The sequence below is a fragment of the Phascolarctos cinereus genome, unplaced genomic scaffold (genome assembly GCF_003287225.1).
Source record: "Phascolarctos cinereus isolate Bilbo 61053 unplaced genomic scaffold, phaCin_HiC Scaffold_3;HRSCAF=262, whole genome shotgun sequence".
Classification (NCBI taxonomy): domain Eukaryota; kingdom Metazoa; phylum Chordata; class Mammalia; order Diprotodontia; family Phascolarctidae; genus Phascolarctos; species Phascolarctos cinereus.
Genome location: NW_027555736.1, coordinates 206,113,699 through 206,242,138, shown reverse-complemented (window position 1 = coordinate 206,242,138; position 128,440 = coordinate 206,113,699). Strand labels below are relative to the sequence as shown.

General features: G+C 41.0%; 2 protein-coding genes across 5 annotated transcripts; one reads left to right on the top strand and one right to left on the bottom strand.

Moving 5' to 3' along the window:
• Positions 1 to 6,996: 6,996 nt before the first annotated feature.
• On the top strand, positions 6,997 to 43,616 carry DDX24 (DEAD-box helicase 24). 3 transcript variants are annotated; one of them, XM_021000289.2, is made up of 9 exons: positions 6,997 to 7,077; positions 11,942 to 12,676; positions 20,424 to 20,789; positions 26,543 to 26,696; positions 27,941 to 28,456; positions 29,483 to 29,558; positions 33,504 to 33,692; positions 39,011 to 39,140; positions 43,115 to 43,616. In XM_021000289.2, the coding sequence occupies exons 1-9, from the start codon at positions 7,047 to 7,049 to the stop codon at positions 43,357 to 43,359; spliced, it is 2,442 nt and encodes an 813-aa protein (XP_020855948.1). In that variant the 5' UTR covers positions 6,997 to 7,046; the 3' UTR covers positions 43,360 to 43,616. The 3 variants fall into 3 exon arrangements, with proteins under 3 accessions (XP_020855948.1, XP_020855949.1, XP_020855950.1); XM_021000290.2 differs by lacking the exon at positions 33,504 to 33,692; XM_021000291.2 differs by lacking the exon at positions 39,011 to 39,140 and having other exon boundaries at positions 43,115 to 43,255.
• Positions 43,617 to 55,644: 12,028 nt separating this feature from the next.
• On the bottom strand, positions 55,645 to 86,903 carry OTUB2 (OTU deubiquitinase, ubiquitin aldehyde binding 2). Of its 2 annotated transcripts, XM_021000254.2 has the most exons (7): positions 86,688 to 86,903; positions 85,781 to 85,865; positions 69,246 to 69,341; positions 67,469 to 67,587; positions 62,780 to 62,864; positions 57,089 to 57,283; positions 55,645 to 55,906 (listed from the first exon to the last, which is right to left on the bottom strand). In XM_021000254.2, the coding sequence occupies exons 2-7, from the start codon at positions 85,826 to 85,828 to the stop codon at positions 55,697 to 55,699; spliced, it is 753 nt and encodes a 250-aa protein (XP_020855913.1). In that variant the 5' UTR covers positions 85,829 to 85,865; positions 86,688 to 86,903; the 3' UTR covers positions 55,645 to 55,696. The 2 variants fall into 2 exon arrangements, with proteins under 2 accessions (XP_020855913.1, XP_020855915.1); XM_021000256.2 differs by lacking the exon at positions 85,781 to 85,865 and having other exon boundaries at positions 86,688 to 86,902.
• Positions 86,904 to 128,440: the final 41,537 nt, after the last annotated feature.

The following is a 128,440-nucleotide window of genomic DNA, read 5'->3' as shown; positions in this document are numbered from 1 at the left end:
TACATACCAACTAATCTTGGATCCAGGCTATGCTGGGGATATTCACTTTTAGGCAGAGCAGCAGGAGAGCTGTGGCTGGGCACTCACCTATCCATTTGCTTATCATTAAGAGTATTGGACTAGAATTATATCTATCTACTGTATATCAGTATTTGCAGTCTTGGGGTATAATTATCCTTTAGAGGTTCAAGATAAAAGCCACTTTCTCTGGCTACTCTAAAAATGAGGGTAATAGCTTACTCTTGGCCTGCTTAGCTCCCTCCCTTTAATTACTTATTACACAAAAAAGATGAATATTGAACAACCATATTTATCAATGTAAGTAATAAAACAGGAATTGAGCATGCCATACATATTAGATCAGACATCAAGACACATGAGTTAGCGGGCCTGTGTCACTTGGGCATGAGATGAAATCTCAATTTAACCAAAAGGAAATGATCTCACCCAAGAATTCCATTCTTAATAGTCTTTGGGGGTACAGGTGCTGAGAATCATGGGATATGCTGGAGGGTCTCTCCTCATATACCTGTAGCCCCAGAGGCTACTGTTAGACATTCAAAATTTCATACCTTCTTTTGTACCAGTCCCTCTGTTTACCTCTTTCTCTTTCTCTTATCCTGTCCTTGAAATAAACTGTAGCATCAGCCCAGAGCTATCCTCCAGGGAACTATCCTTGCCCGCATGGGCACTGAATTGTTATCAAAATGTAAATTCTTTATTAATAAAAATGTTACCTGGTTTAAAAATAGCTCATATCTCTGCAGTGCTTTTAGGTTTAAAAAAAATGCTTCCTTCACAACACTGTGAATCTGCTAGTACAAATATTCTAATTTTACAGATTTAAAAACAAGTAACTGAGGCTAGGTGAGTTTATAATTTATTCAAGTTTCCTGAACTATTACTACTACTGTTATTTAGACTTAAATGCAGGTTTGCTGACTCCATATCCACTGCTCTTTTCACAATATGCTGCCTTTGCCCTTTCATTCTCTTGAAAGGAAATTCAACAATAATCAGAGGCCAAAACTTAAATGTAGAGACAGAATGATGCAGTAGCCTGAGAGCTGGCTTCTAATTTTCTCACTAGATGTATGGCCTCTGACAAGATAATAGTTTCTTAGGCTTCCAGGTCCCTTACCTGCAAAAATGAAAGAGCTAGACTGACTGGTCTCCAATGTCTCTTCCTGCTTGAAAACTCAACGATTCCCTGAAACTGAAACCATCATTGAGTCAACAGATCATGTTTTTGTTATTTTCTTGTTTGCAAAGATAGTTTGAACTATGTTCCCTTCCCAGCAAGCTTCGGTCACAGAGAAATCCATTGTCATTTTGTCATCAAGCCCAGTGACTCAGTCACTGGCTCTGAACTCTTTGTTTGAAGCTGCTTGCTCCTGTCCCAGTCCACTGCCTCTTCGACAGTTCATAGGTTCCCTGGCCTGAAATAACCCAGTTCTCAAATACTGAGTCTTCAGGCAGAATGCAAAGTGCTCCATTATTTCAATGTATAATTTATATATTCTGGTTTTATTGCCAAGAAGTACCTCCAAAGAGGACCCTAGGACTCTTAAAAATAGGACCTTCTGACCTCCAAAATAGGCTCTCCGCCTACAACTATTTATAACTTTTTAGAAGCAAGCTGCTTCACCAGACAAAAATGGAGGAGGCTAAAAAAAATAGGAAGGAACTATGGAATAAGTGAATGTTCCTGCAGAAAGTCTACAGCTGCCATCAAAGAGTAATGAATTGTTTCTTGAGCAAGCACACAGCACTATTTGTAGATGGAGCACATAGTATCCAGAGCAGCTTGCATTTCAAGTCAAGAGATTTGGGACCAAGTCCCAACTCTGATACTGAAGACACTGAAGAGACTGAACAGATGGAAGTTCTTTCTCCTGCTCTACAACTTTACCCCACCCCTCACACAGGCCTGAGGCAATGATCACCAGGAGCATCTAGGTGGCAGTGGAGAGAGCACTGCACTGGAAAGATCTGAGTTCAGATTTAGACATAGACACTTACTAGCTGTGGCACCCTGGACAAGTCACTTAACCCTGTTTGCCTCAGTTTCCCCATCTGTAAAATGAGCTGGAGAAAGAAATGGCAAACCACTCTAGGATCTTTGCCAAGAAAACCCCAAATGAGGTCATGAAGAGTAGAACACACTGATATGACTCAAAAAAAAAATTGATTGCCAATCCCACACTATTGGGCTTTGGGACTCAGGTTAGACTGTGATGATAGATGAAATACTTAGTGTCGATGAACCTCAACTCTTCAGCAATAAAATGCTCATAGTGACAAAAATTCAAAAGATCATAAAACTTATACCTGGAAGGAACCTGATAAATCATTTACTATTCCAATTCTCTTATTTTGTAGCTGAATAAACTGAGGCTCATTGTATCTAGTGACTTACCAAAAGGAGCAGATTAAGAATTCAAACCTAGGTCTCTGGACTGAATCTCCAGGACCAGACTGAATCCATGGTGCCAGCCCACACCACACTGCCAGGTTTTGTGAGGAAAGCACCATATAAATTTTAGAGCAAGGTAGAAATGGGAGTTGTTAGTATTATTATTCAAGTCACTTATTTTCAACAGCTAATGTATTTTGAACCTTTCCCAGGATTCCCTGAATAATTGGAAAGAAAAAATGAGATACCCTCCCTGGGCTCAAAAATCTTCAGCTCTGACCACAGCAGAGATACCACACTAATGGATTTGCTAATAAATGTTTCAAGACAGAATGATGGAATGCTAGGTCCAGATACACATGACTGGTGCTAATCCTTTTAAAGAAAGGCTTTTTGTTTTTTTAAGTAGCCTAGAATGTACTCCTTCTTCTCACTGCCACCTTTTTGAATCCTTAGCTTCCTTCACTGGAAGCCTTTCCTGATTCCCCTTCATTACTGGTGTTCTCTCCCTCCTCAAATTCTCTTACATGTTTTATCTGTGTGGAACCTAGGGTTCAACCCTGGTGCATTTGCAAAAGATTCTTCTTGGTAGAGAAGAATGATTATGGAACTCTGGGCTTGCATGAAGGGCAGAGTTGACAAGAGCTGGGGAGAAGAGAGATTGTCTTTCTGATCTCAGGCCTTGAGAGAGGTTTCATGAGCTCCCAGGCTCTCTTCAGGGAGAGGCCCCTGGAAGGAGAGAAAGACTTTGTCAAGATATGGAGATGTAGAAGAGGTAGTACTTCAACATGTCCCTGATTTCAGTTGACTGACTAAAGAGCTGGAGGAAATCTCTGAACTGAAGGAGCGTTGCTGATCTTTCTAGTTAGGGCTCTTTCCATTATGTAACATGGCCTCTCTATCTACACTAAGGAATTAATACATCTTAATAGTTCAATATTGACATAAAACCCAAGGGTAATTCAGAAATATCAAATACTAAATTTGTGTACAATTGACTGCTATATTCCTGACTAGATTATAAGATTCATTTTACAAAGTCAGATTTTTTTCCAATGAAGAATTATCCTCAGAGGCTAAATCTAAGAATCAAAGATCAATTTGGGTTTTTCCTGCTATTACATATTCTGTTCTGAAAACATCATTGCTATGAGAGACTATGAAGATCTGAGAGGAAATTTAGTCTCTTTATATGTAAGATATGATTCTATCAATCAAATGATATTCTGTCTATGCAAAGTGCGTTGCATACCTTAAAGCATTGTATAAATGGGAGCTGTGATACTATTATTGTACACATATCCTCTTTAATAAAGGCAAATATCATGACTATGATGGCTAGGCTCTTGAAGCAAAATAATACTCTAGCCATATTGACATATATTACATTTAAAAAAAAGATAGTTTAAAAAAATAAAATTCAACAGCACCTTGAAGAAATAAACATATTCTCAAGGAGGTTAGTGGTGAAAGATTATAAACAAATTTCAAAATAAGAAATATCCTACTGAGTTCATACAGTAGGTGCCTAATAAAGTGATTATTGAAAGACTAAAAGAAAGTAATACATTCTCTTTAATGTTAGTTATATTTTTAGTCAATTCAGAAGAGAATAAGACAGCAGATAAAAGTGTTATGATTATCTGGAAAGAAAGCCTTATTGCCACTCAGTAGTAGTAATAATTCACACATAGTCTTTTATTTTACATTTTTTATTTTTATTTTCTGTTCCAAATTCTTTCTTTCCCTCCACCCTTTCTCTTATCCCTTGAGAAGGCAAGAAATATGATACCCATTACACATATGAAGTCATGCAAAAACATTTCCAAATTAGCCATGTCATACATAATCTTAAATGATACCTCTTGTTTTCAGGATATTTTACAAAAATTGACTATTTAGATATGGGTGGAGTAAATAAACTGAAATAGTCAAAAGTTATAGCTCTTGTAATTCTATCAAAACTCTTTTCTTTGACACTATAAACTTACACTGTTATAATATGTTTTCAACTTCTGGCATCACCTGGAATCACTAGCCATGGTGTTATCTTTTCCTCTTGGAAAAAGTCAGTTCCACTATGTTTCGGTTTTTGTTTTTTAACTTTTACAAAGAGATATTAAAATGAGCTGGAAAAGGAAATGGCAAACCACTCCAGTATCTTTTCCAAGAAAATCCCAAATGGGGTCATGAAGAGTTGGACATGACTGAAATTACTGAACATCAGCAATATTTAATGAGAAGTTATAATAAGAATGGAAGCACAAACCATTTCCTCCAAGACAAGGGGGCATACTCCCCTACCTTGGTCATCCCTTAAGAAAGTGGGTTCAAATTTAAATCAGTTGCTGCAAAGCATCGGCCTCTCAGTTGACTTCTGAACGTAGCATAGATATTTGATGAGCCATTCCTTCCTTGAACATGGTAACTTGGCAAGCCTATCCAAGAGGTCAAACAGGTCCCCAGACTTGGCTTTGGGCAAACTTTGGATTGTAGTTTCTGGACCTACAGTGGCTTGTTCCTCTGACCTTTTGAAGCTCACAAGGTCATGGCCATCTCCAATATTCATTCACATAAGAGTAGGAAATAAAAGACACAAATGATGCTTGTTGAACTGCAAGACTTGCTTTCTGTATATCCATTACGATGTTTCCTAAAGGAGATGACCATCAGTAGGAGGATGAGTCTAAGTCCTGGTTTGGCTTGCCAGAAGATGTGGGCAGAGAGGGATTTTGTTGAATTGAAATGTGTAAGCTCTTATCACTTATCTAGCCAAATCACTTCTCCAATCAATTAATCAACAAGTAGTTATAAAATGTATGTACCAGATACTATGCTAGAACTGGGGATACAGTCCCTGACCTCAGGGATCTTACTTTCTATCAGAGAAGATAACATGTACATAAATAAATATATACAAAATAAATACAAGATAATGTTTTTAGGGGAAGACTACTAGGTAGAGGAGGAGATTAGGAAAGGATTCATGGAGAAGGTGTTATTTGAACAGTTTTGAAGAAAAGCCTTTAAATGTTAAAAAAAAAAAGTTTATTTGATCCTTGAGGTAATAGGAAGCCAATGGAGTTTACTGAGCAGGGGAGTGACATTATGAAACTATTGCTTTAAGACAGTGGTTCTCAAAGTGTGGTCTGTGAACCCTCAGGGTTCCTTGAGACTCTTTATGGGGGGGGGCCCTAGACTCTTTCATGAGATCAAACTTATTTTTATAATAATATTAAAATGCTATTCCCTTTTCCAATTACCTACCTGTTGGAGGCTGGATTTTCTTCATATGCTTCAACCAAAATAACATATTGAGACATATTGAGTGCAGAATGAGAATCTAACTGTTGTCTATTAAGCCGGATATTAAAGAGATTCACAAAAATATGTAAAACAACGACATTCTTCTCACTAAATTTTTCGTTTTGGAAGAGTTTTCATAAAAAATGTTATGTTAACATGTCATGGGCTTGTTATTGCTATTTTAAAATGAATCAATACTTATTTTAAAAATATATCAGTTTTAATTTCTAACAATTTAATTTACATATAATTATTATTTTAAATTTAATATTTTATTCAATATAATAATTTAATTTCTAGATACAAGAGCCAGTGGTGTGATAGAGCTGGCTCACTCAGTCTCCGAAGAACCAATTGTTAAGATTTTCAGTGTGAGTGTTAAACCTATAGCGTTGAAAAATGCTACAAATCAGGGCTCAATTTATTGTTTTGTAGATTGTCTAGACTTAAGAAAGTGATAGAGAAAAATGTTTATAATTCAGAGTTAATCATGCAAAGTTAATTAAACTTAAGTGTGTTATATGTATGGTTTTTTCAGAGAGCTGGTTGTTAAACACTTACCAGCACACTGCCTGAATATAACCCACACACGCAAGAGCTCTTTGGCATCTTCTGTAGACCACCTCCCCAGCAGATTGCCCCCACTTCCCTCTCTCTCTAATCTTCAGTCTCTTCCTGTCTACTGGTTCCTTCCCCCTACAATCTACAAATAAACCTAAGTTTCTCTCATCCTTAAAAAAACCCCAAACCAAACCCTTCACTCCACCCTACTATTACTTCTAGCTGTAGTCTGATAGCTCTCCTTCCTTTCTCAGCCAAGGACCTGAGAAAAGTGTCCTATGGGTATTGCCCACTTCCTGTCCTCTCATTCCCATTGCCACTACCTTAGTTCACACCTTTGTCACCTGTTGGGGGGAAGATAGCCATACTTTGTCCTAATTGGTCTCCCCTGCCTCGTTTCTCCCCTACTCTTATTTATCCTCCACACGGGGGCCGAAGTGATTTTCCTACAATAACAGTAGTTGGAAAATAGTAAGCGCTTAATTATCGCTTGTAGACTTGACTCGATTCTAGGAAATTAAGGGGCAGAGTAAACCCTTGGGCCTTTGGGCCAGAAGGGAAAGGGGGATGGCAAACGACCTCTAAGGTCCCAATCCATATTCCTCCTCCAGGGTTTGCGAAGCCCCCGGGAAGGGAACAGCACCAGCTGCCAATAAAGTTGCGCCGGTTTTGAAAGAGGGGGCGGGGCTTCGTGCTGTCACGGCAGCCCCCATCAGAGACACCCACGTGGTGTCGGTTTGCGGAAGAGGCGGTGGCAGAAACCATGGCGGCGGCGCGGGTCCCTTCACGTGGTGGTGAGTTCCCGGATCCAGGACCCTACTCCTCCCCTCCTCCCCATTAAGTCCGGTCCGGGACGGGCGCGGGCTACGTTAGAGGAGCTGGGAAATGGAAAAGTGGGGAAGGAGAGAAGGAAGGGAGGGGGAGAAGAAGGGATGGAAGGAAGGAGGCCCACACCGAGCCGCGCCGCCTGCCCCTCCGTGCGTGGCTCCGGCCGTTAGGGGAGCCACGCAGCCGGCACGGAATCCATGCTGGGTCCGGACGGGACCTTTGAGATCAACTCTAGGCCAACTCTCTTCTTCCCCTGTAACCTCCCCTTCCATTTTGCGTACGGACAAACTGAGAACCAGGGAGGAGAAAGTGAATTACGATCCTTCAGTCAGGCTGGAAACAGTTAATAAGCGCCCACGATGTGCCAATCAATCAGTGAACACTTGTTAAGTACCTGCTATGTGCCGGACGCTGTGCTGAGCCCCGGGGAGGCAAAAAGTGGCGAAAGACAGTCTCTGCCCTCAAGGAGGATGGACGTATTTGTTTTTTAAATATTTATTTTTAACATTCATTTTTTTCCGCGTTCTGAATTCTCCCAACCCATTGAGACAGCCAGCGATATGATATCAGTTACACGTGTGCAATCATGCAAAACATTTCCATATTAGCCACGTTGTAAAAAAGGCAAGAAAAATAAAGTGAAAAAAAATTATACTTCAATCTGTACTCAGAGATGAACTTATATTTAAGTTTAATTTAGTTTGCATTTAACAGCATTATCCTGAGAGATCATTTAGGTTAATCTGATGGCAGAGACAGTATGCAAAGAAATATACAAAGCAAGCTATATTCAGGATACAGAGGAAATAATTAAAAGAGGGAAAGCACTGGAATTAAGACGGCTTGGGGAAGGCTTCCTGTAGGAATTGGGATTTTATTCGGGACTTAAAGGAAGGGAGTAGGGAGTGTCAATAGTTGGAGTAGAGGAGGAAGAATATTCTAAGCATGGAGAACAGCCAGAGAAAATGCCAACAGCCAGACCCTCTGCTAAGCACTGAGGATGCAGAGAAATGTAAAAGACAGTCCCTGCCCTCAAAGATCTCATAGTCTATTATTTGTTGTTGTTCAGTTATGTCTAACTCTTTGAAACCCCATTTGGGCTTTTCTTGGCAGATACTGGAGTGGTTTGCCATTTCCTTCTCCAGCTCATTTTACAGATGAAGAACTGAGGCTAACGGGATTAAGTGCCTTGCCAGGGTCACACAGCTAATATGTGTCTGAGGCTAGATTTGAACTTAGGTCTTCCTGACTCCAGGCCTGGCGCTCTTCCCTACCACACCACCTAGTTCCCCCTATAGTCTGTTAGATAGCATGCAAACAACCATGTACAAACAAGATATATACAGGATCAATAAGAAATATATTGGAAATAATCAGAAGGAAGGTACCCATCTAGAGTCCATGAATTTGTTGATTAGAAATAATTAGTTTGCTTTGTAATCTTGTCTTCTGAGGTGTCATTTAGGCAGCTAAATGGTTAGTACATTGGACTTGGAGTTAGGAAAACTCCAAATTCAAATTTAAGTATTATTACCCCACAAAAGTCAGTTAACCTCTATTTTCCTCTGTTTCTTCATCTGTAAAATGGAGCTAATTGATAGTACCCATTTCCCTGGGTGGCTGTGAGAATAAAATTGAGATACCTGTTTAAAAAAAAAACAACAAACCTCCAAAATATTAGATTGTGGGCTCCTTTCTTTTTTCCTATTTAAATCCCTAGTGCTTAGCACAATGCCTGGCACATAGTAGGTGCTAAGTAAATGTTTACTGACTGTCAACTATAGCATTTTGCAAACCTTAAGATGCTTTCCGAATGCTATTATTATTTTAACATAACTGGGCTTTTAAAAAAATGGCCCCATGTGTTTTATCTTCTGCATTTAAAGACACTCTAAGTAGGGGTCTGTAGGCTTCACGCGACTGCCAAAGGGGTCCATGACAAAAAAAGCTGAGCTCTTTTCTCTGAAATAACATCCATTCTACTGTCCAATGCTGCTGCTTGTGTACCTCCATTTATATTTCTCCAGGATGCCTTCCGAATCCTGAAACTTATCTTAAGTTTTCCAACCATATTTTGCTGCAGTAAACACCTCCCCTCTGTCCAGGCTACATATAGGAGTTTATCATAGAATGTAGAGTTTGAAGAGACCATCTAGGTCAATTCCATCGTGTATACAGGAAGATGCTGAGTCAGGGAGATGCTAAATGTTTTGCCTTCTATCCCGTCGCTAGTTTAGTGAAAGAGTCAGAATTTGAACCCTGCCCTCCTGCCTCTCAAGCAAGTATTTTTAATGCCTCTACTAGCCAAGGGCATAATCTTGCTGCCTCCTGAACCCTTTTTCTGCCTTTACAGGTGACTTTGCTATTCTACCACCTTCCTGTTTACTGGTTCTCCAAAAGCAATGTTCCTTCTTATTTTCTTCTGCCTTTCAACCATTCCTGTCTTCCGTGGGTATTTGGATCTTTAGAAGTTACAGAATGCCATTTGCTTTGCTCCTCCAACTCCTAACTCATATCCAAATTTCACTAAAAGCCTCCTCGCCCCTCTCCATGGAATGTAGTTCACAATGAAACTCTGGGGCAGGAATTCTGAACCCTTTTTGGCAGTGTGACAAAACCAATGGACCCCTTCCCACAGTAATGTCTGCTGTCTACATTCATAATTGAAGGAAATGCTGAATTTCATTAGAGGCTAATGAAAATAAAGATGTAATATTTTTTTTCTGTACAAGTTCATCAGTGTTCTGCTGAAAGGGCTGGAAATGAAGACGTTCAGCAAGTTTGTGTTTATTAAACATTTACCTTGTGTTCTTGGCTGTGCTCGTTGTGGGGGAGGGCAAGTTAGCGGAAGGTTTTGACAACTTGGTCTCATGGGAGCTTAGATTCTTTCATAACTCCTGGCCTGTAATAATTAATGCCTGTTGATTGATTGTTAGACTGTACTTAGGTTTTATGCAAAAACTACAGAATAATCAGATTTGCTATTCTGTGGTGCAGGTATTAGGTATTCAGAGAAGGGAAAGAAAGATCAGGCAGTATCCTTTAGTGAAAGAATTATTGGATTGGGTCGGAGACCAGAGTTCTTCTGATCCTGGGTCTGCTAAACCATTGACTGGCTAGCTGGGTGAACTACAGCAAGTCATTTAGAAAAGCAGTGAGGGAATTAGGCGACCCTGGGTTTGAAGCCTGACTCCTGCTTTATTAGCTATCTGATCCTGGGGCAGATCTCTTAAACTGTCTTTGAACCTCAGTTTCCTCTTCCATAAAATGGGGCTAATTCTCTTCATGCTGCTGAACTTGCAGGGTGTGATGAAAGTGTTTTGTAAACCTTAAATTGTTGTATAAGTAACAATAATAAATGTATTTGGTCTCAGTTTCCTCATTTGTAAAATGATGACCTTGCACTACGTGTTCCTCCCAGGTCTTTTCTGGCTTGTAACGTTCTGTTATCCTGGGATATGGTTATTCGGAGAGGAAATCCAACGTCCTCATTTTATGGATGAGGAAATGAAAACTTGTAAAGGTGAAGGGATTTGTAAAGGTGAAGGGACTTGTCCAAGGTCACATAGGTGACTGACTCACAACAACCACATTAGGCAGAGGAAGGATTATCTCTGTTTTACTGATGAGTAAACTGAGAAGTAAAATACCCTGTGTCCTTGGGCAAGTTAAAGGGCAGAGCTGGAACTAGAACTCAAGTTAATAACAATATAAAAAGCAGGAGCCTAATGCCCTTTCCACCCTTTTCCATTCTTGTTGTACGGGTTTTAAATTTTGTTGATAGGCCAATTGAGAACTCAATATTTGGTATAGTGTAAAGAGCCCTGGGTTAGGAGTCAGGCTTAGGTCTGCCACTTACTAGCTATTTGATCGCTTAATTGAGGCTCCTTCAACCTCAGTTTCCTCATCTAGAAAATGGGAGGCCAGCATGTTGGATGAGATGACCAAAAGAGAGAATGTGGAAAGAAGAAAAAGGAAACAAAGATGGAATCTTGAGATTCCTGCATTGTAGGATATGAGGAGGATGAAAAACCAGCAAAGGAGACCGAAGGAATGTCAAGATGTAAGGGCAGTGTCAGAGCATCTGAGTTCAGATTCTGGCTCTTCAACTTAATCTTTGTGACCTTGGGCAAGTCATTTCATCTTTTAGGACCTCAATTTTCTAATCCCTAAAAGGATGGAGTTGGATAAGATGGTTTTGAAGATCTTTTCTTATTCTAAACTCTGAACTAGGGGAACATGGTATCAAGAGTGCTAAGAGGGGAGTATTGTAGATCAGCCCTTTTGGTTTCCTGTCCCCTATTCCTCCCACATTCCTGAGTCCTCAGCTATCTCGAGCTTAACAGCAATATTGTTTTAAAAACAACTTTGATTGAATGAGTGATTTTGACTGTTATAAATACCCAAATTAGCTACAAAGGACGTATAAAGGAAGGTGCTATCTGCAGCCAGAGAAAGAACTGATACATAGAAGTATGCATAAAATGATTTTATACACACACACACACACACACACACACACACACACACACACACACACACTCTGACACTCATTCGTGTTTAATGGTAGCCATCTCTAGGGTGGAGGGGAAGAAAAAAAAGTAAATTTACATGATAACTTTATGTATTTAAAAAGAATAGCAAGTTGTGCATAATAGATTTGCAGTTTCATGTGTAAATCATATTTTTAAATTATATTCTTATGGAAATGTGTGTTTTATTCCATAAATTAAAAATAAAAACAAAATTACCTCTCATTTGAGCTGGTTTTAAAAAGGGAAAATCTGCATTATCTGCTGTGACTTAAGAGTTTGTCTTTTTTTTTTTAAGGAATCACAAAATTCAAGAAAGGGAGACGGTTTCTGCCCTCAGCTAGATTTAGGAAAAAGGGAATAAAAGTTGTAGGAGCATGGAAACCTGTGAAGATTGACCCACATGTGTTTGCTGATGGGCAGCTTGAGGACCTGGTGTGTTTTGAAGAGCTTCACGATTATAAATTGGTAGGTGCCTCAAAACTTTCATCGAAAGAAAAACCCAAAAAGAGAAGGTCTGGTGCTGTGGTGTCTGAGAGGGAGGTGGTAGAAGAAGAAACTGCTTCCCAGCCGAAAAAGAAGAGGAAGAAGAGCAGAGATCGGGGAACAGTGACAACTGTTAAGGAAGAGAAAGAAAACCCTTCACTTGCCGATGAAGACTTAATTTCCCAGGAAGTTGTACCCAAAGATGCAGTTGACACAGACCATGAGGATAGTCCTCAAGAAGGTGGAGTTATAGAAACCGTAAGCCCTCCCAAAACTGTTCAGAAAAAGAAGAAAAAAAAGACAGGAAAAAAAGCACAACCATCTTCTCAGGCTGCTCCTTCAAAAGCTCCCCCTAAAGTAAAGAGTTGGACAACCAAGTGGGATGACCAGAAGGCTGATGTCTCTGCCTGGAAGGACCTTTTCGTGCCTGAGCCAGTCCTTAGGGCGTTGAGCTCCCTGGGCTTCAGTGCTCCGACTCCTATTCAAGCTTTGGCCTTGGCACCTGCCATCCGAGATCATCTGGATATCCTGGGGGCTGCAGAAACAGGTGAGCTCTTCTCTTATTTGTAGACAGAAGAGGAAACTTAGTGGAAAGAGTCGGGAATTTGGATCAGAAAACCTGAGTTTGAATCCTAGTTCATTAGATGGTGGCTCTGCTTACATGTGCACAATTGTGGTGTGTGGGAAGAGGCACCAGAAGTTTGGATCTTTGTTTTGTAGTCATTAAGTTTAGGTATAGGACACATGTTTTGCCAGTTTTCAACAAACGGAAGAGAACAGAATCTGTAAACTATAGGCTAATGAGCTTGATGTCAATTCCTGGGGAAATTCTAGAATGAATCATGAAAGAGATGGTGAAGTAGAAAGGGAAGCAGTGTTTTCAGAGGGCTGGCACAATTTCATCAGGTCATGCCAAACCAACTTTATTTCATTTTTTGAACAGTTCCTAAATTGGTAGCTGCAGGAAATGCCATAGATTTTAGCAAGCTTTTTTTCCTACATCTTTAGAATTTTTTAATGTATCAGGCTGAGGAACAGTTAAAGGAAAAACTATTTTAGATTGAAGATGGAAATGTCCAATAGAGAAATCTCCTTTATTGGAGTTGTTTTTGCATAGTCATTTTCAGTTGTGTCCGACTCTTCGTGATCCCATTTGGGGTTTTCTTGGCAAAGATACTGGAGGAGTTTGCCATTTCTTTCTCTAGCTCATTTTGCAGATGAGGAAACTAAAGCCAATGGGTTTAATAACTTGGCCAGGATCACACAGCTAGTAAGTATCTGAAGCCAGATTTGAACTCCAGAAGATGAGTCTTCCTGACTCCAGGCCCAGTGCTTTATCCGCTGCACCACCTAGCTGCCCCTTTATTGGAGTGCGCCATTCAAATTGTCTCATTTGTCATCTTCTTTATAAAAAAAATGACATTTATTCTGGACTTAAACACCAAATAAAATGAGCATTTCTGTTTACATAGTAGAACAGAAAAAGAAGATTGTGCATGAAACTGTGGATCTTCTGTATAGCTTGCTTTCCTTTTTAATATATAAAATTTAACCCATAGCTTTAAAAAATATCCTACTTTGCCTTCTTTCCTACCTTTTGTTGTTTTTAAATTTTTTTTATTTTATTTTTTCCCCCAATTACAGGTTAAACCAATTTTTAAAAGCTTTTTTTATTAATGTTTTGAGTTCCCGATTCTCCCATCCTTCCTTCCTTGCTCTGTCTCTTCCCTGAGACAGTAAGCAATCAGATATAGGTTATACATGTGCAATCATGTAAAACATTTCTATATTAGTCATTTTATACAAGAAGACTTGAATAAAAAAAAAAGAAACAGAAAGTGAAAAATAGCATGCTTCAGTCTGTGTTCAAACAATATCAGTTCTTTCTGTGGAGGTAGATAGCATGCTTCATTATTAATCCTTTGGGGTTGTCTTAGATCATTGTATTGTTGAGAATAGCCAAGTCATTCAGAGTTCTTCATCATACAGTATTGCTGTTACTATGTACAGTGTTCTTCTGACTTCACTTTGTACCGGTTCATAGAAGTCTTTCCACCTCCCTGTTGTTTTGCAAGCTTTTGATAGTGTTTCATCGTGGAAGAGGTGGAGCAGTATGGACAGAGTAATAATGCATTTAGACAGATTCAGAGCCAGTTGGATGGCTGGGCTTAGAGTAGTCATTAATGACTTAATGTCAACATGGCAGGATGTCTTCAGTTGGGGAACCCAGGGATCTCGTCTTGGTCCTCTGCTGTGTAATGTTTTTATCAGTGATTTGATTAAAGGTCCCTTCCCGTTCTATATTTTTGTGATCCTAAGTATCTGTGATTGCTGGTTAAAAAAAAAAGGCAGGAGGAAAAGCATATTGTCTCTGACGTAACTGCCCCTTTGTGACCAGTGAGAAGGATATTAAAATCAGACTTGGACATTCAGAAATGAGGACAATGAGACTTTTGAGTTGTTGGCAAGTGATAACAAAGTCAGAATATAAGCAGAATAGTTATATAAAAGGTTACTGTAATGGACCACTTCAGCCTTGACAGATTTCACATGATCACGTCTGCCAGCAGTGGGAGGTTATATTGTAGTGTGAAGACGGTGAATGGCCAGAGGATCCAGGGATCTGAGTTTTGTATCACATCTTTGCACTTAATATGTGAATTTGTACAAGTCACGATTTCACTTCAAACTTCAGTTGTCAAATGAAGAGGTTAGATTCTGTGATCTCTATGGGTACTTCTTGGTCTTTTTATTTTATTTTTTAAAGGAGTAACTATCTTAGAGTTGGGAAGGACCAGCTAGTCCAGTCTTTACCTATCTAGAAACTCCCACTGCCTCCCACCTCCAACTCCTCCCCCCGCCCCCAGCAAAGAGCATCCCTAGTCAACCAACCTTTGTTTGAAGACCTCAAGTGAGAAGCACCTTACCTACCTCCTGAGAAAGCCTGAACAGGCTTTCGGAGAGCTATAATTGTGAGGATTGTTTCTTTTTACAGCAAGCCTAAATCTGCCTCTGCATTTTCTATCTATTCCTTTGGTTTTGCCAAGTAGAATAAGTATTCTCTTAAAGTACTTGAATACAGCTATTATATCCCCCCCTGAGTTTTCCCCAGCTAAACATTCCTAGTTCTTTTTAATCAGTTCTTATGTGGGTACTCTCTCCAGTCTTCTCAGCATGCTGATTGCCCTCTTTTAGAAGCTCTTCAGCTTTTCATTAGCCTGTTAAAAGCCCAGAACAGTGACTATGGTCTGATGAGCATATTGAGGCGCTAGTTATCACGTTCTTGACATTTCTTTTCTTAACATAGCCTAAGATTTCCTTAACTCTTGTGGCTGATGATTTGCATCAAGCTTCCTAAATAAATTGAATGTACTTACCAAAACCTTGGTTTTTTTTTTCCGCATGCATTTCCAGCCAGACATGCCCTCCCCTATCTTGTATTTGTGAGGTTGATTTTTTTTCTTCTTTTTTAGCACAAGAATAGGACATTTCCATATGGTTAAGTTTAACCATAGTGGATATGGTCTGTTGAGATCTTGATTCTGTCATCCATGTCTCTGTTAGCATCTTATTGCCTGCTACTTTGATAAACTTCCTATCCATTCCTTTAACCAAGTCACTGATAAAAATGTTAAACGTCAGAAGTTCTAGGACAGATTCCCTGAAGCATTCTGCTACCATTCCAGGCTGACATTGAGTGACCAATAACTCCTCTTTGTGTGTAGTCTTTCAGCTAGCTATGATTCCACCTCCCCATACAGTCATGCTGAAATACGAGTTAGCTATTATTATATATGACAGAGGGCAGCTAGGTGGCACAGTAGATAAAGTTCCAGACACGGAGTCAGGAAGACTGTCTTCCTGAGTTCGAATCCAACCTCAGACACTTACTAGCTGTGTGACCTTGGGCAAGTCCCTTAACCCTATTTGCCTCAGTTTCCTCATCTATAAAATGAGCTAGAGAAGGAAATGGCAAACCACTTCAGTATCTGCTAAGAAAACCCCAGATGGGGTCACGAAAGAGTTGGACACACCTGAAATGACTGAAGAACAACATTATCTATGGCATTCTTTTGACCTTGTAATCTAGTAACCCTGAGGAAAAAGGGAAATTATGTTAGTTTGGCATGTCCTATTCTTGATGAAACTATGTCATCTCATAGTGATTACTGCTTCCTTTTCTAAGTGCTCATAAAACATCCCCTTAATAAGATGTTCTAGAATTTCACCACTAGTGAAAGTCAAACTCACCTCCACAGTATCTGACATCTGACCCCTTCACTTTAGTTCAGGCCCCCATCACCTCTTCATTACATCATATCTAGGTCCTGGTTATTGCAAAGCAGTGACTCCTGAAGAGGTTGTATGTATTCAGAATTGAAGTTAGAATTCTGTAAAATTTGGTAATTGGTTGCAGCCCAATTGAAATGTGCATTGTGAATTCAAAGAATGCAGTCTCTTCATGGATTCATTATTCTTGTTAATTGGGCCCTGACTGTAGTTTAATAACTTCCTAATTGGTCTCCCTGCCCCAAGGCTCCCTGCACTTCAATCCATTTTCCACACAGCTACCCAAGTGATTTTCTTAAAGTGAGAATCTGACCATGTTGCTTACTTCCTCAGTAAACTCTAGGGGTTCTCTATTACCTCCAGGATGAATATAAACCTCTCTCCTTGACATTTAATGCCTTTTATAACCTGCCCCCAATTTATCTCTTCAGCTTTATTATTCACTATTTCTTTTTCTGCTCCCTTTGGTGTGGCCAAATTGGCCTTCTCATTCCTCACACAAGATGGTTTCATCTCCCATCTCTGCCTTTGTGTTGGCCATCCCACGTGCCTGGAGTGTACTCTTCCCCTTACCTCTGCCTCTTAGAATCCCTTTTCTTCTTTCAAGATTCAGCTTCAGCTCTACTTTTACATGGACCCTTTCCTTACCTCAGCGGCTTCTAGTGTCCTCCATCTCCAGACCTGTTCAATCATTTTTCAGTTTTGTCCAACTCTTTGTGACCCCATTTGGGATTTTCTTGGCAGAGATACTAGAGCAATTTGCCATTTCCTTTTCCAGCTCATTTTACAGATGAAAGAACTGAGACAAACAGGGTTAAGTGACCTGCCCAGGGTCACACAGGTAGTAAGTGTCTGAGGCCAGATTTGAACTCAGAAAGATGAATCTTCCTGACTCTAGGCCCTTTACTCTATCCACTGCACCACGTAGCTGCTTCCGAGCTATCTTATGTTTTTATTTATTCTGTATGTATTTAAATATGTACTTGTTGTATCCCCCTGATAAGCTCCTTGTGGGCAGAGCCTTGTTTGGTCCTTTGTATCTCTAGTACCTGTCATGGTATTTGCTCACTCAGTGCACATTAATTGATGGATGTGGAAGGGGGATTAAATAGATGTGTTTTACTTGAGCCCTAAAGGTAGAACCAGGAATAGTGGTTTCCTTGTGATTAGATTTAGAATCCTATGAGAACTTAGAGGTCATCTGATTCCTATTCCTCATTTTAGAGCTGAGGAAACAGAGTGATTGGCACATGGGCAGAAGTAGTAAGTTGCGGAGCTGGGATTGGAGCTGAGGTCCCTGACTCTAAATCAGGTGGGTTTTTTTAATTGTGTACCATGTTGGTGGTATGGGCAGCCAGGTGGTGTGCTGGATAGGGTACTGCAGCTGGAGTTAGGAAGACTTCAGTTCAAATTTGACCTCAGTCACTTACTAGCTGTGTGATTCTGGGCAAGTCATTTAACCCTGTTTGCCTCAGTTTCTTCATCTGGTAAAATGAACTGGAAAAGGAAATGGCAAACTGCTCCAGTATCTTTGCTGGGAATACTCCGGATGGGGTCACAGAGAGTCGGTGACACAATAGAAAATGACTGAACGACACCACCACCACCATCCTGTTGGTGGAAGTTTGAAATAAGCACATCTAGGCCTGGTGTCAGGATAACTTCCTGACAGAGTTGTGAGGGCTGCTGTCTCTGCTGTAGAAGGCTGCCCCTCATTCAAGTCTTAGGTGGATAGAGCGCGAGCCGGGAGTCAGGAAAACCTTTATTCACATCTGGCCTCAAGCGCTTATAGCTCTGTGTCTTGGGCAAATCACTTAACCTTTGAGTGCCTCAGTTTCCTTATCTGTAAAATGGAGATAATAACAGCAGTTACTTCTCAGGGTTGTTGTGAGGATCAAATGAGTTAATAATTGTAAAGTGCCTGGCATAATGCCTGGAACATAGGTGCTATATAAATGTTAACTTTTATTACTATTAGATGACCACTTGTCATATGCGTTGTAGTTGGGGTTCCTTTTCGTGTATTGCTTGAACTCAGTGGCCATTACTTCCAACACTAAAATAATGTTACTCTGTGAGTACTTCTCCTGGTACATGGAATTTCTTATATCAGTATATTAATATCAATGCTTCTGTGCATCATATCTCTCCTCACCCACATACCACTCCCCTTTTAATCCTGTTCCTTTAGAATATTGGGTCCCATCTCACCAGGTCTCTGATTCCTCCCACCAGACTTGCCTCTACATAGCACAATATGGTGGCTGGTATCCCAGGTCTGGAGTTAGGAATACCTGGCTGGGTTCAGATCTTGCCTCATCAGACATTTACTAGTTTTGTGGTACTATACAACCTGTCCCAGCCTATTTCCAGATCTGTGAAATGAGAATAAATAATAGCAAATGCTTTACCCGGTTGTTGTAAAAGACCGAATGAGGCATTGTATGAGAAATTCTTTGTCCTATGTAAATGTTCGTCATTGGTCTTACAAATTTAAGTGTAAACATCTGAGGCCATGGGTCATGGGCATAAGCCATTTGATGATAGAGATAGAGACAGTCTTTACTTTTGTGTTTACCTCTCTATGTCAATGTTGTCATCTCTAAAATGGGCCTATTGATAATAGGTGCCTTGGAAACCTGTTAGTAGGAACAAAGTAAGGATCCAGTAAGAGAGGCACAGTGAGGTGTGGGGAGAGGGGGCAGGACAGATGACCAGGGTTTGTGTCCAGGTTCTGTTTTTTTTTTTAATTTTAATTTCTTTTTGCTTTTAGGCAATTGGGGTTAAGTGACTTACCCAGGGTCACACAGCTAGTAAGTGTCAAGTGTTTGGTCTGAGGCCGGATTTGAACTCGGGTCCTCCTGACTTCAGGGCTGGTGCTCTATCCACTGTGCCACCTAGCTGCCCCGAGTCCAGGCTCTGTTAACTTTGTAGCAGAGAGAGAAAGTGAGTGTGGGGGGTGTGCGTGTGTGTCCCTCCCTCAGTTTCTTCATCTGTAAAGTAAGGTCACTGACCCTTGCATGACGGTCCAATGATTTTGTGAGGAAAAAGTCTTTGGAAAACATTAGCTGTTCCTTTAAGTGACACCATGCCTTTGCATAGAGTAAATACTTAATGTTTGTTGAATTGAATAGCCTTTTGTAAATTACAAAGCTGTGACTAGCACTGGGTTCAAATCCTACATCCTGATTGTTATTATTATTGATAATAATAATATAAATATGGTGTTATTATTAACAGTAATAACACCATATTTATGTAGTGTTTTTAGGTTTGCAAAACACTCTATGAATTATGAATGTTATCTCATTTGATCCTCACAACAACCCTGGGAGATAGGTGCTGTTATTATTTTTTTTTACAGATGAGGAAACTGAGGCAGACAAGGTAAGGAACTTGCCCAGGGTCATGCACACAGCTCTCAGGACCTGAGGCCAGATTTGAACTTGGGGTCTTCCTGATTCCAGGCCTAGCTCTCTACCCCATCACATACCTGTCCCTAGATATTTCACATGGAAAGGGTACTGTTTGCACTCTTTACTTAAATGTTTTGTAAAACACTACAGAAATGTGAGTTGCTGTCATGATGGCTACCATCACTGTCATCAACAATATCTTTGTTACAATAGTAACAGTTTTTTTTTTGACCAGACCTGTGATTTCTTTGGTAGAGGTAGCTCCCAGGGAGCAAACTGCATCTAGTAATGCAGATTAGCACTTCTTCCGTAACTTAGAGTCTTAGAGAATTATCTGGGGTCATTGAGAGGATAAGCACCTTGTCCAGATTACATAGCCAATATATGTCAGAGGTAGGATTTGAACCTGGGTCTTTGTGGTCTGGAGGCTAGCTATCCACTCCATCATCATGGCTTCTCAATAGTTGTGCAAGTATGTCTAGCTGCGTAACTTGTCTCTAGGGCCATCTGCGGCTCAAAGCGAAGGAAAAAAAATCCCAGTCCTGAACTGCTTGTATTTTTCTGTTTGCTCTCTTTTCTTCCTCCAAGGAAGCGGGAAGACCCTTGCCTTTGCCATCCCGATGATTCACTCAGTGTTGCGCTGGCAGGAGGAACAGAAGCAGACCAGCCAGGAGCAGGCCGAAAGTCACTCTGAGGATAGAGTGTCCTTGGTGGATGTGGACGATTCTTCTGATGATGGGAGTGAAATGTCAAACCCTCTGCCAGTGGAAAGGGAAGAAGAGAAGGACGAAGACCCATCTCACAATCCAAGCGACATAAAGCTGGAGTTTGATGAGGAAAAGCCTGCTGGTCACAGAAACAGGAGTAACCCTTTGCTTGGACTTGTTCTGACACCCACTAGAGAACTGGCCGTCCAAGTCAAACACCATATTGATGCTGTGGCCAAGTTTACAGGTAAACTTCCCTCACATCTCTCCCCATGTGGCCTTGTGTTATGGTTACCTGGGCCCCCTACCTGGTAGGCACTTACTTCATGGCAAATTAGCTAAATTTTTAAAGTTTTATATTTTAGAGAAGAACATGTTGACATTTAACCTTCACCTCATCCTGAAAGCTACAACAGTTACTAAGTCACAAGAAATGTGGTTTTCTAGCTCATCAGAATGTGATAATTATAATAATTACCTTTTTTCTGTTACTGATGATAAAGCCATATGTATATATACACACATATATTATCTTACTCAATAAGATAATACATATATATTACCTTACGCAATTCTCACAGCAACTTTATAAAATAGAGTGGAAATTATTCTCATTTTATAGACAAGAAAACTGAGAGCCAGTGAGAGAAAACAGCTTGTCCAGAATCATGCGTCTAGTAAGGGCTCCTGACCCCCAGTTTGGAGCTCCTACTGTTTGTACTGTCTCAGCTTGATTTAACCCCTAATTTAATTTATTTAAAAAGAATATGGATAGCAACAAGGTGGCATAGTAGAAGGAAAACTGATTGGAGCCAGGGGACTTGGGTTCAAATTCCATGTCTTGTGCTTTGTGCTTTGCTTCTCCAAGCAAGATGGCAGTTTATTAGCAGGGCACGGAGGTCTGGGTCTAATGACAGCCTCAGGATGAACTCAAGCCCAAGAACTGGAGATGTAACTTCTTTTTATAAGCATAGAACAAAGAACAGAACAGGGTAGGTGAGGAAATAATACAATTAATTATAGGGTTGGCATCATCATGGGGGGGGGTGAGGAATTATGATTGGTTACACCAAGGAAAATGGGCCTGCATGCATGTGGGACCACCACTCTGCTTTATGGATTTATGAGACCCAGCTGGTTCCTGAGGCTGTGGATAGCAGACAAGAGATAGTAGACTCACTGGCTCCTGGGAATGAAAGAAAACCACCTTTAATTGGGCAAGGATAAGCAAAGATGGGACCAGGTCAGCTTGTATCCTCTCAAGGATAACATACAGATGTCATGGAATTTCTTAGGAGATGCAAGTTTCCTTGGCACAAAGTGATTTGTGGGTAGTGCTGAGATAACAGTTCCCTTAGAATTAGCGTTTTATGAGAGTATCGAACCCCCAAACTTAGCTCAGAGTTTTTCTTTAATTAAAAATGATCAATTAGAAAACCAAACTTCTGCCTCTAACTTGAGAGAGGGAGACTGAACTCTTGAACCCATGAGTGTCTTCACTCAGAGACAAAGAAAAGGCTTAGGTTGATATATAAAATACGGAGTAGGCTCAGGTAGGGAATATATGTAGTTTTCACAGTTTACTAGCTCTGTGATGTTGGGTAAGGTGTTTAACCTCCCTAGACCTCAGTGTCCCCATCTGTAAAATGAAGAGGTTGCACTAGATGGCCTTAGGTGCCTTCGGTCGATTAATCAATCAGGATGATAATGATGATAGCTAACATTTATGTAGTGCTTACTGTGTACCAGGCAGTATGCTAAGTGTTCATGGTCCTCACAACAACCCTGTTGTGATTATCCTCATTTTACAGATTCTGTAGGCAGGATACAGGAAACTGAGGCTGACCAAAGATAAGTAGCTTGCCCAGAGTTACACAGCTAGTAAATATGTGAGGCTGGATTTGAATTCAGGTCTTCATGATTCCAGGCTTGGTCCTCTTATTTATTAAGGATTTAAAAGTACCATCCTAGGCACTGGGGATCCAAGCACAAAAAAAAAAGAAGCAATCCTTAGCTTCAGCTTACATTTTAATAGATGAGGACATAACAAGTACATATACAAATATATTCACCATAAAGTTAATAAATAAAAATGTATACAAAATGGTTAAATACAAGGTAGTTTGGGAGGGAGAGCTTTAGCTGGTGAGGGGATGAAGAAAGGTTTCATGTAGATGATGGTATTTGAGCTACATCTTAAAAGGGAGGACCTCTGTGAGGTAGCAGGCATTCTAGGGAGGGAGGTGGTGAATGCAGAGGCTCAGAGATGGAAGCAGAGCGTGTTGTGTGCTGAACAGAGAGTAGGGCAGTTTAGCTGGATCGCAGAGTGGGAGAATACCCATTGAGTCTGGGTCTTGTTTGGGGACAGTTTGTGCGGGGCTTTAAAATGAGTTAATGGAGTTGATCCTAAAGACAACAGGGAGCCATTGGAACTGATTGAATGGGGGAGTCCCACGTTTAGACCTGCGTGTCAGGAAAACTAGCTCTAGCTCCAAGAGCCAAAGGGGGCTTCTTTACCGTTCCGTCTTCTCCTCAGGCAGAACGTCTTGAAAGACATGAAGAAAGTATCAGCCGCTTCAGTTCCCAGTGGGCTCTTAGATTCACGCCCCTTGTTTTGGAACTTGTGCAGTGTGTGGGTGTGAGTGTGAAGAGAGGGACTGAGGTCTTGTTTTTCCCACGATCAATCCCGTCCCACCCTTCCTCTGCTTTCTGTTACCTGGAATCCCGCACATCTGCCATGTGGACAGTCCTCAGGTGGCTTTGTTGGGCTGCTTCAGGGTTCTTATTGGAGCAAGCCCCTTGTCAGTGTCAAGGGCCCTGCCTTCCAACTCCTTGGTCCTTTAGCAGCTCCTAGGCTTCCTGGCAGCTCTGGCCCCAGGAAGGCTGGGTGGTTCTTGTTCAGTGTAGGCATTTGAAAGCTGATATATTAAGTGCTTACCGTGGACATAGTGCCTCGTCAGTAGCATCCAGATTGCTCACCCTGGTATTCAACACCCTTCACAGATTTGGCTCCAGCCTTCTCTTTCATGATGATTACAGTGGAGGCTGTGTTTTGGGGACACGGCGGTAAATAGGATTAACCTCATCTGTCTCTGTCTCTCCCTTTGTCCTTCTCTTACTTTCCCCTCTTTCTTTCTCTCTCCTTGCTTCCTCTCCTTCCCTCTCCCCCTTTTTTCCTCTCCTTCCTCTCTCCGTCCACTTTTTCCTCTCCCTCTCCCTTCCTCTCTCTTCCCTCCATCCCCTTTCTCTCTTCCTTTCTCCTCCCCTCCCTCTTTTTCCTTTCTCTTCTCTCCTTTCTCTTGGTCTCTTTTCCTCTCCCTCTCCCTTCCCCTTTTTGTCTCTCTTGTTCCATATCCCAATATTCCTTAAAGTGGATATTCTCTGATTTCTGTTCTTGACCCTTCTTTCTCTCTGTATATGTGTTTGCAAATCCTAAAGTGTTCTATTAATGTTAGCTATTTTTATTTTTTATTGTTACTTTATTCTGAACTTAAGAAATTAAACAAGCATTTCTAGAACATAGTAGAATAGAAAATAAGAGGATTGCTCATAAAATTGTGTATCTATTATGTACAACTTGCTATTCCTTTTAAATGTATAATAAACTTATTATGTAACTTTTCTCCCCACCCTCTCACCTATGGCTACCATTAGACACAAATATGTCTATGTATATGTAAAGATATTCTATACATATTTCTGTTTATGAGTTCTTTCTCTGCATGCAGGTAGTATCTTCATCTATAGGTCATTAGCTTGGGTATTAATTTGGGCACTTACAAATAGTCAAAATGACTTAGCTGCTCAGTTTTTCTTGAAACAGTATTGCTATTACTAGTGTTATCTTGGTTCTGTTCATTTTGCTCTTCATTATTTCATGCAAGTCTGTCCATTCTTTCCTAAGATCATTGAGCTCATCATTTCTTACAGCACAGTAGTATTCCATCACAATCATATACCACAGCTCTTTCAGCCATTCCCCAGTTGACAGGCATCCCCACAATTTCCAGTTCTTTGCCACCACAAAGAGAGCTGCTATAAGTATTTTAGAACATGTAGGTTCTTCCCCCCCCCCCAAATCATCTTGGGAAACAGACCTAGTAGTGGTATTGCTTGGCCAAGGGATATGGCAGTTTAATGACTCTTTGGGCATAATTCCAGATTGTACTCCAGAATAGCTGGATCAGTTCACAGTTCCACCAGTAGTGAATTACTGTCCCAGTTTTTCCTCATCCCCTCCAACAGTTTTCTCTTTCCTCTTCAATCATTTTAATCAGTCTGATAAGTGTAAAATGATATCTCAATGTTAGCTATTATTGATAAATGTTAGCTATAGTCTCAGCACTTTCATTCACTTCCATACATAGCTCTTAATTTAAAATAATCGAAATCATCTTTTTTATGCTTCAACACTGTTCTCCCTTATAATGTAGTTTAAGGTACTTCCTTTACATCTTTTTTTTGGTTTCTTTGAAATTCCTGACTTTTTGCTCTTCCAAATGAACTTTGTTAATATTTTTTCCTGGTTTGAATGAATTCTTAAACTCAGTGAGAATCAGCCATGTGATGTGGCTGCCAAGAAAGCTAATGTGATCTTGGGCTAATCTGTCCTGGTTAGACCTTCCCTACAGCATTGTGGGTCAGTTACTGAGGAGGGCACCCAGAATGGTGGAATGCCTAAAGCCAATATCATATAAAAACTGGTTGAGGGACCAATGTAGTTTGGGGAAAAGAAGGCTCAGGGGGACATGCCAGCTGCTTTTAAATATTTGGAAGGCTATCATGTGGGAAAGGGATTAGATTTGTTTTTAGGGGGAGGGCAGGGAGCATGTATATTATAACATGTGCTGTGTGCCAGGTACTGTGCTAAGTACTTTTTGGGGTAGGGAGTGGGGAGGCAATCGGAGTTAAGTGACTTGCCCTGGGTCACATAGCTAGTGTCTGAGGTCTTATTTGAACCCAGGTCCTCCTGACTCCAGGGCAGTGCTTATCCACTGTGCCACCCACCAGCCCTTGTGCTAAGTTCTTTTACAGTTATTTCATTTGATCCTCACAGCAACCCCGCTAGGTAGGTACTGTTATTATTTCCATTTTACAGTCAGGGAAACTGAGGCAAACAGGTTAAATGACTTGCCCAAAATCACAGTCAGTAAGTGTCCTAGGCTGGATTTGAACTCTAGAGGCCTGGCACCCTCTCTACTGTGCCACATGGCTGCCTTTGGCTCCACAGAAAAGAACTTGCCAAAAAAAAATATTGCAGGAAGGCTCAGTTATGTTTGATGTTAGGAAAACCTTCCTAAAAATGAGAGCTGTCCATGAGATATGACGTAGTGGGTTCCCTGTCAGTGAAGGTCTAAAAGCAAAGGTTAGATGACCCGCCATTTGCAGGGTGAGTTGTACAGCGAGCTCTTTAGATGGCTGCCAAGATAGATCCCTCCCAAAGCTGAAATTTAGTGATCTTTCTCTGCCTAGCTCTAATGTCACCTTTTCCACGCAGTGCTCCTGACTTGAAAATGGTCTTACTGGTCAGCAGACTCCTCTGTCTCCCTTTTCATGCCATCCTTAAGATATTAACACATTCTCAAAATCTTGAGCCTGGTCAAAATCCTTTTAAGCCGGGTCATAGGGCATTGGCTGTACTCTTTGTGGACTTGGAGAGCTGCATCTTCTAGGTGTGTAGTAGATGCTCAGCATCTACATAGGGGTAATTAGGAAAAGGGACGGGATTGATGATTTTATTAACATAAGTGACCCCTAAGTGAGAACATTCCCCCTGCCAATGCAGGTAGTCTCTTCTTAGCGACTTAAATGTCTTAGAGAGTTGCCTAGGATTCTGAGAGTGACTGCCCAGGGTTGCCTAGCTGGTATGGGTCAAAGGCAAGACTGGAGCCTGGGCTTTCCTGGCTTTGAGGCCAACTCTCCCTACTATGTGTCACTACTGATTATTCTAGCAAATTAGAAGCCCCATTATGCTCGAGATCCTTATATATTGTCTTCTAGGCATCAAAACTGCTCTCTTGGTTGGTGGGATGGCTCCTCAGAAACAGCAAAGGATGCTGACTTGCCGGCCGGAAATTGTGATTGCCACACCTGGGCGTCTGTGGGAGTTAATTAAAGAGCAGCATCACCACCTCTCACATCTCAAGCAGCTCAGGTAAAAGAGCCTTTGTGAACTCTTGCCTCCTTCCCCTCTATCCAACCTGTTCCTAATTAGGTGACCTGGTTATCCAGTTACCCTGGTTTTTTCCCAGCAATTTAGTAACATGGCCTGGATGACAGGCCTCATTTTTGTCCCAGAGGGCTTCACTGGAGCTCCCCTGACGTTATCAATGTGTACAATGTTTGCTAGCCTCAGAATTTTAGGTTAAAAAAAGAAATTGGTTCAAAGAATCAATTCTAGGAATACAGTATAGGGGAGACAGCGATTAGATTAATTTGAAAAAGACCTGGGGGTCCTAGTGGTCTGCAGACTCAGCATGAGTTAGCAGTGTAAAATAGCCACAACTGCTGTCACATCTCGGGCTGCATCAGTAGACACGTTGTCTGTGGTGAGGGAGATGAGCGTCCATCCCATTGGTACCCTCCTGTGGGTGGACTGTAATTGGAGGGTGATATGTTAACTGCTAAGTAGGAGAGTGTCAAGAATGATGAGGGACTGAAGACAAGGTAGCTTAAAAACTGGTTGATGGAACTGAGTGTGCTTACCCTAGAGAACAGAGATTGAAATGGGGCTGTGGTGGCACTTAGCCAGGTATCTTAAGAATTGTCCCATGGGAAGAAGAAAGACAGGGTTTGTTAAGTGCCTACTGTGTGCCAGGCACTGTGCTAAAGGCTTCACAAACATTATCTCATTTGATCCTCACAACGACCCTGGGAGGCAGGAGCTATGATCATTGTACAGATAAGGAACCTGAGAGAGACAGAGGTTAAGTGACTTGTCCAGGGCCACACAATTAGCAAGTGTCTGAGGCTGGATTTGAACTCAGGAGGATGAATTTTCGTGACTCCAGGCCTAGCACTCTATGCATTGCACTACCTAGCTTCCCATAAGGAGAAACTTCCTAAGAGTTGGAGTGAGATAGGCTTCCACAAGAGATAGTGAGTTCTCCTTCACTGCAGATTTAAGTCAGAGGCTGGGTCACCGCCATATAAATACCATGTTTTATGGTGTAATCTGTCTTTTATAACATCAAGGCTATGTATGGCAGAGGGGATTCTTGCTTAGGGGACCTCAGATCCTGAGTCTGTGATTTTGTGCATCCAAGAAGCAGAGGCTAGGGCATCGCGAAGGTAGTTTTTTGAGATTGTGCAAGGTGTCAGCCTTCTGTGCCTTTGAGGGCCTGAGGAATGGAGCATGGGTCTGCGTCCCTGACTAACAGCCATGTTTTGCCTGGACAGGTGCCTTGTGATTGACGAGGCAGACAGAATGGTTGAAAGAGGCCACTTTGTTGAACTCTCCCAGTTGCTGGAAATGCTGAATGACAGCCAGTATAATCCGCAAAGACAGACATTTGTGTTTTCCGCCACGCTGACTTTGGTCCACCAGGCACCTGCCAGAGTGTTTCAAAAGAAAAACGCCAAGAAAATCGACAAGACGGGCAAGCTGGACATGCTAATGCGGAAGATTGGGATGAGGGGAAAACCAAAGGTGATAGACTTAACAAGGAAAGAGGCCACCGTGGAGACTCTGACAGAGACCAAAATCCACTGTGACAGAGAAGAGAAGGACTTCTATCTCTATTACTTCCTGCTTCAGTACCCGGGGAGAACCATGGTCTTTGCCAATAGCATTGACTGCATCAAACGACTCACAGCACTCCTCTCTATTCTGGACCAAGGTCCACTTCCTTTGCATGCAAACATGCACCAGAAGCAAAGACTAAAAAACCTAGAGCGGTTTGCTGAACGAGACAAGTAAGCCGACAGTGGAGGCAGCCCTGAGCCCCTTATAACAGGCCAGGAGAGCCTGAGGGAGGGACCTGAAGCTTCTCTGTCTGTGGGGCCGGTCTTGTCCCTCTGAAGTGTCTGTCCTCCTGCCCCTTCCTCCTCCCCGCCTCCCCAGCTAGGTAGCCTTTCGGCCACTGCAGCCTTGCTGAACAATGACTGACTCATTGTGAAACTCCATCCAGCCAAAGGAGAGAGTATTTTTCAGTGTAATTGAGCCCTTACAGTCCTGGGGCTGACCTCATTTCTACAGCCCCTGGAATTGCTTTGAGCCACATGGGCACCAGAATGTGTTTGTTACGGTGAAGATGCCCTGCAGATTCTTCAGTAATAGCAGAGTTCAAACTGTGGGCAGGATGAGGGTGAGGTAGGACAGGAGCAGGCTATCGAGGTCAGCTTCCAAGCCCTCAGTTCCAAAGAAGGGGCTTAGAATGGGCTGTGTCTTTCTGGGTGTGTTGTCAGATCAATGGGTGGCTTGTTTCCATAGCAAATTGTTTATTGCCATTCATACAATAAAACACGGAATGGTAGGGCTAGGAGGGACCTTGGAGCATGGAGCATAAATTGTTAGATGTGGCTGGACTCAATGTGCTCTTTGTGAAGTGAAGGCTAGACAGAAACTTAGAATGTAGAATGTTAACACTAGAATTGTCCTGAATATTAGTGCTAGAAAGAACCTTAAAGCTAGAAGGACTTGTAGGTACCATCTGCCTCAACTTCTTCATTTTGCAGATGAGGAAATGAGACCCAGAGAGGTAAAAGTTTACATAATTTGCCACAGGTTATATAGCTTATTTTATAAATGTATAAAATGAGTTATAATACTTAAGACCAGTAGTCTTTCCCCTCTGTATCCTGCTGCTTCTTCAGATAGCAAATTACTTCAAGAAGACCCCTTAACAGTTCTCTCTGTGTACACTAACCCAGGGACTGGTGGTTCTCAGCAGCAGGATTTTTCCTTTTCAGTGGTACTGAATACCATCCTTTCCCCTACAGTGGTGTTCTTCTGTCAACAGACGTTGCTGCTCGGGGTTTGGATATTCCAGATGTTCAGCATGTCCTCCATTATCAGGTGAGCACATGTGGGGGCATTTGTGGGTGTGGTGATTCCCAGCCTACGTTACTGAGAGAAGAGGCACACCTCAGAAAGATCATCAGATGGTACAGTACTGAGAGAAGAGGCACACCTCAGAAAGATCATCAGATGGTACAGAACCAGCTTAGGAGCTGCAAATGGCTTCCTTTTCTCAATAACTGATAACATTTATTTAGGGAGAGAATATCCCCCCCAAAGGCTAGAAAACTCTATTCCACTCTAAACCATTGATTTCAGATGCCTCTTATCACTCACATATTTTAGATAACTTCCCATCTCATGTAGGGTAAAGCCCTATACTGGGGTTAAAAAAAAAAAGCAGTTGCTCATGAAAAGAACAAGGTTATTTGATAGGGTTAGACTAAATATAGTCTCATTGTGACATAGCAATCTAAAAAGCTAACTCCATAATCAGTGGCAGTAATAGAGAGGGGCAAAGAGTCCAGACAGGGGAGGTGAGAGCGTTGCTATGCTTTGCCCTGGCCAGACCGCATCTAGAGGAAGTTGCTGAATTCTAAGGACCACATTTTAGGAAGGACGTTGGCAAACTGGTGTGTGCCAGTGGGTAGTAACAGTTGAAGGAACTGAGGGTGGAGGATGTTTAGCCTAAAGAAGAATAGACCAGTGCTGGGGGTGAGGATGGTGTGATAGGGAAGGGGGAATGGCCTTCTGTATTTGAAGGGCTATTGTTATGTGAAGGAGGAATTAGATTTGTTTTCTTTTGTTCCAGAAAGGCCAAACTAGAATCCATACGTGGAAGTTAGAGAAGCAGATCATAGATGTTGAACTGGAAGGGACCTCAGAGGCCTTGTAGTCTCACACCTCATTGTACAGGAGAGGAAACTGGGGCCTAGAGAGGTTGTGACTTATCCAAGTTGATACAGTGAGCTATATAGGTGGGACTTCAAAACAAGCCCTCTAAATCTAGGAGTTGCCTTCTAGTTCAAATCTAACCTGAAACACTTAGTAGCTTTGGGACTCTGGACAAGTCACTTAGCCTTGGTCTGCTTCAGTATCCTCAAATGAGGATCGTAATAGCACCTGCCTGGTAGGGTTGTTGTGGGGATAAAATGAGATATTTGTAAAGTACTTGACCCGGGCCGGGCCCTTCAGGTACGTCTCCTTCCCTGGGAGCTGGGCTTCGGACGTCTCCGGACCCACCCTGGGGGAAAGGTGGGCTCAAGGACCAGACAGGACGCGAGTGTGGTGTATGCTCTTTATTGTGGAGGATCCCCCCGATCCTTTGTTCTCAGCCCGTTATATAATCTGAGGGCGGGTCATGAAGGCTACAAGGATCCACCCCGAAGGCGGTGCCAACAACCCATTAGCGGAGCCTCCCCAGCACCTCATCCGGGATTGCCACGTAGCTCACTGCTGAGCACGCAAGCTATCCCAGAAGAGGCGGGTCCCAACTCCTGGGGTGTCACCTCTCCATTCAGGTGTCCCCTGCCAGCCCCCAATCACCTTTACCTCTCCATTCCGACATCTCTTACCAGCCCCCAACAAGTACTGTGCAAACCTTAAAGCTGTATATAAATGCTAGTTGTTATATTACAACTACTACCACTACACCACCACCACCACCACCACTACTACTACTGCTACTACTGCTGCTGCTACTACTACTACTACTACTATTACCACTACTATTACCTCCACCACCAGCATTACCACTACCACTACTAATACCACTACTACCACCACCACTTCTACTATTACTATTACTACCACCACCACCACTACTACTGCTACCACTATGCCACTACTATTATACCACCACTATCACTACTACTAACATTACCATTACTACTGCCACTTCTACTACCATTTCTACTATGGACCCTACTATTACTATTACTACTACCAATACTGCCACCACTACTACTGCTACCACTACTATGATTATACCACCACTACTATCAATACTACTTACCACCACTACTACTACTTTCACCACTCCTACTGCTACTACCACCAGTGAAGACTTCCCCATGCCAGTGAGGTCAGGGATCTAGGGGAACAGCTCTAGCTCTATCTGATAGTGGAATGTGCTGTCTCTGTTAGTGAGTCCCCTGTCCTCGGAGATGTTCAGTAGAGAGGCTGGATGGTGACCTGTTGGGAGTTTCCTTTACCAGGCAGGAGTTTGGACCAGGTTGCCGTTCAGATTTCTTCCTCCTGTAGTCTTCTTTAAAATGATGAGAATGAAAGAGATGATCTTTAAGGTACCTTCCAGCTAGAAGAATGTATTGCTGCGGTCATTCCCTCTAATGACAGACTGTTAGGAATGGAAGGATTTTAGTTAACCTTGTTAATTTGTTAATTGTTAATTAACTTATTTGTTGTTAATCTGACATTTACAATAATCCTATGAGGTAGAAAGGGTGATTATTTATCACTTCTACAGCAATTTTATTTTCCAATTCTAGGAGGAAATTGCAGCCCTTTGACTTGCCCAAGGTCACACAGTTAGTAAGTAACCAGAGCCAGGGACAGAACATATGTTTCCTAGTTTATTCCTCTTTCTTCTTCAGTTTGAACTTTGCTAATATTGAGGAATATATCTGCAGGGCATCTTCACCATAAAAAACACATTTTAGTGCCTTTGTGCCTCTGCAGTTCTAGGCACTGTAGAAGTGAGGTCAGCCCCAGGACTATAAGAGCTTAAATAGATTTTAAAAAACCTCACAGAGCCTCACATGCACTTGGAATCATCCATTGTGGTTCGAGGCAGTGAGCTGTGGTGCAAAAAGAGTATCGGAATATGTGAGTTTTGAGTCCCCGCCCCCTCACTCAGACAAGTTACCTCGTTCTCTGGGCCTCTGTTTCCTTCTGTATAAACTGGGGAGTGTCTGTCTTTAATGTACCTCAAAGGATTATTCTGAAGATCAGAGCAGATACTATATGTCACTTGCTTTCTGAGTCCTACAGAGACTGCAGGGATCTACCTGTTCCCCCCACCTCTTATGCTTTAGTAGGCGGTCTTGCAGAGTTGTGGCTGAAAAACTCATCACCCTGTGGACGGCCTGGTCGTGAGTCTCTCTGATTGTTCTTGTTCTTGTTCAGTTATTTCCAATTCTTCACTACCCCATTGGGGGTTTTCTTGGCAAAGATACTGAAGTGGTTTGCCATTTCCAGCTCGTTTTGCAGATGAGGAAACTGAGGCAGGCAGGGTTAAGTGACTTGCCTGGGATCACACAGCTAGTAAATGGCTGAGGCCAGATTTGAAGTCAGGTTTTTCTGACTCCAGGCCTGGCAGTCTTATCCGTTTCACCATGAAGCTGCCCCGTCTCCATAATTCAAATGATTATTATCGGAGGCTGATATTCAGACAATGGATACACAGTCTATCACTGGGCCTTGGCCCAAAGCCTGTCCATCATGTTATAGACCTGTTAGAATTTGAGTGCTACTAGTATAGTCCTCCAGGAGCCCAAGGTCACCTCTGAGTCTCAGTGAGGCATCAGAGGAGAACTTTAATAGAAGAAACCATAAAACATTTTGCAAATATAGGGATGGGGCTGCACCTCTCAGGTGAGGGAACTCCATCTACCAGTGCAGGTCAGCACCTTTTTGCAATTTATTGACTTAGATTACTGAGAGGTTAAGTAAGTGACCTGCTCTGGGTCACACAACCAGCGTATGGATCAGAAGGGGGACTTGAAACAAGGCCTTTCCTGTGCCAAGGCTGGCACTCTCTCCCCTTCACTATGGTGCCTTTTGTGAAATGTATGTTATACAAGTAGAAGCTGTTATTTTGCCATCTTGTCTCTGATTCTAGGAAAGGCTAACTCATTCCACAACTGTGTTTATTTTTCACCGGAAGAATCTGCGTACCCCATCCTTCCAAAGGTCAGCTCTGGCCTTCACATAAACATTCTCTGATCCCACCCCAAGTGTCCCTAATGTTGATCTGTTTTGAAGGTCCCTCGAACCTCAGAGATATATGTCCACCGGAGCGGCCGAACAGCCCGAGCGACTAAGGAAGGTCTCAGTTTGCTGCTAATTGGACCAGATGACATGATAAATTTCAAGAAGATTTACAAGACTCTTGAGAAAAACGAGGAGATTCCATTATTTCCCATTGAAATTAAGTGCATGAAAGCAATCAAGGTAAAAAAAAAAAGACCCCCAAAGCAACAAAATCCCCATGTCAGCAGAAATGTCATCTGCTTCAACTACAACAACTGTCTCCTTAGGTTGTAGGCTTTCCCCCAACAAACTGGGGGTTCTGTGGTGGTTCCTCCTCTTATGGGTAGCTGACTGAGGGGCAGCATGAATGGGGATAACCACAGCATCTCCTCGGGGTGGCTGTGAGGACCAAACGAGAGAATAATTAGCAAGCACTTAGCACAGTGTCTGGCACATACTAAGTGTGTATACATTTAGCTGTTGTTATTATTACCGCTACTGTACAAGGCTTTCATATCTCACAATATTACTGCTGCTACTACTACTGCTGCTGCTGCTGCTACTACTACTACTACTACTACTACTACAACATTGGACTTTCATATAATCACAATATTACTACTACTACTACTACTACTACTAATTTTGTTCATTTTACAGATGAGGAAACTGAGGCAAATAGGGTTCCATTCATATAGGGTTCAGACTTACTCAGGATCTTATAGCTAGTATCTCAGGCTAGATTTGAACTAATGAAGATGATTCTTCCTGACTCCAAGCCCAGCACTCTATCCACTAAGCCACCTACTACTACTGTAGGACTTTCATGTACTCACAATATTACTACTGTTGCTACTGCTAGACTTTCATAGACTCACAATATTATTATTACTTCAAGACTCCTAATACAGGGCAGCTAGTTGGAGCAATAGATAATATCTACTACTACTGCCACCATAGGACTTTCATGTACTCACAATATTATTATTACTACTACTACTATAGGACTTTCACATATTCATAATATTACTACAACAACAACAATTGTTACTAATATAGGGCTGCTAGGTAGGTAGACTACTGGGCCTGGAATCAGGAAGACTCCTTTTGGTGAGTTCAAATCTGGCTTCAGAGATTTGCTAACTGTGTGAACCTGGATCAGTCACTTAACCCTGTTTGCCTCAATTTCTTCATCTGTAAAGTGAGCTGGAGAAGGAAATGGCAAAGCACTCCAGTATCTTTGCCAAGACAACCACAAGTGAGGTCATGAGGAGTCAGACATGACCAAAAACCAACTGAACAACAACTACTAATACTATAGGATTTCCACATACTCACAATATTATTTTTACTACTATTGCTACTACTATGCACATGCAATATTACTACTACTGCTACTGCATAGGACTTTTATGTACTCACAAAAATCCCATGAGAACGAGAGTCAGGGCAAAGTAGAGCTTATCTTCATTTTGCAAGTGAAGAAACGGAGGCCCAAGGAGTTGAAATGACTTGCCCAAGGCCACTCGGCTAAGATTATGTCAAGTTCATGGTTTCATTTTGACTAATCCTGTCGTCAAGTCCTCCCATCATGTTCTGGTGTATGCCTGTTGGCTGGTGATCAATAGCAAAACATATTAAAGTCTGCTGTCTGTCATTATTATCATGATTATTGTTAATGAGACACCTACATGGGTGTTTTTGAAGCCAGGAAGACCTAGGTTCAAGAACCATCTCCTCTGACACATTGGCTGTGTGACGTTGGGCACGTAACATCTCAGGGACCTAGGCTGCTCTCTAAGACTTGGGGGAGAAAGTTTTTGTTTTTGTTTTTGTTTTTGTATTTGTTCTTAATTAAGTTTTAGTTTTCAACACTCTCTTTTATAAGATTTTTAGTTTTAAAAATTTCCCCCTCCTTTCTTTCCCCCCTTCCCAAGATAGCATGAAATGTGATATAGGCTATACATGTATGATCACATTGAACATATTTCCACATTAGTCATGTTGTGAAAGAAGAATCAGAACAAAAGGGAAAACCTATGAGAAAGAAAAAACAAAAGAAAGAGAAAATAGTATGCTTTGATCTGCATTCAGACTCCATAGTTCTTTCTCTGGATGTGAGTAGCATTTTCCATCATGAGTCTTTTGGAATTATGTTGCTCAGAAGAGCTAAGTCTAACAAAATCAGTCATTGCACAATGTTGCTGTTACTGTGTACAGTGTTCTGGTTCTGCTCACTTCACTCAGCATCAGTTTATGAAAGTCTTTCCAAGTTTTTTGAAGTCCACCTGCTCATCATTTCTTATGGGACAATAGTATTCCATTACATTCATATACCGCAACTTGTTCAGCCATTCCCCAATTGATGGGCATCCCTTCAGTTTCCAATTCTTTGCCATCGTGAAAAGAGCTGCTATAAATATTTTTGTGCATGTGGGTCCTTTTCTCTTTTTTATGATCTCTTTAGGAGATAACCTAGTGGGGGTATTGCCAGATCAAAGGGCGTGCACAGTTTTATGGCCTTTTGGGGCATAGTGAGGAACACTTTAATTCAGGACATTTCTTTATAGCTAGGAAGAAAAAGACTCCGTCCTACTTAGGGTCCAGCCTGAGTCCGCCCTGGTCCTGGGAGGCCATGGATTTACTCCAGAGTCACATAGCAGTTAGCAGCATTTTTCTCCAAAATTCAGGTCTTCTGATTCTTAGGACAAGACTCTACCACATGATGCCACCTTCTAATTAAAGCTTACATTTCTACAGCAAGTTACGATTTACAGATGCTTTCTTTCACTTCTTACTTGAGCCTTACAACAGCCCGGTGGTGTAGACAAAGCAGGAAAGTCTAAAGAAGGTCTCAGTTTGCTGACATGTTGGATTTATTATCCTCATTTTACAGATGTGAAAACAGGCTCAGAGAGGTTAAGTCACTTGTCTCTGGTCATGTAGTTGTTAAGTAGCAAATGTGAAACTAAAACTCGGTTGTCTTGGAGGCAGCTATGTGGTACACAGGAGTCAGGAAGACCTGAGTTCAAAAGTGGCCCCAAATTTGAATTGTTTACTTATTAGCTAGTTCTGAGACCCTAGACAGTTCACTTGACTTCTGTCTCTCTCAGTTTTCTCATCAGTAAAATGGCGATCGTAATAGCACTTAACCTCCCACGGGTATAGTGAGTATCAAATGAGATAATATTTGTAAAGTACTTAGCACAGTTCCTGGCACATAGTAGGTGCTCAGTAAACACTTGTTCATTGCTCTTTTCCACAATGTGTGATATATTCCCTTTAATTCTGCAGCACATGGCCTCCTATCCCAATCAGGCTGTTTAATGTAAATTGCCTTATAAACCGTAAGAACTTGATCTCCCTACTGTTGTGAGAACTTGGGAAATCACGTCAGCTCTTTGAGCCTCAGTTTTCCCATCTACAAAATGAAGAAGATTGACTTAGGTCTCCTTCACTGCTGGCATTGTGAGTAAAGGAAATAATCATGGAATCCTAGATTTGAAACTGGAAAGGATCTTGAAAGTCATCTAGTTCAGCCCTCTAATTTTTATAGATAAGACAAATGAGGTCCAGGAGGTAAACTGATTTCCCCAAGGTTACTCCTTAGCAAATGGCTGAGCTAGAATTTGAACTCAGGTCCTCTGAGTAACTTCAAATTGAGCCCTCTTTCCAGTGCACTCTGATGATCTACCCTCTTGGTTTGCCCTCTGTTTACATGCTCATCGTACTTTCCAGTTATGACTCCGTGAATTCTACCTAAAATCCATAAGGTGTTCTAGCTTCTGGAACCCTGGCTTATGATTGAGATCCGTCACGTATGCCCACATCATCTCCCAGGGAGACAGTCTCTGCCATGTCAACAGAAAGGTGGAAAGTAGAAGAGCCAAGATGTTTACACGCCTGTTTCTTGTCCCCTGACGAGCTCAGAATTAAGGCACTGAGTGTTGGGAGTTGGGAAGTTCCAGATTAAGCCATTGGCATTTGATTGCCAGAGAATTAGAGTTCTTGAATGCCCAACTGTGGGAATTTGCTGCTCATTGCAGAGCCATAATAGCTCAGGCCTTTTAAAGTGCCAGAGAAACTGTGTGGGTCTCCAAGCAAATTAATACAATGTTCTTGCTTAAGGCTTATTTTTACAAACCTTTTTAGCCAGATTTGTAAGTGTTCGGGGCATGCACTGAATAAAAGTGCCTGATGGGACACATGCATACAATACAAGATGTGGAGGCATTTAGAATGGCTTCTGAAAAGCATATGAAATGCTTAAGATAATGTTCCCCATCCCTTCCTCTGCCTCTCATCTTAGTTGCTGGAAATCTCCTCCCTACCCCATATTTCTTTATACTCACTTTCTGTATGTTTTACATTTGCTTATCTGTGTCCATGGTTGTTCCTCCCTTCCTCCCCCAATCAAAGGTAAGCTTCCTGAAGGCAGGGACTATTTTCTGCTTTTCTATCTCCAGCACCTAGCACAGTACCTGGCACATAGTGAACACTTAATCTTTGTTGAATTGAATTGAGCTCTGGTTGCTACCCTGGGCATAAGAAAGTCTTCATGGAACAAAGTTAATGCAGGTTCGTGATTTTCTTTCAAAGCTTTAGGTAATAAAACTGTGTATTAGGGATGGTGGGAGATTAATGAAAAAAAACCTTGGCCTGGCACTTGAGATATGAGTTCAAGTTCTGGTGCTATCACTGTTTGTTCTTGGGCAAATCAGTTTCTGTCTCTGGGCCTCAGTCTCCTCAGTAAAATGCAGGGTCTAGACTAGGTCATCTCTTAAGTCCCTTTCCATCTGTAAAACGTGGTTCTGTGCTTCTGAGTTGATTTCTTGTGATAGCATTTTATGCTCTCTCAGTTAATCAATAAACATTTATTAATCCAGGAGCTAGGGATACAAAGGAAAAAAATGTCCCTGTTCTCAAAGAGTTTACATTGTACTACCACAACCACCAACACCACCAACACTACCACTACCTCTACTACCACCACTACCACCATCACTTCTACAACTACTAATACTACTACAACTATTACTAGCTAACATTTATATAATACCTGCTATGCTAAGTGCTTTACAAGTATTATTTCACTTGATCCTCTGGGAGGTAGGTGCTGTTATTATCCCCATTTTACAGATGAGGAAACCAAGGTCTTTCTGACTCCAGGCTCAGCACTCTTATCGATTGCACCACATTGAGAGCACAGAATATAAGTATATTCAGAACAGATCTATACATATATTCTGTATTGTCATTCCCTTCTAACTGTAATGTTTGGTTGTGTGTGTGTGTGTGTGTGTGTGTGTGTGTGTGTGTGTGTGTGTGTCTGCCTCCTCCTCTTGGCTGTGTTTTTGTTCTGGCTTTACTAAACTTAAAATGCCCTTTGATGCATTCTGAGATGCCCTTGGCTGACCACTGCTTCTGAAAGCTTTTGAAATTGCGAGGCCAGCAAGATGCCATACATAATAAACACGGCACTTTGTGCCAGCGTGAAAATTGTCTCTGCTTTATTGCAGGAGCGAGTAAATTTAGCACGACAGATCGAGAAGGAAGAATACTACAATAGCCGAGCAAAGCAGCACAACGCCTGGTTCCAGCAGGCTGCTGACGCTCTTGAAATAGATCTGGATGATGATGTATTCATAGGCAAGCAGAGGGCCCTCAGGGGTGGGGAGTCGGGCTCTTGTCTGGTGGGGTCCGTCCATGCTGAAGGGGGCCAGACACAACAGGGATTGGGGGCTGCCTTTCTTTGTAGAACAAGAACAGAATGGCAAGGCTGCAAAGGGACCTTAGAAATCAGTGTTGGGGAGAGGGATGGAAAAGGTCAGACTAATTGCCCAGAGAGCTCAGGCCCGCACAAGTGGAAAACAGTCAAGTTTTATGTTATCAGAGGACATGGAATGTCAGTAGGAGGCAACCTTTAGAAGTCAGCTCATTCAACCCTCATTATTTTACCAAGAAGGGAGGCTCTGATAAAGGAAGTGATGAACCCAGGGTGACAGAGCAACTCTATGTCAGGGTCAAGACTAGAATCTGGATTTTCTAGAGCTCGGTGGAAGGTTTGGTGGTGTAGTACCTAGAACACTGGACCTAGAGTCAAAAAGACTTGGGTTGAAATCCAGCCCCAGATGCTACTTACTAGCAGTGTGACCCTGGGAGAGTCATTTAACCTCTGCTTGCCTCAGTCTCTTTAACTGTAAAATAAAATGGTAACTAGCTCCTACCTCTCAGAGTTGTTTTGAGAAGCAAATGAGATAATATTTATGAAAGGCTTGGCAAAGTGCCTGGCATATAAGAGGTACCTGTTTAATGCTGTTGGGGCAGCTAAATGGCCCAGTGGACAGACTGCCAGGCCTGGAGTCAAGAAGACTCATCTTCTTGAGTTCAAAATCTGGCCTCAGACACTTAGTAGCTGTGTGACCCTGGGTAAGTCACTTAACCCTGTTTGCCTTAGTTTCCTCATCTGTAAAATGAAGAAGGAAATGGAAAACACTGCAGTATCTTTGCTAAGAAAACCCCAAATTAGGTTACAAAGAGTCCGACCCAACTGCAAAATGGCTGGACAATAGCAACAATTTAATTCTGTTCCCTTCCCCCTTTAGTACCTGGAGTGTGTAGGACTTGGAGTCAGGAATATCTGAGTTCACGTTCCTCCTCAGACACTCAACTAGCTGTGTGATCCTGGGCAAGTCATTTAAACTAGAGCTGCCTCAGTTTCCTCACCTGTACAATGGGGATAATAATAGTACCTTCTTTCCAGGGTGGTTGTAAGGCTCCAGTGAGGTGCTTAGCACAGTGCCTGGCACATAGGAAGTGGCTGTTTAATATTGTTCCATTCCCCCTTCAGTAAGGAAGGAAAATCTTAGTTCACATTCTTCCTCAGACATTTATTAGCTAGTGTGAGGGCAAATTGCTTAACCACTTAACCTTAACTTAAGGTAGAGTTTAAACTGAACCTTAATCTCTGGGTGCCTCAGTTTCCTCAACTGTAAAATGGGGATAATAACAGCATCTATAGCGCCCACCGGTCCACCTTGTCAGGTTGCACGAGTTTAACATATTTAAAGTGCTTTGCAAATCTTGAAGCTCTACACAAATGCTGGTATTGTTAATAATACATTAATGTTCCAGTTTCTCTTGCTTCATGGCCAGTAATAGTAACTAACACTTACATTTATGTATTACATCAGGGTTACACAGTGCTTCCTGCAAGATGTCAGGGCAGGAGTTCTTACAGGCCCTGTGATATATAGCAAAAAAGCATGCTGGATTTGGAGTCGGGTTACTTGGGTTAGAAGACCCCCTCGAGCATTGATTATGTGAATAGATCTCATAACCTCTAAGGAGCCTCAGTTTTCATCTGTAGAATGGGATGATAATGGCTTCCTCTAGTGTAGCCCACAAATGTATTGTGAGGAAGGCACTTGGGAAATCTGAACTCCTCATGATTCTGCACTAGTTTGTCCCTCCTGTTTTACAGCTGAGGAAACTGAAGCCCGGGGAGGAAATCAGACCATTCATTATGTGTCCTAAGCATAGCAGTCCTTTGGCTCTTCCCTGTAGACTCCCACACACAGGAGAGGTTTCTCTCTGTAGGTCATTTACGTCACCTCCTTCCCCACCCTCTCTGTAGAGGCCCTGCCCTCCTCCTTTACTAAGGAACTTGAGGCAGTAGAGGCACAGTGTCCTTCCCTCAGAACCCCTCCACCTGGTTCCTGGCTCTCTTCTCCTTTGCTCCTGTCTCTGAAGAGGTGGCCCTTCTCGTCAAGAACGTCTTTTTTTACTTGTGCTCCATCCCATCTTCTCTCCTTTGAACCGTGCCCCTTTGATTGTCTTTTTGTCCCTCACTCTTACCCTTTCATCTATCTTAATTTGTCCTTTATCTCCTCGCTCCTGCCCTGCCGCTCACAGACATGCCCAAGTCTCTCCCATCCCTCTCTCCTTCACATGACCTTGCATCTTCTGAAGCTGTTGTGCTAGAGCTCTGCTCCCTTTAGAATGAGCTGTTTCTCTTTCTATAGCCTCTCTCTGATCTCATCTACCCCTGTGGGTTCAGTGATTTTTCTAGGCAGATTTCTCCTGAGAATCTGTATATTGAGGCAAGGTGACAGACATGTATTAAATACTTACTATGTGTGAGGCACTGTGCTAAGCATTGGGGATACAAACTACAAACAGAAAAAAAGATAGGCTTGCCCTCAAGAAGCTTATAGTCTAGATAGAAAAGGGGAAGTGTGGAAGGTGCCAGAGCAAGGGGAATGGTGGAGGAAAGTCTGGAGCAGAGCCAGGAGGGGAATGTTAATTAGCTGGCTTGGGCCTCTCCCCAAGTCTGGAAATTGAGAGGCAAAGTCAGGAGAGGAGCCTAATCTTTCTCCCTTAGGACCACAGTCCCATTTATTGAAAGACAGTAAGTTACTGAGGACAGTATTATAATGAGGCCTGTGTTCTGCTGAAAAAAACGTGGTATCACTCAGCTTTCAGTGGAATATTTCTTAGTGAAAAGTTAGGAAATGAATATGTTATCTGTTCTGCATGACAAGTCAGCACATTCCAATGAACAAACAGACTGCCAGAGGGGTCTTACCTGGTCTTTTCTGCCTGGCATACTTATGCATCTTCTTCCCTAACCTGTCTGTTCCCCAGACTTCCTTTCTTTTGTTGAGGGTCTCCCCAGCCTCCACATCACCCCGGTTTGAGGGAAAGTCATCTTTCCTTCTTTATCATATCCTCCATCCAAGCTGCCATGTCTTGTCGGTTCTGCTGCCACCAGTCAGTCAAGCGTTTATTAAATGCCTGTTGTATACCACACCCTGCTGGGTTCTGAGGATGGAAAGGATGAAACAGTCCCTGTCTCCAAGGAGCTTACTTACAACTGGGGAGCCGACTTGTACATATATAAACATATATGAATGAAATGCAAAATAATTCGGGAGGGGATCAGGAAAGGCCTCATGCAGACCAGGGGTCTGTACACCCTTTGTGTGTGTCATAGACCCCTTTGGCAGTCTGTTCATTGGGATCTGTTGACATGTCATGCAGAAGAGACAACTTATTTACTAACTTTTCAGTAAGAGACATCTCACTGAAAGCTGAGTAATCACTGTTTTTTAGCAGCACAACATTGTCCTCAGAACCTTGCCTGTGGGCCTCTGTTACAGTCTAGTCCACTAGCCCTGTTTTTAATATATGTTACGGTTTCGACACGAAAGGTCCCCACTGTGTGGGAAGCTCTTAGGAAACAAACAGGTGAATGCTGCTTCTGATTGCTTGTGTGACTTGGAAAAACGCCATAAGAAGTTGCCCTGAATCGTTCTGCCTGCCTCCTTCCCTTTGCAGATGCAGTAGAAGTTAAGCATATTTGATCTGTGTATCGAAACAGGCAGTAATTGGGCTGCATTCAAAGCATTGTCTCTGGAGGGATTTTTTAGCCGGATGGTCAGCAAACCTTGGTTTTTCCCATCAAGCCTACGAGGATAATACTAAGCCTCTTCAAAGTCCTTTTGTACTTTGCCACCCAAAAGAGCGCTGAGTTTGTGAAAATATCCTTGCAGGGGGTGGGAGGAAAGGTTTTTAAAAATTCCCATTAATAAATAAATAAACCTTTTTAATGTTTTGCCAAGGAGGAAGACGTAACGAACAAGAAGAGAGTCAGAAACAAAGGATGATGAAGGGAATGAAAAAACAGTTAAAACATCTGCTTTCCCAACCTGTATTTAAAAACCTCATGAAGACCAAGTATCCGACACAGTTTGGAAAGCTGGCAGTGCCCGAGATGCCCCTTCACACCTCAGAGTCTGCTCTGAGCACTGTGTCCCAGCAGCAGAAGAAGAGAAAGAAGCAGCAGCCAATCAGGAGCATCAGTTAACTGCAGACAAACCAAAGCTCGCTGGCGACAGCAGTGTGGTGGCTCTGTGCGGCCCTCCTCCTCCCCGTCTGCTCCTGTGGGTAGCAGCACCACCTCCTGCTGCCTGCATAACAGGGAGAACAATGCCATGGCCGGTCATGCAGTCAGACTAGCCAAGAGGTAGCAGCGCTTACTCACTGCATTCGTTCGGATGCTGCTACATCCCTAACGTATGTGGAGACTTTTTTTTTTTAATTAAAAGCCATGGATTAAATGGAGACGGTTGTCATGAATTTTTAGTTGGAAGGTGAAACAATTGGGGTAATTGCGAAGATCCAGCTAGAGTGGGCTTCATGATATGACAGTCACTTAGAAGCTCATGGTTTTAGGGCTAAAAGTAGACCTGAGAATCCTACTCCCTCATTTTACAGATAAAGAAACTGAGGCCTGGAGGAATTAAGTGACGTGTCCAGAGTCACACAGGTGGTAAATAGCAAAATGAAGGTTGAATGTAGGTCCTTTGACTCTAAATCCGTGTTGTTCTTTCATTTCAGTCATGTCTGACTCTTCGTGACGCTATTTGGGTTTTTCTTAGCAAAGATACTGGAGTGGTTTGCCATTTCCTTCTCCAGTTCATTTTACAGATGAGAGGAACTGAGGCAAACAGGGTTAAGTGACTTGCACAAGATCACCCAGCTAGTAAGTATCTGAGGCTGAATTTGAACTCAGGTCTTCTCAACTTGAGGTCCAGTACTTTTGTTATTCAGTCGTTTTTCACTTCTTCATGACCCCATTTGAGATTTTCTTGGCAGAGATACTGGGAATGGTTTGCCATTTCCTTCTTCAGCTCATTTTACAGATAAGGAAACTGAAGCAGACTGGTTACGTGATTTGCCAGGGTCACCCAGCTAGTAAGTGTCTGGGGCCAGATTTGAACTCAGGAAGATGAGTCTTCTTGACTTCAGGCCTAGCACTCTATCTACTTTGCCACCTAGCTGTTCCTAAATCCATGACTCTCCTCATTTTTTCTTAAACATTTAGTTTTTTTTAAATTTTTTTTATTTTTTTCCATATGCTTTTGAGTTGAAAATTTTTCTCCCTTTTTCTCCCCCCCCACCTTCCCGAATACGGTGCACAATCTGATATAGGCTTTACATTTACATACCCATTAAACATATTTTCACATTAGTGAAGTTGTAAGTAAAAATTAAAACCAATACGAGGAACCATTGGAAAGATGAAACAAAACTCAACAGAAGGTAAAATAAATGATAGCGATTCGACTTCCATAGTTCTTTCTTTGAATGTGAACAGCATTATCCATCCCGAGGCCTCTGGAAATGTCTTAGATCCTCATAATGCTGAGAAAGTTCAGTTTAACAATCTTAGTCATTGCATAACGTGGCTGTTATTGTGTACAAAGTCCTCTTGGTTCTGCTCACTTCACTCAGCATCAGACCATATAAGTCTTTCCAGGTTTTTCTGAAGTCAGCCTGTTCATCATTTCTTACAGCACAATAGTATTCCATTACATTCATATACCACAACTTGCTCAGCCATTCCCCAATTGATGGGCATCCTCTCAATTTCCAATTCTTTGCCACCACAAAAAGAGCTGCTATGAATATTTTTGTACATGTGGGTCCTTTTCCCATTTGTTTGATCTCTTTGGGATATAGCCCTAGAAGTGCTATTGCTGGATCAAAGGGTATGCACATTTTTGTAGCCCTTTGGGCATAGTTCCAAATTGTTCTCCAAAATGGTTGGATCATTTCACAACTCCACCAACAATGTATTAGCGTTCCAATTTTCCCACATCCTCTCCAACATTTATCATTTTCCTGTTTTGTCATGTTGGCCAATCTGATAGGTGTGATGTGGTACCTCAGAGTTGTTTTGATTTGCATTTCTCTAATCAATAACGATTTAGAGCATTTTTTCATATGACTATAGATGGCTTTAATTTCTTCATCTGAGAACTGTCTGTTCATATCCTTTGACCATTTATCAATTGGGGAATGGCTTGTGTTCTTATAAATTTGTCTTAATTCTCTATATATTTTAGAAATGAGGCCTTTATCAGAGAGACTGGTTGTAAAAATTCTTTCCCAATTTTCTACCTTCCTTCTAATCTTAGTTGCATTGGCTTTGTTTGTGCAAAAACTTTTCAATTTAATGTAATCAAAATTATCCATTTTGCTTTTCATAATGTTGTCTATCTCCTGTTTGGTCATGAATTCTTCTGTTCTCCATAGATCTGATAGGTAAACTATTCCTTGTTCTCCCAGTTTACTTATGGTATCAGCCTTTATATCTAAGTCCTGAACCCATTTTGACTTTATTTTGGTATATGGTGTGAGATTTGGATCTATGCCTAGTTTCTGCCATACTCTTTTCCAGTTTTCCCAGCAGTTTTTTTCAAAGAGTGGGTTCTTATTCCAGAAGCTGGGGTCTTTGGGTTTATCAAATAATAGATTACTATAGTCATTGGCTACTGTGTCTTGCATATTTAACCTATTCCACTGATCCACCTCCCTATTTCTTAGCCAGTACCAAGCATAAACATTTAGTTTTAATCTAGTATAGGGAACTTCCAGCAAGGGAACTCCTAATGCCAGAGCAGATCAGTAACTGTTTTGCTACTTGCCATCTTAGAGCGTTGGCTGGAGCAGTGAGAAATTAAGGGAGATGCCAAGACAGTATGGCTCAAACGTGGGACTCGCACTCAGGTCTTCCTGTTTCCTAGGCCAGGGTTTCTCAACCCTTTTTGACGTTTGGGCAGCGTTTGTTGGCATTGCGGGGCCCAAGGGCGTGCACATGCTTTGTGTTCAGAGCCAAGGCTACAGTGAAGTAGCACAATGCAACACAGGCCAGCACTGCCAGAAACACCTCAGATTCATCCCGTGTTTGATTTTTAATTAATATTTGGTCGCTGCACGTTCAGAAGCCTTTGAGTTGGGATCCACAGTTTAAGAAGCGCTGACCATCCCCTACAACACCGTAACCCACATTTATATAGTCCTTTATAGTTTGCAAAGTGCTTTACCCACAACCCAGGGGAACCGTTTCATCATTTCTGACTTGGCTTCTCTCCTGGACTTCGTCATTGTCTCCACAAACACCATCTTCCTGCAAGATTGTGGCAACTCTGAAACTCACAATTCTTTAGGACTCCTGTCCCTGGGACTCCTTTGTCCAGCTGATAGAGAGGGTGGAGGGAGGATAGTGGGGTGTTCTTCCCAGACCTTTCAGTTAAGACGGACTCGCTCAGGGTACCATCGCATCATTTCCCAGCTGGCTGTAGAACTGTTATCATGCCCCTATATACCAGGTGTCCTCCTTTCCTCCCCGGCTTCCTTCTCAGCATCTTTCTATGTTCTGTCATCCACCATTAGGTTGTGAGCTCCTTGAGGGCAGGGACTATCTTCTGCCTTTCTTTATATCCCCAGAGCTTAACACAGTGCCTGGAACATAGTAGGTACTTAATAAATGTTTATTGACTGACTGATTGACAAACCTCTCTGGGGGATGGCTAAAACAGGTATTATTATCCCCATTTTATAGAAGAGGGAATTTGTGGTCAGAGAAATTTTAAGTGACTTGCTTGGAGTCACAAAGCTTGGAAGGAGCAGAACCAGGACTTGAACCCAGGTCTCCTGATTCTTTCTACTACCTCATGCTAAGCAAAAAAAAAAAATTGAGAGAAAAGAATTGGAAATGGCAGTTAAATGCATATGACTCCTCAACCTGTATCTCCTATGTTTGATCTAGCTTTCTTTTCTGTAGAATAAAAAATGAGTAAGGTCAAATAATATGCTATGCTGGCTAAAGTTATAGTTCATTCTGTGCTAACTGAATCATAATAGAAGAAGTTCAAATCTGGTCTCAGATACTTCCTAGCTGTGTGACTCTGGACAAGTAATTTCTGCCCTCAGTTTCCTCATCTATAAAATGGGGATAATAATAGCACCTATCTCCCAGGAGGTAATAAATCTTGAGGATAAAATCTAAAGTACTAAATTGCTACATTAATGCTGCTGTTATGATTACTACTATTAATAATAGCATTTACATATGCTAATGAAAGCTCAAAATCTACTCCTTTTGTTGTCATGTCCAACTCTTTGTGACCCCATGGACTGTAGCATGCCAGGCCTTTCTGTCCTCTACTATCTGTTGAAGTCTGTCCAAGTTTAATGTTTGTTGTTTCCATGACTTATTAACCATCTCCTTTTCTACTGTCCCCTTTTTCTTTTGCCTTCAATCTTTCCCAACATCAGGGTCTATTCCAGTGAGTCCCATTATGTGACCAGAGTATTTACACTTCAGCATTTAGTATCCAATGAATAGCCTGAATTAATTTCTTTTTAAGTATTGACTGATCTGATTTCCTTACTGTCCAGGAAACTCTCGAAAGTCTTCTTTAGCACCACAATAGTAGATTTTTGAGCTCCCAGTTAGCTATCTCAAACTTTGTGGAGTTTGTCCGATTATAGACTCATAAGATGTAGAGCTGGAAGTAGGGGTCTTAGAGAAACCATGAATTTAATCCATTCCCCTAATTTTATGGAAAGAAAACTGAGTCCCAGAGAAGTATGGCTCAGAGAGATTAAGTGATTTATGTGAGTTCACATGGCTAGGAAGTAGTAAAGATAGAATTTGCATTTACGTGCTCTAAAACCAGAACTTTTCATTATACTAGTACAGGTAAGGAAAACCAGAGAAGGAAAAAGTACTTTGTAGTGAGGAATTAGATGGCCTTGAGCTGTGTCGGTAGGCAGGCTTTTTATGCCCAGGTTTAGGTGATAGGAGAAATAGCCTTATTTTTTTAATTTGGTGGCTTTGGGAGGGCAAGGTACAGGAGAATGGAATTCTGTTAGTATTGAAGGCCAGCAGTGGCTGATATTGATGGTTGGTTTGAGGTTGCAGCAGAAGAGAAGGAAGAGAGAATATGAGGGGAGGTAGCAAAAAAAAAAATACATGTATGGTGGTTTGGGGCAACCAATGATAACACTTCAAGGATCTATGATTCCGGTAGCATGGACCATCCTGCCCTACAGAGCATGTTCTCAGTAGAGTTTTTGTGAGTTGCTGTGGGTGAAAAAAAAATCGATCCCATTGAAAGTTAGCATGTTGAACCACTTGGCCCTTAAACTAGGAGGGATGACTGATCAGTGCTAGGCCCAAACTTCGTGGTGCTCTCTGGTGGCATAGTCATCAAGACCCTGGGGTCACTGCCATGCATCCCTGGAGGATGAACTTCTGGGGGGGGGTCGACATATAAATGCTTCATCGTAAAGCCCTTCCCATCTTTTCGCTGGATTCTTACAGTAGCCTTGTGAGGTAGGTAGTGAGGTCATCATGCCTCTTTTATAGATGAGGATACTAATGTTCATAAATGTTATGCAATTTGTCTAGGATCTCACAAGTAGTAATCAATAGAGATTGGACTGGACCCCAAGGTTTCTCTAACGACAAGTCCCACGCCCATTCTGCTATTCCTTGGTGCCTTTTGCTCGTGACTCTGTCAGGTACCATGCATTCATTGTCAGGTGAGAGTAATGTTGTGTAGACAAGGCTTAGAAACGGTAGCTGCAAAGGTAACCTTAGAAATGACTTTGTAGCTATTTTGTTTGATAGATAAGGAGACAGGCTCAGAACAGCAAAGTGACTTCCTGAAGGTCACCTAGCTAGTGAGGGATATAGCCAGGAGTCAAACTCCAAAGGCTCCCCCTTGTGGTCCTGTTACCCTAGGATACTAAAGTAGACCATTGGTTGAATTACTGAGACTTTGTGTTAATTACCCAGATCGTTTCTTAGTGGGAACCTGTTTTATAAGTGCTGAGCATCTAATATACTTTCTGTATCAGATAAATGATTCATCAAACAGCCCAGGAGCTTTATTCAGAGAGGGGAAAAAAAGGGGACAGGCATTCAAACGTCAGCTCACTTACCCCCTACAAGGGTTTGGTCCATGCCCCATGGTGTGTAGCAAATGAAACTCTGAGACAGCTCAGCCACTGGGGAGATGTTTACCCATAATGACATGGTTTCATCCAAGCTTGAGCAGGCCGTACCCTCTCAGCCATGACTATTGATCATGTAGCACATGAGCTAACGAGGCTACAGTATCTGCAGCAAACAGGTAACTCAAGCCTTATGCAACAGCTGCCCAGTTGACAAAATTCCTCTTGGAAGACCTGACTCACTAGAGAAAGTGGCAGGCGTGAAGCACTGGTATGCAAGAGGGAGAAATAGCCAACTTGGTGAACAGAGGTTGTTATGGCAACGGATGTGACTACTTGCAAAAAAAAAAAAGCTTTTGACAGACCACCTGGGAACCTGCAAGGGTATTGTCAGACAGGGGTCATCAAGGTGAAAACATGGATGTACCTGGATACAGAATTTTGAAGTATTACATAATTACATAAAATTTTGGTCAGTCTATTTGGGCCAGTGGTGAAGGGAAGCAATAGCCTCAGTTTCTTCATCTGTAAATGAGGATAATAGCACCTTCCTTCCAGGTAGCACATGGATAGACCACCAGGCCAGGGACCAGGAAGATCCGAGTTCAAATCAGACACTTGCTGTGTGACCCTGGGCAAGTCATTTAATCCTATTTGCCTCAGTTTCCTTGTCTGTAAAATGAATTGGAGAAGGAAATGGCAAACCATTCCGGAATCTTTGCCAAGAAAACCCCAAATGGGGTCCCAAAGAGTTGGACATGACTGAAATGACTGAACAAAAAGTACCTGCCTCATTCACTGGGTTTGTTGTGGAGCCCAAACAAGATAACACGTAAAGCTCTTTGCAAACATTAACACACTATGTAAACGCTCGCTTGTGTTATTATTGTTATTATTATTACGTCACTCACCTTGTTTGAGTCCTAGTTTCCTTATCAATCAATATGGTGGAGCTGAGGAGGGATTTGACTGGATCGACTCTCAGCACCCAATCCTCTGTATACTGCAGTGGGTTCTATTTCTGACTCTTAAGACACGGATGTCATGGCATTGGACAAATCACTTCATCCGTAAAATGCCCACCTCACACAGCAGCTGTGAGGAAAGTGCTTGGTAAACTACAAAATGGGGTAGAAACATGAGCTGCCATTATCATCATCGGTTCCTTTTTGGAATGTGGTTTTTGTTCTCATGTTTGAATATGGGCTTATTTAACATGCCAAGAATTCCTAACACTTCACATAAGTCACTGAAGCCACACTGAGAAGCTGGAAAGTTTGGGTTTGCCCTCCTGCTCCCCGATTTAACCAGTTTTTGTTCCCGTGCCTTAAGGTGGGTTAGCATCACCTCACCGGTGTTTGGAAATGTTTACAGTCAGCACTTTTTGCCAGGGGCAAGCTGCCCAAATCAAAGAACATGGAAACAAGTCTTGCCTCCAACATGACTCTCCTTAAGGAACTTACCCTGACAATGCCACGTCTGCACAGGACAGTTTTTGGTTATAGGAACCGTGGGATGTTTTTCCCAGAAATGAGAAGATGCGGAAGAGAGAACTGCGTCAGGTATTAGAAGAAGGATGAGCCTCCCTGGCCCAAGAGAGCAGAACTAGGCCCAGTGTAGTGTTGTTACAAGGAAGCAGATTTCAGCTCGATGTGAGCAACACCTAACAAAGCTTTGAAAGGTAGACCTGAAGGTCCCCATAAATTAACATCTGCTATCCTATCAAATAAATTTAATGATAGAATGCTGCTCCCCTTAGGATGGTGCTTCGCGCCTCTGAGGTGATGCTATCCCCATTTTACGAAGAGGGAAAAGAGAGGCGCAGAGAGGCGACTTACACCAAGGTCACAGAGCTTGTAACTAATAGCATTTATACATATGTTCATGGAGTGCTCACTGTGTGCCAGACACCGTGTTAAGAGCTTCACAAATATCCTCTCCTTTGATCCTCATGACCACCCTGGGAGGTGGTGGTGCTCAGTCAGCTGTGACCAACTCTTTGTGACCCCGTTTGGGGTTTTCTTGGCAAAGATACTGGATTGGTTTGACCATTTCCTTCTCTAGCTCATTTTGTACATGAGGAACTGAGGCAAACAGGGTTAAGAGACTTGCCTAGGGTCACACAACTAGGAAGTATCTGAAGCTGGACTTGAACTCATGAAGATGAGCCTTCCTGATTTCAAGCCCAGTGTTCTATCCACCTAGCTGCCTTGGGAGGTAGGTGCTGTTATCTCCCATTTTACAGATGAGGAAACTGAGGCATAGATTAAGTGACTTGCCCAGGGTCACATAAGTGTCTGAGACTGGAGTTGAACTCAGGTATTCCTGACTGCAGGCCCAATGCTCTATGTACCTCACTGCCTAGCTGCCTAAATGTTCTTTGAGGCCAGTGATTCCACCCCCCCCACCCCCACCCCCACCCCCACCCCCCCACACATGCATGTTCTTTCACTGACTTAGAAACAGATTAGAACAGATTTCTTTTTTTTAATTGGCTAGGCAATGGGGTTAAGTGACTTGCCCAAGGTCACACAGCTAGTAAGTGTCAAGTGTCTGAGGCCACATTTGAACTCAGGTCCTCCTGACTCCAGGACCAGTGCTCTATTAACTACGCCACCTAACTGCCCCTAGAACGGTATTCTTAAGAGGAGCAAAACATAGGTGACTACAAGGAGTTTGTTTCTTTCCTGCATTTTGGGGAAATGGAGAAAGGGTCACATGGGTGAAATTACTCCCCAAAATACTGACTGTGGGTAAGTACCATTCAGATATGATCCTGCCTGGGACAAAATTTTTAAAAATTTTCTTTTTCTCTGTCTCGTGTCTGCCTATACAACTGTTTCCTTATGTGTGACATGCAGATCATGCACCTAAATTCACAGCATAACTTCTAACAGAGAACCCACATGCTAACATTGAAAAAAATAAAAATCATGCTGCTTTGAGTTCTGGTGAGGACGACTAAGTGGCGGACCACATGACAATGTTCAGTTTTTAAAGATTTCAGCAAAATAAGTATTTATTTTGTTAAGTATTTATTTAGATGAACCAGATCATTTGGTTTCATTTGGCTGAGGTGTTCGAATACAATGCTAGTCTGTGGAATGGGCAGTGAAAAATAATGTTGGAAGATCCCATTAATAATAGTTGACAGTCATTAAACATTAAGCACCCTACTATGTGCTAGGTACTGTGCGTCCATCAAAGGATGTTTTTCTCCCACTATTTCAGGTAGTTGAATACAATGCTAGTCCGCGGAATGAGCAGTGAAAAATAACATTGGAAAATCCCATCAATAGTAGTTGATAGTCAATAAACATTTATTAAGCACCCTACTATGTGCTAGGCACTGTGTATCCATCAAAGGATGTTTTCTCACTACCACAACATTGTAACATACAGATCAATGCACTGGCGTCCAGAAAACAGGGTACAGCAGTTAATACATAATTCACGGATCAGAGTCCCGTCCACCGGGAAGAACAAATGATGAGTTCCTGTGCCATGATTTCACAAGTGCTGACGGAGCCTGAGCTCCCCATGCGAAATTCCAATACGTTTTCATTTACACGAGAAGCCTAATATCTTTAATGAAAGTAGAGCATTGTTTTCAAACATTGGCACTACCCTTGTAAACAGTACACTTTGTTTTTTAAGCAATGACATCAACAGTAGCACCAACAGATCCAGAAAATCCCTTTAGAATTGGAACCTGAGAGAGGAAGGCCTGTAAATTTCAGAACTGGTGTAGAAGTGTCCCATGATGTTATCTGAAGTCTCCCTCTTTTCCTTCAGAAGAATGCACAGCCCTTAGCAGTGCCCATCAGAAAAGCTGGTGTTTTCACTTCATTGTTCATTCTTTCTTTGCTCCCCAATCTCCCCCTTCTTTTGCCCCACCCCCACCCCCTCCCCTAGCCTAGTTTTCTTCTTGGTTGTATAAAAAGTGGGACAGGAAGAAAACTTGATAATTACCTATGATTTCATAGGATGTAGAGTTAAAACAAAAACCCTGTAAAAAGAAACAAAAAACAAAACAAAACAAAAACACCCAACCCTGTGGGATTCTAGCATGTAACCCTTTCATTTCACAAATGAGGAAATAGGCCCAGAAGTAGTGATTTGCCTAAGGACAGAAAGGAAGGGGGCAGAATTTAAATTCAGTGCCTCTGACTCCACATTTAGTATTCTTTCTACTACTGGCCTTGGAGGTTGTGAACCCAAATCAATGTTTTCCTAAGGGCTACCTGCAATTTACAGGAAATATGAAACCCATGTAATCACCAGACTCTCTTCTCAGGAAGCTTTAGTGTTGAAATTTGATCTCTTATGCTGTTCCTTTTTTTTTTTGGGGGGGGGAATGAGAGCCATTTTTTACAGGTATTTGGAGGGGCTTGGGGGAGAGCACAAGTCCCTGCTTTTACTCGGCCCCCCCCTTTTTTAAAAAAACATAACATTTTATGTAACACCTACTATGTGCCAGGCCCTGTGCTAAGCACTTTATAGCTATTCTCTCATGTGTACAATCCTGGAAGGAAGGTGCTATTTTGATTCCCATTTTATAGGAAACAGGCAGGCAAAAGGTTAAGTGACTTGCCCAAGGTCACCCAGCTAGTAAATGTCTGAGGCGGGATTTGGACTCATGTCTTCTTGATTTCAGGCCCAGTACTCTATCCAACTGTGCCACCTAGCTGCCTCTTCACCATTGTTTATTGGTTTGCTTCAGTTTCCTAAGCCAGAAATGGTAAGGGGGTTAAGGGGGCTGGTCAGGAAGACACATAGAGCTAGATGACAAATATACTTGATTTTCATCTTTTCTCAGAATCTAAGTAGAGTTGGTCCTGGTTAATACTTAGATAGAGGACTGCCTGGAAATGATGGTTGCTGTGTTTTAGAGGTACCCTAGTGAAGTATGTAGGGCAGTGAACTGAGAGTCAGGAAGACCTGGGTTCAAATTTTGACTCAGACACTAGCTGTGTGACCTTGGGCAAATGTCACTTCTTTTTAGTTTCCTCATATGCAGAATGATAATGATGGACGTCATGGCGGCTAAGGGCCACCATAGGATCTACAGTCCTATGGTAATGAGTGAGATTTAGAAACAAACCAAATTAGTTTTCAGTTGATGAGGCTGTAGTAGTGGGAGGCGTGGGAGGGGGGCTCTCGACTCACTTGCCCCAGGAAGTCTGGATACCTTTGGGCTAGTAAGAGCATGGCTCTTCATTGTGCTCTCAAGCTGATTTTCAAATCAGAACAGACTCACTGTTGAAGAGGTAAGGAAGCCTAGCTTAGCAGAGATCACCACAAGCCTAATTTCTTCTGTTTGTATGTCCTATGGTGTATACATGCTCAGTGGCTCCTCCTGATTGAACTGGCCATTCAGCTTAAATAAAAGGTAATGTCAGACGACTAACCAATCAGTGGGAAGAGCTCTGGCTTTGGCGTTAGGAGACTTGGCTGGGTTTACATTCTAGCTCTGCCCTTGTTACCATGGGCAAGTCATTTGACTTTTCTGGGCCTCAGTTTTCCTATCTGTACAATTCTAAACCTTTTTTTTTGTATAATGGACAGTTTTGGCAGTCTGGTGGAGCACATAGACCTTTTCTCAGAATAAGAAAGATAAACTGAAGGAAATGCTAACTTTCAGTGAGAGGTTAGTGAAAATAAACATATTTTTTTCTCATTTAAATTTATGATCCCCCTAAAAATCTATCCATGGGCCCCAGGATAAGAACTTCTAGATCCCAGAGTATATGATTTCAGGTAGGTGGCCCTTTCAACATTAAATCTAATGATCCTAAACTGATTTGGCTCCGATGGGGTTCTAGCAATCAAAACATCGTATGTGGAAACAATTTTCCCTGTCTCTTCTTGTGAAGGATTACCTTTGGTGAACAGCTGCAGTCCACATAATATTGAGAAGTGGAAAAATGAGATCTTCAACATCTGCTTACTCACCCACCCTGCCCCATTTTACAGATGCAGATACTGAGCTCCAGAGAGCCAATGACTTGTTAAAGACTGGGCATCAAGTGAGTGGCAGAGCCAGGATTCCAACCCAGGTCTCCTGATTGCTCATCAAGTGCTCATTTCTCACACCATTTACCCAGTCAAAGGTGGAAAACATTTGGTCCATAGCCAAAACAAACATTATTAATGTTATCAGAAGTCAGTCAATGACAGGTGATCTAGATGAGGTAAAAAGCAGCCTTTTCGCTGGTTAATTGGTATCACCCAACACAGAACCTGGGCACAATCTTGTAAGTGATGTGTCCCCAAAGGCTGTACATTTCCTTCTAGTTAATGAAACATCTAAATAATTAAAAAAAAAAAAACAGAATGCTCTATTAGAATGTAGTCCTGTCATGTGACACTCTACACTGCAGGGCCTAAAATTAACCCACTTTATCGGTTGCATAAAGTATGTTGTAGTGTGATGTTTTATAAAGTAGATAAACTGAAGGGCAGGCAGCCTCGGAAAATACATGGTGGTTCAGTGCGGTGTCCATTTCATCCACGTACTCAACTTGAAGAGGAATGTTCAGTGCCTGAGACAGAGCCGTGATCTGAACGTGGTCGCACTCTGTGGCCATGGGTTCCACCTCCTGTGAGCACCAACAAGGTAACAGTGTTCAGACAGACAGGACCAGACATCAGGGGGAGGAGGAAGGGGTTCAGGGGTTTGATTCCCTAGTAAACTGATCAGCTTTGCTTTATTCCATGGACAGACTAGGCCACACTGCAGTTGATAATACATGGCCAGTCACAGGAGAGAATTAGCGCTATTTGAGATAAAAGAACGGATTGCCAAAACCCATCCCAGATTGGGAGAAATAACCACCTATGAGCTTTACTGAATAGCCCAGAAAATAATAACGATAATAGTGGATAGTGCCCTGGGCCTAGAGGCAGGAAGATCTGAGTTCAAAAACTGGTCTCAGATACTAGCTTTGTGACCCTGGGCAAGTCACTTAATTTCTGTTTGCCTCAGTTTCCTTATCTGTATTATGCGGATAACAATAGTACCTACCTCCCAGGGTTATGGTGAGGATTAAAATAATCGTAAAGTGCTTAGCTCAAAGCTTGGCACATAGTACGAGTTACATAAATATTATTGTTCAGTTGTTTCAGTCATGTCCAACTCTTCATGACCCCACTGGAGGTTTTCTTGGTAACATTACTGGGATAGTTTGCCATTTCCTTCTCCAGCTCATTTTACAGATGAGAAGACTGAGGCAAATAGGGTTAATAACTTGGTCAGGGTCACACAGCTAGTGTCTGAGGCCAGATTTGAACTCATGAAAATGAATCTTCTTGACTCCAGGCCCAGCACTCCATCTACTGCATCACCGAGCTGTCTTTAAAATAGGCTTTTAACTGTTAAAACCTTAATGAACATGTATTATTTTTTGACTGCCTGCCAAACTCTGTATTACTTTACTGTGACAGATAAACAGTATAAATAAGATAGTTTCTGCCCTCTTCTCTCTGGGCCTCAGTCTCCTTATCTGAGAACACAAAATATTAGAACTGGAAGGGGCCTCCATATCATCGGAGGCCCAGAGGCAAAGTATGTTGCTCAAGGTTACATAGCTAGGCAGTGTCAGATCCAGGACTCATATCCAGGTTCCCTGACTCTCAGGATGCCTCTTTCTTCTCTGAGGGATAGTGAGGGCACAGGGTACAGGAGCAGAGCTCAATATTCTCCCAGGTCTGCCTCTGGATACAAATCGTGAACACAGCTGCATCTAAGACTCTCCTGGCTGCTACTAAAGGGGTAAACCTACTTGAGCACAGAAGTCTTTGACATCCATCTCCTCATCAATGAAATGCCTGAAGAAATCTGCCCGGTTCTTGATGAATGCAGAGGTGAGAAGCCTAAGGAACTGGACGATTCGATCTGAAAAGCTCTGGTCATTGAAAACCTTCAGCAAGTTGGAAACAGAGCCATCTTTCTCCACCATTTCAACCAGGCTGTAAAACTGAGGCCGGGCAGTTAAGAACAAATAGAACACACAAGAATTCATTATTCCTGAGCCTAGGCCTTTCTTTTTCAGGTCCTCAAGTTGATGAATTATAATAACCTCCAAGCTGAAATTAATTATGACATATTATTATATTATATTATCACATATTTCAATTACTGTATTATATATTATTGCATATTATATTAATTATATAACACATTGTATATTAATTATATTACTCATAATAACCTCTAAGCTGCTATTTCCCCAGAACAAAATAAATGGTGAGTTCGAAATACTTTGTTACTATTTCAGGTCGGTCCAAAGTCACATACTCCAGAACAACCCCCATCCCCAAATTGTAATTCAGTCCTGGGTTCTGGAGAACTTTGAACCTACTCACATGCTTGTTCACTAATTATGAACTCAGATGTTGAAATGGGAAGGAAACTTTGAATCCAGAAATGTTGGAATTGGAAGGGACCCAAGAAACTGCAGCAACTATCACATATTATATATGAGAAAACTGAGGCCCGGAGAGGTCAAGGCAGTTTAGTGTAATGAAAAGACTGTTGTTAGATTTGGAGCCAAAAGACTTGGGTTCAAGTCCTACTTCTGACGCTTATTAGTTGTGTGACAATGGGCAAGTCACTCAATCTCTCTGAGTCTGTTTCCTCCTCTGTAAAATGAGCATGATAGTATCTATCTTCCCCAGGTTATCATAAGGATTAAATGAGATCCTGTGTGGAAAAAAACCAAACCAAACCTTGTAAACCCCAAAGCCTTATATGAATGCTACTGTAACTGTTTCCCAGAGCTTTTTTTGTTTTGTCATTTTCAGTCATTTACAACTCTTCATGACCCCATTTTTGGGTTTTCTTGGCAAAGATCCTGGAGAGGTTGGCCATTTCCTTCTCCAGCTCATTTTACAGATGAGGAAATTGAGTCAAACAGGGTGACATGACTTGCCCAGGGTCACACACCTAGTAAACGTCTGAAGCCATATTTGAATTCAGGAAAATGTGCCTTTCTCACTCCAGACCCAGCACTCAGTCCACTGCTCCACCCTGCAGCCCTTCCCAGATTGCAGAGCTAGTGTGTGGTATAGCCAAAGGCAGCCCAGGGCTCCCAATTTTCAGTCTAGTATTCTTTCTACTATGAAATGACTCATTCCCCACCCCCACCCCGAAGTCACAATCAGTTTAGATAACTAGGTTATTGTGTGTTTCTAAGTCTAGCTCCTTGGGCTTAAAAATGTTAAAACTTCAACAAACATTTATCGTTCACTGTATGCAGCACTCTGTGACAGACTGCCTTAGCCACACAACTGAGATAAAAAATTCCTACCTTCATCTAGCTTACATTTCCCTCTGTGGGTCTCAGTTTACTCATCTGTAAAATGTGATTTCTAAGTTCCTCAATAGCCTAAGTTCTTTGATTATTTATACACACACACACACACACACACACACACCCCACCCCAATTCTATGACACAAAGACAATGTATTAGCTCCAAAGAAAGGTCTTATTTGGGATCTGAATGCAGAAAGGATGTTACTAATAGGGGCTCAGGGGAAGGAAATCGGAGGCGGCTTCATGAAACTGGTAACATGTAAGTTGGCTATAAAGGGTAGGCATGAAGTCAGCAGGCAGAGAGGGACAGGGAGAATATTTCAGACACAGAAACAATAAAACCTGAGGCAGGAAAGCATACCTCTGAGGTATGGCTCACCAGCTGTGTGACTGAATTAGTGTTTCACATACCAAACAGTCCTGAGGAGTATATATGTCCACATTCTCTACTGGGCACTATTCTGTCCCCCACAACTGCTGTGGGGTGATTCTGAAAGGCTTGGGGGGGCATGGTCCAGAGGGCTTGGGGATGGGTGTGGGAGAGAGGAGCAAGGACACAAGCAGCAAGAAGAACCAGTTTTTGAAAGTTAATGGATAAAAAGAGTAATTTTCATAGTAAATGCTTTACAGATTTGTAAAAAATAAAAATTTTGTTTTAGAAGATTGCCAGTTGGGAAACATAAACTGAGATGATGTCTCTAAGTTTTCCTTATAGCTCTGATATTTGATATCTTAAGGCAGAGGTGTCTTAATGCACAGCCTACAGCCACAATACACGTGAGTGTGGCTCAAACCAGATTAAAATATAATTGAGAAACATTTAATAAAATAAATTAAAGTACAATAAAACATAGATAATGTTAATATGTGGTTGTCTAAGTCAATATGTGCTCACAAGGATCTTTATGTAGTTTAGTGGCCCCCTTTTCTATTTGAATTTGACATCATTGTTTTAATGTCTCTCCCAGCTCCAAATTTCTATAGTTCTGACACTCAGGACCTGGGACTTCCTCTCTCCACGGCCCAGCTGGTCTGGAGGCAGTGGTAATGTGGCATCAAACAAGGTATAGGTCAGAAGATGAAAGATGGGGTGAAATGAGAGGCTGTGTCAGCCTGAGTTTCAGGCCCAGGGTCTCAGGGATGGTAGATTTACAACTAGATTGTAGAGATAATTCATTCCAACTGCCTCATCTTATAACTGACAGAACTGAGGCCAAGGAAAGAGAAGCGGCTTCCATAATAAGTAGCAGTATTAGGATTTGAACTCAGGTCCTGACATCTAAGACACTTTGAGGTCCTAAACGATACTCCAACTATAGAATTCTTTTTCCCCTCTGGATTATTCACTTCTTCCCATGCCCATAAGGGAAATGAAACCTGGCCACTTCTATAGGAGAGTCTCAAGCCTGCTGGGTCAGAGCTCAGTGCTTCATCATTCCCCTACTTTAGAATGTTAACATATGGCAATTCTGGCCATAAATACTCCCCAGGACTACCAGGTTTCCCCAGCTCTCTCAACCATGGAGGTGCCACTGAATTATCAACATAGAGCTTAGGCACACATGTTACCTAGCAACAGCACTGGGTCATAGGGTTTGCTAAACATGGGGGAAAAGGATGGAGGCCAAGTGCACTCCAAAATCAAACAAACTTTTTTTTTTTAAGACTGGATCTGTGATTTCCTTGGGGTAGGGTACACCTAGTGACAAATTTTACCTATTAATGCAGATCACCACCTTCTCTGCAATGTATAGCATTAGCTGTCTGGGGCACTGAGAGATTAAGTGAATGGCTGTGTGCCACAGCTGGCATGTGTCAGAGGTAGGATTTGAACCCAGGTCTTCCAGACTTGGAGGTCAGCTCTCTATCCACTATACCAACTTGTCTCTTTTTTTTTGTTGTTATTAAGTCCTTTTTCTCCGAGTCTCTGTGACACCATTTTGGGGTTTTCTTGGCAAAGATACTAGAGTGATTTGCCATTTCCTTCTCCAGCTCATTTAACAGATAAGGAAACTGAGGCCAACAGGGTTAAGTGACTTGTCCAAGGTCACACAGCTAGTGTCTGAGGCTGGATTTGAACTCAGGAGATAAATCCTCCTGACTCCAGGCCTATTCACCCCATCTACTGTGCCACCTAGTTGCCCCTGCATGTCTTCAACCACAAAGAATAACAACAAAAAAAGGACTGTCTATGATTTTGGATTATCTCCGTCACAGCAACTCTCACATAGGCAAACCTATGCCCTGTACATCTTTGATCAACCCTGGCCAACAAACACACACGCACTTCAAATTCCCTTTTGTTTAAAGGAGAGAAAGAAGACTGCTCTCTGCTCTCCTTTTTCATATTTCCCCCTGCACTCAGTAAATATAAGCCACAAATCATGATTTCATCTATCCTAAGGTGTTTCACAGTAGAGACAGCTTGAGTCATGGAATGAGCACTGGACATACAATCAGATGAATCTGAGGGTTTGAAGCCCAGCTCTGTCACTTGTCTGTGAACCCAGACAGGTCATTTAAATTCCATGAACCTTAGTTTCCTCATATACAAAATAGGGATAATAGTACTGAGATCTTGTGGTAGCAAAATATACTGCTCTTTAAAAATGCGAGCTATCTTTCTGTGGTGGCAAAGAATTGGAAATTGAAGGGATGCCCATCAGTTAGGGAATAGCTGAACAAGCTGTGGTATATGATTGTAATGGAATATTGTTGTGCTATAAGAAATGGCAAGCAGGATGACTTCAGAAAAACCTGGAAAGACTTACATGAACTGATGCAAACCAGGAGAACATTATACACAGTAACAGCAATATTGTATGATGAAGAACTGTGAATGACTTAGCTATTCTCAGTAACACAATGATTTAAGACACCCCAAAAGACTAATGATGAAGCATATTATCTTCATCCAGAGAAGAAACTGACATTGTTTGAATACAGACTGAAGCATGCTATTTTTCACTTTCTTTCATTTTTTTGAGTTTTCTTCTACAAAATGACTAATTTGGAAATGTTTTACATAATTGCACATGTATAACCTAACCTCTCAGGGAGTAGGGAAGGGAGGAAGGGAAGGATAGAATTTGGAACTCAAAACTTTAAGTAAAAATGTTAATAAAAAAATAAAAATGTGAATTGTTATTGTCTATTTCCCAATCCCATAGAACACATTATTCACTATTTTAAAAATAGTGTGTGGGGGAGGAGAGGAGAAAGAATGGGAGAGAGTCACCCTTCAAAAGCCCCTCTGGCTGCCATGATCACTGAATTGAGTGGTTCAGGGTTCTGTGATATGTGGAGGCTCCCTCATGTCCATAAAATATGGACTGGGAACACAATAAATGTTCCCCTATTCCTTGGGCTCTTACTTATAGAACGAACATCAAGGTACTCTGGGGCTTTGGCAGGGGTGGGACCCACAATCAGGAGGAATACGGTACACTGCAGGGTGGGCTATCTCTCCTTCCCCTGTCTTCACCAACTCATGCATTAATTGTACTAATTATTCCCCTATTCCAACCATTAAGATGATAGTACCCAGAGGTCAGAGTTTCTGATGGAAGGTTCCAGGTAGAAGTATACAATTTCAGAATCTCACAACTTCAGACATAGACCTATCCAACAGAAGGGTCTTAGAAGATACTGTCAAGGTCACACTTGTAGCTGACCTGGTGACATAAGAATCTTCTAGTCCTTAGGTACCAAAACCTCGGGTAGTTCACAGCATGATCTGATGAGAACTCCCCAGGGGCACAAATACAGGGGAACAAAAATAGGGATATATATGGGAAAAGCCACACAGACTGACTCCTCCAATCTAATCAGCTTGGACAGAAAGTGGTGTCATTTGGCTCCCTTGCTCCACCTATCAACACAATGGGTTCTAAAGCCAGGTTAGAAACAACAGCCCAGAGGCACAAGCTGCCTGCATGCAGCCTCACAGTGGGAGAAAGGCTGATGGTCTTGTTAGGGACATAAGTTCCTCTCCTAAGCCTCATCTCCATTTTGCAAGAAACCAAAACTCCAAGAATCTAACTGACTTGACCATGATAACACAGTTATTGCTTTCATGTTTTTTTAGTACTTCTGCCCTGCTCTCCTGTTTGTATTTTGATCCAGACATCTGGGTGCTCGGTTCATAGGCTACTTACAGCATTAAAGAAGTTTCTGAATTTGTGTTCTTCAAATCCAGCAGCTAAAAGGTCTTTTGGGGTCTGTAGCACACGTTCCTTAAACCTGAAAGGAATTAAACCTAAAGATTAGTGGTCAGTGAACAAAGTATCAGGTGCATTCTCTACATGCAATTTCTCCAGCATCTTGGGCTCTGTTATCCATGGATGTGCTGGAGCCAGCTCTAAGCAGCTATTGTTAATTCAGCATGAACAATTTATTCCTCAGAAACCAGTAAAGTTACAAATCAAGGCGAGATTTATTGTTTTGTTGATTATCTAGAGTAAGAAAGTGTTAATAATGTAAATGAAACTTAAGAGTGCCTGGGTGTATACTTTCTTTTTTCCTTCTGGAGAGCTTGGTTGTTAAATATTTATCAGCACACTCCTATACGGCTCACAAACATTGTTTGAGCTCAGCAGAAGTGAAGTAGAAGGTTCAAGGAATGAAGTTATTACCAGATTGCAGGCCAGGTGACTACAGGATGATGATGATGATGATGATGGTAAAATAATAATGACATTTCTACAGGGCTTTAAGGTTTGCAACGTGCCTTACATCCATTATCTTATTTGAGGCTCACAATGTCCTTCCTGTTATTCCATCTCATATCTCTATAAATGGAAGACAGGTCAGGGGCTATTCTCACCAAAGGCAGCTCATGTTCCCAATTACAGAGATAGCCACTGATGGGAACAATTATGGAATGACAGCAACAATAATTCACATTCATCTAGAGGGTTTAAGCTTTCCAATATATTTTCCTTACATATTTATGAGGTAGGTAGTGCAAAATATTATTCCCATTTTTCAGATTAGGGTACTGAAACGCAGAGAGTTGCCCATGGTCCCATAACAAGTTAGTTGTCAGAGCCATGTTTTCCCAATCTTTTCCTCATCTTCTGTCTCAATCCCACAGTCTTTCCTCCTCCCTAAAGTAACAAAAGGGATGCTGGAACAAGTCTATGGAGCATATGGCACCCCACCTCTAAACACATCCCAAATACCTCCTAATAGGAAGTCACTTTTGGTTAGGATTTTCTATCAGCTCTTTCCTTTCAAAGCTCTCCCTTTGGGAAAACTGAGACTTTATTGTACTCTCCCGGGGTTTAAATAGGCTGATATGCAAAGCAGGCTCTTCAGGTTTGGTTTATAATAACTCTGAACAGGTTGTTTTGGATGTTTTGTGTTCTCTTCCTCTTCAGAAGTCACAGAATAGACTAGGTATAAAGACCCAGGTCCAGGGCTGCCAAATATGGGGGAGGATCATGCCACCTAGTGGCATGTTTCAGAAAAAAAACCCCACTATAGAGTTCTACACCCACTCTGTGAGCTCTTTTTTCCTCTCCTGGAGACATTCGTCTTTAATTCTGTCCTGATTAACATTTTCATTAGTGACTTGGATTGAGGTAGCATACATCAAATCTGCAGGAAACACAAATTCAAAAGTGGAAACCAACACAATGGACCACAAACATGTTGCTGTTTTTGTTCAATTGTGTCCAGCTCTTCTGTGACCCCATGGTCTATAGCACACCAGGCCCCTTCTATCATCCACTATCTCTTGAATTCTGTCCAAGTTCGTGTTTATTGTTTCTATAACACTATCTATCCATCTCATCCTCTACTGTCCTCTTTTCTTTTAACCTTTCCTTTAATTTTTTCCCCAATACTAGAGTCTTTTCCAGTGAGCCCACAAATATAAGATCCAAAAATATCTCAAGACTTGAGAGTTGTAGGCTGAAGCTAGTAAGATGAAATTGAATAGAGATAAAGATAAAGTATTGCATTCAATGTCAAAAAATCAACCATATGACTACAGGGTGGGAGAAATGTAGTTAAAAAAAAAACCACTAAAAGTTTTAGTGGAATGCAAGCTTGAGCAAATTTTCTGTGGACCAGATATCCTTTAAGGTCTTTTCCTGATGGAACAATCGATTGAACTAACTCTAGTGACCTGTGGCCTCCTCTCCCCATGATTTAGTCATAGGTCTTTTACAAATGGCAATCCAAAAAATCAAATGGGATTATAGTTGCATTAAGAGAGGAATAGTGTCTAGGACTGGGGAGGTGACAGTATCATCACTCTGACCTGGTCAAACTCCATTTGGAATATTAGGTTCAGTTCTCAGTGCCATGTTTTAGAAGGGACATTGAAACACTGTAATGTGTTCGGAGGAAGGTATTAAAACACTGTAGTGTGTTCAGAGAAGGGTGAACAGGACAGGAACAGGACTCAAAACCATCCTCTCCATTGAAGTAATTGGGAATATTTAATATGGAGAAGGAAAGACTGGTAGAGGAGAACAGGGAGGGCAACTTGTACTTGTGGATTTCAGTTATCTGAAGGGCTATCAAGTAATAAAGGGATTGGTCTTATTCAGCATGGCTAAGACTAATGGTTGAAAATTATGTGGAGAAATTTATTTTAAAAAGAAGAAATTAGGGGCAGCTAGGTGGCGCAGTGGATAGAGCTCTGGCCATGGAGTCAGGAGGACCTGAGTTCAAATCCGGTCTCAGACCTATAACACACAACACTTACTAGCTGTGTGATCCTGGGTAAGTCAATTAACCCTGACTGCCTAGCAAAAAGCAGAAAACAAATAAAAAACAAATAAATAAAAAGAAATTATAAGGAGGCAGATTTCAGTTCATTAAAAGGAAGAACTTCTTAGTGATAAGCACTGCCCTAAAATAGAATAGGCTTAAGAATTAATGATGGAAGGGGCAGTTAAGGCTGTGGAGCTATCGTAGATGCCCAAAATACCACCATTAGGGCTCTGTTCAAATGAAGATCTACCTCTTCCCCCCAAGTGATATTCATAGAATCATAGATGGGACTTACAAAGTCATCTAGTTTGACCCTTTCATTTTTTACATATGAGGAAACAGACCAGAAAGGTTAAACCACTTTCCCAAGGTCACACCAGTAGTATAATGGCACCACCTTTGCTTGAACCGAAGTCCTCTGATTCTGCCTCCAAAATTGTCTTCTATTGTACATGTGAGTTTGTTAGCTCTGATGTTTGTACCTTGTGAGAAAAGTATCTTACAAATTTTATTTTTAGTAAATTTTAATCATTTTAATAATAATTAAAATTTTAATAATTTTAATAACATTTAAAAAATAATTTTACAAATATTATGTACTTTATTCTCACAAAAAGGCTAGGAGGTAGGTGCTGTTCTTATTATTTTTTACAAATGAGGCAGAAAGAGATTAAATGACTTGCCTAAGGTCTTAGAACTAGTAAGTGTTTGAGGCTGGATCTGAATGTGGGTCGCCCCGACTCTAGGTCTGGCACCCTATCCATTATATCAATAAAGAGAGATGGAATCTCTATAATCACTCGTTAAATGGTTAACCTACTTCTGCTTGAATGCTTCCTGTCATGGAAGTTTTTTTGGGTTTTGCTGTGGCTCGAAATCTCTTGTTAACTGTCCTAAAACAATTATTTTTGCTAGTTTGCACCTGGCCAGTGAATCAGTTGGGGCACCTGGGAAAGATATTTATTCAGTCTCCCTGTCTCCAAGTAGCACCATATCTAAACCATAGCAGGGAGAAGATAATTACCTATTTCAAGGCCACCAAGAAAGGTGACTCCACAGACATATGAAATCATAGGGGGTAAGAACAAAAAAGAAACCTAGAACATGGAATGCAAGAACTCGAAGGTAGAGAGAACACAATGTGGAAAAGGTTAGAGATGGAGGGTTCATCAGAGGTCATCTTACAGATGAGGAAATTAAGGCCTAGCAAGGTGGTGACTTGATGAGAATCCAGGTTCTGAGGCCCCTGTTCCACTGTTTAATGTCTCTTGCTGTTAGAAGTCACCTTTAAAGATGTGCTAGTAAATGTTTAATAATCAGCACTCTCGGAGGGAAAAAAGTATGTTAGACACACTTTTAAGTTTACTCTTTATCATTAACATTTTCTCCATCACTTTTTAAAGTCTAGTTGTTATTCAGTTGTTTCAGACATGTCTGACTCTTTATGACCCCATTTGGGGTTTTCTTGGCAAACATACTGGAGTGGTTTGCCATTTCTTTCTCCAGCTCATTTTACAGATAAGGAAACTGGGGCAAACAAGTTTAAGTGCCTTGCTCAGGGTCACACAGCCACTAAGTGTCTGAGGTCACATGTGAACTTAGGAAGTCTTCCTGACTTTAGGCCTGGTACTGTATCCACTGTGCCACCTAGCTGCCCTTGAAGTCTCCATGCATCAACATTATCAACAAGGCAATGAATAAAGCCTTGATTTGTGGCTTTTGTTGATTTCTAAGGTATAAATGCACACAATGGAAATTTAACAATCAGCTCTCACAAGCATTGAGCTTGCTCCAGCACACCCCTAAGATTAACTACTACTTTCTAAATATGGGCTGAACCAAACAAAGAGAAAACCACTGAAGCAACTGAAACAGCTGAGCTTAGAGCTTATGGTTTCTTGGTTTGATCAAGCCTTGCATTTACTACCATTCCAACCCAATCCAATCTGATCCAATGTAACACTAATGTACCACCTCTGTACACTAAGTGCCTAATGTGTGCAAAGGGTTGTATTAGGAGACCCAGAGAAAAGAAACAAACAAAAGAAATCCCTGCCCTCAAAATTCTACACGGAGGATACAATGTGTAAACAAGGAAGAATACCCAAAGTGATTTATACCTGAGAATTTCTCTACTGTTTCCAATAAGTGACTCTAAGTAGGAATAACCCAAAGCTCGGTAAAAGCAATTCCCATCCCCTTTTGTTTTTCGTAGAGCAGAAAATCTTTTGCTGAGCTCCTGGGGAAAGAAAAACATAGCAAGATTAAAAAGTAATAGTCATAATGATAATAGCTGATATTTATATAGCATTTTGATGTTGGCAGATTGTTTTTTCTGTTTTGTGTTTTTTTTAATTTGTTAGTTTGTTTTGTTTCTGGCTAGGCAATGTGGTTAAGTGACCTGCCCTGGGTCACACAGCTAGTAAGTGTCAAGTGTCTAAGGCCGAAATTGAACTCAGGTCCTCCTGAATCCAGGGCTGGTGCTCTATCCACTGCACCACCTAGCTGCCCCTAAATTAATTGAAATCTCCTTGGAAGCTGATTGGATTTTTTTTTTTGGCTAGGCAATTATGGTTAAGTGACTTGTCCAGGGTCACACAGCTAGTTAGTATCAAGTGTCTGAGGTCACATTTGAACTCAGATCCTCCAGACTCCAGGGCCAGTGCTCTATCCACTGTGCCACCTAGCTTGCCCTCAGACAGTTTTATGTACATTATCTCATTTGATTCTTGCAACAACTCTGTGAGGTAAGTATGGCTGGGTATTATTGTCCCCATTTTATAGATGAAGCAGCAGAGGCTTAGAAAGGTTAAGTAGTTGACTAAGGGTCACACAGTAAAGAAAACCGATCCAGTCTTTTGGGAGGAACTTATTCTTACTTCTGGATATTGTCTGCAACTTAACCTGGGGACCTTCTTTTCCTCTCATACTACCCTAAACCACAAGAACTATAGTCCCTGAAGTCTTGAGAAAAGTATGAATATGAGTAAGAGTGAGAGGGAGAGCAAGTCCTGCATTTGATGGGCAAGTCACCTAGTTTCTTCGGTACCTCAGGAGATTCTCTAGGCCATAAACTGCAGATGGTGTGTTGCACAGATGAAATCACAGATCCAGTCAAAAATACACACACACCCATATAGAATCATATATATTTGTATAAAGAGGATAAAGATAAAGTATAAAGATAAAGAGGAAGAGTGTGCATGTGTGTGTGTGTGTATGTGTGTGTGTATGAGAGGAAGAGAAAGTGTGTGTGAGAGAAAGGAAGAAGAGAGGGAGGGAGGAAGGGAGGAAGGGAGAGAGGGGAGAGAGAAAGAGAAGGGAAGATGGGAGAGAGATAAAATGTGTATGAGAAAGAGTATGTTTGTATGTATGAGAGAGTATATATGTTTGTGCAAGAGAGAGATGGAGGGAAACTGTGTGTGTGTGTAAGAGAGAAGGGGAGAGAATGTGTGTGAGAGACTGTTATGTATGAGAGAGGGAGAAAGTGTGTGTATGAGACAGAGAGATTATGTGTGTTTGTGTATGAGACAGCAAGATGGGGAAGGGGAAAGAGAGAGAGAGGGGAGAGAGAGAAAAAGAGGCGGGGGGAGGGAGAGGTGGAGGTGGAGAACAGAGAGACAGAGAAGTGTATAGTGACTTGAGGGATGGCCTTGGAATCAGGAAGACCTAGTGCAAATTCTGCCTCTGATATGTGCTAATTACTGTGAGACTACAGGCAAATCAATTAACCTCTCAGCAACTCAAGCAACTCCCTAAGACTCTAAGTGAGGTGTCAAACTGCATCTACAGAGGGAGTTTTCACACTGGGAGTTCCTCATATGATGAAATCACAGGTCCTTAGAAATGCACATAAACATTCCTCTTCTTGTTTGTTTTAAAAACCCTTGGCCTTACCTGAATTTTCCTCTGGTAAATCCTATTTTCTGGATGGTCACAAAGAATCGATAAGATGTCACATTTCTCAGATATTAAGTTAAAAGATGATTCACTCTGAAAGATGAAGACAGAAAGGTAAATGGAACAATTCCAAAAAGAACTAATTGTATTCCATCATATCCCACTGGGAAGTTAAATGCATTTCATTTTTCCTTAGTCATGCCTGTAAACAGACAATATCCTTCATTTAAAAGAAAAACTCATTTTGAAAGTCCTCCACTTGCAAAATTGATAAAAGTATAGTCTCAATTCATTTTACAGAACGGAAACCTCTAACATAAGGAACCTTCTCACTGAGACGCAGTGTAATATGGTGGGGAAAAAAGCCTAGATCTGGGGTCAGAAGACTTGGGTTTGAATTTGGGCTCTGCTACTTATTTGCCCGTGTGCCCTTGGGTAAATCACTCCATTTTTTCTGGGCTTTAAATTACCTCATTTGTGAAATGGGGGGGAGGGGCTGAACTAAATGGCTTGAAAGGTCCCTTCCTGCTCTAAACCTATAAGCCTACACTGTGGGTTAGACAGCAGCCCCTGCTGGCAACATGTGGTTTTGCAACCTAGCTCTACTAGATCAGATATCAAACTCACCACCAAAACTCTCAAGCATATCCTGAACCAGATTAAACTGTAACTGGAAAATGTATAACAAAATATGTAAAATATAATACAACATGGATAATGTTAATTTGTGGTTTTGCAGGCTCATATACAGCACATAGGGATAGGTTTCTATTTGAGTTTGACCCTACTGCAGTAGGCCCTGTCCATACCTATACAAGTAGAAAAATGAAATTCATAGGAATCATGGAATCTGAGTTAGAAGGAACCTTAGCAGCTGTTCAACCCAAAAAGGGTTGGTTAGGCAATTGGGGCTAAGTGACTTGCCCAGGGTCACACAGCTAGTAAGTGTCAAGTGTTTGGTCTGAGACCGGATTTGAACTCAGCTCCTCATGACTTCAGGACTGGTGCTCTATCCACTGCGCCACCTAGCTGCCCCTATACCTAATAAATTTAGAGCTGGAATGGACCTCAGGGTCTAGTCCATGCCTCTCAAGTTACAGAGGAGGTGCATGAAGCCAAGAAAGATCAAGTGACTCCCTGAAAGTCACATAGGTAGTTAACAAAATAAGAATTTGAATCCATGCAGGAGGCTGGCACTCTGTAGCAACCAAAGACAAACTCAGTTAATTCGACAAAGATTAAAACTCCGTTGAGATGTTAAAGGAACTATACGTGGAGGATAAATACAGTGCCCATGGTGACATTCCCTGGTTATTTATTCTTCTTTTTCTTTTTTTCCTTTCTGGTGAGGCAATCGGGGTGAAGTGACTTGTCCAGGGTCACACAGCTACTACTTGCCCAGGGTCACACAGCTACTAAGTATCAAGTGTCTGAGGTTGGATTTGAACTCAGGTCCTCTTGCCTGCAAGGCTGGAGCTCTATCCACTGCACCACCTAGCTGCCCCTCCTGGTTATTTCTAACAGACTTAGAAAAGCTGAGTCACTAGCACATGGAAAGGTAAAGTAAACTCTACAGTCATTCAGTAGCTGGAAGAACTAGAAGCTAAAAGGCAGAAGAATAACTGATGGCACTTCCTAAGAGTCAAAGTGAAAGGGGAATGTTGATATGGGCTGGGGACAGAAAGGTCACGGGCAAGCAGGGAGGGGATAAAATTCCTCAAAGAGTCAGGTTTGGGATGCCCCATTCTCCAACCACACACAGAGAAACCCCGGGCCCTTCATGCCCTTTGATCAGCCTGCATAGGGGAGGGAAAGGCAATTAGATCCTGCCTTATGGGTGGTCCTCTACCCTAATGGTGACAAGCTTTAGCTATGGGCCTCCCATGATGTATCACTATATAATGTGAACAGACTAACTGGTGAAATTTGAGCAAGAGATTAGGACAACCGCAGTAGCTACCCGGGCAAATGTGACTGCTAGTAGAAATTGGAATTCTAAGTATGGCTGAAGGTGGCAACGTCTTCTGTAACACACTTTGGGTATGTTTCCTAAAACACAGGGTTGATAAGGAAGTAGTTGATTATCAGTCTACAGGGATACTTGTAAAAGTGTCCAGCACTGGCATAGTAAGAGCCCTTCGGCCCCACCCAAGTCTAAAGTTTCCTTTAAAGCCCCACTCCACCTCTACTTGGATTTGCTGGACCCTAGCAGCCAGATTACTGTTAGGAAACTTCCAAGAGGTCTATAGGGGCACCTTAGTTCCCACTGAGAAGGTTGGAGTTCGGAACACCAAAGGAAACTAGTAGCATGAGTTTTGGGGAATAAGTATCTATATGGGTGTTTATAGCAGTCTCTATACCAGTTATTAAGGGCAGGGCCAAGTAGAGAGACTTTTTGTATTTACTTGCGCCATCCTGTGCTATTAACACCAAATAATTCTGGGTCCTAGGGAGTGTGTAGAAACCATTTCCTCCCTTGTGATGGACATGCAGGAGGCCAGAGTACTTTGATATACCATCTCTCCCTTATTCTGAGAGGCCAGTAAAGAAGGCAATACCTGATAGATTACAGTGAACTAGAAGGAGAAGAGTTGAAAAAACTTTTTTACATCAATTGCTGAGGTTGTTTCTGACCGCATTAATGTGGCGAATCAGGGAACCAAGATCCCACATCGGTGGGATAGGATTGTCAAACTTGCTAACTTTTTTTTGCCTTTTTTTTCTATTTCTGTGTCTGAGACTAGTCAGGAGCAGTTCTCCTGTACCTAGGAAGAAGTCCAAATATACCTCAAGCATCCTTAGAACAACCTGAACTCTTCCTCATACTGCTATGATACAGTAAGCAGAAAGAGATCCCACTTGCTAAGGACATTGATATCCACTACTACATTTATGACATAATGCTGACCAGGCCAAATGGTGGCAGAAGCCCTAGACCTGATGGTGGCCCATATTAACAGCCAATAGATGGGAGATGAACTCTAAGAAAATCCAGGTTCTAGTATTCTCAATTAAATTATGAGGAATATTGTGGGTGGGGGAATTCCAGATGATTCTAGACACAGTCCAGAACTACTGATGCTCACTTCTTTAAAGTCTAAAAAAAGGAAGCCCAGAAGCTTACTGGACTCTTTGAATTTCAGAAAACCCACATTTCCCAACTGGGTATACTGATGGCTCTTATTTACTGAGTTACCTACAAGTCTGCCTATTTTGACTGGCGGCACAAATAGGTTCCAGCACTGGAATACTTAAAACCCCTAAAAAGGGGTTCCTCTTCTAAGATAAGTAGCGCACGGGAAGCCTTTATTATTAAATGGAAATGGCAAATTTAAGATAATGCTCATCATGACCCCTCGGGCATTAACACGAACGAGTTACCATTCTTTCTGAGGCTCAGACCTACAGTCCCAGCCCTGACATTTTGTCTCCTTCACTATCCCAAAGGGCCCCTATGATGACTTGACTTCTGAGGAATACCAACCATTTGCTTGGTTCTGCAATGGCTCCAAATGGTACAAGAAATATATGAGTGGACATTTGTAGCCACTAATCCAGTAAAAGGGGATACTCTAAGCAATGGGAGTTCTGGAAATTTCTCCCAGTGGGCTGAGTTATGAAGTACATGGCTGATTGCTGGGAAGTGGCCATGAGTCTGATTGAGGGGTCTATGGCCTGGAAAGAAAAAGACCGGACGATCAAAGGCTCTTCCCATTAGGGTGAGGACCAGTAGAGGAATTTTACAATGCCTTTACAAAACAATGTTATAATGCTGACTGTGGGCATGTTAATACCCATTAGAGACATATATTCTCTGCTTAACTAAATAATCAGGCTGATGCTTTCATGAGAAAGGCAGAGGAGGTGGAGTGGGTCCATTGCTATGGGGACCATGATGTTATGCTATAGAAGGCTTGTGATCGTATGGTCCATCTAATTCTATGGATGAGGTAGGTAGCTAGGTCTTCCCAAAGGGGCTCTTCATGCTAGTCTATTCTGAATGGTTTTCAACTTGCTGTTGTCTTGGAAATTCACCTTCTTTCCCCATCCCAGGGTAAAGTTTACCCCTGAGAAGTAATATCTTTGTCATTATGTTCATGACTGAGTTGACTGTCCCACTTCTCAGAAGCCATGCCCTTGCCAAATCAGCATCACCCTAGGAAAGGAGTGGTGATTTAGTCCTGAGTCTTGGGGTGAATCTTAGTCCTGATCCTGGCACCCAGTCAGACTCTATGCAAGAGGGTAATAATGCTACTTTATGAGATGACCCCACCTTGTTGTGAGGATCAGTTATGTGCTAGAAATGTCATCATCTGCCTTCTTGACTTGATGTTCTTGGTGCTGCTTCTAATCATCATTGTTGCTTTTCATCAGGAGATCCTCTGTGAACTGTCCCGAGTATCACCCATTGCATCACAGATCTGAGACTTGGTCCTTCTGAAGCAGGGAGATGAAGGCTCAGATTTCAGGTCTTTGCTCTCCATATTCAGTCACTCTGGGACTAATACTCTCCTTTAGTACTTGTGTTTACTTTTTTTCCTTTTCTTTTTCTCTTTTCTCTTCTTTTACCTGAAGCAAGCTCTTCTTCCAGTCCCGCCTAAAGCCATTTAAGAAATGGCAGGTCCTCTGGAAAATCTTTATGATGTTGCCAGTAAAGGGTGGTAAGAACAATACCTACTAAGTTCCCTGCCATGTAGCTAGGTTAGGTTTTTTTTTCCCTAAAAGGCAGGGCAGCTATTAAAGAGACTTGGTCTAGGAGGAAAAGGTTCAAGTCATCGTGGTTTTCCAGTAGGCAAGTGAATAAAAAGGCCAGCCCTTGGTGCACTGCAGCTCGGTAGATGCCCCATCACCCATCAAGTCACAACACCCATCTGCTCCAATACAACTTACTGAATAGACATATTCCCATACAGAGACAAGTAGGGCTATGTCCTTAACAGGTTCTGCAGCTTTGCTGAGGCTAAGTAAACTTCCTTTTAACTATTAGTTGGTCCAAGAGTAGTTCATTTAATTTCAATCTGGATAATGAACCACCAGACCAGCCTGAGCCAGGTCTGACCTTTAAAACCGAGTTGTCAGATCAACCACAAACAAATGCTTTAAACTTGGAGAACTTTTAACGTAGCATACCATGACTAATTTGTACCATTTCTTGGGCTTCCCCAAATTCAGACTTGGTGACAAACTCTGACCTGGGACAGGCTTAAATTTACTTCTGCTATCTCTAAAGAAAGGATTTGCTATGCAAAGTAAAAGTATCAAAAAAGATTAAAAGGGAGAATTTTAAACTGATTTTGATAAGTTTTAAAGGAATTTAGCATGCATTTATTGCTATTCAATTCAATTCCACAAAGCAAAGTTTATTAAGCATTTATATGCCAGGCTATGGTACATAATTACTGGGCTAGGTTTGGTGGAGACAAAGACATGAAATGAAACAGACCTTGATTTCAAAGAATATATATTCTGTTGGGGCAGGGAACATGTACACATGTATATAAGGAATAGATATAGAGTAAGTACAAAGTTAATTGGTAGGGAGAGGAACATGATGTAAAAGAGTCGATCTGGGAACCTATGGTCAATTTGATGAGGTCTCCAATAAACTTGATGAGATTATAGGGCATGGACTTTGTCATTTGGAGGCATCTAAAGGGTATCCCAAAGGAATATAAGCATACACTGGCACTTTGCTGATAGGACACAGGAGACTCAAGATGGTGGGATGACAAAGACTTGGGGAAAGGCTCTTATCCCTCACCATCCTAAAAATCTGGCTGTGTGAACATCTAGGCCTTTTATTCTCTCTTCTTCCTCTTGGACTTGAGAGATAAACTGATATATAATAGAGGAAACCTTTAATAGGGGGAAAGTGGAAGAAGGTCTGTTTCCATGTGTAGTTTCCTCCTCTTAGGAGCAGCTGATGGTGACTCATGACAAAAGCACATGGCAGAAGTAGACATGTGTTTACATATGGTAGAAGAGGGATCAATCCTGAAAGTCAAAGATTTTCCCAGCTCAAAAGACCATAGCAAATAGGCACTGAGGAGATTCCTCTAGAACAATGGTTCTCAAACTTTTTAGTCTCAAGACCCTTTTACATTCTTAAAAAGTATTGAGGACCTTCCAAAGAGCTTTTGTTTATGTGGATTGTATCTATTGATATTTACCATATTAGAAAATGAAATGCCTCAGTATTATTACTGAAATAGTTTTTGATTCCCCCCTCTCCAAAAAAAAAAAGGGTCTTAGGAACCATCCTGGGGTCCCTGGACTACAATGAAACCACTGCTCTAAAAGCACACGGCAGGAGCAAAAATGTGCATGTCCCCCTCGGCCCAAGTTCAAATTCCCAAATTTAGAGTTCAGGGATTAACATTCTGAAATCTTCCTGATTGAGCATTCTCACTCATGTGGCAAAGCCACATGGATGGTACAGGCTATGGGAAGGGGATGGCTCGAAAGTATGTCTGCCTTCTGGAGCAATCTAAACCATAGATTGGTACTGTGAGTCTTGGAGGAACTGGATTTGGAATTAGAAGGCCTGTGTTTGAAACCTTATGTTACCTTGGGCAAATTACCTCCTTTCAGTGGGGCCTCTTTTCTCAACTATAAAAGGAGGGGCTTCAGCTTACTTGGGAGAACAGAAGGGGCTCCAGGATAAGGGTCCCTTTGGGCAGAAGTAGCCTTCTGCCACTTAAGCTTGTTGGTCTAAGGTCCTTTCCAGTTCTTAACCCTATAATCCCATGAATTTCTCCCTTCAACAAACCCTGGACCCCCGAGTCTGGAGGAGCTAAGCAGTGCAATGGATAGAGCACAGAACCTGAAGTCAGGAAGACATGAGTTCAAATCTTGCCTCAGATGCTTATTAGTTATGTGATCCTGGGTAATTCACTTAACCTCTCTGTGCCTCAGTTTCCTCATCTGTAAAAATGGAGATAATAATGGTACCTGCCTCCCAAAGTTGTAAAGATCCAATGAGTTAACATATGTAAAACATTTTGCAAAACTTAAAATTCAATATAATAATGATTATTATAATAAATATAATCATGGAAAAGTAGACAGACCAGGTCATTCAAGTGACTGCTAATTACACCCTCATGCTATTTAACAGGAAATACCACTTAACAGAGGAAGAGGCAAGGAGACAAAATCAAGCAGGGCTTGCTTGCAAAGCACATAGAGGTAAATAAATACATAACAATAAACATTGTTTTATAATAACACTTTGAGTTATACAAAATGCTTTAAACAACCCTGTGAGGGAGATTGTGCAAATATCATTATCTCCATTTAACAGATTAGACAAGTGCAAAAGCGCAAAAGAGGTGAAGTGATTCCAGAGTTAGCATCCTCGTAAGAGAAAGGCCTGGGTTCAGTTTACATAGAACAAACATCAGGAAGTCTAGTTCTCTCTAGGACTAAAGTCTTTTGCTTCTACAGTTGCCAGGAACAACTCCAGGAGCTACCCAAACATGGCCCAAAGCCCACACTTAAAATATGCCTGCTTCCCCTTGCCACCTTAAAGTCTGAAAGAGTACTTTCCTGACTTCTGGTCTCAGTTCAGTCACCAAAGTCTTTCAGTGAGGATGACGCTTTGAGGGCAGACTTCCAGGAGGGGCTACTCAGCTCCAAATGCCACACCGGTGGGAAAGGTTTATTGAGAAATGAATCAAATTAAACAGTTCTATTCATAGATATTCTACCCGTTCCTCTTGCTAACTCCCTCTCCTACACACACACTGAAATCTGCCTTAGCATAGTGCTTGGCCCATAGCTAGTGCTTAATAAACACAAACTGATTGACTGATTGCCTAGTCACTTGATGATTCTATTAGTCTTGGAGATTTTCTAGACTAGCCTCCCAATTTTTATAGATTTGGAATTTGCTGAGTTGCCCAAGGTCATACAGGTAGACAACTGAGCCAAGATCAAAATCTAAGTTTTTTTTTTTTTGGCTAAGCAATGGGGTTAAGTGACTTGCCCAGGGTCACACAGCTAGTAAGTGTTATGAGTTTGGATTTGAACTCCAGTCCTTCTGAATCCAGGGCCGGTGCTCTCTCCACGGCACCACCTAGCTGCCCCCAAAATCTGAGTTCTTTGACCTTAAGCCCAGTACTACTTTTTTTTGGGGGGGGTCAATTGGGGTTAAGTGACTTGCCCAGGGTCACACAGCTAGTAAGTGTCAAGTGTTTGGTCTGAGGCCAGATTTGAACTTAGGTCCTCCTGACTTCAGGGCTGGCCTACTTGCCCCCCAATACTACTCTTACCATGCTGCCTTGAAGTAAGGCCTAGTTTAAATGCTGCTTCTTCCATGAGGCCTAGCCAGATTACTCAGAAAGAATGGCGAGGGGAGTTTTGGGCAGGCAGAATAAAAGCAATGAAGGGGAGAGATTGGAAGGCAGTCTCAACTGAGAAGGGGAAATGGAAGAGATCCCCTATGCCATGGTGAAGGAAGGTCTACATATCTGTGGTGAGGAACCTTGGATTGTCAAACTTTATAATGCGTTTCAACTTGGGGTGAGCAGCCACAATAGGAGACTATCTTCTCCAAACAATGGCTGTGATTCCCAGCACTGCATCCACCCTAGTGGAAGGGATAATGCGACTCGTAGAGGGTCACCAGCACTCAGGGGGCATAGACGGAACCAGAGATTGGCCTTAGGAGCAGTGAGAACAGGGAACAGACAGCACTGGGCCTTATGACTCAGAACACAAAGCTACCTCTACCATTTGGCATAGGTTTCTTCATAAATCGATATTTTTATGAACGAGGCACGGCAGAAAAAGTTCCCACCAAATAACTAATATGCAAGTGTTTCTAATTAAACCAATACATAATTTTCAATTTTAGAATCATAGAACCTGAGTTGGAAGGGACTTCAGAAATCTGGAAGTCCAACCTATAACTAGAAGAGGAATCCCTTCTACAAGTGATTATGCACCCTCCCTTTGAAGCTCTCTAATGATGGAGTGCCCACTACTTCCTGAGATGACCCATTCTACTTTTGGCCAGTTCTAGTTGTAAGGATATTTCTCCTCCCAGAGAAACAAAAATCTGCCTCTAACTTTCTCTCATTGTTCATAGTTTTGCCTTTTGGTACTAACCAAAAATCCTTTCACACATAATACTTGAACATAGCTCTCGTGTCTTGACTAAGTCTTCTCTTCTTAAGGCTAAATGGCACCACTCCCTTCATTCAATTTTCCTATGGCACAGTCCTTCAGTCCACCTGTTATCCTGGGTACCCTTCTCTATCTTCACATCTGGATGTCTTCATTGACAACTAGTCAATGTCTTTCCCACCGTGGCATTCAGAACTGAGCACAGATGAGGTCTGACTGGGGTAGATAACATCAACATATACTATGCCTCCCTTAATGTGATCCAAGGTCAAGTTTGCCTTTTTTCATTGCTGTCACACTGATAACTCAAATATATACATGGCAACATTTCATATCTTCCTTCTAATATTTCTAAGCATTAAGCTAAGTTCCTTATGTTATTAGTGTCCTCATTTGCTGTTTACATCTGGTGCATTCCAGATAAGCTACATATAAAAATTTTTTTTTGGTAGGTTGAATTATATTTTCCCATTGACATACAGAATATCTCTAAAGTTTTAGTGCAGTTTAAAGCTTTAAATAGTTTAAAATGCTGAGAGCTAAAAGCTGAATTCAAGTTCAATAGCTAAAAGCTTTTATAGCTTTTAGCTGCACTAAGACTTTTGGGACACTCTGTATAAGACTCTCTAAGATGTTTTTCATTTCCCAATTAAATAGCAGCAATCTCTAACACTATCCATTTAAATTCCATAGGTTTTGAACCTTTGTTTACTTCATATTAAAGCCTCCTTGGGTGAATCGTGAGGCAGCTAAATGGTGCAGTGGATAGTGTTGGTCTTTGCTTTAGAAAGATCTGAGTTCAAATTGTGCCTCAAACACGTTAACTATGCAACACTGGGCAAGTCACTTAACCTGCCTCAGCCTTAGTTTCCTTCTCTGTAAAATGAGGATAATAACAGCATTTACTTCACAGAGCTTTCATGAGGATCAAATGAGATAGTGTATGTAAAGCATTTCTAAGTCTTAAAGCCCGATATCAATGCTATCTATTATTAGCTATTAAATTGAACACTCTACTGGTCATTCAAGTAGCCCCTTGATTCTGAGATTTTGTAAATCTACATTTCCAATTATTATACATCTGAAAAACTAGGCCCACCTGTACTTTTTGTTTTGGCCACAGAACCTCTCGCATCCTCCTTGCCCCACGCAAGCCCTCACAATCCCTTGAGTCAGCCTTGTGAACTCGGCTCTAAAGTCTTTGTATTATCAGCTCATCAGGAGGCATAAGTAAGGCTGATTTCTGGTCCCGAATCTTTGTCCAACTTGTGTGTGATCTCATATGTTTCCTCTGTTAAGATGCAGGTCTTTTCATCCAGCTTTCTGACCAGGTGTCTAGCATGAAAGTGCAGAGTTCAGATTTGAGACAATTAATGGATATCTTTAAGTTCCAAAGGGACAGAGGCCCTTCCCAAAAGGGTTTTACTAAAAGCCTCTGAACCTGCCGGTCTATTTTCAAAGAAGAAAAGACAGGTAGAATCCTGGGTTTCCTTGCCAGATGCCCAGCTAACGAGCTTTGTGACTCATGGAGGGAGCAGCTTCAGTCTCCAGGAACGTCAGGCTCTCTATCTGTTAATTAAGATGAACACCAACTGGCTAGCCCAGGTTCAAAACTAAGGACACAGCCTGGTAGAATAACAATAAGTCACCCTTATACAGTATTTGATGTTTACAAGATAGTTTCTTAACAACCCTGTGAGGAAGGGAGTATCAGTATTATTACCACGTTTTACAGATGAGTTAATTTTGAAGTTCATAGAGGTCAAGTGATTTGCCTGGGGTCACAGAGCAAATTAATGTCAAAGCTGGAATCCCAACTCAGCTTCTCGTGACCCAAAGTGCAGCATTCTTTCCATGACACCATGCTACTGGACTAACTTTATTATAACATAATGGGTGATTAAAGAGATTGGTGTGTGTCTTAAGTCACAGCTATATCCCTCAAATGCAACTCATAGTAGTAATATAACCATAATAGACTAATATATATGACAGCTTTTAAGCCTGTGTTTTTGTTTTTTGGCTAGGCAATGGGGTTAAGTGACTTGCTTGGAGTCACACAGCTAGTGAGTGTTATGTGTCTGAGGCTGGACTTGAACTCAGGTCCTCCTGACTCCAGGGCCGGTGCTCTATCCACTTCACCACCTAGCTGCTAGCTTTTAAGTTTTAATCCCCATATTCCCCCTTCACTACATCATCATTATCATCACCATCAACATCGAGTGCTTTTATTGGTGTAGGAAATTCCCAGTGTGGAAACTCTCTCTACTAATGTAAATTAAACAACTTACAATCTTTTTTTTTTGCTTATATGTTAACATCTATTTTTAAAATTTATTTCTTTTTGAAATTTTTTCCTTTTTTTTCTTGTACTTAATAGTATTTTTTCCCAATTACATATAAAGGTAGTTTTCAACATTCATTTTTGTAAGATTTGAGTTCCAAATTTTTCTCCCTCCTCTTCCCTCCCTTCTCCCCATGATAAGCAAGCAATCTGATATACATTATACATGTACAATCATGTTAAAACATATTTCCACATCAGTCATATTGTTAAATAAGAATCAGAACAAAAGGGAAAAAGCAAAAGAAAGAAAAAAGAAATAAACAAAAAAGTGAAAATAGTATGCCTCCATCTGCATTCAGACTCCATAGTTCTCTCTCTGGATAACAACTTACAGTCTTAAAAGGTTGACCAGTGACTTGGCTATGGTCACAGTACCCAAATGTGTCAGAGGCAGAGTTTAAACTCAGAAGCCAGCTCCTCTATCTAGCCCTTCTATCCACAGTTACACTGCTACCATCTCAGTCTTATAACCAGATTCCTTCAGCTTTCACAAAGTGTCTCATTTAACAGGTTTATTTTTTTGTTGTTCAGTCCTTTTTCAGTTGTGTCCGACTCTTTGTGACCCTGTTTGGGATTTTCTTGGCAAAGATGGTTTGCCATTTCCTTCTCCAGCTCATTTTACAGATGAAGAAATTGAGGCCAACAGGGTTAAGTGACTTGCCTAGGGTCACAGAGCTAGTTAGGTGTCTGAGGCTAGATTTGAATTTAGGAAAAGGAGTCTTCCTGATTCCAGGCCTTGCACTCTATCGACTGCGCCACCTAGCTGCCCTTAATAGATTAAATGCCTCACCCATTTCCCCTTTATACACAAAACACATTTTACTACTAAATTGGGGGGAGCAGTTTGTATTTTTTTCTTTTAAATTACTTGATGCTTTCAATCCTTCTTTCTCCTAGGATAATATCTATAACTTAGTATTTTCTTTTTCCTGTTCTTCAGCTATACCCCCTAACTGGGGAGAAATGAGAGTATGAATGGACTGGTGGAAGCCAAACATCAAATTCTAACTACTCGTGGTAGTCAGAATATTTGACTACAATTACAATTTAATTCAATTAAATTATTCTGAATTATTTGAATATATTATTCTAGAATGTTAGAATTCTAGAATGAGAATAACATTCTATTAGGATAATAGAAATTTTAGAGCTGGAAGGGGTCTCAATCCCCTCATTTTACAAACGAGGAAACCAAGGCTCACAGGTGGAAGTTTTTTGACCGAGGCCATATACTCAATCAATAAACATTTTTTAAGCACCAACTATGAGCCAGATACTGTATGTCAAAAAAGCCAGGAACTAAATCCAGGTGCTAAGGTGGGTGGAGCATTGGACCTGGAGTCCGGAGAACGTGAGTTTGAATTCTACCTCAGACATTTAACTAGCTGTGTGACCTAGGGCAAGTCAATTAACCTCTCTCAGGTCCAGTTTCCTCATCTATAAAATGGGTATGATAATAAGAGCATTTACCTCAGACGGTTGTTGTGAAGACCAATTAAGATAATGCATGTTAAGTGCTTACTTACTTGCTAAATATCATCATCATCATTATCATTATTATTATATCTGACCCTAAGTACGGTGGTTTTCTCACCACACCACACTATCTCCCACTATATCTTGCTAACTCTTTCCAACTGACAATCAGTCAAAAGTCTTGTTACTTCGTCCTAGCAAGGGCCTTTTACATAGGTGCTCAGTAAATGTTCGTACAATTGGACAGCCAGCATCATGCTCTCTTCTCTTCTCTTTCCCTTGCCTACATTCTCTGCCTTGGCAATCTAATTCACTTTCAACTGTCACCTCTAGGCAAATGACTTCCTAAATCTAAGCTGTTGGTCGTGTTTGGTCATGTCCAACTCTTCGTGACCTCACTTGGGGTTTTCCTGGCAAAGATACTGGAGTGGTTTGCCATTTCCTTCTCCAACTCATTTTACAGATGAGGAAACTGAGACAAACAGGGGTAAGTGATATGTCCAGGGTCCCACAGCTACTAAGTATCTGAGGCCTGATTTGAACATAGGTCTTTCTGACTGCAGGCCCGAGGCTGTCTGCTGGACCACTTAGTTGCCTTAAAATCTATACCTCCTCCATAATGCCCTGGCCTCTCCACAGCTGGCTGGACCCACATCTTCAAGTAGCTACACCATATCTCCATCTAGATGAATGAATGAAACAGTATTTATTAAGTTGTTACTATATGCCAAGCAACACAAATCCTCCTTCCGTGTGACAGCCCTTCAAATATGTGAATATGGCTTTGTTACCCCAAGTAATAACTTTTCCATGTGACACAATGCCAAATCCTTCAACCAATCTCTCTGAGTTTTGAGTTTTCTTATTATTCTGGTTGTTCTTGTTTGGACAACATTTTGTCAGGGGGCCTCCTAAAATACAGCATCCAAAGCTTAATGAAATATCCTAGAAATCACTCCTCTCCTCTGAATAAAAATCTTCAGTGACTACCTGTTGTTCAATGAGTAAGTTAGAAAATCCATTTCTGCTTCTGTTAAAGGCAGATGGTGGTACAGTGGATAGACCACTGAGCCTCCAGTCATGAAGACTTGAATTCAAAACTGATCTCAAACACTTACTAGCTGTGTGGCCCTTTGAAAGTCATTTAACTTCTCTTTGCCTCAGTTTCCTCAACTGTAAAATAGGGATAATAATAAGCTTGCAGGGCTGTTGTGAAGATCAAATGAAATGATATTTATAAAAAGATACTTAGTATACTGCCCAGTGCATAGTAGCTGCTATAAAAATGTTAATTCCCTTCCTTCCTTTTTTTCCCCTCCCTGTCGCCTAGAATTCAAGGCCTTCCACAACCCAGTACCACCAGATTTCCAGCTTTATCTCATACTATACCAGCACCAAGCAGAATAACTTGAACACAGTAAGAAGTACTTGAATGTGACCATGACTCTGGAGAAGAGAGTGAGGCTGGTGACTGCACAATTCTGCCTCACTTAAATCCAATTCACTTCCAAGTGAAGACATCACCCTCCTGATGTCATTGGTCCTCTTTGAGAACAGATAAATAACAATGACGAATACTACCTCTTCAAGAAAATCCCCTTGATCCCCTCTCAGTAAAACCCCTTGGACTTCAAATAGGCTAGCACCTCTCTGATCTACTTATTTGGTATCTTCTTTGTCACTAGGTTGACTGCTTCCTACCCAACTATTAAATTCTGTAAGGACATAGATTCTCTTTTAACTAAACTTATTTCATCTATCACCTCATCCAGAACTCCACACATACCAGACAATTAATTGTTTAACTGAAAACCTGAGTAAGTACAGGAGGTCCCTACTTGATGGTTTGCCATTGACTCAGGGCTACTAGCCATCTGTATGGTAGCATGGTTTAAGAACCTTCGTTTTGGAGATCCAAAGGACCCAGTTCAAATTCTGCAACTTAAGGTCTTATGACCTTGGGCAAGTCACTCACTTTCTCCAGGTATCATTTCCTTATCTATATAACAAAGAGGTTGGAAAAGATGACATCTGACATCCTTCTCCATTCTAAAATTACATGATTGTTTGGAGCCTTGCCTCCTTCTGATCTGGGCTATAGAAGATAGAAGACGCAGCTTCCTTTCTGAACTTCAGGTATGTCTGTCTGTTACTTCCCGTTCACTCTAATATAAATCTTTGTTTATACTGCTTCTTAAACAAGTCCTTTTCCTGTATTTCTTGCTAACCTCCACTCTCCCTTTCCCTTTTGCCTTTTCTAATTACCCACACAGAGTCTCAGTCAGAGACTATAATATGGGATTCTAAAAAGGGGCTGTTGGAGACTAGATTAGATGGCCTTTTACCACTGCTAACATTAAGAGAAGCTGCCTGTACTGGGAAACCAGGAAGACCTGGGATCAAATCCCCATTTTGACTTCCGGAGGCTGTGTGACCCTGGGCAAGTCATTTTAACTCTAGTTGAATCAAGCTGAGGCTCCCTACACCAGTGAAATCCCTTGTCCAGTCCCTATCCTTGAGTCCACAGTTCAGAGAAACGCTAGGTGGTGCTAGCTGATAAGATAACCTGGTCCTTAACACACATCTTAACCACCTGGTTTATTATTTTTCTTGTTTTCCATTCAGGTAAATGGGTATTCAAAGGGCACCTTCTGAGTGCCCCTGGCACCCCCAAGATGCTCAGTATCTCTGTAAGCAAAAGAACTGGTGTTTAATCCCTGTCCTCTGACTGGAACTGAACAGAGCAACCACCAAGTGTCCTTGAAAGTTCCTCAGAGAAGCACACTGCACGTCATGGTCAGGACCAGACTGACTAGTTTTACCCCAAGGCAGTCCCAACAGCTCTCTCTGTCCCACAGTAAACAGCTTGGTTGATTGACTCTTCCGGCACGCGATTACTCAGATCCACGCCAGGGCAGGGCTTGGAATGTACCACAGCTTGAACTGTGCCCCTGACCCCACACATCCCTCAGGGCTAGAGAGTCTGGCCGAAGGTGACCTCACGGGCTGACCCATTCATAGGCTAAGATTTAGGGTTGGAAGAGTCCTTTAGAAAACATTCAGGCCTCCCCATTTTACAGATGAAGAAAATGACTCTCACATAGGTAAAGTGACTTGCACAAAGTCCTTCAGGTAGTAAATACCAGTCATGATTCGAACCTGGTTCTTCTGATTCAAAGTGAGTGTCTTTTTCTTCTTCCCACTTTAGAAGCTGAGGGGGAAGGCAAGGAGAGTGAACCAACCCCCTTTAGTCTCTCTTCATGCTGTCTGCTCACCCCCAACCCTGCTCTCGGGTCTTAGTACCTCTTATACTGGTGCCCTGGCTATTACTGACACTGGAAATTTGAGCCTAACGAGTGAAATCCGGTCCTGTCCCCGCTGCAGCCCACCCTGTCAGAAGAGGGGTGGAGAGAAGAGTGGGGCTCACGTCTCAAAAGTACGCTCAACAACGATAAAGAAGGGCTGCCTGGCTGGCCAGGTGTGATAAATACCTCCGGGATCACCAGACTCTGGCAGAGGGTGTTTGGGATGGGGTAACCCCTTCCCCAGCCCTTCCACCCCCTCCCTGGCTCCAACGCACCAAACCCTCGAACTTGTCTCTCGATGGGAAGGAGGAAGGGGTTGGCATCTCGTTCTTGCCCCAAAAGAACTGGTGGGGAATGCGCCTGAACACGAAATAAAAAAGGCATCAAGTCAAACCTAGTTGGGTGAGGTCTGGTTTGAGGGTATTTCGTAGGATTTAAAGCTTATGCCTGGCACACAGTGGGCGCTTGGTATATGCTTCAATGAATTGATTCATTCACAGGACTGGACTTAGGGCTAAAAGAAACCATAGAGTTCAACTAGTTCAATCCCCTCAGTTTTTTACAGATGAGGAAACTGAGGCTGAGGGGCCAAATGACTTGCCCAAGGTCATAAAGGAGGTAAACAGATGGGTCTCCATTCGAGCCCAGGTACTCCAGTTTTCAAGCTGACTCCAAATTGAGGGTTCTTTCCCAAAAAGGTTCTCGTGGGGTCAGCTAAATTTTGTGGGGGGAGGAGGGGAAGAAGGGGCGGGGCACCTTGGGAAGCTGGCGTGGTAAGGGATGCAGGGTTTCCCGGCCTGGGTCTTCCTCCCCCTTTCCCCCACCTGGCCACCTTCACCCTCACACTCACTACCAAAATCCATCCCCAGCACCCCCATCCCGCCCTTAGCGCCCCGATTCAGAGCGTGCACGGGGGACAGTCCGGATCCCCTAGACTTCCCCTCTCAGGGACTCCTGGGTCCCAGGGATAGGGTTACGGGTGGGTGGGATTTGGGGATGGGAAGGAAGGCCCTACAAGCAAAAAGGGATCTTAGCCAGAAGGGCTTGGGGTGGAGGTGGACCGGGAGTTCTGCAGTCCCCTCTCCACCCCCTCTATTATGTCTCGCCCCCTTTCCAGAGTGTGCACATGTGCCCCGGGCTTGGGAACCCCATATCCCCTCCAGTCCCACCCATTGCACTGACCATAGTGACCGGAGCCTCTGGAAATCGTCCCGCCCCAGGGAGAAAGAGATCCGGCGCGGGAGGGCGCCACAGAAAGATATCTCCAGTTCAGCCCGGTCGGGGGCCCCTGGGGGTGCGGAGTGCAGAGCAATACACCCGACCGCTCAGCAAACGAAAGGGGAGATCTTCACAGTGTCCCAGTAAGATACACACCCTGGGGTTGACGCCTAAAGGCTGCAATCAGAAGCCGCGAAGCATGAACGTCACAGAAAGAGGGCGGGATTTCAGTTGCCTTTGGCCTATGTTTAGGCCTCCGGTAACTGAATGCCACCCTCTTTTAAAAAGACAGAAACCTTAACTACAACAGTGAATCTCAAAGGACTGATCCCATTTTGAAAGGTTGAATGAACTTGTGTGTTTTAAAAAATAAAATGTAAAATGATGTTTTCTGCAGTTCATTTCAGATAACATTCGTTAATACTTTTTACCCTATGAATTTTTCGATAAACAACAGGTTTACGTAAAAATTTACTCAAGGTCAGAGGACCAGGAACTTAGCTTTCATCTGCCATAGTATTTAGTTCATTGTATTTAGCTTCGTGTTGTTCCCAGATTACAGTTTTTCTTCCTGTCTCATGGATTGGTATTAATCTACATTCATTCAATAATAAGAGTAGTCATTTTTTATACAGTCGTTCAAGGCTTGCACAAGGTTTCTCATATATTATTCTTGTGAAATTGAATAGTGCTATAGGTATTATTTCCCCCATTTTATAGATTGGGAAACTGAGGCTCAGAAATGTTAAATGACTTGCGTATGTTCATAAAGCATTGTTAGCAATTAGTATTAAATTAAATTAGTATTAAATTAGTAATTAAATTAGTATTAAAACCCAGGTCTCTCTAGACCCTTGAATCAGTATACCAATCTTTCAACGAACAATCATGTGTTGAACTTAGCCTGCTTTGGGCTAGGTTCTGTATGTTTATTGATAGTGCTAATACGTGAACTCAGGTTTCTGGACTCCTAGTTCATTGTCCTTTCCATTTGCAGCATGATTTCTGGTTTTTGGAATAGTGGAAAGCATGAAGGTATAAGCAGGTCACTGCTTTCGCACAATGACTACGACAATATAATTGGAAAGAGCTACTACAGAAAAGAAAACTGTTATTTTCATCTTTTAAAAACTTTTTTATTGGTTATATTTTTTGTTTTTGTATCACCTTCCCAAATATATCCTTCCCCTCCTGTTCCCCAGACTGCCCTACTTTGTAACAAAGATAAATAGTGAAGATACAACAGAAACAACCCAACAGGGGAATCATGAAGGTATTAACAATTGTGATGAAATAGATTCAACACAGAGTCCAAACTGAAGAAGGATTCTCTATGAATGTTGAGGTCCTCTAGGTGTTCCTGTTTGTGGATGGCATTATGCTGATTGAATCAAACCTTTAAATGCTGCACAAGAATTGAAAAAAATCTGTTATCACTCAAAGTAGTTTGTCCTATCCATCCACACAGAAAAGATCAAGTGTATGGATAAAGTCTAGTGCCCAAATTTCAACCTGCTTTTCGACTGACTCACTAAAGAGCTTGTCCAACAAGATGTGTGTCTGGTACAGTACAGATGGACAGTGAATTGTGCTTAGAACTGAATAGGAGGAGGAAAGTAAAAGCCTTGATTCCTTATGGGAAATTTCAAATCTCCTTTAATGAATCCGTTTTCCATGAAAGCAAAGGCCCATCTCTTTAGTACTACCATTCTGTTGATGTTATTCTATGTCAACAAGACATGGAATACAACTCCCTCCAGCTAACCATTGCTATGCCATAGCCTGTTTCTCTCCTTTTCCTTTTCCGTCTGTCTCTCCAACAGACTCTTGACTTACATCCTCAACCTCAACCAAAATTGTAAAAGAAATTGCTCTCACTGCAGCGTGGCATCCCAGTTTGAAAAATCTCATCCTGAGCCTCCTCACTTTTTGTGTTGTTTCTCCTCCAATGAGAGGAGAAAAAAGTAGTATTGTTCCTTTAATACTCAACTCTTTTTCAGTCCATAAGCTGCGAAGTGCCAAAAGATCCTATTCTGCCAGCATAACTTTATTTCTTAGTATGCAATCCCTTGTGTCTATGAGGTACTATGGGTTATACAAATACAGATGATGCAAGTCTGGTTTTCAAGAATCTTATAATTTATGGAGAGAAGGACAAGGACGAATATGGCCAAAATATAAGGGAGAATGTGATTGGTGCAAAGGAGAGGGCTAGTAAGGCTATGAGAAATTAGAGGGGATAGAGATTACCATCACATTCCATCACATCCCATTTCTTATTTTTTTTTGCATAAAAATAAGAGCCATTGTTTAATTGATAAATAATCAGAGGACATGAATAGGTAGTTTTCAGAGGAAGAAATCAAACCATAAATAGTCCTATGAAAAAATGCTCTAAAACACTAAAATAAGAGAAATGCAAATTAAAACAGCTCTGAGGTACCACCTCACATCCATCAGATAAACTGAAATGACAAAAAAGCAAAATGACAAATTCTGGAGAGGATGTGGGAAAACAAGTACCTTAATGCAATGTTAGTGGAGCTGTTGTTCTGAAGAGCAATTTGGAAATGTGCCCCAAAACCTACTAAACTGCATGTACCCTTTGATCCAGTGATGCCACTACTAAATCTATCCCCCAAAGAAATCAAGGCAAAGACCCATATGCAAAAACATTGATAGCAGCTCTTCTAGTGGTAGCAAAGGATTGGATATTAAGGGTATGCCCATCAATTGGAGAATGCCTAATCAAATTAAGTGTATATGAATGTCATGTTAATACTTGAGCTGTAAGAAGTGATGAAGAAGATGGTTTAAAAAAACCCAAGGAAGACTTGTATGAACTGATGCAGAGCAAAGTGAGCAGAATCAGAATGATTTATACAGTAACAAAAATATTGTAAGGACTATCAACTCTGAAAGACTTAGGAGCTCTGATCCACTTGAAGACCTACCACAATTCCAAAGGATTCATTAAGAAATATTTTTACATATTATCTACCTCAAGATAGAGAAGTGATTGACTCAAAGTGCAGATCAAAGCATTGTGTTCTTTTGTTTTCTTCCTTCCTTTGTTTCTTCCTTCCCTCCCTCCCTTCTTTTTTCTTCCTTCCTTCCTCCCTTCTTCCCTTCTTCCTTCCTTCCTTCCTTCCTTTCTTTTTCTTTCTTTTTTTGGGACATGGTCAATGTGGAAATTTATTTTACGTGACTATATAGATTTATAATGGACTTTGTCTTGCCTCCTTTCCTCCTGAATTTTTGTTGTTTGGAGTGTTTGAGTAGCAAATAATCTCTTCAGTTCTGTTTTCTTTCTAAAAATGTTTCAAATGCCTTTTTGTTATTGACTGTCCATCTTTTTCTTGTATGGTTAAGCTCAGATTTGCTAGGTAGGACACCATGCATGGCATCCTGAGCTCCACAGCTCTTTGGAACACATAATTCCATACTCTCCTATGTTTTCTAACGAGTACAGAACAGTCTAGAATTATTTGAATAGCCTTTCCTTCGTATTTGAAGATTTTTCTACTGATTGATTACAGAATGTGTTTTTGAATTGAATCAATAAGTTAACATACATAATATAAATACATTTATATATCTTAGAGTTTGAAGCTTTGTTGTTTATTTGTTTTTTGGTAAGGTGATATGTGAATTCTTTCAATTGGAATTTCACTTTCTATGTTCAGAAGTTCTGGGCAGTTGTCTTCTATTATTTCTTGAATTCCTGTCATGCTTTTCTGGGAGAGCTCTGATCCTTAGATTATCTCTTTTCATCAGAATATTTTGCTTGCATAATGATCATAATTTCTTCTAATGTTATTTTTTTTCGCTTCTCTTCTTCTAGATCACCCTCCACTTCCGTAGATTTGATTCTCAATCTATTTTTTTTTTGCTTGTTTCTTTGGTGAAACTTGCTATCCCCTGTTCCAGTTTTTCTATTCTACTCATTATTTTTGCTGTGTAGGCAGAAAATTCTGTTTTCATAATTCCCATTTCTTTTTTGAACCCCTCAGGAATAATGTGTGGTGTATTTCATATCCTCCACCTACTACACAGACTCCTCTGTTTCCTCTAGTGTTAGGTCATTTCCCTTCATTTTGCAGTATTTATTCATAGATATCTGACCTCATTTGCTAGATTTGAAGGCCATATTTCCTTGTGTTGTTATATGTTTCCCTGTTGCTTTATCTGCTCATGTTAGAGGTCTTTGCATTTTCTTCTTTCTGAGATCTTCTGTAATTTCAATCTTTCTTTTTCTTCCTGCTTTCCCCCTATTCACTGTCCCCTCTAAAGGTGGTTTCTTTGGGAACTGAATTTCAAAGTGTCTCAGCCTCCTCCCATGCTAGGCGATTCATGGCTCAGGAGCCTAGTCCTCGGCCCCTAATTGATTTTTCAGTGGTCAGAACTGGTTCCACCTTGAGGCTCTTCTCTTTCCTTCAAGGTTAGTAGAGTGCTACACTTCCCATACAGTGTCCCATCCCACTTCCTGTATTCCTTAGTTCTCTGGCCTGGCACTGGCAGTTCAGAAAGCTGCTGTGCTGGTGTTAAGAGGTTGTCTGCTGGGGCAATTGGTAGATCAAATCTTTGTAGTGCTGGTGCAGCATTGGTGCTATGAGGTTGCGACCCCCAAAGGTTTTTGCTCCAGAAGATCCGTAGCTATGCTGCTTGGTTGTTGTGGTCCAGGTAAACTTCTGTGCCCTGTAACTGGGGGTTCTATAGCACTGGAAAGAGGAAGGGGATACCGAGGTAAAGGGGTGGGTTTTGTTGTAAGCCTTTGTCAGGTCCTTGGGTCTGCTAGTGCTGCCTCGATGCTTGTAGTGGGGGAGGTAGGGGAGGGGTGCTGAGTGAGCTCAGGGTCAGCAAGCATCAGTTCATGTTTTAGCTTTTTTTAACTTTTGTTTTTTTGTATTTTGCGTGTCATAGACCATGAAGACAACTGAAATTATTTTATCTTTGGTGAATAATTTGTTTTGGAGAGATTCGAGAGGTCATGGGGATCAGAGAAAATGTCTAGCCCTCTATCTTGTTACTCATATGACACAGAAAACCCTCTTCTCACTTTCTCAATGGGTGGAAGGTGGGGGAGGGAGAGAATATGGAACTAAAAATAAAATAATACTGAAAGAAAAAGAAAGGAAGGGACTTGAATAGATGGAGATGGTATCTATAGGTAATGGCTAAGAGAACTGTGGGACATGAATGTAATTGATATTACAGTGCAATGAATATGAAGAGTACAGAGAAGCAGGGAAAGGTTTACATGAACTGATGCAACGTGAAAAAAGCAGGACCAGAAGAGGCCTTGGACCTTCTCCCCTCTGAGCCCTACATGCTCTCCTGTCTTTGCCAAGGAAGAGCCTCTGGTTCCCTGCAGCTGCACGCACTAGCACTTTGCTTTGGTACTGTGACAATGGTCCTTGTTCCTTTGTGGCTGACCCCATGCTCTTCTCTACCCTGAAACTACAGCATGACCCAGACTTGTGTATGGGTAATAGAGTTGCCAGTCAGCACCAGCTGTACTTAATGCCAGCATGGGGCCCCCTAGAATCTCTTTCTCAGTAGTTGTCTGAACTCCTCATAATCTCTCAGCTGAGAGTTCCTGAAGCTGCTGTTACTGCGGCTGCTGTTGCTACCACCACATTTGTGGGCTCTGTACACTACAGCTTCACCAGACCACACCCCAGTTCTATAGACTTCTCCTGCCCACCTCTTAAGTTTTCTGAAGTTGGAAAAAATATCTTACCTTGACTTTTTGTTGGCTCTGCTGCTCCAAAAATTATTTGAGGCACTATTTTAAAATAATTTGAAGAGGAAAGTTGGGAGAACTCAGCTAGATAGTTGCCCCTAATCTGCCATCTCATGCCTTCCAATATTGTTTTTCTGTGAGGCAGTCAGAGTTAAATGATTGCCCAGGGTTACACAGCTAGTAAGTGTCAAGTGTCTGAGGCTGAATTTGAACTCAGGTTCTCCTGACTCCAGGGCTGGTGCCCTATCCATCGTGCCACCTAGCTGCCCCTGCCTTCCATTTTAATACTCATTAGTCTACTAGTACATATTTGGTTCCTGTACTTCATCCTTTTTCCTAGAAATATTGCATCATTTTGATAATATAGATGTAATATAGCCTGCAAAGTGGCTTTTTGTCCTACTAAATCAAATTAATTTTTTCACAATGAACAAATTTAAGCACAATGGAATCTTATATTTTCTATCTTTCGCATAATTGTGAAATGGTAAAAAAAAATGGCCATTGTTGAATAGTTCTTGTGAAAGCCTTACCTTTTCCCTACTAATACCCTCATTGAGGATTCTCTTGATTCATGTATAGATGATTTAATAATAATAATAACAACAACTAGCGTTCATTTAGCTCTTTAAAGTTTGCAATGTGCTTTACATATGTTAACTCATTCGACCCTTACAGCAACCCTGGAAAGTAGGTCTATTATTAATTCATTTTACTGATAAAGAAACTGATGTGCAAAGAGGTTAAGTGATCTATCCAGGCTCACCCAGCCAGGGAGCAACTGAGTTAGGATTTGAACTCAGGTCTTCCTGATTTCAAGTCCCACTCTTTATGTATTGTACTGCCTAGCTGCCATGATTTGCATGAAGATTCTATATAGATGGGAGAACAATTCTTTGTGTAGGTTGGTATTTATTGATGATCTCCCAGTTGCCTTTTATTACCTCAGCCTCATACAACTGATTTATTTCTGGGGAGGCCCTGGATCATGGATAACAGATTAAAATTATCTTGTCTTTATGTAGAGCCTAGTAAAGCTGTTTTGTTTGACCCCACCCCTTTTCTTATATTTATTATTTATGCTTCTTGGTTATATCCAGGAAAACCTATTACCCAAGGGAAGCATTTCTTGGGAGTATAAAAAGTACTTCAGAGGCCGTCTCTGCCAGCTTCAGAGAGACAAGGCATTATGATGAGAGGGAGGACTAGAGAACATACATAGGCTGCTTTCCACAGTATATTATATAATGATGAATTGGTAGAAATGGATAATCAATAAAAGGCTTATAAGGTATCCTGCTCTTATTGGCAGGAGGTGTGTTTCATTAAGTGTCCTTGACTTCTGGAAAGAGCACAGGGCTAAGAGTCAAGACACTTGGAATCAGATACTGCCCATGCCGCTTATTATATAACCATAGGCAAGTCATTTCAACTTTGTGGGCTTCACTTTCCTCCTCTATGAGATGCGGATGTAAAACATACTCTGTGTGGCTCACAGAGTTGTAAAGATCTAAGACTGTCAAGGATCAAATGAAATAATATGCAGGAAGAACTTTGCAAATGTGCTTTGCTAATTTTAGGGACCAGTATTTTATCCAACAATATTCTGCTAGAAGAGATCTATAATCACTCAAAGGAGTTTGGCCTGTCCATCCATTCGGGAGAGCCCGTGTGGATAAACAATGTCAAGTACCTAAATTTCAACATGTATTCTGATCTAGACCTTAAAGAGCTTGTCCAACAGCATGTATATCTAGGATAAACAGTACAGAAATACATATGATGTAGGTCTAGGGTTGATAAAGAGGAGAAGATTCTCTGGATTGATTATGGAAAATTGCAAAGCTATAACGCACTCCAGGCTTCGCATGATGGCAAATGCTCATCTTTTCAATGCTAACATTTTGCTTATGTTACTATGTATCAATGAGACATGGAACACCATTGCCACTGGAGAGCTAACAATGAGAATCTCATATAGAACAATGGAGAGGCTCATGGTGGGCATGAATATAACTAATAAAGAACCCCAAAGAACAGCAGGGATAAAGGACATCATTAAGGAATTGTATGGTAGGTTGGGAAGATGGGCTGATTGAATGGTAAGAACAAAGGAAAATAGGTGGGCAGCTAAAATGCTTCACTGGTACCCTTGCTATGTCAGAAGAAAGTGAGGAAGGCCTTTGGGATATTAGATGGGTCTTTCATGGTGATTTTTGGGAGGACAAGGATGGGGACAACAGTCACACAGGATGGAGAGGCATAGATAGGCTGCAATTTGCACAATTGGAGGGACCTCCGAAATCAGTGTGATTACAGATACATTTGAGTATTTGAGTGATAGAGTGGAAAGGGCCCTAGATTTGGAGTCAGAAGACCTGAGTGTGGTTCTGCCACTTTCTACATATGTGAAGGGATCAAAAAGAGTGGGAAAGAACATTAATGACCATATATTTAAATTCTATTGTTTTAGAGATGAGGAAATTGGGACCCAGAGAGGTTGTGACTTACATAAGATCACATAATCAATCAACAAACATTTATTTAGTGCCTACTATGTGGAAAGCACTGTACTAAGTGTTGGGGATACAAAGACAAATACTTTCCCTCAAGGAAGGTGTGAACATATGTCTTACCTTGCAAGACCACGCAAAAATAACAGACAGTAAACTGCAAAACTGGAATTTGGACCAGTGCCTCTAACTCCTAAGTTTAGTTCTCATTCCACAGCCTCTTGCTATCTCCTTCCTGCACAGAATGCTAGTATTCTGGAGCACAGTGTAAAGGACCCTAATCTTTTGGAAGTAATTATCTCATGTCCCACAGCACAATGGTTGGCTGAAAGTCTATGCTCCATGTAACTCTGTTCATGGAAAGTAATGAGCCTTGGTAACATATAGCCAAAGTTGACCTTTCTTCAGTCATAGACTGGCTCCTTCCACCCTCTTAAAGGGAGAAAAGTAGGGTCTTGAAAGTGAAGTAGTCTTGATACTTTGAAAGATCTCTGATTTCATCAGTGCGAATCCTTAGATTTTTCACAGAATCATGGGACAGGAAAAGACCTTAGAGATCATTTCCTCTAATCCCCTTGATATCTTTTGTTTTAAAGTTACAATCATTTCTATATATATGATTACCTCCCCCTCTCCCCCATGCCCCCAAATAGCTCCACACTTCAACAAAATTAAAGTGAATATTTTCTTATCTCTGAGATTGGTCTTTATAATTACATAGTATTGGCCTTTATTTTATTATTTCCATTACTGGGGGGTCATACTATTTTCCTGATTCTGCTTACTTCACTTGGCATTGGTTCATGTAAATCTTCTCATGTTTCTCCGAATTCCTCAAGTTTCCCATTTCTTATGGTGCAATAATTTTCCATTGCATCTGTATACCACAATTGGTTTGATTTTTGCCCCATTGGCAACCTTTCCTTTTGTCTATTTTTTTCTACCATAAAAAGTACTACTGTGAATATTTCAGTACATGTGCAACTTCCTTTTACAGAGAAGCAAACTGAGGCCCAGAGAAGAAAAATGACTGATTCAGGGTCACACAGTGGATCTGTATTTCAAATCATGACTCAATTGAGAGCTACTGTTCTTTTCCCTATCTCAAGCTTCCTCCAAAGCATTTCATCATGTAGTGGCCATGCTTGTGGTGATGAGTCCCTCTGTTCATAGCTAGGCTGACCTTTGAAAGACAAGAACACAGTTAGTTAACAGGTCTGTCCTTGGTGTTTATCCAGCTTGGTAGAACGCTCCAGAGCTTATACTTTGCTGCCATGGACTTTGAGGACTGAGGGTCACTTCCAGAGCGTGATGAAGCATGCCAGCTCTTTAAGGAAAATGATTTTTTAACCAGGTCAATTTTTTTTTAACTCATGCCCCCTAATCTGGTAATTCTTCTAAGAGTAGAAGGGATAGTTTCTATATTAGAATAATGTATAACCTTATATTCTAGTTAGCCTTTTCTAACCCTGAAAAGTGGGGTCAGTTGTAGCCTGTGGAGCTGGGGAGGGGTCTGTGTCCTTCATTTTCTCCCTATAGCTGGAAAAAGAACAAACCTGAAACTGTCTCTGGAAAGCCTTTTGCAATAGGCCATCCTGTACATGCAATGCACTGAGGCTGGCTCTCTCCTCTTCAGTCTCATGAGAAGGGCATTCATCTGTTGGCTCTCAGAGGAAGATTTTTGTGTGGTACTAAGGTGATGGGCAGTCACTGGTCTCAAAAGGCTGGATTGTTGCCTCTGGAGCCTGAACCTCTGACTTTCTCTTTGGATCTTCAATATTCTTCTAGTTTCCAAACTGAAATCCCAGCAGCGGGCTCAGAGTTACTTGTTTGAATATTTCTGTGATTTATGGGCCTACATAGAATAGGAGGTCATTATCTTTCCAAAATAAACCTCACACGGAGCTTGTAAAACTCTTTCTGGGTTTGGAAAAGCTGACCCTAGGGGCAGCTGTAGAAGCCTCTAAATCCTACCTTAGAATCATCTCCTGTGCATGCCCAGGATGGAGGTCAAACAACTCAAGGTTAGTCAGTCTGTCAACAAGTAGTTATTAACAGCTTACTATGTTCCAGACACTTTGCTAAGTTTTTAGGTGCAAAGAAAGGCAAAACATGGTCCCTGCTCTCCAAAAGCATATGTTCAAATGGGGGAGACAATATGTAAACAATTGGGTCCATGCAGGAATATACATGTAATTTAAGCATTTTTTAACCTAGGGTCCAAGGAGTCTGTGAATGGATTTGAGGGCACTCCTAAATTTTTATGGGAAAGAAATAACATAGTAACTGAAATGTGGCATTGCCTTCAATTATTTAAAAATATCATACTGTGAAAGGATCCATGGGCTTCATCAGACCTCTGTGGACACAAAACTGCCATGACACAAAAAAGGTTAAGAATCCCTGGTATAGGTGGAAGGCAATCTGAGCAGGCAAGGCAGTATCAGTGTTTGGGAGGAAGGCTTCCTGCAAAAGATGGGACTTAGGCTGAGTCCTGAAGGAAGCCAAGAAAACCAAGATTTGGATGTGAAGCGGCAGAACATTCCAGGCTTGGTGACAGCCAGTGCCAAGTCAAGGTCACTAGGAGTTTGAAGTGACAAGGTTTGCCTTTGTCTAGCAGGACAGGGGTGATTTTATAGCTTCCAGGACTCCCCGCTCCTAATATTTATCTCCTCCATGAATTCCATTGATTCGTGAAATTCTCGTAACTCAAGATTCATTCTTTTGTTTCAGTCCAAAGGAGAGCAGCATACTGTAGTGGGAAAAATACTAGACTAGGAAATAGATTATCTGGGATAGAATCATAGAACCTCTGAATTAGAAGGGACCCTAGTATGACCTGTACTCGAGGAAGATCCCCTCTGCCATTCTTGATGAGTGGCTTTCTCATCACCAGTTTAAGACCTTCTATTAGGCATCCCAGGAAACCCTCAGACAATTCCAATGTTAGGAGTCTCCCTCCACTCGAAATCAAAATCAGACTTCACATCATTCTATCCCTATTGTCTAGATCTGTTCTCTGGAGTCAGGTAGAAAAAAAAATCTAAGCTTTCCCCTAAATAAAAGGCCCCCAAATACCTGCCATCATTTTCCTCTCAAAGCCAAACTTCTTCATTTCCCTCCTTGGATCCTGGAATAATTCATAAGGTCTGAATCTCTTAACTCACTTGCTAGATTCGTATTTTGGCTTTCTCAGTAATAAATAGGACTCTCTGGCTCACTTATGCCCCGATCAGATTTAAAAGCCCCAGGAAACATCTCTAGTTATCTTGCTTCTAGGGTATAGCTTGTCTTCTTCCTAAAGTATTTCTGAGGACTTCAAAGACACAGGCCTTTGATAGGAAAAACTTGGGCAAACTGTCTCTGCTAGAGTTGGAGATGGGAAATATCAGTGAAGACAGTCTCTACATCTCTACTTGGATGTCAGTTTGTCTTGGCACTGCCAAGAATGCCTTTCCTTGTTCTGTGGCCTTCCCCTGTGACCTTAGGGATAGAACTCTAAAGTTCATCTGGATCCACACATTTTTGTCTTTCTCATTTCTCATAACTATGTTCTATCAGTCAATCAGTTCTATCAGTATCTATCTATCTATCTATCTATCTATCTATCTATCTATCTATCTATCTATCTATCATCTATCTATCTATCTCTATCTATCCCAGTGAATCTGTTTCCTAGTCCAGTATTTTTCCCGCTACAGTATGCTGCTCTCCTTTGGCCTGAAACAAAAGAATGAATCTTGAGTTGTGAGAATTTCATGATTCAGTGGAGTTCATCGAAGAGATAAATATTAGGAGAGGGGAGTCCTGGAAGCTATAAAATCACCCCCTGTCCTGCTAGACAAAGGCAAACCTTGTATCTATCTGTGCCATGAGCAAATGAACTTATGGAAAGTATAGTTCTCAAGTGGCTATTCATTGACATGGTGTCAAGAGGACTTGAGTGTGAATCCTGCTTCAGATAGCTGTGTAATCTTCGGCAAGTCATTTAACTGCTCTCAGCCTTTGGTTCCTCATTTGTAAAATGAGGATAATCATAGCATATAACCCAAAGGGTTGTTGTGAGGATAAAATGTGATAATTTATGCAAAGTGCTGTGAAAACCGAAAATCTCTACATAAATGTGAGCTATTATTATTCTCTCTCAAATGAACACTTGTGCCATCTGGGTCCAGGCATCCTGGGAAGTGTAATCTTTTCCCTGTAAGACATATCTGCAGGGATGTATGCTTGAGGCAGCTTGTGGTACTATGACCTCAGAAACCAGTAAATGCCACAAATCAGTCAGGACTTGACTTACCGTTTTATTGATTATCAAGTCTTAAGAAAATGTTAGATGGCACAGTGGATAGAGCACCGGCCCTGGAGTCAGGAGTACCTGAGTTCAAATATGGCCTCAAACATATAGCACTCACTAGCTGTGTGACTCTGGGCAAGTCACTTAACCCCAATTGCCTCATTAAAAAAAAAAAAGAAAATGTTAATAATGCTGATAAAACTTTAAAATGTGTCATGTATACACCGCCCTCTCCCCAGAGGGTTGGTTGTTAAACATTTACCTACAGAGCCCTGCATATTTATTCCATCTGTGTAATATAGTTGCTTTGGCCCCACTCTCAGAAGGCCCACTGTGTTACATGTTATCCTCCCTTGGGGTTTTCCAGTACACTGAAGAGGTTGGACATTTTCTATTCTCTGGCATCAGCTCCCACCCACATCATTTGTGTTCCCTACATATTAGGGGCCTGGTCACTAGAGCCCTGTTTGCATTTAACCATTTCATATTAAATTAACTTTTACAAAGAGTTGTTTACTTCAAAGATATAGCAAAAACTGACATACAAATATTTCCCTCAATACTTGTGGTGATTAAAAAGTTTTGAGAGACATAGTTTCTGGGTAATTTAATCATTTTATTAATAAGGCCAGCACATTTATTAATAAAAGGATGGTTGACTGTCTCTCTTAGACCAAAGCAATCATGGGAGTTTATATACTCCTCGAAGAGCATTACTATCCCCAGGATAGGAATCAACCCTGATTGGTTAACAATGAATGAGAGAATGGATATTACAATGAGAGGCTAGGCTATATTACAATAAGGGTATGTGACTTGGGTCACCCAGATCTTGGTCAAAGAGACATCAGTTCCCATATCTCCTGTCTGACAAAAGAGAGAATCAACACTTTCCCAGACCTGTCTGAGCAAACACAATGAGCGGGAATATACCCATTAGCCCAGACTTAGAATTACATTTACTGTCTTATTAGATCTTGGCTTGGGTAAATCTCTAAGAGAGACTTCCCACACTAGTTGGTTTTTGAATGAGGAATTTGAAAAGGAGAAAAACTTTGGTCCTGATATAATAATTGTTTATTAAGTAGGAGAGAAATAATTATTTTCTCACATATTTTGGGGCATGTAATTCCCCTGCCTCTCCCACTACCTCTGTCTCTGGGGATGAGAGGACAGTGGAGTCAGGATCACAGTGCTGTCTTGGACTCTTCTTGATCTCTAGGGTTTTGCTGTTAGGTGGGCTGCACCTCCTGGTCTGGATTCCTGGACTCCTGGATCCCCGTGGCATGGAAACTCAAGTTTATGCACTTAGAACAGAAGGAACGAAGGAAAAGGACAAAATTCCAGATTCATTTTGTGGGGCCACATAGCCTAAAGAGGGCAGAAGGAAGCAGATCTCCCTCCCTTACAACATGAGATGAGTATCTGTGAGTAAAAGAAGAGGGAGTCTAGGCATGTGACAGAATATGCTGCCCCTGGCAGAGAGGTATGGGTGCATTTTGTACATATTGTCCATAGCACCAATCCGGGGAGTCTTCTGGGGTGTCTGGGGAGGCATAGTTATCATTCTTTTTTTTTTTTTTTAGGCAATTGGGGTAAAGTGACTTGCCCTGGATCACTCAGCTAGTAAGTATCAAGTTTGGTCAGAGGCTGGATTTGAACTCAGGTCTTGTAACGGTCCTCGTTACTTGAGGAGGGCTGCCTGGGTCATACTCACCTGCACCTGCAGTCTATGGGTGTCCCCGGAAAACGAAGGAGTAGAGTCGACAGAGACGTGTAGTTTCAAAAGGTTTATTCATCCATTCTCTCAAGCGGGTAATCAACTACACAGCTACTCTACTCGCTACTACTACCCCTACTACTACTCTCTACTGGTCCTGCCTTCAGCGTTTTATATCTTTTACTCATGGGAACACACCCCAATGTAACAGTGAATAAAGCAACAAGGTTTACATATCTTTACCAATAGGCATCTTTCCCATGCGAATAACAATCAAAGTATCCACAAGTACATTTCTTTGCAACATTATCCTGACAGTGTCCTTCCCCTGTGCTGTACCCGTAAAAACACCACGTACTTCTTGTTCCTGGAATGTTCCCAATACTTGATACATGAACTAGCAATACTTGATACATAAGTTAGCAATACTGGATATCTCTTTGAGCTAGAGCTGACTGTGCTTGAGCTAGCAACATTGTGTTATAGTTTGAGCTTGCCTAGTATCAGAGTTCTGCTGATTGGGGAATGCAAGATCCATGGACAGAGAACCGAGCCAGGATATTCTGCACATGTACTAACACCGGAGAGGAGCCTTCGCCCATCAGTGAAGTCTCATGAACAGCCTGTGGTCCACAACGTCCTACAGATCCCTAACAGGTCCTCCTGACTTCAGGGCTGGTGCTCTATCCACTGTGCCACCTAGCTGCCCCCATAGTTATCATTCTTTCATCTTGCCAAAGAAGAAGCCTCAAAACAGTCAAGGTGCCATGGTCTTAGTCCTACACGTACAGGTGAAAATCACAATCATCTCTAAATACAAAGTTTTGCAGATACAACAAACAAAATACATTTCATGAAGTTTAATAGAGGATACAGCTTGCTTAGTACTCAACAGGATCCTGACTGAGTGCTCAAATGGCTTTTCTCAAACCACAAGCAAAAAGAAAAGAAAAAACAAGAATATCCTCCACACTAAGGGCAGCTGGGTGGCTGAGTGAATAGAGCATTGGGCTTGGAATCAGGAAGACCTGAGTTCAAATGTGAACTCAGACACATATTAGCTGTGTGACCCTGGATAATTCACTTAACCCTGTTTGCCTTGATTTTCTCATCTGTAAAATGAGCTGGAGAAGGAAATGGCAAACCACTCCAGTATCTTTGCCAAGAAAACTTCGAATGGGGTTACAAAGAGTCAGACACAGCTGAAATGGCTGAACGACTCCCCCCATCCCTCCCAATTTCCTGTCTCAGACAGAAACCTGGTCCACACAGAACTTTCCAAACCATATGGTGCTTTCTCCATGGGGGTTTAGGACATGGGGTCAAATAGAAGTTATACCCTCACTTTCAGATGAGAACACTTTCCTGTGTGAAGTCTTTTCTATGATTCACTCAGTACATAGGGCCATTTAGCTGGACAAAATATTGCGAAGTATGCCTATTCTACACAATGAACATCAAAATTTCTCGGAGGTTCCCTGCACATTTCTTCTGGATTTTTATTCCAAAGGCTACTCCAAAATTTCCCCCAATGGATTTCTGCTACTACCAAGGTAATCCAAATGGACTTGCAAACTCACCTGAAGGAATAGACACGCTCAGTTAGAAAAATTTGTTGTTTAGTCGTGTCCAACTCTTTGTGACCCTCTTTGGGGTTTTCTTGGCAAAGATACTGGAGTGGTTTGCCATTTCCCTCTCCAGCTCATTTTACAGATGAGGAACTGAGGCAAACAGGATTAAGTGACTTGCCCAGGGTCACACGGTCAGTAAGCGTCTGAGGCTACATTTGAACTAAAGAAGAGAAGTCTTCCTTACTCCAGGACCAGCTCATTATCCACTGTGTTACCTAGTGCCTATTAGAAAAACAGCAAGGGAAATAAAATACTTGGGGTTTCTAGTCACAGGCCAATATTACCCTATGAAACTGCAGAATGTACTATTCTCACAATTACGCAAACAATTTAAATCTGTTTAAATGTAAAAGAAAAAAAAAGAAAATTTCTCAACTATGCAGCAGTGTTCCAATGATGTAAACTCCATATTTTTTATTTAAGATTCAGCATCAATACTAATATAGAAAGTATCAATATCTAAGCATTAAAAGAATCAACAAATGTAAAGTTTGCAAAATTACCTCAGAGTAATTTTACCTCAGAGGAGCTGACTTTGTGAGGCAACCCACACTAGCAAAAAAAGTTGATCATGTAATTCCAACCTATTTTTGGGGAGGACACTTTTTTTTGTTTTACACACACACATCATATTTTTCCAATTACATGTTAAAACAATTTTTAAACTTTTAAAAAAAATTTTTGAGTTCCAAATTCTATCCCTCCTTTCCTCCTTCCTCCCTTCCCTCTCTGGACACAGTAAGCAGATATAGGTTATACATGTGCAATCGTGTAAAACATTTCCATATTAGTAATTTTTCACAAGAAGACTTGAATAAAAAAAGAATGAAAGAAAGTGAAAAATAGCACACTTCAGTCTGTATTTAAACAATATCAGTTCTTTCTCTGGAGGCAGATAGTATGCTTCATCATTAGTCCTTTGGCATTGTCTTTGATTATTGTATTGCTGAGAATAGCTAAGTCATTCACAATTCTTCATTGTCCAATATTGCTGTTACTACATACAACATTTTCCTGGTTCTGCTCACTTCACTTTGCATCAGTTCATGGAAGTCTTTCTAAGTTTTTCTAAAATCTTCCTGCTTGTCATTTCTTATAGCACAATAATATTCCATTACAATCACATACTACAGCTTGTTTGGTCATTCTTGGGGGCCAATTTCTCGAGGATCTTGAAAATTGGGATACCTGAAATGTAAAGTTCAATGATAGAGAATCTCTCTGGGGGTCCCTGAAAATGTGAAGGGTATAATTTTGTCCTGGACAAAACTCTACATGTAACAAGGGTTACTCTGGTCTCATTCTCTGAGGGCTGGAGCTTGGGGATTCTCTTCTCTCTGACAGCCAAAGCACCCACAGACTAAGTCCCCTACATTTTTAGGGGCCCAGGAACTGGCTCCTTACTTCCATTTTTTTTTGCAATTATGTAAAACATTTCTATATTAGTCATTTTGTACAAGAAGACTTGAACAAAAGAAAAATATGAAAGTGAAAAATAGCTTGCTTCAGTCTGTATACAAATAATATCAGTTCTTTTTCTGGAGGTGGACAGTCTGCTTCATCATTAATCCTTTGGGATTGTCTTGGATCATAGTATTGCTGAGAATAACTAAGTCATTCACAGCTCTTCATCAAAAAATATTGCTGTTAACTGCGTCTAATGTTCTCTTGGTTATGTTCACTCCACTATGCATCAGTTCATGTAAGTCTTTCCAGGTTTTTCTGAAATCACCCTGCTTTCTAACTATCATTTAACCACTTAAATCAGATTAGCTTTCACAAAGGGATATTTACTTCAAAGACGCAGCAAGAATATACATATAAACATTTCTCACAACACTTCGGAAGCATAATTTCCCTCTCTCAAACATTATCTTGGTTCTCTAGGGAGGAGAGGAGTATTAGGCTCATGGCTTAGGTTAACTTCCTACATAGCATTAGTCCCACAAATTCAAGTCCAAAGCCTGAGTGGGCTAGTGACTTAGGCCCTTACTGCCAGGCCTTTGCTGCTGGGCTAGCTATAATACCCTGCCTGGATTCCTGGCCTCCTATGGCTCTGGATCCTGGGCTCCTAGAATTAAAAAGAATGAAGGAAAAGGCTAAAACTCCAAGTTCATTTCTCAGGGCCACATGATCTAAGTGTGGGGTGAAGGCAGTCGTTATCCCCTGTCCTTGCCAGTCTGATGTGATTAGCTATGGGTGAATGAGTCCTTCACCCTCAGATGCAAATATAAGGAAAAAATCTTGATAATGCTCAGTCAGGCAGTTTTAAAGATGCAGATAGTTCTGGCCATGCAGCTAATGGAAAAAGAGATTGCTCCCAACCATGTAGTAGGTAGGCACAGAATGTACATAAATGCTCCAAATTCCTGTTACTCGTATGACATGATTTCCACTCCCCTTATTATCCTGGTTCCTCTCCTCTGGACAAACTCTAGCTGGTCAATGTTCTTCCTAAAATGTGACCCAGGATTGCTAAGTCCATATGTAGTCTGACCAAGTAGGAGGATGTCAGGATAATCACCTTTATCTTTGGTTGTATGGAGATGAACCTGGCAGTTGGGTGCCACCATGGATAGAGCATTGGGCTTGGAGTCAAGATCTGAATCCAGATCTGGCCTTAACCACGGTCTGTCTGATTCCTCAACTATAAAACGGGGATGATAGTAGCACCTACCTCTTAGTACTGCTGTTAGGATCAAATGAGGTAGATTTGTAAAATGCTTAACATAGTACCTGGCACATAGCAGGTGCTATATAAATGGTATTATTATTATTATTGTTATTATTACTATCAAAGACTGTGCCAGCAAAGTAAAAACTTGTAGGACCTACCAAACTAGAAAGTGTTCTGTTATTTGTTCCTTGTCTCACCTTGGGCAAGTCATTTAGCATAGTGAGTGAGTGAATATAATAGTGTGAGTATAATAATCCTTGTCCTGCCTATTTCATAGGATTGTTTTGAAGAGCAAATGATATAATATATATATATATATATATATATATATATGAAACATTTTAAAAACTGTAAAGCACTAAAAAAAAGTATAATACATCATGTGCCAGGGTCTTGTCTATAGTCTTCATAGCATTTCCTGTTTGTTGCTTCAAATGGTAGTTAACTCTTGGCTTGGCCCCCACTCCCTTTATCCTTCTTCCTTTTAAATTAGATTTATCCATTAATACATCATTGTTGTTCAGTCCTTTTTCAGTCATGTCCAACTCTTTGTGACCCTACGTGGGGTTTTCTTGGCGAAAATAATGGAGTGGTTTGCCATTTCTTTCTCCAGCTCATTTTACAGATGAGGAAACTGAGGCAAACAGGATTAAGTGACTTGCCCAGGGTCATAGACCTAGTTTCTGCAGCCAGATTTGAACTCATGAAGATGAGTCTTCCTGACTTCAGGCCCAGCTCTCTATCTGCTGCACCTCATATTGCAGTAAAGTAAAACAATTTAATTAGGAAAACTGTACTATAATGCCAAGTTGCCGACAAAGGTAGTATAAACTTCAGCAGACGTAATTCCTTTCCCAAGATCAAAGTTGCTATGGGAGTTGCCATAGTTCACAACTTCTCATAAACTCCATTCTCAGCTTTCACATTAACTAAAAATTGCAGTCCTTTCCATTTCTTCCCTCCCCCGTACCCATGTGGAATGTGACCTTTTTACTCACCCTTGTACAACCCCTGGGTGGCAGAAGAAGAAATCAGGATGTTCTCTGCCTTCATAAACGTTCTGTCTCCCACTGCAATGGGAGGGGCAAATAATAATAAATACTCATTTAATGGAATCTCAGTCATTTATAGCACGGTGGAAACACAGGAACTGGGGGGGGGGTTGCATTGCAGAAGTTTCCGAGATTCTCCTATGCTCAGTTAATGGGTGAATAAAGACCACTCTCTTCCCCTCTTTCCTTATGGTCTTCAAATTTGGATTCTCCCCAGTATTCCCCAACCTTGAACCTTCCCAGCACTGAAGGATGAGACCTTTAGTGCAGGAGAAATAGGAGACTCAGAAAACGTCTGTTGTTCTCAAACTGAGGCTAGAAAAGACATGGCTGATAGGATTTTCCTAGCTTCATGTGTTCGTTGACTCCTCTCATTTCAAGTTTCTTCTTGGTTCCCACAGTTTAAGCTTGGTGTGGCTCTTCTGTCCTCTGCTTGACCAATCTATCTTGACCCTACTAACACTGATGCTTAATTGGCAATGTTCTCGGGAATGATAGTAACTGGAGAAATGCTACCCATAGGCCCCAGGGCCACCTCTAAAAGAGACATTCCTCTTACTTAAGTATTATGATTTTTATTATGATTTATCAACATTCTTTCCCTCCGCAAAAAACAATTTCTAATTATGTAGATTTTTTTTAGCTTTCAGAGTGCTTTCACATTGAGCTAGGAGAAGGAAGACCTGGGTTTTTACTCACTTCTGATATTTGTGTAATCTTGGATAAATTGCTTCCCTTCTCTGAGGCTCAGTTTCCTTATCTGTGAAATGGGAATAATAATAATGGCACTATCTCACAAGACTGTTGAGAACAAAATGTTTTGTAAAACTAAACCCAGGACGGTTTTTATTATCTCTATAAAACTGTGAGTTGGCTAAGTAAGATATTGTCACTCCCATTGTAACCCTTGTATCAGAGGCTTATGCATGGCATAAAGGGCCAGGTTATACTTTGGAGGGTTTCTCATTTTTCTGGTTTGTTATTTCTCTTCCCCCTTCTTTTTATTCCCCCAAATCTGATATCTTTATCATCTGATATCCCCCCTAATTATGTCATTATCAACTCCCCTTGCAAGCATACGGTTCAAAAGACTCAAAGAAAGGGGGAAAGGTTTATTTATAAGTCCAAAGAACCAAGTAGGGCCCACAACAGGAGTCATGAAAAGTTACATCTGTCTGTGAGGAATGCTCCCTGAGAGACCTGTATAGCCTCTATAACTTGGAGTCATTCTCTGGGTAGGTATCCCAGCAGATGTAATCTAAGTGCAGGGTACCTTCTATAGAGTCGCTCTGCAGCCCCGGTAGGGGCTCTTTGCTGGCACACCTGGCTGTTGTGGATTGTTGTATCACTTTACCTTCAATGCTTCAATCATCACTCCTGTAGTTGCCACCCCTCACAATTTCTTTAGCTGTTTTGGAAGTGTGACTTTGGAATCAAGTCTTCCTGCCTCAGAAGTACCCCTGCTGTAGAGACTACCTCAGAATTCCCTTGTCTTGACTGGAGACCCTTGGCCTCTCAGTATCAAGCTTTAACTCAAAGCCAAACAAGGAATTGTGGTCTGGGCTTCTTCCTTGCATTCCTCTGCTGACCTGTGGTCTCACAGAAACTTTCCAGGTGATAAGAAAGAGCCTGTCTCTCTTATCTTCCTAGCAACTCTCTGTCAGAAATAACATTTTCCTTTCTGGGCTCTGCTCTTGACTCTCCAGACTTTTTTCTTCACCATGACCCAGGATTTTTCTCGATTAGGAACATCCTGTTTTCTCTGATTGATCTCTTCCTCTTAGAATCTTCACTTTAAGGAAAATGCCCAGACCAGGTAATGGTCACTCATTCCTTCCTGTCTGGGCTCCACTCCTGATTTCTTTCTTTAACTCTACCATTATCCAGCCCACTTCTCCCTACAGCCACCTTCCCCTCCCTGCATTTGAAGTTTCCTTTTATGTGTTGTTTTCTTGAAGGCAGGACTGTCTTTAAGCTTAGATGTATATTCTAGTCCTTAGCACAATGCTTGGCAAATAGTAAGGACTTGATAAATGTTCATCGACTCGGCCATCGTTAGTCATTGTGACTTTTATATTCGGATGTTCTGTTGCCCTGGTACCTGGGTGGTGCGCCTCTGCCCTATATTAGAACTTTCCCTGGGCCTACAGACTCAGAGCTGTTGGTTCTTCCCCCACATCCAGTTCTCTCTCAGAGTCTCAAGCCCCTCTGGGACAAAGTGAGTGGGAATATGCAATTTACTTATGTAAGTAAGCTGTTTCCTGGTACGTTGACAGCATATAAATGGAACCAGAGGAGGAACCAAGTATATCCGTGGCACTTTTGTTCCAGAGAGGAAAAAAATGTAGTTCTCTCCATACCATAAAGGTATAAAAGGGGTCTTCTATTCCATCTTGGGTGTCCCAGTGCTACACTAATATTCAGTGTGGTGGAAGGGAAATGTAACATTAGTTTGAGTCTCCACCCAGTGGAAATTACTTACAGAGCAGGAAAATCACTAGATATCAAATAATAATAAAATGAATCTGTGATCTCATCTCTGTGGGTGTTCTCTCCAACAATGCAGATATAACCCATCTTCTGTTGTTTCTGTCCATGTTTGTTTCTATATTGATCATAGAGGGTCCACCCAATGTGCTAGGTGGCTTTGCTCACTTTCTCTTGATATCACAGAGATACCAGTAGAACACATAAACCAGACAACAGTTATTCCTCATTCTTCCCACAGGACCCCTCTATTTTATTTCTCAATAATACCCCTTTTTACTTTGGTTCTTTTTTTTTTTAGGCAGTTGGGGTTAAGTGACTTGCCCAGGATCACACAGCTAGTAAGTGGTTCTTTTTTTTCAACACATATTTGTCACGTGTTGTCTGCTCACATCTACCTTGAGCAGTTCCATTACCATCTGATTCATATGCAATCTTAATTCTTTGGAGGTTGTAGAATTCTACTACTTGTAACCATACAACACTGGAAAGATCTTTTTATTAAAAATATCGTACTTCATTTCAGGCAGATATTTGGGGTCATTAAAAGAACTTTGCAATTTCCCATTAGCAATCCAATGGACTTTCCTCCTGGATCCAACTTTTGTCCATTTAAGGTATATGTGCTGATGGATGAGCTCTATATCTTATCCATCTAACAGTCTGTCATGGCCTGGACAATAGGCATTCTGCAGCCACTTTGTTTTTCATCTGTGGATGTTTAGGAACTCTTCTGAGTGAGCACACCAACAAAATCACAGATCCAGACTTACAAAAAGAAAAGGACATTTGTCTATGAGACTCTTTAATGTTCTTGGCTTGATGAAACCAGCTTTATCTCATCCACATACAGGAGTATCTGGAGGACTTTACCATCTAGGAATCTCTTTTCAATTTAGACTTTGCATTGAATCTTCTGCATGGTTGTGGCAAACATCCTTGGTAATATATATGAATTAATTCTGTTTTAGTTCCATAGCAGTGAATGAATCATAATTTGGTCAGTCCCTTCTACTGATTTTACTTCTTACCATTTACAGTAAATACTTGTCTAAATGAGTGATTTTCTAGTAAACAGTTTCCACACTGAGAAAGGAGGGAGAGCTCACTGACAAAATTCACATAACCAAATAAAATTTGTTGAGGGATTTTTTTTATAGCTGAATGAACTCACAGAAATGTGAGATATGGATTCTGTAATTTTTTGAGTATGAGGTCTCTTCCCATTTTAGGTCATGATCTATGATTTTGAGGTGGGCTTTTGACCACTTAGTAGCTTGCCTGTGGTATCTAACCAAGGCAGTGCAGCAAGTAAAGATGGCGTCCAAGCTTTCCTATTTTATTTGAAAAGGTCTTATTTCTTGATGAATGTCAATAATTTTTAAAAATCTGTTTTCTTGCTTCTCAAGATTTCCTAGCAAGAGAACGATGGGAAAGCAAGGTCTTATTGTTATTATTTGCCTCTCTTACAGATCTATGCTTTGGAATCTTTGGGCATTGGAATAGTTTGAGGGACCAAGGAGGGAGAAAAGGAGAGAGGGATTCACCTATGGTCAGCTCTGCAGATTTGTCGGGTTTATTTTCATAGCTTGTTCTGGTGGTTTTGGCTGGATTTTATGAAACATTAATTCATAAATTTCCCAGAGCCAAGAGACTCACTCCTGCCTGCACAGGTGGCCATTACGTCATAAAGGACTTGCGCAAAGTACAAAGAATCCTTTCCTCTCTGGGTCTGCTGATAACAAGGTAAGTGTGTCACCTATAAAAACTTGGAAACAGCACTTTCTAATCCGTTTAAAAATCTTTCAAAAGAAAAGCTTCGGTGATTTTTGCACCTATTTTTAGAAAATATAAAAATGCAACACCTGATCAGTTGGCAAGAACAATTGATTGACATCAAAGAAGATGGAAATTTACTAGCTGAATTTCAAACAAAAACCTTTGCATGATTGGTGGATGTGAATGAAAAATGAATGTCATGATTTAGTAAGTACAGGCAGTGATGCACTTTTCCCATTTGTAGCTACATATTTTTGTTAAGGTATCTTTTTCAGCTATGACAGCTATTAAGATCAAGTATGGCAATAAATTGAACTTAGAATCCAATCTTCAAATCAGTGTATCACAAAATGTTAAGTCAAGATTTAAAAAAATAATGAAGCATATTCAATTACATTGATGTCACTGTAATACTATTATCAAACATTATACATGACCATTATTACAAAGTATTAATAATATTTAGTAAGATTAAAATATTTTATATATTAATAAATAAAATATGTCAAAAATATGTCATCTTTATCATTCTTTTAAATTTCTATTTTGTAAATGTTTTGTGATATACATAATTATTAGTATAGCAGTACATGCATATAATTTGTAAGTAAATATGCATATATTTGAGGTGTCTGCTAAATTTTTTTAACTGTGGTGTGTAAGATCAAAGCAAACTGGAGACTATTGCTCTAGATCCCTGGGTATTGCCATCTGATTTGGAGATATACCCTGAGTACTACTGGACTTTGTTATCCTCTCTGCCAAAACGCCATAAGAACCACAAATCTCTCTTTTTTACAGGATGTCCCAAAAGTCTCAGTGCAGTTTTCAAGCTATAATAACTTCATATGTATAAATGGTATAAACTTAACAAAGATCTCGGTTGAAATTTTTATTATTTAAATTTCCTTTATATGTAGTTTTGGGAATTTTGAATAATACAATTTAAATTTAATATTAACAAGACAGGGTGGCCATGAAGTTAAAACTATTTTCATAATAATACTAAGATGTTATTTGCCCATTAAAATATTCCTCCCTTTTCCAAGCACTCATCTGTGTGAGGCTAGATTTTTGTCATATACTTCAACCAAATAGTATATAGCAACAGACTGAAAATAGAAGCAGATGTGAGAATCCAGCTGTCTTCTCTTAAGCCAGGCATAAAGAGATTTTCAAAACATGCCAAACAATGCCATGTTTCTTACTAAATTTTTGTGTTTTAGAGAATATATTTCATAAAAATATGTTATTGATGTTAACAGGGTTACTATTGTTTTAAAATGAATATTTCAAAATTTATGTTTCAATTTTTTAATGTGGTAAATTTGAATAGATATTATTGTTCAGTCATGTTCATTGTGTACAATTCTTCATGACCCCATTTGGGGTTTTCTTGGCAAAGGTACTGGAATGATTTGTCATTTCCTTCTCCAGCTCGTTTTTACAGATGAGGAAACTGAGGCAAATAGGGTTAAGTGACTTGCCCAGGATTACATAGCTAGTAAGTGTCTGAGGCCGGATTTGAATTCATGAACGTGAGTCTTTCTGACTTCCAAGACCAGTGCTCTATCCACTGTGTCACCTAATTGCCCCAACAACAACAACAACATAGTTACAAAAACCTATTTGGGATCCTTGATCCTATTTAAGACCGTGAAGGAGTCCTAGAAAACCCTAGGGTCTTCTTGAATTGTTCTACCTCTTCATTTTCTGAAACAGATATTGGTGCATAAAGGGGCACTTACTTTCAGATGGTCTTTTTGCAAATATTTATCATGAGAACTACAATATAAGATGCCCAAATGTCCCATGAAATATTGCTTTTTGCCTTTGAGTGCACTATAAAACCTACACTTCCAACTCCTTTATTTGCCTCTCCAAGAAGAATCTATGAACCATCTTTCTATTTAGTAACAACTTTTCATGTGGTTTTGTTTATAGTGAGAATGTTAAGATTGATACCATTTAATGCCTCTAGTAGTCTTTCAACTTGGTCATTCATTGGACAAGTATCTCATATTTAGCATACCTATGGCTAAATTAAAGTTTACAGATAGTCTAAAAGCTAGGTGTACGGTCTGCCTGCTTTTCCATTACTTTGCTGCCATCATTGCAGACAGAAGTGGGTCCACACAGGACAGACTGTGGGTCAGTTTGGGTTTTTCTTCGTTTCATGGGTGGCCATGGCCAAAGAATTCATCACCAAGTGGCCAGCCTACTGGCTTATTTATGCTTAGCTAAGGTTCATTCTCAGAAAGTAGACTTAGTCTGTTGCTGGGATGATAATTGAAGCCTTTTCAGCATGGATGAAACTGCTGGAACTTTTGGTTTGTTGGAATAGCCTTTGAGAAAATAGGATCACTTCCATGCCATGATGAAGCACTGGAGCAGGAAGTGGAGGATTGTGATAACTAAACCACGCTAAAAAAGCCCAAATCAAACCAAACCCAAAACTAAAACTAAAAACAAACACATATATATTCAAGAAAAACCTATGCAATAAAGTCATTTTTAAATCCTCATAAACCAAAGGAAAACAATGTCCTCCATAGACTTTCAGACCAGTAAGGGAAAAGTCAACAAGTTCCAGGGTTTGTGTTGAGAAGCTGTATGTGGAGAGGAGAGAAAGAACCAAGTTTAACAGCAGTTTAGAGCCGTTGCTCAGCGAGCTGTATTTTTTGCAAACCACCAGGTGGTGATCAAAGCTCAGGCTTTGCCAATTTGAGTCTGTTGCTTAAATACGAGGAATTCATGCATCCTACTAGCCTTCCTTTCTTGGTATCTTTCTGGATTCCATGTTTCCAGTCTAGGAATAAGGATATTCCAGTAATAACTCATAGTTCACTTCAGCTCACTTGTTCCCTCTACCATTTAGGTCCCTAGTTTCACTCAACAGGCTTTTAAATTAATTTGCATTTCCATAAGTTAAATTTAAAGGGGGTGTGTGTGTGTGTGTGTGTGTGTGTGTGTGTGTGTGTGTGTGTATTTAAACATACAACTCTGGAAACCCCAGCACCTGCTAAGGTTTGAACTTTCAAATCTCGTCCTAACTCTTGTCTCTGCGTTTACAGACATGCTCAAAGAGCAATTTACCAAAGTATTGTTTAGTCTAAGAATCACAATAGAAGGAATGGAAACTACCACAATCATTGGCTCCCTCTTTTGTAGTGGATAAAAACCAAACCCCAAACTAAAACCAAACACATATATATTCATTAAAGTCAAGAAGACATGGGGTTGTCTGGCTTCTGACAAAATCTGGTTTGTTACCATGGCCAAGTCATTTAATCTTTAGGTGCCTCAGTCAGATCAGATCCTCAAAACCTATGCATTACAGAGCAGTTGCTAACCCACTTTGGTGGGGGGGAGGTTCCCTCATCAGGAATTCTATGCACTGGTTAATCCAGTCCAGTCTCCCCCTCCCCCTATCATTTTTACTAAATCAGTTTTCCAAACAATGGGAAAGACTATCTTTGGGGATGTAGGTAGTGGCAAATGTGTCAATCAATGGACGAGTTTTTATTGGATAATTTTGAGTACAACATTCTTATGAATACATTCACTTTTTCCAATGAAAACGAAGTTTAATTAAAAACCATCAAAAGTGAAATTAACAAGGAGGATTTTTTTCCAATGGACAGTACATACAGTACGGAGATTACTTAACAAAGTATGTGCAAAAGAACTCAAACTTGAATTGGTCCGTGTCTAATCTTGACATTGGTATAAATCTTCTCCTGTTGCTGTCAATTGGCACGGGCTTATGACACAGATGACTTGTGTTGTTGCAGTGCTTGTACATTCAGACATAAAGTATATAAACTCAAAATTAAATAATTTATGTAGAAGTTCAATTTATCATAATAGCTTTTATATTTTTAATGACTTTCATTTTGGCAAGAGTGGCATAATAAACTGATCTCCAAAAATTCTTCAACTTAAAAAAAATGGAAATAACTGAAGAATGGTTGTGGATAATTGTCTGAAATTTTCAACAATTAAATTTAATTTTCTTAATTTTTGTCTCTAATGTTAAAATAAGAATATATTTTGCAATAGAAAATATGTAACTGCTTTGAAGAAAAAATATACTAGAGAACTGAAATTAACACAAAGAAAATAGAGATGTTTTAAGTAGAGAAAATAGATAAATAAAAAGTTAAAAACCCGATCTAGAAAATATGATCCATTGTATTTATCATTGTGATTCACAAATAATATTGTTGATGGAGAGGAAAGATTTTTGTGTTTATAGTTGTTGATAAATGTATATGCAGAATATTTTGGCAGACAGGAGAATTTTTCAAGAGAAAATTATGTGCTTTCAGTAAGAAAAATGCCTTAAAAATAGCTGCGACACCAAAAAGATTAGTTGTATCATATAAATTTTTCTTACAGAACTGTTATGTGAAAAAAGCTTTATTCAATGAAATGTTGGTACCGCTTGCAGCTACTGATATGGTTGAAATGATTCTTAGTGAATCATATATAAAACAGTTTCAAGTGGCTCCATTCGTAGTTAACATAGTAGTAATGATAATTGCCAATATGTTTGAAGACCTTTGCAATGAACACAATATGAGAATAAGATGAGAAATGGCCCATCTTTAATATGGAAGATGGCTAAGAAAAGCAAGGTGCTAGACTCAAGTATTAACTTTCCATCTCGGTTTACAAAGAGTGGGTGGTGATAAACTATAGGATAAGGTCCTATGCAAATTTTGAAAAGCAGACAGTGTTATTTGATGTAGTGGTTTACAAAATTTGATGTAGTTATGTCCTCATCTTTTAGGGGAAAATTGTTGCACACACCCATACACACTTTTAATTTTTAATTTATGAAAATTTTCTTAGCTTGTATTTCATTCGGATAAAAATAAGAAATTATTGCATCTTTATAGCAACACAAAAAACTTAAATATGCAATAAAATAATGTACCACCTGCAGATAGTTATTATAAATCCTTTAAAATATTCAGTCATAACTTATAAAAATAAAAGCCATAATAATATTATTAACATGGTAGTCGAGCTTCACCCTTCCCTGGCGCCCATGTGGCATCATGGATTATACTGCTAACCAAAATCTTTTTCAATCTCCGCTGGTATTTTGTATTTATAACAGCTATAAAAGAAGATTCCATTTCACGCAAATAAAATGTTACAAATAGCAGTAAATCTCATATCATTTTGTGTGATAAAGCAGATGACTATCTATTCACTTGTAACCAAAATAAGAGAAGACTTTCAGGTTCAAACCCTTGTTTCAATGTACTATTGTAAGACAAGTCTGTTAACCAACCATTCTTGTTTAGCTGGAGTAAGACCAAATGTATCATATTCCCATCCATGGTAAATGAATTTCTTGTATATTTAGAAATGTCTAGATCTTTAAAATAAAATAAAAATTGCTTCTGCAGACTGGTCAACTGATTAATAAACATATTTTTATTTCCTTCCATTTGATTTCTCAGATGGATATTTTTTGATTGGGAAACATATAAAAAATAGTTTTGGAAATTATATTTAGCTCTGTTTTCACAAATTCAGCTACCTCTGGATCAGAATATGAATTTGAGAACTTTGCATTTGTTTATTGAAATGTTAATTCCCCCCCATATCTACCACATGTACAAGTTTCAGGAAATTTTCTTTATAAAATGAATTTATTTCATATTCATAATTATCACTAAGAAAAGTGGTAATTTCTTTTTTTAGCTAAACCAGAGGTTCCCAAAGTTATTTGGCCTACTGCCTGCTTTTAAAAAAATTACTCAGCCCTCTCCAGAAATTTACTTTCTTTAACCCTTTAACTTTTTCAAAATTTGCATCATTTCAAAAAAGTATAAAATATTTCTTTAAAAAAAGACATCTTAAATTTAATAATTTATTACAAATTTGTGCTTTTTTCCTGCATTGGAATTTTGATGATGCAATATTGTGTCATGTAACCATATAGTATTGTATTGTAAACAAGTCATTACACAAACGTATTACTGCCGATGCATGCTAGACTTCCCAACAATGCATGACATGCTTGCCTACCAGCACTTGTTTCTTAAGACCTGTTGGTGGACTTGACCACTGATTGCTTATAACTTGCATTTTGTGTTTATTTGGAAAATAATGTAATCACTATGACTTTAACTCTGTTACACGACAGGTGAAACACATACAAACAGTTTTTCAAAATTTTCTTCTCTTCTTTCTTTATACTTCCACCACCCCCTTATTTTTATTCAATGCCCCCTCGAATTGCACCCGAGGCTAATACTGCCCCATCTCCCCATTGTTCCAGTGCCCCCCAGGGAGCAGTATCACCCACTTTGGGAACTTCTGAAACCATCCTTCAATGCCCTTTGTTGTGAGAAAGTCAGCATGTTTCACAATAGTATATAAGTTCCCTATGTTAGGCCCTCATCTTATTTGCAAAGAGATTTCTCTTTAATGGATTTAAAAAAAAATTAATTGCTCTTATAAATCAACTTGAAAAGCTGTATGAATTTCTTCAATATTTCTCAGTTCAAGTGATTGTGAAGCATATAAAACATCCAAATAGCCCATGAAATTGATCTGTCTGAAACTCTTTAGATGAGGCAGTTATTACTGATCTACCAAAAACTCTTTTGATGATAGGATGACGTATAACTCCTCATATGAGGTGGGTATTATCAGATACACACACACCTATGTACATATATATATATATATATACATACATATATCTATCTGTCTATATATATACATATATCTATCTGTCTATCTATATATCTATATCTTTAAGTCTCAACTAAAATCCCATCTTCTCCAGGAATTCTCTCCCTACCTCTCTTAATCCTAGTGTCTTCCCTCTCCTAATTGTTTCCTATTTACCCAATATATGGCTTGTTTGTACACATTTGCTTGCTGACTGGCACCAGTATTAGACTGTGAGCTCCTTGAGGGTAGGGACTGTCTTTTGCCTCTTTTTGTATCCCTAGTGCTTAGCGTAATGCACTGGGCAACATATAGTAGGTGCTTAATTAAATATTTATTGACATATATAAGATTCAGAAAATGCATCTTCGTCAGAGGGGCTGGTGAGAGCTTTGGTTTAAAGGAAGTAGGGAAAACACCCTCAAATTTTCCATTTATGGGGGAAATTGTTCAGTTGTTTCAGTTGTGTTTGACTCTTCGTGACCTTGTTTGGCATTTTCTTGGCAAAAGATATTGGAGGGGTTTGCCATTTCTTCTCCAGCTCATTTTATAGATGAGGAAACTGAGGCAAACAGGGTTATGTGACTTGCCCAGGGTCGCACAGCTAGTGTCTGAGGCCAGATGTGAACTCAGGAAGATGAGTCTTTCTGACTTCATGTGCTGCTTAGCTGCCCAGAAATTGACATATTATAGTGTGAAAAACACAGAGGACCTAGGTTTGAGCCCTACTACTTACTTTCTGTGTGACTTTGGGTAAGTTTATTGGACTGTTAAGGGTATTAATTTCATTATCTCCAAAGTAAGTGTGTTGGGCAAATAATCTGTTTCTTTGAAGTCCTAACGTCCTGTGATCCTGTTATGTGAAGACTGAATTTGAACCATTACTTCTTTGCATGCTCTTATTCTACTACCCACTTTAATATGAAGGGACTTAGTTACACTCCAAGTTACATGAGTGTTGAGAAATGAGATCCTTTAATGTCAATAAGGAGAGTATTATGCATTTATGTTATAGAAATAAAAGTGGATTTTGAGTTAGGAGACTTATAATCAAGTTTTGTCTTTGCAACTTACGGTGACTCTGGAAAGGTCCCATCACTTCTCTCAGCCTCAGTTTCTTCATCTGTAAAATGAGGATAATACTCCTTACCCTACCCACTGCACCGGAACGCAGGGAGGATTAAAGGGAGCAATGGATTTGAAAGCACTTTGCAAGCAATGAAATGCTTTCCACAAGTGAGCTGTCTTGTTGCTACATCTGGTAGGTTAGACTACGGGTTGTCAGACCATTCCACGTCCAAACCTGAGTTCAGCCTGCATCTCTGCTCCATACGGCACCCATTACCGGCACTTACGGAAACTCCAGTAATAGCAATGCAGCACACTCTGCTACCAAGGACGAGAGTTTTTTAAACAAAGGCTCTCCTAGATAAAGGAGGTCATAAATAGCAGCAGTCTCTTCTGGAGCCTCATGGTGAACTGAGTAAATAATCCTGTGGCTGCCCCTCAAGGAAATCTAGAATTCACCTGTTCTCTCCTGTTTACTCCCCTCCAGCAGCTTCTTAAAGCTTGACATTTATAATCTAAGCATCTAAAGCAATGAAGGTCACAGGCCTCTTAGGTGTGGTGGTGCATCTTAAAAGGCTAGTAATGGGGGCAGCTAGCTGGCGCAGTGAATAGAGCACTGGCCCTGGATTCAGGAAGACCTGAGTTCAAATCCAGCTTCAGACACATTAACACTTACTAGCTGTGTAAGTCACTTAACCCCATTGCCTAGCCAAAAAAAAAAAAAGGCTAGTAATGCAGGTAGCAAGCAGCTATGTGTAAGAACCAGGGTGGTCAGTTTCCCTGAATCTAGGTCTGGGGCAGAAGGGAAAGTATTCATCTACCTCAATAGGCCTCTTCTTTACCAGGGAGTATACCTAGTATTCATTGGCTTGCTAAGTGAATAATAATAATTCACATTTCTATAGCTCTTCAAAATTTGCAAAGGGCTTTTCCTACAGCAATCCTGTGAAGAAAATTGCATCAGTATTGTTATTCCTATTCTGGCGATTGGGAAATTGAAATTCATTGAGGTAAAGTGACATACAGAAGGTCCCATAGGTAGTGAATGCTAGAAACATGAACCCCTTTCTCCTGATTTGAAATATAGCACTCTTTCCTTCTCTACCAGGAAAACACAGGAAAACATATTGCAAACTGATCTCTTAATCTCTCTCTCTTCATTTTCCCTAATATACTCCTGGGTCTTGGTGACTTCTCTATACCCTCTCTATATAACCTGTCTATAACCTCTGTATTGATATTACAAATGTGAGTCTTCCAAAAGTAACCAAGTCCCACCAATGGTGCCTTTGGAGGAGGGCTGGAAAGGTTAGGGTTTGTGTTTTGAAAACACATTCTGCAAAGATAAGAAAACACAGCTTGGCTGGATAGGAATTACAGCTGCCCTTTGGATAACCCAGACTTTTGAGGTGGGCATCTGGGAGGGGGAAAGCCCTACCCAAGTCTTTCTTTTCCCTCCTCAGCTCCCAAACACCAAACCATTGGACTTGAGGAGCTTCTAGGGAGCCCAGTGGATAGGGTACCTGATCTCTAGAGTCAGGAAGATCTGAATTCAAATTTAACCTCAGATTCTAGCTGTGTGACCTTGGACAAGTCACTTAATCTCTGTCTGCCTCAGTTTCTTCATCTGTAAAATGGGGATAATAATAGCACCTACCTATCAAGGTGGTTATGAAGATCAAATGAGAAAATATTTATGAATCATTCAGTACAGTCCCTGGCATGTAGCAGGTGCTATTATATAAATGTTAGCTATTATTATCATTAGTGATGGGACAGGGACAGTGATGGGCCTATCCCCATTCTCAGCTCAAAGTAAATGAATAGGCCTGAAATCAAACTCTAACAATCCCTGGCAAGGGTTTGGCTAAGCCACCTGAACTCTTGGATTTGTAGTTCTTTCCAGTTTAGGAAGAAGGAAATTAACCAAGATAGGGGTGGGAGGGGGAGTGGGAAGTGGGGCATAGGGTTTTCACTGGTGGCAAGGAAAGGAGAAAGGCAGCAGTCTTCCTATATGGCAACAGCTCAACTATAGAAGCCAGGGACCAATACACTTGCATTTTCTTTTTCCAATACTACAAGAGGCAACCTCTATATGGACAAGTAGAGAGGTGTGTGACTTTTTTCTTTTCTTTTCTTTTTATATTAAGCTTTTGAATGCTGAGAGAAAAACTAGAGGTGACGAAAGGATAACCCCTACCCTGTCCCTGCTGTACTTCTACTTAATTATGTTTTTTACAAAATTATGTTAAAAGACTACATTTGCCATATTTAACATCAATTTTCATAAATACCCATGACTGCATCTGTCCTTACATTGCCTGGTATTCTTTGCTTATAATAATAAGTCTTCAGGAGCTGAGAGAGAAAGAGAGTGACAGAGAGACACTGGAGAGACACAGGAGAGACAGAGAGATGAGACAGAGAGACACAGACAGAAACAGAGAGAGAGACAGAGAGAGAGAGAGACAGAGAGAGAGAGACGGGCAGAGAGAGAAAAACATCCAGACAGAGAGCTTTCCTTGGGTAGGGCTGGGAATCCTCATCCAGCCCATGGTTAAGGAGTTTTGCTCTCTTATTAGGGGAATAAGCACATGCCATTTCATAATTACCCTTTCAAGTGCAGAGTTACGGTGAATAAAAACATGCTTTCTAAATCTGCCTCAGAGTCCTGAGCTGAGATTGAAAAAAAAAAAGACTGAGTTATGTTGGATTTAGAGCAAGGGTAGACACATAATAATTGACTCATTCATAGGACAGAGTTTAGAGCTGGAATGGACCTTATAGATTTTTTTAGTCCAGTCTTTTCACTTCAAAGATGAGGAAAGTCAGGGCTAGAGAGACAAATTGATTTGCCTAAGATCATACAGATATTTTAAGCTGGAGAGCCGGGCTTCAAATTCCATTCCTTTAACTCCCTAATTAGCACCTTTTCTACTACTTTAACTCTCTCTGGCTACTTGCTACTTCAGGGCAGCTCAGTCAGGAGACTTGTTACCAGATTATCTATCTCATCTATCTATCTATCTATCTATCTATCTATCTATCTATCTATCTATCTATCTATCTATCTATCTATCTATCTATCTAATCTGTCTATCCATCTATCTATCTAATCTGTCTATCCATCTATCTACTAATCTATATATCTATCTAATCTATCTATCCATCTATCTATCTACCCATCCATCTATCTATCTATCTAACCTATCTAATCTATCTCTCCAGCTATAGGAAGGAATTAGAACGAAGGATGAGGTAGAAGACAATAACTCACTATGGCTGCATCTTGCCTCTTTTCTTCATCGCCTTCCCTTTCGTAAGCATAGAAACCCAAAGAATCTTGAGGGATGAGAAGAAAAACAACCCCATGATCTTGAGATCCAGGAAGCCCGGGCCATTTGTTGAAAGTCAGCAGATGCTGAGAGGGAGAAGGTGGGCAATCAGAAACTAATGGAAATTAAAAATGATCTCCTATTTGAGAGAGGCTTGGGGTGGGGGGAGTGATGAGGGAGTGAGCAGGAAGGAGGTTAAAAAAAAATGATGGGGGCAGCTAGGTGGTGCAGTGGATAGAGCACTGGCCCTGGAATCAGTGGACCTGAGTTCAAATCCAGCCTCAGACACATAACACTCACTAGCTATGTGACTCTGGGCAAGTCGCTTAACCCCAATTGCCTCACCAAAAAACAAAAAAAAGGCTTCTTAGCTAATTGGCTAAGCTAGCAAGTTGGCCGGCTAGCTAAAGCCTTTGTTTCTTTGAGATAGTCTATATCTGCAAGGGCCTTGTTTGTTGTCTGTCCTTCTTGAAGAGGACTATGACATCAGGAGGATGATGCCATGACCCGCCAGGGAACTGGATTTAAGTGAGGGAGGGCAATGCAAAGTCATCAGCCTCGCTTTCTCCTCCGGAGCCTTTGGGGCCTCATGTTCTCGTGGAAGAAGACAACATACACAAGAGATCTGAAAGTAGGAGTGGGTGGGGGGAAGGGCACATGCTGAGGTTAAGTCTGGAGAGTTTATTGTTGAGTACAGAGTGAGGTAAGGTGTGGCTGGGGGTTCTCCTGAAATAGTGTTCTGAGCAAAGGAGTGTGGTGTTTAAAAAGATCTGAGAGACATAATTTCTGGTTATTTAATCATTTTATTAATAATGCCAGCATTTAAATGATAAATGTTGGAGAGGATATGGGAAAATTGGAACGCTAATACATTGTTGGTGGAGTTGTAAAATGATCCAACCATTTTGGAGAACAATTTGGAACTATGCCCACAGGGCTACAAAAATGTGCATACCCTTTGATCCAGCAATAGCACTTCTAGGGCTATATCCCAAAGAGATCAAACAAATGGAAAAAGGACCCATATGTACAAAAATATACATAGCAGCTCTTTTTGTGGTGGCAAAGAATTGGAAATTGAGAGGATGCCCATCCATTGGGGAATGGCTGAGCAAGTTGTGGTATATGAATGTAATGGAATACTATTGTGCTGTAAGAAATGATGAACAGGCTGACCTCAGAAAAACCTGGAAAGACTTATATGGTCTGATGCTGAGTGAAGTGAGCAGAACCAAGAGGACTTTGTACACAATTAACAGCCATGTTATGCAATGACTAAGATTGTTAAACTGAACCCTTCTCAGCATTACAAGGATAGAAGACATTTCCAGAGGCCTCGGGATGGATAATGCTGTTCACATTCAAAGAAAGAACTATGGAAGTCGAATCGCTATCACTTATTTTTACCTTCTGTTGAGTTTTGTTTTACCTTTCTGATGGTTCCTCGTATTGGTTTTAATTTTTACTTACAACTTCACTAATGTGAAAATATGTTTAATGGGTATGTAATGTAAAGCCTATATCAGATTGTGTGCCGTCTTGGGGGAGGGTGGGGGGGGGAGGAAAAGGGAGAAAAATTTTCAACTCAAAAGCATATGGAAAAAATAAAAAAAATTTAAATAAAAAAAAGAAAAAAATAATGCCAGCATTTTAATAAAAGGGTGGTCATTTGGCTGTCTCTCTTAGACCACAGACAATCATGAGTGGGCTCAGGGCTCATATGTTATTTGGGAAGAGGAGTGTTCAAGAGGCTGGCTATCAGCTCTGACTGGTTAACGATGACAGCTGCCCTTTCTTGCCGATTCTCCAGGTCTCACCAGCTAAAGGTCCGCCCTACCTCATCTTTCTGCTGAATCTGCTGTTCCAAGATTTGTTCTAGAGCACCATTTTATGGTTGTTGGAGGTGAATATGGGAGAGCTACAACGATTTACGACTTGCTTCGCCATCTTGGCTCCCAGAAGTTTGAGGGGTGGACTTCACAAAGAGAAGTGTGCTTACTCTAAAGAGGGGCTGAAAATGACATCATGTCACCCTTGGACAGAGAGACTATTTCTATATGCAGACCACCCCCAGTCTTAGGCAGTTTAGACAAAAGGCTCTGTTTCTGCCCAAGCTTGATTGAATGGAATTCATCTTAGACTACAGATTCCTTGAAAGGTTAAGTGGGGTTGGATAAAGAAGGTTAGCTCAACCTTCAGAGTCTAAGGTCTTGAAATGAGGATACAGAAAAGGGAGAAATCTAAATCTCCCCAAATCATTGGTTATTAATAATCATTTCTCTTAGGAGTCACCAATTTAGGAGAGTGGGACCTCAGAATAGAAATTCTCCAGGTGGGTTAACTTCAACCCTAAAGCCTGAGACTCTTATGGAGAGAAAAACCATACATACATACATACATACATACATACATAGCTAAAACTCACAGATTTTCCTTATGGGGAATACATAGCTTTACTAGGGTTTTACCCCAGTGTGATGTTTGGATATGTAAAAGACCTGCCTTCAAATACTGAATGAGCTTAAGTTACTGGAATTCGAACTTAAAAAAGAAATGGCAAAATCTACTAGGCTCCTCTTATTGGAGGGAGGTAATGTCTCAACTGAGGACTACACCTGAAGTTGGTCACCCCCCCCCCAGCACCAAAAACGCTGCAACCATATTCTCTTTAGAGCGTTGCCCAGCAGAAAGTACAAAAACCAGTAACATTGCCTTATGATGACCGCAAGACCAGTGGAGTACTGCCTGGCAGACTATAGACATGTTCAGAGTGTGTGTGTGTGTGTGTGTGTGTGTGTGTGTGTGTGTGTAAGGAGAAGCATGGTGGTATCACCTGAAGATCTCAATATACTCCACACTGTCAGAGGTCAGTTTCTCCTCCAATGTGTACTCTGGTTACATGTGCTCCCTAAGTGTGGGCTCTTCTATAGATATGTCCTGGTCATATATTTCTTTACGTAATATTCCCTTTTTTCCTGAGCGCTCACAAACCAGCCTTTTAATAATTTTTAAAAATTTTACAAGAAACTAATGTCAAGCTCACCAGCCTCTATACTTTGAAACATTTGCTTTCTTCCCTTTGTTGCAAATTTATAGATTATAAGAATTCACTTATTTTTTGGATAAAAGTGCTAGTTTGGAGTCAGGAAGACCCAAGTTCAAATCCCACCTCAGTCATGGGCTAGCTAGGTGACCCTGGGCAAGTCACTTAAACTGTTTCAGTCTCAGTTTCACCATCTGTAACATGAGGAAAATAACAGTATCTACCTCACAAAGTTGTTTTGAGGATCAAATGAGAGAATTTTGTAAAGCACTTTTCAAACCTTAAGGTGTTATATAAATGCTAGCTATTATTATTCTTTGTTCTGTGGGAGTGAGCCAGAGCCATGACTACATAGAGCAACAGGGCTGTGGCCTAAGGTGCCGTACTTTAGAGGGTGAAAATAGCACTTGTATTCCTACTTAACCAAAGAGGAAAAAAAAACTGAGCTAAGTACATAATTAGCAAGAATAATTAAAATAAATTCCTAGTGAATCATGCACGCTCTCCTTCCTTCTTTATCCCAGGTAAGCTTTTCTAAGGTCGAACCCAGCCCTGCTCTCTCTCTCTCTCTCTCTCAAAATAAATAATTAATTAATTTTTAGTTTTCAACATTCACTTCCATAAGATTACGAGTTTTAAATTTTCTCCTCCTCCCTTCCCTCCCCCCATGGCAGCATGCAATCTGATGTAGGCTCTACTTATACATTCATATTAAGCTTATTTTCCCATTAGTCATGATGTAAAGAACAATTAGAACTAATGGGAGGAGCCATGAGAATAAAGCAAGAAAACAAAACAACAAATGAAAAGGAGAGCAAATAGTATGCTTCCATCTGCATTCAGACTCCATAGTTCTTTATCTGGATGTGAATATCATTTTCCATCGTGAGTCTTTTGGAGTTGTCTTAGATCCTTGCATTGCTAGGAATAGCTAAGTCTATCAAAGTCAGTCGTTAAATAATGTGGCTGTTACTGTGTACAATATTCTGCTTTTGCTCAGTTCACTCAGCATCAGTTCATATCAGTCTTTCCAGGTTTTTCTCAAGTCTGCCTGCCCATCATTTCTTACAGCACAATAGTATTCCATTACATTCATATACTACAACTTGTTCAGCCTTTTCCCATTCATGGGGATCCCCTCAATTTTCAATTCTTCCTGTTCCCGCTCGTGGCTGTCTGTCCAGCAGTGGCCTCAAGACGTCTAAGAGGCTTTGGAGTCTGAAGTTTCTCTACTACGTCTCCCTACCCTCCGCTAAAACACACTTAAAAAGTGGATTTGAGGGTTCCTTTCACACTAGTGCCCAGGACATGTTTCATAATACTTACTCTTGTGTCAGAATTGCTAGTTATAGCTTGAAATCCTGTTTTTATTGACTCCCTTCTTGATTCTAATCAACTTATGTACTCAACAGCTTTATTCATAGTCAATGGATGAGAAATCTTTTTCTGCAGATAGGTACATTCTACAGTCCATTGCTGGATTCTACAGCTGTTAAAAGTAATGAGGTTTTCTGCCACTGTTCTTTTATCCAGTGGCACCTAGTGTAAAGGTATAATTAATATTGTTTTTCTCAAAATTCCTATTATTTTTTGAGAAAATCACTATTTTCTTGTAACATTAATAACCAATTTTATATATGGGACCCAAAGATTCTCTTTTTTTATTATTAATAACCAATTATTAGTAGGCTAGTTATTAGTAAGGTTTTTTTCTCTTTTTACTTCTTCATTCCAAGCCCAGTCCTTGTGAAGGATAGGGCTGACAATGACACATTCTCCCCAACCTTGGGCAGGACCCCACCCAACTGGGAGAGCTTGTTTCTGATGAAAGGATAAAGAGAATCTAATCTAGGTGAATTCTGGCCTGTGGTTCAACAATTTAAGTGGTCTGGGTAGAAATGGATTCCTTTGTCCAGATAGCTGCAGGCAGCTGAGTTTCATCAAGTCAAGTCCTCAGCAGAAGCTGAAGACTTTTTGCCCACCTCCTCATTAATATGTCCACCCTTCATTAATTATTAACCAGTCAGAGTTGATTTTCACCCTCAGGGACACACTCTTTTCCTTTTCTCCCTTTTCTGGTTACCCAAAGAGACCACTGACTATCAATTTATAGATTATTTGCTAGCCTAATAAATTGATTATTAATTACCCAGAAACTCTGTCTCTCAGGCTTTTCATTCACCTCAGTGTTTTTTTTTTTTCAGAGTAAGAACTTAAATCCAATTATTCTTTGGTTACTCCATTATCAGCATCCCCTAGCTATGCCTGGAATGTTCTCCCTACCCTCAGTTAGCCCCTGTTGATATGCTACCCATCTCTGAAAGCCCATCTCAAATGCCCTACAATTGGGACTGATCTTTCCTTTCCTTCCATGGGCCTTGAAGAATAGTTGGTTTATACACTTGTTTATACATCTGTTATGCATTTATCACATTCTGGCATGTGCTATTGTAATTGTGCATACTGGAATCCAGGTTCCTTGAGGAGAGGGATTGTCTTATTTATCTTTGTATCTTCCCTAGCACCTTAGCATACTGCCATGCATGTAATAGGGCAGGGAGCAGACCTGTGATTTCATTGTATAGGAAAATCCCAGGTGAGGAATTTTGTGCCTCTAGTGTCTTCTGTTCTTATAGAATAACACTGAGGATTTTAGTAACTTGTCTGTGATCCTACAGCCAGTGTATTCAGAAGCAGGACTTGAACCCAGGTCATTCTGGCTCTCTATCTACAGCGCCATACCGCCTCTCGTGCACATAGTAGACCCTTGATAAATGTTTAATAAATTGACTTGAATCCAAAAATATCTTTTTGAAGATAAGAGGTTGAGAAAATTTGTGCTATTCATGACTTTGTTGAAATGTCAAATTACCTATGATTTTATCAGTGTGGGAACATGTTCCACCTACCATCACAACCCATCTTAGAGTTGCCTAAGGCTCAGAGAAACTTAAGAGTCTTTCTTGTGTTCACACAGCTAGTAAGTGTCAGAAGTAACATTTGAACCCAGGTCTTCTGAATCTAGTGCTCTGTTTTTTATATTATTTATTATATTATATATTATATAATATTTTTATTTTATGTAATTTATATATTATAACATAATATATTTTTATGTTATGTTGCCTCCGTATGGAAATGATCCCAGTTTAGACATGTATATGTGTGTGTGTGTGTGTGTGTGTGTATATATATATATATATATATGTATGTGTATATGTACGTGTGTGTGTGTGTATACACACACACACACACACACACGCACACACACACACACGGAAGCGGCTAGATGGCTTGATGGATAGAGCATTGGGCCTGGAATCAGGAAGATCTGAATTCAAATACAACCTGAGATACTTACTAGCTGGGTAACCCTGGGCAAATCACTTAACTCCCTAACTCACTGAAGCAGGAAGTGGCAAACTGCTCCAGTATCTTTGCCAAGAAAACACCCAAGAAACAATAAGGAGAGGTGTAGAATCCTGCAACAATCTAATGGAAGAGCTTGAAGGAACCTTAGAACATAGGCTCTAGATGATCTCCTTAGAGACAGTTTATCCAGCCCCCTCATTTTACAGGCAAGGAAACTGAGGCCTAGAGAAGTAATGACTTGCCCAAGGTCACACAGCTACTTAATGGCAGAGCCTGGACAAGAACCTAGGTATTTTCA

Excerpts from the sequence above, each read along its gene's own strand:
- DDX24 (XM_021000289.2), top strand. The coding sequence starts at position 7,047 with ATGGCGGCGGCGCGGGTCCCTTCACGTGGTG. Across the intron at positions 7,078-11,941 it reads GCGGGTCCCTTCACGTGGTG|GAATCACAAAATTCAAGAAA; the intron begins GTGAGTTCCCGG and ends TTTTTTTTTAAG. Across the intron at positions 28,457-29,482 it reads CGGTTTGCTGAACGAGACAA|TGGTGTTCTTCTGTCAACAG; the intron begins GTAAGCCGACAG and ends TTTCCCCTACAG.
- OTUB2 (XM_021000254.2), bottom strand. The coding sequence starts at position 85,828 with ATGCCAACCCCTTCCTCCTTCCCATCGAGAGACAAGTTCGAGGGTTTG. Across the intron at positions 67,588-69,245 it reads TTTACCAGAGGAAAATTCAG|GAGCTCAGCAAAAGATTTTC; the intron begins GTAAGGCCAAGG and ends TTCTTTCCCCAG. Across the intron at positions 57,284-62,779 it reads TCAGAAACTTCTTTAATGCT|TTTTACAGCCTGGTTGAAAT; the intron begins GTAAGTAGCCTA and ends GCCCGGCCTCAG.